Source organism: Phascolarctos cinereus, unplaced genomic scaffold (genome assembly GCF_003287225.1).
Source record: "Phascolarctos cinereus isolate Bilbo 61053 unplaced genomic scaffold, phaCin_HiC Scaffold_5;HRSCAF=322, whole genome shotgun sequence".
NCBI classification, from domain to species: Eukaryota; Metazoa; Chordata; class Mammalia; order Diprotodontia; family Phascolarctidae; genus Phascolarctos; species Phascolarctos cinereus.
The window spans coordinates 136094706-136238884 of record NW_027555958.1 but is presented as its reverse complement, the minus strand read 5'-3'; the positions used below and the strand labels follow the sequence as shown (position 1 = coordinate 136238884).

General features: G+C 37.2%; 3 protein-coding genes across 4 annotated transcripts; 1 reads left to right on the top strand and 2 right to left on the bottom strand.

Annotated features, from left to right (window-relative positions):
• Positions 1–42886: 42886 nt before the first annotated feature.
• HSF2 (heat shock transcription factor 2) lies at positions 42887–89336 on the top strand. Of its 2 annotated transcripts, XM_020986963.2 has the most exons (13): positions 42887–43079; positions 57477–57585; positions 57749–57876; positions 59668–59792; positions 61978–62053; positions 63505–63566; positions 64544–64631; positions 65713–65861; positions 66504–66758; positions 69305–69410; positions 81152–81205; positions 85403–85487; positions 88341–89336. In XM_020986963.2, the coding sequence occupies exons 1-13, from the start codon at positions 42987–42989 to the stop codon at positions 88628–88630; spliced, it is 1620 nt and encodes a 539-aa protein (XP_020842622.1). In that variant the 5' UTR covers positions 42887–42986; the 3' UTR covers positions 88631–89336. The 2 variants fall into 2 exon arrangements, with proteins under 2 accessions (XP_020842622.1, XP_020842623.1); XM_020986964.2 differs by lacking the exon at positions 81152–81205.
• A 4884-nt stretch (positions 89337–94220) lies between these two features.
• SERINC1 (serine incorporator 1) lies at positions 94221–117929 on the bottom strand. Its single transcript, XM_020986965.2, has 10 exons — positions 117780–117929; positions 115443–115604; positions 113682–113851; positions 108923–109002; positions 106249–106386; positions 104500–104669; positions 104292–104382; positions 100585–100729; positions 100251–100481; positions 94221–95839 (listed from the first exon to the last, which is right to left on the bottom strand). The coding sequence occupies exons 1-10, from the start codon at positions 117816–117818 to the stop codon at positions 95704–95706; spliced, it is 1362 nt and encodes a 453-aa protein (XP_020842624.1). The 5' UTR covers positions 117819–117929; the 3' UTR covers positions 94221–95703.
• Positions 117930–124322: 6393 nt separating this feature from the next.
• Positions 124323–126037, bottom strand: LOC110208818 (NF-kappa-B-activating protein-like). The gene has a single exon (XM_078155173.1). The coding sequence runs from the start codon at positions 125705–125707 to the stop codon at positions 124415–124417; it is 1293 nt and encodes a 430-aa protein (XP_078011299.1). The 5' UTR covers positions 125708–126037; the 3' UTR covers positions 124323–124414.
• Between the last annotated feature and the right edge of the window lie 18142 nt (positions 126038–144179).

Here is a 144179-nt window from a genome sequence, read left to right as displayed (position 1 = left end):
AAAGAATAAAAGATAATTTGGAATTACTCATCTTGAAAGTGAAAGCATAGAAAGCTCTCGAGTAGCATGTCTACAAATGTTTCAACATCAATGTGGCATGTGCACCACCTAGAGGCAAAACTTCTGATGGGTAAACTATTCCTTGCTCTCCCAGTTTGCTTATAGTATCAGCCTGTATATCTAAAACATAACCCATACAAAAGTATTTCATAGCCAAATCATTGGGGAAACTTAATCTGGTTAGTACTGCAGTCAAAGCACCAAAAGTTCACATTTATGCAGTATTTTGAGATTTACAAAGCACTTTGTAGGCATCATTTCATTTGATGCTCTTAACAGCTTTATGATCTAGCTGCTACCATTATCATGGTTTTGTTTTCTTTTCTTTCTTTTCTTTCCTTTTTTTGTTTTTTAATTGTTCCATTGTTCCTTCCTTCTTTCCTTCCTGCCTTCTCTTTCTTTTCCTTCCTTCCTTTCTTTCTTTTTTTGGCAGATGAAACTGAGACTCAAGAAGTTAAATAACTTTCACACAGTCACTTGACTAGTAAGGGTCAAGAGGCTGGATTTTAACCCAGGTCCTCCTGATGCCAAGTCCAAGTCACTTCTGACTATATCATGCTACTTCTAAAAGTAAACAATGATAACATTTCTAGAAAAAAATGACATCTGTCTTAATATTTTAAAACAAGGAGAGGATTAGCTGTCTAAGCTTCATGGGATCGGATTTCAAGCTGAAAGGGATCTCAGATATCATCTAACTACAAATGAGGAAATCAAGTCCCATAGTAATTAAGCAACTTGCCCAAGGTCCCACAGGTAATACTGTAAGAGGCTGAGTAGGGATTAGAACACGTGTTCTCTAACTCCAAATCTGCTAGTCTTTCTACAGTACCAAACAGGCTCTTGCTTTAATTCAATACAAGAATGTTAAAGTATTTTTAAATGATACCATCACTGTCCCTTTTAAGAAAAAATAAATTCTGATTTTAGCAACTATCAGGATATCTATCTTTCCATTATGGGAAATTAAGCTCCAATTAAAAAGAATTACTGTCTTCAGCTGAAAGAAGGATTGGGTCAAACTCATTCAAGGCAGGACCCATGTTGCTATTTCTGTGTGCCAGCAAATTGTTGTTGTGCAGGGGTGCTGGGTCCTGCTCAAATAAGTTCGACCCAACTCTTCTTTCAACCAAAGACAGGGTTTGTTAGAAAACTGATAGAGGTGAGCAAGATCTTAAGGAATCTCAGCATTGGCCAGACTCTTAAGGAATCTGAGCATTAGTGACGCTTGTATTGACAAGCTAGCCAGATTGAATCTGAGCACTTCAGTGGAGGTGGGATGGATCCTTTATACAGAAGACTGTGGGAACAAAGAAGGAGTCTAAATGGAATTGAGGGTGGGGGCTGGGTTGGGTTAGAGGTAGCAGAGATTGGAGATTGGCTTTAGGTCATGGTGAAGGGTCAGTTGAGAGGATTACTGGGATGGTCAAAAGTCAGAGACTTGACCATGTGGGAAAATCCAGGGCTTTTCCTTTTTGTGGTCCAGATCCCAAAGACATGGTCTTTTCCTTTTAGGGGTTCAAATCCCATCTCCATCAGTATTGCTGGGTCAAAAAGTACGCATATGGTGTGAATTTTTGTTTATACTTTGCTAACAAGATTGCAACTCCTGATTTTTTTGATTCATCTGATTTAGAGTAAATATTTTCCAAACCCTCAAAAAAAAAAAATTACTGCCTGATCTTATAAACTGCACAATGCCAAAATTGTAGCGTAACACATTATAATTGTCATACATCCTAGTACCAAACTTATTTCCCTAATGATGGAAGACTGAACTCAAACACAGAAGGTTAGATACATAGTTCTACAATGAATATGTAAAAAAAAAAATAATCATTGCTCAGATCCCCTTTTAGTTGCATTGTATCCAGGCAGCACAGAACCTGACCATAGACTCACATTCATATTTCAATGGAACAAATATATGCCACATAGGCTTGAAGGCCCACAGACATATATTAGAAAGGAACTGAGAAATAATCTAATCCAATGCTTAAAAAACTGAAATCCAGAGAAGCCAAGTTGTTTGCCCAAGGTTACATAGGTACCAAGTGGCTTTTGACTGCATGGCCTAGGAGGCCAGAAACCAGAGACTACACACAAGGCAAAAAGCAAAATGAAAAGAGGTCTAGGCCTACCACAGCCAAGCTGCTACACTGCTCCTGGACCACATTCCCCCTCATTCTGCAAAGTGAATATCAACAAAGTTTAGCTGTTCTCATGTGGGCACACCAGCACTGCTCACCTGACCTGATCCCACTTAAATATGTGCCCCCTCTAAGCCAGGTATGGGCAGAAGCTGGCAAAGTTTATATCTGGTGAAGGGTGCATTCTCCACTTCTAAACCCACTGTTAACACAAAGCAGACAAGACCTTTTCATCAGAACAAATTTGAGAGAAGCAAAAAATAAAAAACCATGAGCTCGATGCTATACTCTTTCACTGACTTGGACTCTAGTAACTATTGAACAGGTCCTATCTGATGGTATAACTGATATTATTAAGGCTTGTATCTTCTAATCAATTACTCATACCAACAAAGTAAAATAGAATTTCAGTAATAGATTTAGATTTGTTTTTCCTTTGTTTTTTTTTTCCTTTTATTTTTAATCTTAAGACAACTATATGGGTTGTCCATTAATTCTTCCTTGCTTTTTCCACATGACCAGTCCCCCTTTCTCTAGTCACACATTTCTTGTGTGATATCCATTCCACTAATTCTAACGTATAATTTTTCATTGGCAATGTGTTGCATCCTGCTCATCCCGTCATATACCTCTTTGCCCTTACAATGACACTGATATCAATGTACTATCAAGATATACAGTAAGACCTCAGTATATGTAGACTGTGGATGGGTGAACATGTGCAGAAATTATAAAAGATGAGTGGGAATGGCTAGGTTGCAATAAGCCTCAACGGAGAGAATACCAATATCAGTGAGGTCATAGATCCATCAAAGATAAAGGAGTTTACATGGAGGAACTACTAAAACTTCTATCAGACCAATTTCAACTCAAGGAAATCTTCTTATGCAACAGGATTCAAATGTCAGACATCATTCAGGAGCTACTCTATGCCTATGACTATGTTTTCAAATGAACTCAAATTCAAGTCAAGTCAGCATATGTGAGACTTCCTCCAGATGAATTCAGCAGCACCTGAAAAGAAGAGCAGATGGTAGGGATAACCTTGGTCTGGTGTTTGAAAAGGGATAAGCAACAACTGAATAGGAAAGGCAAAAGATTCAAGGGTGAAGGTCAAAGTAAAATGGAAAAGCCCTCAGTGTTGCACAGTAATCCTTTTAACAACTTTTTTCTGCTTGATTTCCTATGACACTCTTCACAATATTTGCTCCAAACCTTTTCCCCTCAAGTCATCTCTGCCAGTTCCCCATTTCCTCTTAGTAGAGGATTTTATATTTTGTTGAAAAAAAAATGAGGCCATTGGTTGTGAGTTCTCTCTTCTACCTGGTAAGCGCCTTTTTATTCCTTAACCCCAGGGATGTGTTAGAGCCAACTCCCACGACTTGAGAGACAATTGTTAAATTTTCAGTGCGAGCATTTCTAACTCAGAAATAGGCAAACCAAGGCTTGATTGTTTTATTGATACTCTAGACTTAAGAAAGTGATGGAGAAAATATTAATAGTGCAGCTTGTGTATACTTTCCCCCACCCCCCACCCCAGACTTGATTGTTAAACGCTTGCCAGAACACTACTGCTTTGTTGTTGTTTCATTTTTCAGTCATATCCAACTCTCTGTGACCCCATTTGGGATTTTCTTGGCAGATATACTGGACTGGTTGCCATTTCCTTCTCCAGCTCATTTTAGATATGAGCAAACTGAGGTGAACAGGATCAGATGACTTGCCCAGGAGCACATGGATAATAGGTGTCTGAGACTGGATTTGAACTTAGGAAGATGAGTCTTCTTGACTGCAGGCCTGGCACTCTGTCCACTGCTTCACCTAGCTGCCACACATTACTGTTTAGGTCACTTTAACATCACTCCTGTTTTTCTTTCCTTTGCTCCAGTCTTGGAGGAAGTGATTGACCTTTTTCTTATAAAGTTAGGAAGATAGAGAAGGATACAAACACTAAAGAAATAAGGCTGATATAGATGTGTATGAGAGAAGAGAGGTAGCAGGGGAAGGGAGCGTCCATATAGGCAGTCTATGACTCTGAATCACAGTGATGAAACTGCAAGAGAAAATAATAGGTAATAAATCAGAAGCTGGAGATTGTTTACCAAATTACTGAATGGAAATTTAAACCAAGAAACAGCATTTGTTGTTTATTCATTTCAGTCCTGTCCAACTATTTGTGACCCCTTTGGGGGTTTTCTTGGCAAAGATACTAGAGTGGTTTGCCATTTCCTTCTCCAGCTCATTTTACACATGAGGAAACTGAGGCAAACAATCAGTAAGCATATGAGGCCAGATTTGAATTCAGGAAGATGTCTTCCTGATTCCAAACCTAGTGCACTATCTACTGTGCAACCTAGCTGCCCCTAAAGAAAAAAAAATGCATAGTGAAATAGAAAGAACACTGGTCTTGAAGTTAAAAGGCTCTAGCTTCCTGACTTAGTTCCAATGCTTATTGTGAGATTCAAGTCACTTAAAGTCTCTGAGTCTCAGTTTCCTCATTTGTAAAAATTTGAGAGGCTAAGACACTATCTACCTCACAGAGTTGTTGTGAGTCAAACATCATAGAAATGTGTGTTTTTTTGTTAGAATAAAAGGCAATGAATGCTTTTTTATCAAATTTCGCCTCCTTGGTAACACAGTATTCAGTAATGTGGTAAGAAAGTAAAAATCAGGAAAAAAAATAGAAATTACATTTTCCTTTGAAGGCAAGCTGGAGGCAGAATCAACATAGAATCAAACTCTAGACTACAACTCTGTAGAATAAGGTTCTTCTAAATAGAAGAAGCATCAAGGCTACATTAGAGACTGAAACTGTGATTTCACTAATACACAAACAACCAAAGATGCAAATCAGCACATTTTCCTGAAATTTACAGTCTAGAGAGTTACCAAGAGCACTAAAAGGTTAATAAAGTGACTTGTTCAGTATCACACAGCCAGTTTGTGTCAGAGGAAGATTTGGAACTCAGGTCTTCCTGACTTGAGGAATGTTCTCTATCCTCTATGCCATACTGTCTCAGAAATCAAATCTAGCTTTTTTAGCTATTTAATCACTTCCACACATGGCAATCTTTGCAAAGGTCAAGAAGAGTTTGCCAATATTAAGTCCTGAAGGACACAAACATTTATATACTTAGTTATGAGGTATATATGGTAAGCTAAAATATACCACAAACCAGGAAGCAGTAGGGTGCAGAAAAAATTCTGTGTTTTAAGGTTGTGTTATAAGGAGGACAGTCTCTAGCATTGTGATAAAGTATGAAATGGTTCCCTTTCAGTAAACAGTCTACAAAGGTCAGGCAATCCACAAAGCTAACAGGCGGACAGAGCCTCAAAAGAGTGACAGGCTCCACAAACAGCAGCTCTTGCTATAAATGAAGTCACAATCTTAAAAAATAGCCTTCATCTGTAAAGAGTGTGAAAATAACTGTGGCTCCCAAGTCGTCTTTGCAGCCACACTTCCCTCTGTAATAGCATCAGCTATGTCTTCAAACACAAAGGAGTCACGCTTTCAAAACTGGAATCATCAGTAGTTAAAATGTTCATCTTGTCATACAAAGAACTGCAGAACTTTTGTATGACCAGCGAAAAAATAAAGGTTGCTTGCTGTACAGTGACAGCTCTATGATTTATGCTTCCCCAAGAGGATTCCTTTAATATTAAGGAATCACCACCTTTCCAAAGCACCTAAGGATATCTGCCTTTCCATAGGAACAATTTGTATTTAAGTATGCCTTTTTGAAAAGTAACATATAATTGTAATCACTGCACTCACTATATAACCAATAAGCATAAGCCTTAAGAATTATGTATATCTCAGCTATTTAAACTTAAGTTACATAGAATATATTCATTTCTTAAATAACCAGCTCACACAGATTTCCACTAATCAGGTTAGCTTCAAGAGACCTCCACATAGGAGTATAGACTTAAAGTCACTTCCTTTCACAAATGAGGAAATTGTGGCCCTGTGTCTTGCCAAAAATATTATAAAAGTTTTATTTCTCTTTTGAACCATTCTGGTATTTCTTGCTGTTATTCCCTTATATTCGAGGAATTCTCTGAATACCTTTATACCTTCTTGCTCATTGGCAGGGTTTGACATATTTTTCACAGCATAATGAGTATTATTTTTAAAAGACTTTTTTGGATTGCTTATTTTTCCTTCTTTTAGAATCACTGGTGGTTTATCTGTTTAGGAGCTAGGCTTATACCCAGACTCTTTCTCCCTTGGCCTGTTTGTCATTTAGGCTTCACCTTCTATTTCTAGTTGTTTGTATCCTACTTCTTTCCTTACTTCTTACTCTGCTATGGAGGACACTTTTTCTCCTGCAGCTGGGTAGTCTTGGGTTCTTTAGATTGGGAAGTTGTAGGAGCTGACGGAGTCCCTGCCCTGTGTCAATTCCACTGTGAGAGACCTAACTAGAGTTAGATTTGTCAGTGTTTTTCCCTCTTGAGCCTGGAAGCCCCTTTCATTCCAATTGTGTCTGTGCTGCCAGTTTACTGTTATAATTTTCCCCCTTTTTCGTCTGGTCATTGGGAATGATCAATATTTTCCACTTGTTCCTGGAATGCAGGAGGTTCAGACTAAGTTACTAATGAGGCAACTGAGAGGAGGCCACTATAGAAGGATCTGAAAAACACCTATTTTCAGCAAGCGCACTTGGCTCAGGAGGCTTGGGGTAAATGTGAACTTGAGAAAGTTTGGCACTTGATGGCTATTTCAAAAAGCTTGACATTGTGAGGAATTGTTTCTGTCTTCTTGTTGCCACAGTTTTAATTACTATTGATCTGGACCATTTCTTGCTGTTTTAAAGTTTCAGGGATGGTGGAGCAATGCTGAAAATAACCATGCTGTCAACTGGTCAGCCAGAGGCTCCCCTTGCCCAAAATCACACAGCTGCTTAGTGACAGGGCCAGAACCTAGGTCTCCTAATTTGAAGTCTCTGGCTTCTTCTGCTAAACTGCTCTGACTTTCTCTTCAAAAGAACGTGCTTTCTAAATTTGATGTTGTCTTAAAATGCTGAATGTTTCTTGATTTAATCTTCTCCTTTAAAATCTACATTCTTAAAATTCCAAATGCTACACTTGAATGTTGAAACCATATTCTTGACAGAAAAAAAATATGGATGGGGGTGGGGAGGACGAGGAAATTCTCCAGGCTTTAAATATATTAACAGAGGAATAAAAGTTTCTCCAAGATAATATATAAAAATAAGCTATCATTACATAGTGCTTCATAAATCATAAAACACTATAAAATAATTATATAGTGCTTTATAATTTATCAGTAAATAGAGTCTGTATGCTATGTAAGAATGGCTTAATTATACTATCATTTTATGTTAGACTAGAACTAAAAATCCAAAGTCAGAAAGTCCTGAGGGATACAAAAAGGCATAAATTTATTTATCCTATGGATTCAGAGTAATACCAATTTTTAGGAATTCAAAAGAGAGAGAGAGAAAGAGAGAGAGAGAGAGAGAGAGAGAGAGAGAGAGAGAGAGAGAGAGAGAGAGAGAGAGAGAGAGAGAGAGAGAGAGGAGAGAGAGAGAGAGAGAAGAGAGAGAGAGAGAAAGAGAGAGAGAGAGAGACAGCAGTGGCCCTGGAGTCGGAAGACCTGAGTTCAAATGTGACCTCAGACACATAATACTCCCTAGCTGTGTGACTCTGGGCAAGTCGCTTAACCCCAATTGCCTCACACACACAAAAAGAGAGAGAGAGAGAGAGAGAGAGAGAGGGAGGGAGAGAGAGAGAGAGAGAGAGAGAGAGAGAGAGAGAGAGGAGAGAGAGAGAGAGAGAGAGAGAGATTCACATTGATCTTGCTTTATTTAGTCTGTGCTATAAAAGTAGTAAAACATGCTCAGAAAGCCAGGATAGAAAGATTAGCCAAAATACAGCTCTTCTAAGTTTTCACCTTCCTGTGAACTAGAAAGGCAAGGCAGACAGCTTCTGGCCCTCAGTGAGTGGCAGCTGAATGGTTTTTAACATTCTGCTACTTGGGTTTTCTCTTTATTTATTTCTTACTCTTCTTTTTGTTCTTCTCCATTTCTTCCTCTCAAGTTTTTCCTCCTCCTCACAGACCTTAAACCTTATATGCCAATAGTATAGGTACTATTGGCATATAAGTACTTCTTTTTATAGACTATATTCAAGGTTGAACAGACTGATCATCCTGATGGATGATCATAATCCAACTAAAAGGAACCTTGAAGATTGTATAGTCTAGGGTTCTTAATCTTTTTTGTGATATGGACCCCTTTAGTAATCTGATGAAGCCTATTAATCCCTCCTCTGAATAATGTTTTTAATTCATGAAATAAAAGAGATAGGATTATTAAGAAAATAAATTTTATTGAAATCAAGATAAAATATTTTAAACAAATTTGTGACATATGTACTTCTTTATCATGCCTTAAATAATGACATTACATTTAAAATATAGGTATGTTAAAAGTACATTTTATTTTTTTAAAAAAGACACAAAGACCCACATATACAAAAATATTTATAGCAACTCTTTCTGTGGTGGCAAAGAATTGGAAATTGAGGGGATGTCCATCAATTGGAGAATGACTGAACAAGTTGTTGTATATGAATGTAATAGAATACTATTGTGCTATAAGAAATGATGAGCAAGAGGACTTCAAGGAGGACTGGAAAGACTTGTATGGACTGATGCTGAGTGAAGTGAGCCGAACCAGGAGAATATTGTATACAGTAACAACCACATAGTGCACTGACTAACTTTCATACTTATCTCTTCTCAGCAATGCGAAGGATATAAGACATCTCCAAAGGCCTCATGATGGAAAATGATATTCACATCCAGAGAAAGAACTATGGAGTCTGAACGCAGATTGAAGCATACTATTTGCTCTTTTTTTTCCTTCTGTTTTGTTTTGTTTCCTATTTCTTGTGGTTCCTGCTATTGGCTCTAATTTTTCTTTACAACATGGCTAATATGAAAATATGTTTAATAGGAATGTATATTTAGAGCCTATATCAGATTGCATGCCGTATTAGGGAGGGAGGGAGGGAGGAAGGTGGAGAAAATTTAAAACTTAAAAACTTGTGGAAGTGAATGGTGGAAACTAAAAATAAATTAATTAATTTTAAAAAAAAGACATGATGGCTATTGTCGCTTAGCTCAAACAAGAACTTTAAACTTTGGGATAATCTTCAACAAGGCAACATATATTTCAAGTTGGACATCCTATAAATTTCAATTTTATTTTGATGGTTGCAAGTGTTGCAAATCCCAGTTCACAAAGATATGTCATTGCAAATAAAATTAAAGCTTCCAAAGCTAACTTTACAAAGCAAGGATAGGCTTCTATCAAGAAAGACCAGAATTACACAGGCATTTTGAGTTAAACACTAGTTATCATTTTTTCTCCTAAATTTTACAAGCTCAACTTTGGTTGTGTCAACATCTCAGATACAGTTTATGTGAAAAAGAAATTATATAGGCATTTTGCAAATTATATAGGCATTTTGAGTTAAACACTAGTTATCATTTTTTGTCCTAAAGTTTACAAGCTCACCTTTGATTATGTCAACATCTCAGATATAGTTTATATGAAAAAGAAAAGGACTGAAAATACAGGAATTAACTTTAATGCCATGACAATAGAAATAAAAAAGGTCTGACATATCTCCAGAAGTCTGCAGATTTCTTTGTTCAAAGAAATTGACAGTTTTTTTTAATCTTCATCTGTATCTTATTAAACACTTCCTCTAACATTTAAAAGTCTGCAAATATGTCACCCTCTAATCTCTTCTCCTATATCTGCAATTTGGCCAAGAAAGCTTGTAATTTTTCCTGATCCATAATGGTGACTTCAGGACCAACCTTGAATGGAAAGATTTACCTTATGTATATGGTTAAAAATATCTTTCTGGTAAGCCAACCAGCATATAAAATCTTTTCTTTCCAAGTGTTCTGAGTAGATTTTCCTTTTTCTTTCATTAGGAAGGAAGGAAGGAAGGAAGGAAGGAAGGAAGGAAGGAAGGAAGGAAGGAAGGAAGGAAGGAAGGTAGGAAGGCAGGAAGGAAAAAGAAGGAAAGGAAGGAAGAAAGAAAGAAAGAAAGAAAGAAAGAAAGAAAGAAAGAAAGAAAGAGAGAAAGAGAGAAAGAAAGAAAGAAAAGAAAGAAAGAGAAGGAAAGGAAGGAAGAAAGAAAGAAAGAAAGAAAGAAAGAGAAAGAAAGAAAGAAAGAAGAAAGAAAGAAAAGAAGAAAGAAAGAAAGAAAGAAAGAAGGAGAAGGAAGAAGGAGAAGGAGGAAGGAAGGAAGGAAGGAAAGAAAAGAAAGAAAGAGAAGAGAAGAGAAAGAAAGAAAGAAAGAAAGAAAGAAAGAAAGAAAGAAAGAAAGAAAGAAAGAAAGAAAGAAAGAAAAAGAAAGAAAGAAAGAAAGAAAGAAAGAAAGAAAGAAAGAAAGAAAGAAAGAAAGAAAGAAAGAAAGAAAGAAAGAAAGAAAGAAAGAAAGAAAGAAAGAAAGAAAAGGAAAGAAAAAGAAAGAAATTTCTGCCCTTAGTTCAAACAGGCACTTCAAGACAACTTGTCCTCTTGAAAATCTGTCAATTTCTGTATGGTAAAGAATCATTTCATATTCTGTTCCTGCTTGCTGACAAAAAAATCATTTAAATGTATGATGATTCAGAGACTTGTGTCTGAAGAAGCTGATGATTTTTATGGTTGTTGACATAACTTCTTTTAGGAAGAATCTTTGTTGCCAATATACATCTATGTAAAAAGCAATGAGTAACAATGGCAGGAAATTCTTCCTTTTTTAATGTAGCAGCAAAACCAGATGTATTACTAAGTATCACATGAGCTCCATCTGTGCAAAAAGTATGAGGCATTCCTTTCCAGTCAAAGTTTTTGGTAAGATTTTTTTTTACCCTTCCTAAAACATGGACAGCCTTTTTATTTTCCAAAAGCATCTCACAAAATGAGAATTCTTCTTTGATGGTGCTGGTATAGACATAGGTATAATTCGTACAGTGTTTTAAGGTTTATAAAATGATTTATAAATATTATCTCATTTTATCCTCACAGCAGCCTGGGAGGAAGGTGCTATTATTATCTCCATTTAACAAATGAGGAAACTGAAGCAGATGAAAGTTAAGTGGCTTGCCCAAGATCAAACAACTATTAAGTGTTTGAGTTGGGATTTGAACTTGAGTTTTCCTGATTCCAGGTCCATCGCTGTATCCACTGTGTTACCCAGAGAACGAAAATAAGAAGTTGGTTACTATATGTATGTCTGTATGTCTGTATGTATGTATGTATGTATGTATATGTGTATATATGCACACATATATGTATGCATATATAACGAATATATTGTGTATGTGCACACATATATACATACATGTGTATGTATGTATATGTGTGAGATATAGATGTATGTGTGTATATATATATATATATATATATATATATATATATATATATATATACTTTTATTGACTTGCATACTAACAAGGAATAGCAAGACTGACAATTCTCCAATGACCTGCTTCAAAATGTTAAAACAAACATCTATTCTTGAATGTATCATGTCATTTGATAATGGAACTGCTTCTGGTTTTTTCCCTCGGTTCCAATCCACAAACCAGATCAATCATTTCCAATATACATAGCTTTACTAACGTCCGTCCAATAGCATGGAGATTCTTCTGATATTGCCTAGGAATAGCTAGGTGGCAAACTGAATAGAGTATCCGGCCTGGAGTCAGGATAACTTATCTTTGGGAGTTCAAATCCAGCCCCACTGCCCCCCCCATTACCTTCAGGAACAAGTATAAATCCCCTTCTTTACCATTTAAAGCCCTTCACAATCTTTCCCCTTCCTGTCTTTCCAGTCTCCTTACATTTATTCCTTTCCGTATATTCCATGATGCTGTCCTTGTATACTGTCCTTGGCTGTTCCTCAAACATAACACTCTATTGCCCAACTCTGCACCTTTTGCTTGATTATCTCCCCAGGTCTTCCCTCATTCTCTGGCTTCCCCTGGTTTCTTTCAAGACTCAGTTCCAATCCCACCAGTACTTCCCCTCCCCCCATGCCTTCCCTCTAAGATTGCTTCCCCTTTATAATGTAGATATACCGTGTTCATAGTTTTTTGCATGTTTTTCTCTTACATTAAATGTAAGATTATTGAGGTCAGGGACTGTGTTTTTGCATTTATTTGTATCTCTAACACTTAGCACTGTGCCTGCCACATAGAAAGTGCATACTAAATCCTTTATTAATTTACTCCTGTTCTATTTGTCTTCATTTAGGGCCCCAAAGCACAATATAAATTAAACATAAGAGCTGTAATAATGGAATTTGGACAGCAGAGTGTGCTGTAAGAATAGATGCTTTTTTACTCATTAACCAGTGAGTTTAACTGATCTTTTAATCATCTAAATAAACCTGGAACTTGATAGGAGCCAGACATTACAAATGAACAGTGTATCATAAGCAATTGAAAAAATATTATTTGCTAGCTTTATCATTACTACTGTTAAGGCATAAGTTTTCTTTATTTTTGCTTTGTGGTTCCATGAAAAAAATCCTGTATTTGGAGTTAAATCACATGAAATAGAATCCTGCCTCTGCTACTTCCTAGTTGTGAGACTTTTAGCAAGTCATTTATTCTCTCCAGGCCTCAGTTTCCTCATTAAGAAAATTTGATGTTTGGTCTAGATCAAGGGCTCTTAACCTGAGGTCTGTGAACTCAAAATATATATACATATTTTGCTATCTATATTTCAGTATAATCGGTTTCTTTTATAATCCTATGTATTTTACTCTGTATATTTTAAAAAACGTTTGGTTAAAAAGGGATTTATAGGATTTTACCAGACTGTCAAAGGGCCCTCTCAATACCGAGAAAACAAAGATTCTCTGCCATCCAGCACTGCACCATCCATAACAGTTACAGCAAATGGAGAAATTTTGAATGCTGCAAATAAGTACACTTACCTTGGCAGTATATTTTCCAGGGATGTACTCAGAGATGAAGAGGTTGATGCATACATTGCCAGAGCTAGCTCAGTATTTGGGAGACTCTGAAAGAAAGTGTGAGAGAGAAGAGGTATTAGGTTGCCTACCAAACTGAAGGTCTACAGAGCCATTGGGCTAACTTCATTGCTATATGCCTATGAAACCTGGACAGTCTACCAGTGCCATGCCAAAAAATGAACCACTTCCATCTGAATAATCTTAGGAAGATTTTTTGTTTGGTTGGGGGTTTTTGTTTGTTTGGTTGGGGTTTTTTTAGGCAATTGGGGTTAAGTGACTTGCCCAAGGTCACACAGCTAGTAAGTGTCAAGTGTTTGGTCTGAGACCACACTTGAACTCAGGCCCCCCTGACTTCAGGGCCGGTGCCCTATTTACTGCGACACCTAACTGCCCCCATCTTAGGAAGATTTTGAAGATCACCTGGCAAGATAAGGTGCTAGACACTGAGGTCCTTTCTCAAGCTGAACTGCCAAGCATTCAAACTCTAGTGCAGAAAGCACAACTTCAATGGGTTGGCCACGTTGCATGAATACCAAATGTGTTTGCCTAAAAGATTATTTCACAGAGAACTCAGAGGAGGCAAGTATTCACAAGTAGGTCAGAAGAAGCAATACAAGAATACTCTCAAGGTCTCTCTGAAGAACTTTGTAATCTACTGTGAGACATGGAAGAAACTGTCACAGGACCACACAACATGGTATAGCTGAATCAAAGAAGGTGCTGTGTGTGCAGCATTTCAATAGCTCAAAAGAAATGTGAGATGCACACATTTAGAGACATCTCCTTTCCCAAATGTTCATATGGACTATTTGTGCATAGAGCCTTCTGAGCTTATATTGGTCCGATCAGCCACAGACAGATACACTGTACCTTGACCCCAACATTGTGATGTCATTTTGGGCCCTCTTCAATTATGAAGGACAATAATAATTCCACCTCAGTGATACCATGAGCTCCCATGCGTTCAATTACAATCTCTATGAAGATGATTCCCAGGTCTAGATATCCAGCTTGGTCTGTCTCCTGAACTCCAAGTCCACATCACCAACTACTTATTGGCCGTTTCAAACTGGATATCTCAGGGCATCTTAAATTAATGCACAAAGAGGAACTCATCTATTCTTAATTTCCCTGTTTTTGTCAAGGGAATTACTATGCTTCCAATCACCTCAGCTTGCCACCCAGGCTTTGTCCTCATGTCTTTACATTCCCTTACTTCATACATCCAGTCAAACTAAAGTCTGGCAATTCTTCCTCTTCAACATCTCTTACACTTATCTTGTTCTCCCTACTTACCTGGCCACCATTCTAGTTCAGGCCCCTTAACACTTCTCACCTGGACAACTGCAATGGCTTTCTAATTGGTTTCCCTGCCTCATCTATCATCTTTCCAGTCCATCCTCACACAGCTCCTGAAGTAGTTTTCCTAAAATACTGGTCTGACCACCTCAATTCCCTATTCTAAAAATTCCAGTGGTTCCCTGTTACCTCTTAGACAAACAATAAACCTCTCTTTCGAGCACTTAAGGCCCTTCATGACCTGACTCCAAATTACTTTCCATACTTATTATATAGGGTGCCCCAAAAGTCCTAGTGTAGTTTAAAGCTTTAAGAGCCAAAAATTGCACTAGAACTTTTGGGACACCCTGTATATTATTCCCCTTCACAAACTCTACTAAGCAAATTGTTCTTTTTGTTGGTTCTCACATAATATCCCATTTCCCAGCCTTCATGCTGGGATGTCTAGAACACATTCCCTCTTCACTTCTGCCTCCTAAAGCCCTACTTTCCTTCAAAGCACAACCTAAATTCACTTTCTGTATGAGGCCTTTTCTGATCTCCCCTGCTGCTAGTGTCTTCTCCCTCCCAAAATAATCTTGTATTTTTGGCAATCCTTTTATTCTTCCCTAATTGCATTCCCTACCACAGTTGATCATTTCTACTCCCTTTAAACCTCCTACACCACCACCAATCACTATCACTACCTACATATATTCACTTAAATATGTATGTGCTGTCTCCCTAGATAGAATTTAAAGTTCTTGGGGACAAGGATAATTCCTTTTTTGCCTCTGTATCCTCAGCACCTAACAGGTTGCCTGGCCTATAGGTGCTTAATAAGATGACTGCATGATTACAAGGTACACCAGTGGTGTCAAACTCAAATAGAAATAGGGGCCACTAAACCACATATGAGGATCCCTGCTGCCACACATCAACTTGGAAAACCACATATTAACATTATCTATGTTCTACTGTATTTTTAATATTTCCCAATTACATTTTAACCTCATTGGGAGTTTTGTGGGCTACATTGTTTGAAACCTCTGCTTTACATCAATGACGTATAATTCCTTGTTTGTGATGTCTTATTGCAGCATGTTCAGGCCACCATGCAGCTTTTTTTCCCCTTTTGGGTGAGCTTCAACTTGAATTTTTCAGAGTCTGTGGTGTGCTGAGATTCAAGCAGCCATACAGCATCACTGGAAGAACATTGCTATTAAAAAGATGGGCCTTTGTTTCAGGGAATCATCTGGAATCAGTAACAAATAATAGCAAAGCATTGATGAAAGGTATGTATCATAATGACTGTGAATGACTTAGCTATGCTCAAAAATACAATGATCCAACACAATTCCAAAGGACTCATGATCAAAAATGCTATCTGCCTCCAGAGAAAGAACTGATGGAGTTTGAATGCAGACCAAAGCATGCTATTCTCACTTTATTATTTTTTTTGGGGGGTGATTTTTATGACTAATATGGAAATATGTTTTACATGATTGCACATGTATAGCCTATATCAGATTGCTTACTGCCTCAGGGAGGGGGAGGAAAGGGAGGAAGAGAATTTAGAACTCGGATTTTTTTAAATGAATGTTAAAAATTGTTTTTACATGAAATTTGGGGAAATAATTTTTTCATAAAGAAAGATGGATATCACTATAAGTGATTTGGATTGGCAGGTCCTATTTTAACATTTAAATGAAATATCACAAGATTGCCTATAGCATTCACAGTCCATCACCAAAGATAAAAATCTACCTGTACCAGTGTCAAAAAAGCCAGATACAGAACAATCACCCTATCCTATTACCAGGTGGAAAGAAGTAAGTAATATCCTTTCTTCCAAATTCAGAACACTCAGGGAATTTTTTTACCTAGAGAATTTCCTAGTTTTGTGCAAATGAAACAGAGAAGGGATGAAAGGGAATAAGCTTGTACGTAGTGCCTACTATGTGCTAAACACTGTGCTGAGTACATTTTACAAATATTATCTCATTTAAGGAAGTACCTTCCCTTATGCAAATGCAGAAAGTTAATTAATGAAGAATGGATATTTGTAACTATCTCACTAGCCTACTCTATTATCTACTCCCACAAGGTCAAAATTCCCTTCACCTTTCCATTTCTCACCTCATCCACTTCCCCCCTTAAAAAAAAGGAGGGGCAGCTAGATGGCCCGCAATGGATAGAGCACTAGCCTTGGAGTCAAGAAGACCTGAGTTCAAATCTGGCCTCAGACACTTAGTAGCTGTGTGATCCTGGGCAAGTCACTTAACCCCGATTGCCTAAAAATAAAAACTTTTAAAAACTTTTAAAAAATAAGGGAGACCCCCACCTATGCTACTGTTAGGGTGGAGTGCAAGGAAAGGAAAATGTATTCATAGAATTCCTCTTAAACTTGCCCTTTGACCTCCAATCCCTAGATTCCTCCCTGTTTTCATAGTCTTCACACTTTTCACCCCTATTCTGGATTCATTTCCTTAACTTCACAGACTGAACTATAATTGACCCTGTTAAAAATACAAGTTCTTTAAATCCCTGTCACCTTATCCTTCTATTCCTGCCCTAGTAATTCCTACTGTAATAGTGACCATTTTGGCCCCCACTGCCTGAAGGTCCAATGTGTTACATTTTCATCTTCCCCCAAGGCTCTCTGATACATTGGCTCTGATAAATGGTGTTCCCCCTGCTTTTATCAAATATATAGATAGCTATAACTAATCGATAGATAGATACAGATATGCTTCAAAGAATAGCACAAACAAACATACTAAGACCCCCTCAATATCTGGGGGCACAATTTCCCCTATACTACTTCATACTCTGGAGAGGAGGGGATTCATTTCAGTTCCTCTATATCCTAGTGTCAAGTTCTGAGTCCAAATACCTCCTTGGCCTTAAATCCCAGGTACCTTGACTTCTCAGGTTTCTCCTGATGGGCTGACTGGCTGCATACCTGGCCTGGAATCCTGCTTACAGGGTTCTTGGCTCAAACTCCTGGGTCTAGTGGATATTCTACCACATGCACCTAGAATAAAAAAAGACAAAACTGGTTTCTCAAGGCCATAAGGTAAAAATGGAGGAGGAAGGGAAGGTAGCCCTTCCCCAACTCATTCAATTCATGGTCTTCTTACTGTTGGTGAATCCTTCACCTTTTCTGGATGCCAAGGGAAAGAAAGAGAGACTGTCCCAGTGTGGAAATTTTAAAAATGCAGCCTGTTCCAACTATACAGACAATTGAAAGATGCTGTTCTCCTAAAAGAATGCAGAATGTCTCCTCCCAGAAGCTGGTTCCTCCACCTTAGGTGATCTGAACATGTTCCAACATCTTGTTATACTAACCTAGAGTCATTCCCACCATCTGCCTTCTCAACCTTCAAACAAGAACTCATTTGGTCCACTTCATACCTGAACATAAATCCTCTCTACAGTATTCCTGACAAGTGGTCAGCCTCCACTAGATGACCTCTAGGAAGAGACAATCCAGCTATTACACTTTGGGATAGCTCCTATTGTTAAGAAATTTTCCTTACCCTAAGTCAAAAAACTACCTCTTCTACCCATTGTTTCTAGTCTTGGATCAAACAGAATATGACAACCATATGACATATGATATATGACATATGACAACTCTTCAAATCTTTGTCACCTCTAACTTTTATCCTCCAAGATCACTCAAACAATGTTCCTTCAAACATCATGGAGTTTTGAAGTTCGTAGGATAAAAGAGTCCCTCTAATCCAACCTATACCTGACTAAGAGTTTTCCTTTCCAGTGCCCCTGAAAACTGGTTGTCTTGAATCTGCCTGAAGACTTCTCAGTTAGGAAATAAGCATTTCTATAGTACCTATCACCTGCTAAGCACTTAACAAATAGTATCTCATCTGATCCTCACAACAAGCTTGTGAGGTAGGTGTTGTTACTATGCTCATTTTACAACTGAGAAAACTAAAGTTAGGTGACTTGCCCAAAGTCATACAGCCTGTAAGTATCTGAGGATGGATTTGAACGCAGGTCTTCCTGACTCTAGGCCCGGTGTTCTATCCACTGTGCTACCTAGCTGCTTCGGTTGGAGGGAAGCCATTGTCCCTCAAAGCAGACTGTTTTACTTTTGGAAAACTCTAATTGTTAGGAAGCACTCTTAAAATCCCGTTGAAATTTGCCTCTAATGTCAATACCTTGTTCTTAGTTCTTTTCTCTGGAGCCAAGCAGAACAAGTATGACCCCTCTTCTATATAGTAAGGTTTCAAATACTTGGAGGCTACCATTTCCTGCCTTACTCCCCCCGAAATCTACATACCCACACACTCTCATCTAAAGCCTTCTGTTCTCCAGATGAAATATTCTGAGCTCTTTCAATCAGTCCTCATATGACATAGTCCCCAGTCCTCTCCTCATACTTGTTGCAGCTAACTAAACATACTCTAGCTTGTCTGTTCTTGAAATATGGAGCCCATAATTTCTCTAAGGAGAAATCTGATGAGGAAAGAATATAAGAAAACTATAATCCCCCTCATTCTAGACAATGTGACTTTCTTTATGAAGTCTAGCATTGCATTAATTTATTTTGCCTGTTATACTGTTGACTTATATTGAGCTGGCATTCCACTAAATCCTGAGGATCTTTTTCACAAAAACTGATATCTGGCCCGTCAACCTCATCCTATATTTGTAAAGGCAATTTTTTTCAACCCAAGTATAGAAAATTTCATTTGTTTCTGTTATATTTCATCTTATTAGATTTGATCTTGCTGTCTATCTTATTGAAATTATTTCAGATCTTCACCCTCATTCATGTCAACTCCTAGTTCTATATCATACACAGTCCTACCAAGAATGCCTTTTACAGTACCATCCAAGTTACCAATAAGAATGCTGAATAGCACAGGGCCAAGGCAGAATCATTCCATAAGGGATTCTCACCAGAAAGTCTGGTCATTTGATCAGTTCCAAATCCACCTAATTGTCCTATCATTAAGTCCATGTTTCTCCTTTTTGTCACAAAAATAGTATAAAAGATTTAGTCAAACGTTTTGGTGGGGGGACAAAGAAGGAAAAGAACCATAACTGACTAGTACCTCCAAAACCAAGAAAGGAGAGAGTGTCTGGGACAAGATGGTCAATACTGTCAGACACTGCAGAGAGCTCAATGAGACTGAGGACTGGAAAAGATCATTGGATTTCATGACTAAAAAGTAAAATCAGTGACCAGGGTTAAGGTGAAATTCAGACTGCAAGAGCTGAAGAAAGAACAGGTGGCAAGGAAGTACAAATATAAAATATAAATAACTTCTTCAAAATCTTTGCAATAAAGCAACAGTAGCTGGATGGCATAAAAGACTTTGCTTTTGTTTTAGGATTATGGAGATGAGCACATTTATAGACAGGTGAGATGGAACCAAGACAGAAAGAGAATTGATATGAAGATGCATGAAAGAGGAGATGAAAGTTACAAGAAGATCCTGGGAGAAAACAGGAAAGAATGAAATTAAGCACCTGCTAGAGGAATTATCCTTAGTGAAAAGTCAAAGATATTTATGTGACCAAAGCAAAGGAGTAGAGAATAGGTTATAGTGAATAGATGAATGATGAATACTTTGAGGAATAGAGGTGAACTGGGGAAACTCATGATGAATAGCCTCAGTCTTCTCAGTGAAGTTCAAAACTAAATGATCTGCTATACTGAAGAACAGACTAAAGTATTCTGCATTTTCTCATTCTTCTAAAGCATTCATTCTTTATTTTTTGTATCTGTAATGGAAGAGTAAAATAACAGACATATTAATGTGTGCCATAGTCAAGATCTTCACCAAGCTGGATATTTTTAATATCTTTTGAGAAAACAAACAAAATCAAATGAAAATCAAATGAAGCTGGTACTAACGAAGTTATAAATGAAATTATTTAAGTTTGGAAGATTAATGAAGGTATAAAAAGTAGAGTCAGTGAGGTTCAGTGGGAATAGAGTTTGAAATATTCTGAGAAAATATTAATAGATGATTGATTCCAGCAAGTTAAACAAATACTTCTATTCACTTACCAATGACAACACAGGTTCCCATGGGAAAGCAAATTTCTTATAGCCCTCTGGGGACACAATGTCTTACATAATCCTTGGCCCTTTGTAGTCATGTTAAGAGTCTAGATCTAGAATCACAACAAAATAGTAGGCCTAGAATACTGATCCCACAGATGCGAGTGTGGATGTGGTAATACTTTGGGAGGAAAGAAAGGATTTAGAATAGTTACTAAGGGAAATAAGGAATTTAAAAAAGTAGAATAGGAGATTATTCAACAACAGCAAGAAGTGAGTTGAGGTTATGCCCCATAAATCTGCAGTGGCTATAATCAACTCAAGGTGACTGATTCCCTCTAGTGATATTCAGCAGGGCTGGAGCAGGAGCAGGAGCAGAAAAACTGGTTTGTGGTAGTTACCCCACAGATGAGGTTTAGTGGGTTAAAAATGGCAGAAGATTATGAAATCAAGGAATTCAAGTATAATGGCTAATAAAATTACTATAAGTAAGGGCTAAGTATGGAGGCAAGTGAAGCCAGAGTGAAAGAGATAGACTGGAGGAATAGATAAGTCAAAGAAATGGGGTAATGACAAATGTGCAGCAGTTTAATATGAATGAGAGGGGGAAGGGGAAGAAGTATAAGATATAATGTCAGAAAATGAAATTTCAAAGTTTAAGATCTTGACGATGGTACAATTACACAAAATGATGAAGCTTAAGGTGTGATCATTTCAATGAGCTGCAGTGGACTAATGAAGGAAGACAGAGTTGAAAAGTTTGAAGAAGTATGTGATCAGGTTGTTAGAAGGTTCATCAATATGCCCTCTTTTCATTTTTACTCTCTACCCCTTTACTGGTTTCTTTCCCACTGCCTACAAACACAATTAAGTCTCCATAAAATAACAAAAATTTCCCTGGATCCTGCTAAACACTTAAGCTTCCTAACTCCTTACCTTCACTGCTAAATTTGGGCTTAACTTTGCAGGTCCATTTCCTTACCACACACACATTGATCAGATCCTATAATTTGGCACTTATATTTACCATTCTTGTTTTCTTTTTTTTTTTCCACAAGATTTTGAGTTCCAAATTTTCACTCCATCTCACCCCTCGATGGCATGCATTCTGAATATCCCTTCCCCTAGTCTGCCCTCCCCTTCTATCTCTCCCCCCTTCTCTTATCCCCTTCCCCTTCTACTTTCCTGTAGGGCAGGAAAGATTTCTATACCCCATTTCCTGTTTTTCTTATTTCCCAGTTGCATGTGAACACTTTTTTTTTTAAACAAGTGTTTTTAAAACTTTGGCTTACAAACTTTCTCCCTTCCTCCCTCCCCACTCACCCTCATTGAAAAGGCAAGCAACTCAATATAGGTTATATATGTGCAGTTATGCAAAACACTTCCATAGTAGTCATATTGTGGAAAACTAACTCTATTTCCCTTAATCCTATTCTGCCCCCCATTTTATTCTTTCTTTTGACCCTGTCCCTCCTCAGAAGTGTTTGCTTCTGATTACCCCTTTCCCAATCTGCCCTCCTCTCTATCGTTCCCCTGCTCTCTTGTCCCCTTCTCCCCCTATTTTCCTGTAGGGTAAGGCAGATTTCCATACCCAATTGAGTGCTTATGCTATTCTCTCCTTAAGCCAAATCCTATGAGAATGAGATTCACTCATTCCCTCTCATCTTTCCCCATTTCCCCTCTACTGTAAGAGCATTTTCTTTTCTGTTTTTTTGTGTGAGATAATTTACCCCATTCTACCTCTCCCTTTCTCCTTCTCCTAGTATAATCCTCTCTTATCCCTTGATTTCATTCTCCAGATATGAACCCTTCATCTTCAACTCACCCTGTGCCCTCTATCTATCTATATCTATATATCTGTATCAATATCTATATATACACATACATATAATTTTTTCCCTCCTACTACCCTAACGCGCTGACAAAGGTCTCATGAGTTATAAATACCATCTTTCCATGCAGGAATGTAAACAGTTCAATCTTAATAAGTCTCTTATGATTTCTCTTTTCTTTTTACCTCTTCATGTTCCACTTGAGTCTTGTATTTGAAAGTCAAATTTTCTATTCAACTCTGGTCTTTTCATCAAGAATGCTTGAAAGTCCTCTATTTCACTGAATGACCATTTTTTCCCCTGAAGGATTATACTCAGTTTTGCTGGGTAGGTGATTCTTGGTTGTAATCCTATCTCCTTTGCCCTCCAGAATATTATTTTCCATGCCCTGCAGTCCCTTAATGTAGAAGCTGCTAAATCTTGTGTTATCCTGATTGTGTTTCCACAATACTTGAATTGTTTCTTTCTGGCTTGCTTATAATATTTTCTCCTTGACCTGGGAACTCTGGAATTTGGCTACAATATTCCTAGGAGTTTTCCTTTGGGGATCTCTTTCAGGAGGAGATTGTGGATTCTTTCAATTTCTATTTTGCCCTCTGGTTCTAAAATATCAGGGCAGTTTTCCTTGATAATTTCTTGAAAGATGATGTCTAGGCTCTTTTTTTGATCATGGCTTTCAGATAGTCCAATAATTTTTAAATTCTCTCCTGGATCTATTTTCCAGGTCAGTTGTTTTTCCAATGAGATATTTCACATTGTTTTCTAATTTTTCATTCTTTTGGATTTGTTTTACAGTATCTTGATTTCTCATAAAGTCACTAGCTTCCAATTGCTCTATTCTAATTTTCAAGGAAGTATTTTCTTTGGTAAGCTTTTGGACTTCCTTTTCCACTTGGCCAATTTTGCTTTTTAGGGCATTCTTCTCCTCATTGGCTTTTTGGACCTCTTTTGCCATTTGGGTTAGGCTATTTTTTAAGGTGTTATTTTCTTCAGTATTTTTTTGGGTCTCCTTTAGCAAGCTGTTGACTTGTTTTTTCATGATTTTCTTGCATCACTCTGATTTCTCTTCCCAGTTTTTCCTCTACTTCTCTTACTTGCTTCTCAAACTCCTTTTTGAGCTCTTGCAAGGCCTGGGACTGATTCATATCTTTCTTGGAGGCTTTGGATGTAGAAGCTTTGTCTTTGTTGTCTTCTTCTGGTTGTATGTTTGGATCTTCTTTGTTACCAAAAAAAGATTCTATGGTCTGACACTTCTTGCGAGGTTTGCTCGTGATCCCAGCCAATTACTTGAGTTACAAACTCTTTATTAAGGTAGAGGTCTGCTTCCAATGTGGAGAATGTACTGTCCCAAGCTTTGAGGGGTTGTACAGCTGTTTTCAGAGATACTTCTAAGTACCTGTAAATTTTCAGTTCTTTCAAGGTGATATGATAGGGGGCAAGGTGTTTACTCCTTTCCTGGCCTGTGCTCTGGTCTATGAGTGACCACAAGCCCTCCTTTCTGTCTTGGAACTGTGAGGAGGATTTCTTCTTTACCACAGCTACAAGCTGACCATGCCAGCACTCCTCCTCGCCCCAGGACTGACCTTTAGAACTGTGACCCAGATCCAAGCATGGGCAAAGCAAGAGATTCCTGCCTCAGCACTGGCAAAGAGATCCCTGCAATCCCCCTCTGATCAGCTACTCGATTACCCCTCAGTCTGTGAGCCAGAATCTCAGGAACCAGCCGCTGTCCCAGGGCCACGCTTGGGACTTGCGGCTGAGATCTAGCTTTTCCTCTCACCACAGAAACAGACTTTTCTCACTGACCTTCTAAGTTGTCTTTGACGTTCTTTGGTTGAGAATTCTGGAAACTGCCACTGCTGCCCACCATTCAGTCTTTCTGAGGCCTGCTCCAGGTTCGCTGTGGCCTGTGAGCCCATGCCACACTGTGCTCCTCTTCCAGCCCTGGGCAATATACCTTCGCGATCAACCATCCAGGTTGTCTTGGGCCAGAAATTTGTTTCCCTCTGTCTTTTTGTGGGTTCTGCTGCTTTAGAATTTGTTTAGAGCCATTTTTTATAGGTATTTGGAGGAGTTTGGGGGAGAGCTCAAGCAGGTCACTGCTTTCACTCCCTATATTTACCATTCTAATAGAACTACTCTCTCCAAGGTCACTCATAACATTTTAATTGCTTGATTCAATGGTTTTTCATACCCTTTGACCCAGTTCCATTATTGAAGACAGTAAGAAAGGCCTCACATATTCCAAAATATTCACATAGCATTTTTGCTCATTTTTTATATTTATTGGTTATCTTTTGGGGTTTGTTAATAACCTTTCCTTCCAAATATATTTCTCCTCTGCTTCTCTGAGAGCTATTCCATGTAAAAGAGAATGAAGATGAGGGGGAAAAAAGCACTGCAAAAAACTATTAAATCAACTAATTCTGACAATTTATGCATTGTTCCATACCCATAGTCTTCCACCTCTCCAAAGGAGGGAGGGTGGCTACTTTTTCTTATCTCTTCTTCAGAATCAGCCAAGATTATTATAATTATATAGCATTCAGTTCCATATTTTCAATTTCCAATTTCTTTCATTATGCATTTTTAGTCACTGTATAAATTGCTCTCCTGGTTCTGCTTACTTCACTTTGTATCAGCTCATATAAGTCTTCCCATGCTATTTTGTATCCTTCATGTTACTTATTTTTTGGCAAAGTAATATTTCATTACATTATATATTACAATTTGTTTAGCCCTTCCCAAATTGATGGGCATCTTTTATTTAAATTCTTTGCTAACATAAAAGCGCTACTTGCTTTGTATGGTGGAACCGGAAATAAAATGGGTGTCTTTTAGTTGCGCCATGGCTGGGTGAACTGTGGCATATAAATGGAATTAAACACTATTGTGTAGAAAGAAATTATGAATATGAGGAATTCAGAGAAAAAATAAACAGAATCTGGAAAAAAAATTTTAGCATGATTACAATAATATAAATGGAAAGAAGTTGAAAGTTGAGTGATTACAATGAATGATCTTGGTCCCAGAAGCCAAGTAATGAAACATGTCTCACTGCTCTTGACCAAGAGGAGGGTCCTATGGGTATAGAATACTATGTCACCTGTCAGACTTGATCACCATAATATTTTTTACTACCTCTGTTATAAAGGAAGGGTCAATTTTGGGAGTAAGGGAGGCTAGATGCTATATTGGGAAATGACTGATATAGAAACAAAAAAAATACTAATAAAACTTTTTTATTTTAATTCAGCTGCCTATTTTCAATCATCATCCCCCTTGAACTTTCTACAGCATTTGACACCATTGGCCACCCCATCTTTCTTGATATTCTTCTCCTACATTGGCTTCCCCAATACAGTTCTCTTCTTACTCTCTTCTTTCCTATCTGCTCATTCTTCCTCGTCTGCACCGTTGGTTGATTTTACCCTTAATTCCCTAAACATGTGTGTACTTAAAGGCTCTAGCATCCTTGGTCCTGTTCTCTTCTTTCTCCACATTCTCTGCTTTGGTAAACTAATTTATTCCCATGACTCTAATTATTACTTCTATATAGAATTCCCTAATCTACCTTTCAGCCCTGATCTTTCTTCAACAATAGCAGAACTTATTTCAACTGATTAATGGATAAATTGAGATACCTCACTAAAATCTCAAATTTAACATATCTAAAACTGAAATTATCCCAACCCCCTAAACCTGCCTCCCCTACTAACTTTCTTCTTTCTCTTCATGACACTGAATTCCCAGTTACTCAGGCTCAAAATCTTGGAGTTCCTTGTCATCTCTCCCTCCTTTATCTCCAACATTCAATCAGAAGTCAAGTTCTATCTATTCAACTTCAAAAATGTTTTTTTTTTCACATTTTTTAACTCTTCTCAGTTCAAATCGCTGTCAGTCTGGTTTAGGACCTCATTATCTCTCGCAGGGACACTCAAAATAGCCTCCTGCACATTCCCTTGCCTCCACTAACTCCCTTCTATAATCCATCCTTCAGATAGCTGACAAAATAATCTTATTTTGTGTGAATCTGATCATGTTACTTTCATACTCAAAAACCTTCAGTGACTACCCACCCTCTACAGCATAAAATGTCAACTTCTTAGCCTGGCATTTGAAGCCCAGTACAATATAACTCTAACCTACCCTTCCAGTTTTACCTACTCCCTATCACACATTCTGGCCAAAATGTATTATTATTTTTCCTCTAATCTTATCATTTTGATGTGAATCTGCCCTCAATTACCCGGTACCCTGACAACTCCACCTCTTACCCGTGGGGCAATCTCTACCTGGGACAGAACCCAGATGCTCAGAGGCCTGTGTTTGAGATAAACTGTACTGGAGAGAATCCTATTATTGCAGAGTTGAGGGCAAGGTTAAAGTACTTCCAAAGGAAAATTGCACAGCATGTGTCACGGTAAGTACTCCAATACAACCCCCTGACCTCCTTCTTCCCAAGTTACAACTTTTCATCAGAGCTTTCTCCATACTTGTTATGCATTGCCTGGTGACGAAGAGTAGTAACTTGACCTCTGCCCTGCCCCTCCTTGCTTTCTTTTTTCCCTTTTCAGGATCTGCTCCGAAATATGCCACAACTCCTCATATTGGAAATATAGACTCAGGCAAGCCTAGATGGTCTATACCAGGGCTGGGGAACCTGCAGCCTCAAGGCCACATGTGGTCCTTTAGGTCTTCAAGTGAGGCCCTTTGACTGAACCCCGATACCCAAGGGAATTGAACTCAACCTAAAGTCTGGTAGACATTTCTCCCAACTTCACACCTATTCAGAGGTTCACTTTCTCAGCTTGAACCAGAGATGAGTTATATTAGATGAGCTCAAATTCCACATAGCCTATCAAATTCAGTTCTTCCCAGCTTGCCAGTAACAAAGGGTACCTTTGCTTTTAGCATTGCCCCCAGAAAAGCTATGGTCTCCTCCTACTTCTCCATAAAGCAAGCAGGGATATAATTCCTGGCTCCTTTGAAGTCACTGAGGGTGTAATAGCATCGAGGGTATAGGGCTTGGCATAATGGATAGAGCATTCTGTCTCAGGCAGAGATTGCCCCAGGGAAGGGGGTGAAGGGAGCACAAGGTAACTCTGGGCATTGGACTTCACATCAAAATGATGAGATTAGGAAAGAGAAAAAAATAATAATAATCTAATTTGTCTAGAATATGGGACAGGCAGTAGCTAAAACTGGAAAGGTAGGTTAAAGCCAGATTTTAGAGAGATTTAGATATCAGGCCAAGAAGTTTGTGTTTTATCCCATAAGCAGTTGCACAGCTGGTATTGAGGTGGGGTAGAAGGGGAGTTGTCAATATTATCTATATTGTGAAATCTTGCTGAGCTTAGCAGTAAGCACTTAAGCAAGAGTTACTCTTTAAGCTCTATACTTATTCAGTTTAACTCAATTTTTAAAAAATCCAAGGTGGGGAAGGGAGAACTTTCATGAGTTTTCTACTGTGTCTATTAAGATGCATAGTTTCACTCTGTGCCCACCTGGATGGAGGGGTGAGGGTGTTAGAAAGTGGAAGAAGGGAGGCTAAATGCATTGACTCACTATAACAGACTTGCACTACTTGGCAGTAAGTAGGGGAAAAGTTAAAATAGGCTAAACTTCTTCAGGTCACAGATAGGTTAGACTAGAGACAGACTGACCATGGTTGGTTGCTGCAGGTCACATGACAAACAGGAGATTTTGCAGTGGCAACTGTATATTTTTCCACAGGCCGCCTGAAATCCTTTGGCAGGCCAACAGTGGCCCTTGGGCCTTATGTTGTGCAAGCCTGCTCTATAACACGGCTCTTCAAACTAGAAAATAACCACCTGTAGAAAACAGCAATGGTTTCCCTCATTGTGCTTGCTAAAGACTGATTGTTTTCATATTTTGAATCAACCCATATGTGTGATTACTGGCTTGGCCAGCCATTTTAAGAACAACCACTTATAGCTCTCATTTTGATACAACCCCAGAAAGGAAGCTGAGAGTCATTGTAATTCATTCAGTAATTATTGAATAACTATTGGGCTTATAGTCCTATGGGAGGCACTAAGGAGCATAATTAAATAAGTTTGGAAGCAGTATAAAATAGTGTAAAGAGAACCATATTTGGAGTCAGAAGGTCTGTGTTCAGATCCTAATTCTGCTATTTTATCATCCGTGTGACTTTGGCAAAATCACTGAAATCTCTAGGCCACAGTTTCCTCACCTATAAAATGCAGAGGTTAGACTAGATGACCTCTAAGGTTTTTTTCCAGCTCTAAAAGTACTATTACTTCTTGTTCTAAATCTACTGTTACTTCCAGCTCTGAATCTATTATTACTTTTGCATAGGCTGTCCTCCAGGTCTAGAGTGAACTCTCTTCCTTCTTCTGCCTCTTAAACACTCTAGTTTCCTTCAAAGCTCAACTGAAATGCCACTTCCTACTGTCCATGAAGACTTATATGATGATCTCCCCTGTAGTTAGTATCACTCCCCTCCCTGAAATTCCCACTGCCTATATTTACTTTGTTGACATTTTGCATTTACTTTTCTGCATACATGTTGTTTCAACCCAGTAAAATGTAAGTTCCTTGAGTTAAGAAATGTTTTATTTTTATTTGTGTAGCCTCAGCACCAAGCACACTGCCTGGCAAAGAGTGAGGACTCAGTAAATGTTTGTCTATTGGTTGATAAACTAAAAGAAGTTGGTTTATTCCCTTATAACCTCCCCCATCTTAATTTTGTTGACTCAAGACACATCTTTTTTTTAAAAAAATATTAGCTTAAACAAAGACATAAAGTCTTTTACATATATATTGGTAATTTTGGAACCTACTTAGAATATGGCAACCTATAAATGACCACCAAAATGTATCTCTTGTGTTACCTTGCCATTAAGTTTCTGACTGTCCTTGTGTACTTTCTTGGTTAGAAATATACAATTAATTATGCCAGAATGTAATGAACCCATCTTAAAATAATGATCATACTATCTGTATGTGTGTGTGAGCAGCTTAAAGATAAATTCTAGGAGAAACTTATTTGATATTAGCAATCTAGCATCCATTTCTGGTTAGTTATTTTAAAGGTAGAAAATGGGATCCATTGTCCTGGAATTTTTCAAATCACTTTCCAAAAAACAAAAATACCCTGACCAAAGACACTCTAGGTGAAGCAGAAAAAAAAAATGTAGCTCTCTGCCAGTGTTCAGAGCACAGACACATCAGGAGAGGTAGAAGCCAGAAGTAAGAATACATGAAATATGGGGCAGTTAGGTGGTGCTGTGGATAGAGCACTGGCCCTGAAGTCAGGAGGACCTGAGTTCAAATCCAGCCTCAGACCAAACACTTGTCACTTACTAGCTGTGTGACCCTGGTAAAGTCACTTAACCCCAATTGCCTAAAAAATAAATAAATTTTTAAAAAAAGAATGCATGAAATAGAAGTCAGGACCAAATAAGGTTTGATGACCCCATTTAAGAGTTTGGGAGAGTTGCAGAACCTGGACTTTGAACAAAGTCCCAAATCAAGAACTGAGGTTGGAGATATGAGTATATAGAAGACACCAAATGAAAAATCATTTACTAAGCTCTTCCTTATGTGCTCGGCACTAGACTAGGCAACATAAATATAAGCAAATAAGACAGTCCCTGCCCTCAAGGCTTAAATTTGAATACAAGAAGACAACATATGTGGGGGAGTGGTATTCAGGACAAGAGAAGTGAAACCCAGGATCCATAAGCTATTAGAGCTTAAGACTTTAAGCTAAGGCTTTTACAACACTAAGACTTTAAGGATTCCTTGTATAAACACTGTACGTGAACAGATGTTCAAGAAATAAATCAAGAAAAAGAAAGTAAATTATAAAACAACTACAACCAGAACTTCAGAGAAATAAATACAGCATAAGAATAACTGAAGGAAATGAGGCAAGAGATAAAAAAAATGGAATTTTAAGTGAAATACAAACACTACGAAAGAATTGGAAGAATAAGTTAGAACCTTATCCAAGCAGCAGACTCCCTGAAAACCATAATGAAGCAAATAAAACTCAATTACTCCCTTAGGCAGCAATAAATATAGAACAAAATTTAAAGAATGAAAACACAGAAGAAAATATTAGGTATCTACTATTAAAAAAACTGGCCTAGAAAATTAGTTAAGAAAAGACTATTTAACAATCATTAGATTCCTTGAAAACCATAACCAAACAAAAAAGGCCTGAATACTAAATATGTCAGGAACTCATGAATTAAAACTCACACCTGGTAACTGTGGGGTGTTACACAAGGCTCTGTCCTGAGGCCTCTTTTCTTCTCCCTCTAAACTATCCCACTTAGTGATCTCATCAGCTCCCATGGATTCAATTATGACCTCTATTAAATGATTCTCAAATCAACTTATCCAGACTTAAACTTTCAGCTGATCTCTAATCTCCCATCTCCAACAGAACATCTGGAACTAGATATCCAGTAGACATCTTAAACTCAATATGCACAAAACTGAACTTATCTTTCCCTCTCAAACCCTCCCCTTTTCCTAACTTCCCTATTAATACTGAAGGTATTCCCATCCTCCTAGTCACCCGAGTTTACAACCTAGGTGCCATGCTCAAGTTCTCATTCTCCTTTACTCCCCACATCCAATCTTTGGCCAAGATCTATCAATTTTAACTTTGTTACATCACTCTCATATGCTCTCTTCTCTCCTCTGACACTGCCACCATCCTGGTATAGAATCTCATCACCTCACACCTGGACTACTGTAATAGCTTGTTTGTTGGTTTTCCTACCACAAATCTCTCCCCATTCCATCTTCTATTCAGCTATCAGTGTTTTTCTGAATGCATAGGTCTCACCATGGTACCTCCCTACTTGATAAATTCCAGTGGCTCCCCAAAGATCTAGGATCAAATCTAAAATCCTCTGTTTGGCATTCAAAGCCCTTTATAACTTGCCTTCCCACACTTTCCAATCTTCTTATACCTTACACAACTCTCTGCTGCCAAAAAGAAAAATCCTCTGTGGTCATTGATGCTGGCCTCCTTACTGTACCTCAAAAAGGAAACTTCATCTTCTGAGTCCTTTCATTTCCATTGGCTCTCTCCCATGCCTGGGATACTCTTCCTCCTCAGCTGTACCTCCTGGCTTCCCTGAAGTCTCAGCTAAAATGCCACGTATGACAAGAAGCCTTTCCTTCTGTTGATTATTTCCAATTTATCCAGTATCTAGCTTGTTTGTACACAGTTGTTTACATGTTGTCTCCCCCATTAGACTGTGAGATTCTTGACAGCAGGGGCTTTCTTTTGCTTTTTTTTTTTTATCCCAAGCACTTCTCATAATACCTGACACATTACTAGGAGCTTAAAAATGTTTATTAACTGACTATGTGATGGAGGGCAAAGTAACCCCCAAATTAAAACTCCCAGGAATGTCACTGATGAAATCCAGAGTTTCTAGGTTAATGAAAAATATTACAAGTAGGGGCAGCTAGGTGACACAATGGATAAAGAGCTGGACCTGGAGTCAGGAGGACCTGAGTTCAAATCCAGCCTCAGACCAGACACTTGACACTTACTAGCTGTGTGACCCTGGGCAAGTCACTTAACCCCAATTGCCTCACCAAAAAAAAAATACTACAAGTAACCCCCAAAAAACAGTTCAAGTACCAGTGCATCACAGTCAGGATCACTCAAGACCTGATTGTACAAGCTATAAAGAAGAGAAAATCTTGGAACACAATATTCCAAAATGCAAAAGAAAAAAGTTTACAACTAAGAATAATTTACATGGTAGAACTGAATATAACTGTATGGGGAAGAAAATGGTCCTTTAATAAAATATAGAACTTTAAAGCACTTTTTTGTGCAAAACAAGTGTCCATTCAGAAGCCTAACAGTTTCCAGAATCAGAAGAGAGAGTGAGGCTGACAACTTTAAGCAACTCTGCCTCACTTAACTCCAATTTATGCTCAAGTCAAAAACATTTCCAAAGTCACTGAGGGAACAAATAAGACAAACAAAAAAAAATATTAAATGGTTTTGTCCTGTTTCAACAGATGAAACAAAAGAGAAGGAGAAAGGAATATACTAGAAAAGAAACAAAAAAGAAGAGGCTAGGACTTGCTATTTCTGAAAGTTAGGATATACAGGAAGAAGAACATAAAAACCTAAAGGAAGGGAGGGGTGGAATGGACAACACATGAACCTCTGAACCAAACAAAGAAAAGTTAAATGCATGCACGCGCTCACACACACACACACACACACACACACACACACACACACACACACACACAGACACCACAAAAAGAATGATATGTTAATACATTGAACTTAACAGCGAAACAGGCCAGGAGGGAAAGGGAAAAGAGAGGTTAAGTAAGGATAGTCGGTGAAAGAATAATCACAAAACAAAAACAAAACAAACTTCAACTTCCAAGGGTGTCATAAAAGGACTAGTAAAGGGGAAGACAGTATAAGAATCAGTGCTTATAGTCTAGATAAGAAGAAGTGAGGAGAGGCAGTGGAGTAGAAGCAGATCCCTTCAATTACAGATAACTTGTATTGATCACATTCCTTCATTTCTATCATCTTCTTGGGGAGTAAAGAGATGAACAAGTATAAAAAGATATCATTATGTGAAATATGCAACAATGAACATAAAAGGATTGAACTTGTAAAAAGTAAGGGCATTGAAAATAGATTATAAAGTAAAATCCAACAATATATTGTTTACAAGATCCATGCTTAAAACATAAATTTTCACAGAGATCAAATGAGGGGTTGCAGTAGAATTAATTATGCTTCAGGGCACTGAAAAAAAACCAGGAGTAAAAAATATAATCTTGGCCAAGGCAACAGTAAAAATGGAAACCGTTAAAAGACATAATCAAAGAAATCACATTATGCTTAAAAGTACCATAGCTAATGCAAAAATATCAATAAATTAATATGCAGGTACTAAATGGCATAGCATTTAACTACTTAAAGGAGATGTTCTTAACCTGAGGTCAAAGTTATTGATAAAAATGCTGAAAAAGTAGGAGCAAAGACACAAACCCTGTGACACTACAGGAAACCTTCCAGTATGTCTTACTCTTTAATGTCAGCTTAATGAAACCTATGCTGCTTAATGATAACAACATTTAAAATGGATTTTTATGAAGAATAATGCAATAGGAACACCAAAAAAAGCCAAAGCATTAGAAACCTGCAGATGTACTAAGTACCTTAAATTAGGATATTTGCATTTCATCCATACTTACACAATTTAATCTTTTTTTTTTTTAATATTGTGGACCTCCTATAAAGATTACTTTGACGGAAGCAGGTAGGTAGCGGGTGGATAGAGGATGGGCTCTGGAGTCAGAAGGACATGAGTTCAAATCTGGCCTCAGACACTTGACACTTACTAGCTGTGTGACCCTGGGCAAGTCACTTAACCCCACTGCCTAGCAAAAAACAAATGAACAAACAAAAAAAAGATTACTTTGAATACTACAACTATAAATCCTTTGAAATGCGAACTGAGAATGAAAATTGATCTGTAGTGACCCAGACAGAATATATCCTGAATGGTTCATTTTTCCTGAAGTAAGCAGGGAAGAAATTATCTGTCACATCTATGGATAGCAAAAGAGTTCATGACCAAACAAGAGATAGAGGATCACATAAGGTAAAAATGGAGAATTTTGGTTAAATAAGATTTAAAAGTTTTGTATAAACAAAACCAATGCTGCTAAAATCCTAAGAGAAACAGATAAATGGTAAGGAAAAAAAACCTTTACAGTAGACTTTTCTGACGTCTCATTTCTTTTTTTTTTTAAGGCGATTGGGGTTAAGTGACTTGCCCAAGGTCCCTAGTAAGTATAAAGTGTTTGGTCTGAGGCTGGATTTCAACTCAGGTTCTCCTGACTTCAGGGCCAGTGCTCTACCCACTGTGCCACCTAGCTGCCCCTCTAATGTCTCATTTCTAAAACACATAGGGAACAGCTTCAAATTTATCAGAATAAGAGCCATTTCCCAATTGATAAATGGTCAAAAGATATGACTAGGTGGTTTTCAGAGGAAGAAATCCAAGCTATTGATAGCAATATGACAAGATGCTCTAAATCATCAATAATTACCCACCAAATTGACAAAAATGAAAAGTGGCAAATGCTAGAGGGGCTGTAAGCAAACATGTACTTTAATGCACTCTGTGGTGCTGGAAACTGGTTCAGTCATTCTAGAAAGCAATTTGGAACCATACCCCAAAGTCACTGAATTGTATATATTTGTTGATTCAGTGATATGCCTAGTGACATGTCTATACTCCAAGAAGATCAAAGAAAGAGGAAAAGAACCCGTATGTTACAGCTCTTCTTGTGAAGGCACAGAACTAGAAACTGAGAAGGTGTCCATCAATTGGGGAATGACTGAAGAAGTTACATGCATGTGATAGAATATAATTGTGCTGTAAAAATTGTGAAGAGGATGGTTTCAGAGAAACCTGGGAAGACTCATATGAACTGTTGTAGAGTGAAGTGAGCAGAACAATGAGAACAATTTATACAATAACAGCAATAATATAAAGACAACTTTGAAAAACTTGAGCATTCTGATCAACGCAATGACCAACCGCAATTATCAAGTTCTCAAGATGAAATGCATTGTCCATCTCCAGCAGGAGACATGATGAACTCAGGGTACAGATTGAAACATATTTTTTTTGTACATGACCAGTGTGGGAATTAGTTTTGCTTAACGACACTTTTGTAATAGGGTTTTTTTGTTTTTGTTTTTGTTTTTCTTGCTTTCTTAACAGGGGTGGGGGAAGTGAGAGGTAAAGAATCTAAAATTAAATTTAATCAGAAAACAAAATTTTTAAAGAAATTCAATTTAATTCAAATCAATGAACATTTATTAGGTGCCTACTATGTCCAAAGTCTGATGTTTAAAATGTGCTTAAAAGAAATCTTGACAGATGTTTTCCATTTTTCATCATTGTTTGTTTTCCTTTTATTTTCATTGTTAAATGCCTTTATGGTGATATTACTTTATTGTCTCTAAACTTTCTGCAACATCCTTTTCCTTCCACTAATTCTCTTTATTATATGAAGTAATATTGTTCATAGGTCCTCAGTCTTTCTGGGGCCCCTTTCCACTTCTGGGGTGATGGTATCAAAATGAAGAAAAAGAGGACAGAAAGTGCTAAGAATTTCATAGTTCTTAGGCTGTTTATGAATGTTAACTTAGCTGTTGGTACTCTAAATGTGAATGACCAACAATTAGACATACTACTAAACGGAACTGAATTGTATTTATTTGATATTCTCTCTAAAATTAAGCCAGAAGGCAAAAGGAAGCTGTAGTTAAAGGAAAGATGGCTGATGAATTTTTGTATGAAAGGTAAATAAAGGAGTTAACAGAGTTAGTTTTATCATGTGTCTAAAAGCAACAAAAAACATCATTTCCTGGGACATCTCATCTTCTTACATTGCAGAGAACAAGATAAGAAATTTAATGGAAGGTTATGTACCAACATCAGAGGCAAAAGATGAGGAGGTAGAGAAATTCTATGAAGAACTCAATAAGACCATGTAAATTAAATCAACATATACTTATATATTAGACGACTTAAATTCAAAGGTGAAAATTGAGGAAAGTATTAAAAATATGCATAATTTTAAAATACGGCACAGGCACAAGAAATAACAGAGGTTTACTGGCTACACAAAAGATTTATACTCATGTATGATAAATGTGTTCTTTGAGAAAACAGTAGGAAAATGCTGGACAGATGAGTACCATATAACCAAAAATGAAATTAGTCACATTATAATAAATAAGTAAGGAATTGTTCAATATTAATATGAGAGCCATTACCAAATGCAGTCAAAATAAAAATGCATTAGAATAAAAATAAATATTAATACAAAAGCAGAATAAAGAAAAAAATAGTTTTTATTTAAAACAACTTCAACTTGACCTATTTTAACAAGCTGTTAATGCCAAAAAATGGGAAACAGAAGAGAAACTGTAACAACAAAACAGTAGGTGTTTCATAAGCAAGCTTATCTGATATAAATCAATTGCTGTAATAAATTGTCAAAAAGGCTTAGAAACCCCCTCAGGAAACTAATCTCCTTTCCAAGCAGAGAAAGATCTCATCCAAGGACAATACTGGTTTAGAATATATATGCATTTGCAGAATCTTACAGAGAATGGCAGAAAATCAAAAGCAGTGCTGCTTCATTCATTAGCAAAAAGCAATAGAAGGGACAATAAATTTAAATAAAACTTTTCATAGATCCTGCTATTCAGTAATGCTGGATACAAAGGAGGATGACAAAGAGATGGAAAATAGAAAAGACTTGTAAATATTTTTATATTGTTCTAATATTTTCTGTTTCTTACATTATCATAGTTATTCCAAGTATCCCTCCCTTTCCCACTCCCAGAGAGCCATCCGTTATAACAAATAGTATTTATTTTTAGAGAGGAAGAAATATATAACAGCATAACTGATCAATACATTGAAAAAGTCTGAAAACATGTGCAGTCTGTAATACCTGTGGCCCTCTTCCCTCCATGAAGGGTTGGATTGGGGGTGTCCTCTCATAGCTTTTCAAAGTAGCCCTGTTGGATCTTTATGAATTTTGTTAAATCTGTTTTTGATTTTTTGGTATGTCGTGGTTCTTTCCATTTACGTTGCTATAGTCACTGTGCATGACTTGTCTGTCTTGGGTAACACTACACTGCATAGCTCATAGTTTCATTGAGCTCCACAAGCCCCTCTGCCACAACAAGGCAGTGATAGGAAGGGGGCATTGTTTTGTTGTTTTGTTGTGTCCTACTCTGAGTGACACTATGTGGGATCTTCTGGGCAGAGATAATGGAGTGCTTTGCCATTTCCTTCTTCAGCTCATTTTACAAATGAGCAACTGTGGCTGTTGGGTTGTTTTTTTTCCTCCAGCATCACATAGCTAGTAAGTGTTTGAGGCCAGATTTGAACTAAGGAAGAAACCTGGCATTCTATCCACCGAACTACCTAGCTGAAAGTTTCATGCAAAAACTGGCATGACGAAAGCCAAAAAATGGTAGGGATTTAACAGAAGCAAAAGAGATTAAGAGGTAGCTACTACATGAAAGAACTATACCAAAAAAAAAAAACCCAAACCTGATAACCACAATGGTATGGCTACTGATCTAGAGCCAGGCTTCCTGGAGAATGAAGTGAAGTAGGTCTTAGGAAGCACTGCTAACAATAAGGCTAGTGGAGGTGACGGAATTCCAGCTGAGCTATTTAAAACCCTAAAAGATGATGCTGTTAAAGTGCTGCTCTCAATATGCCAGCAAATCTGGAAAACATAACAGTGGCCACTGAATTGGAAAAGATCAGTTTATATCCCAATCCTAAAGAAAGGCAATGCCATGAAATATTCAAAGTATTGAACAATTGTGCTAATTTCACACGCCAGTAAGGGTATGCTTAAGATTCTGCAAGATATGCTTCAGCAATATGTGAACTGAGAATTACCAAAAGAGCAGGCTGGTTTCTGAAGAGGCAGAGTAACTATAGACCAAGTTACCAACATTCACTAGATTATAGAGAAAGCAAGGAAATGTCAGAAAAAGAAATATACTTCTTCATTAACTATACTATAAAATCTTTGACTGTGTGGATCACAACAAAATGTGGCAAGTCCTCAAAAGAGATGGGAATACCAGATTATCTTATTTGCCTCCTGAGGAACCTGTATGTAGGCCAAGAAGCAACTTTTAGAATCAAACATGGAACAACTGATTGGTTTAAGATTGGAAAAGGTATACAACAAGACTGTATATTGTCACCTTATTTAATTAACTTATATGCAGAGTACATCATGCAAAATGCCAAACTGGATGCATCAAAAGCTATAATTAAGGTAACTGGGAGAAATATCAACAATCTCAGATACCACTCTGACAGCATAGATAGAAAGTGAAGATGCATTAAGAAGCCACATGATGAGGGTGAAAGAGAGGAGTGTAAAAGCTGGCTTGAAGCTTAACATTAAAATAAATAATAAAAAAAAAAACTAAGACTATGGCAACTGGTCCCATCGTTGCCTGGCAAATAGAGGGAGAAGAAATGTAAGCAGTGTCAGATTTTATATTCTTGGGCTCAAACATCACTGCAGATGGTGACTGTAGCCATGAAATTAAAAGATGCTTGCTCCTTGGAAAGAAAGCTATTTCAAATCTGGACAGCACACTAAAAAGCAGAGACATCTGTCTCCTCGTCAAAAGAAGTCTGTATAGTCAAAGCCATAGCTTTTCTGCAGCAATGTATGGCTATAAGAGTTAGACCATAAAGAAAGCAGAGTGTCATAGAACTGAAGTTTTCAAAGTGTGGTGCTGGAGAAGACTTTTGAGAGTCCCTTGGACAGCAGGAAGGTCAAAATAGTCAATACTCAAATAAATTAATTCAAACTATTTATCCACTGGAAGGTCAAATACTGAAGCTGAAGTTTAAATACCTTGGCCACATAATGAGAAGATGGGACTCACTGGAAAAGACTCTGATGTTGGGAAAGATTGAAGGCAAAAGCAAGAAGGGACAGCAGAATATTTATAACAGCTTTATATGTGGTAGCAAAGAATTGGAAATTGAGGGGATGCTCATCAATTGAGGAATGGCTGAACAAGTTGCGGCATATGAATATACGGAATATCATTGCGCTATAAGAAATGATGAGCAACTGGACTTCAGAAAAACCTGGAAAGACTTGTATGGACTGATGCTGAGTGAAGTAAGCAGAACCAGGAGAACATTGTACACAGTAACAGCCACCTTGTGTGATGACTAACATTGATAGACTTAGCTCTTCTCAGCAATGCAAGGATCTAAGACATCCCCAAAAGTCTTGTGATGGAAAATGCTATCCACGTCCAGAGAAAGAACTATGGAGTGTGAATGCAGATTAAAGCATACTATTTGCTCTTCTTTTTTCTTTTATTTTGTTTTGTTTCTTCTTTCTTGTGGTTCCTCCTATTGGTTCTAATTCTTCTTACAACATAACTAATGTGAAAATATGTTTAATAGGAATGTATATATAGAGCCAACTCAGATGGCATGCTGTCTTGGGGTAGGAGGCGGAGAAAAATCTAAAACTCAAAAGCTTATGGAAGTGAATGTTGAAAACTAGAAATTAATAAAAAAAATTAAAAATTAAAAAAAGAAGGGACAGTAGAGGATGAGATGGATAGATAGTTTCATGGAAACAGTGAACATGAACTTGGACAGACTTCAAAAGATAGTGAAGGATAGAAGGCCTGGTGTGTTATTTTTTTGGAGGGGGGGGAAGGCAGCTGGGGTTAAGTGACTTGCCCAGAATCACACAGCCAGTAAGTGTTATGTGTCTGAGGCTCGATTTGAACTTAGATCCTCCTGACTGCAGGGAGTGTGCTCTATCTACTGTGCCACCTAGCTACCCCTGGCCTGGTGTGTTATGAGCCATGGGGCCATAAATAGCTGGATACTACTAAACAACAAGATGTCGCTGTGTATTTTGCTTTCTTGATTCTGCTTACTTTACTCTGCATCCGTTCATATATATCTTTTGATGATTCTCTGTATTCATCACACACATCATTTCATATAGTATGATTATATTCCATTACATTCATGCAGGAATTTGTTTAGCCTTTCCCCAGTTGATGGGCATAAAAAAAAAGGAACAAAATCTGACAACATTCATATATCAAAAAACCCCAATAATACAACATTTTAGATTCAGAAACAAACAGGATAGTTAATATTATATTTTAATTATGTTATATTACTATTCATTCTGTTAAAGTTAATATATAACAATATTTTTTTTCACAAACCGAAGCTTGGAATTTGTGGCTTTAAGTATGATTTTATTTTGTTAGAATGTTTTTGTGGTTATCTACCTTAGAAGAAAAAAATTAAACAAGGCATATCTCATTTTAAGAATGATCTATTTCTGGGGCAGCTAGGTGGCGCAGTGGATAGAGCACCAGCCCTAAAGTCAAAGGACCCGAGTTCAAATCCAGTCTCAGACCAAACACTTGACACACTTAGCATAGCTGTGTGACCCTGCCCAAATCACTTAATCCCAATTGCCTAAAAAAACCAGACACACACAAAAAATGATATATTCCTGAAGAACTGTGGAAACCATATTTTCGTAACCTAAATAATTATAAGTAGAAACCCTTTGCTGACTATTTTTTTAAAAATCACCCTCTAATTGACTTTATATTGAAAATCCATCTTTTTCACATATTGGGTGGCTTAAATAACATTTCATATATGTACTTTTCCTATCTATTATCACATTCAATCTTGCTAACACCCTTGTGACATAAGAACTAGTTATCATTATTCACATTTTATGGATTATGAAACCCATGGCCCAGAAAAAAATTAAGTGGTATGCTGAAGGTTACCTCATTAACTTATAGAAAAGGAACTTGACAACTTCTTCATTTGGTTCTCTTTCCGATATATCAGATTTTTAATGTCTAAACAAAACTATCGCAGTATAATTGATTTGTATGTTATAAAAAGCAGTCGGGAAATCAACAAATAGGATGTGCTAGATACCGAGTACACAAAGAAAAGCGAAAACAGTCCCTGCCTTCAAGGAGGTCACATTTTAACAAAATCCCCACCCCACTCCCTCGAAGGATCACAGGAGGCTGACAACTGGCCCATAGAGAGAAACATGAAAAATGGTAAAAGGAACAGGGATAAGGCCAGGAAGCTAAAGAAAAGTGGGAGAAGGAAAAGGTTAGAGGACGATAAGAGTAAAGCAGAGCAATATCAGCCTGAGAGAAGGGGAAAAGAGAAAAGCAGGAAGAAAAATAGTTAAAACACTACCCCAGCCCAGATATTACTTCCAAGGGTCTCCCAAACCGAATTTTGATTGCTGCTTGACCTAGACCTCTTGGGAAGAGGAGTCGAAAATATGTGAAAATTTTATCCTCTACCTAGTCCATACTATTCTGTATGTGCAGAATCCCTAATTGCCATGCCCTCCTGTATTATTCTTGGACCAATAGGAGCCATGCTGCTAAAAAACAAACACACACACACAACTTTGAACACTACGTGCAATTACATATAACGTTATTTTAAGACCTAGGATTTATGTAGTCCTTGTTGCCCAGTTAGTCAAAGCCCTGCTGTTTGGGTTGGGTAATATTACATCTCCCATCTCCCTACTTTTTTCACAGACGATATCTCCCTCTTCCCCCTCTCCCCCCCCCCATATCTACGATGTAGTCTTGGCTCATCCGAAACTCATAGAATCCCTGGATTCTTTTAAAACTTAATCCTTGTTTGCCCAGTTACTAGCGTCTTTGGATTTATTTTTCTGCAGAATTATAATACCAGATCACGCATACCAGAGCTTAACAGATGCTTGTTCTGGAGTCAGAGTTGAAATCCCACCTCGACACCCACTACTATGTATCTATCCTTGGGCACATCATTTACACTCCTTGGACCTCGGTTTCCTCCTCTGGAAAAAGATGGTGTTGAACTGAAGGCGTCTGACGTCCCTTCCAACTTTAGCTCTGTGATCTTATGAATGAAAAGTTTCACAACTGTCTCTTCACACCACACCCAGGCTAATAAGGTCAAGCAGTTATTATTAGCTACTCTTCCCTGAATGGGTTAAGGAACACATCACATTCAAGATAACGAGGAATTAAAACAGTTCAGCTGCCCCTTTCAAAAAGACACACCCCACCCACTCCTTCTACGTCTGACAACAAATCCTGTAAAATGAAGGGGGTTAGTCTGGGGTTCTTATTTATGATTCCGCAAATACAGTTCAAATGGCCAAGTCTTTTTATTCAAGAAAGATTTATTAAGCTCCTACTAAACGCCAGGCACCGCGCTAAGCTCGGGGGATGCAACCTGACAAAACAGTCCCAGCCCTCAAGGAGTTTACAATCTATAGCCTGAGGGAAATTTGGGGGGGGGGAGAGAACAAGATAACACACATACACAACTAGCTACAGCTAGCTACAGGATAAATAGAAAACGATTAAGAATTGGAAAGGAATGGAATTAAAGGGGCTGAGAAAGTCTCCCCGTAGGAGGTGGGATTTTAGTTGGTATTTAAAAGAAGCCAGGAGCTTCCCTGAACTCCACAATCCCGGGGTAAAGCTCCATGGATTCTCTGTTGTCACAATGTTAAAAATTAGCACGTGTCTAAGGCTGAAGAAAAAAGGGAGAGGCGTCATATAAAGAGGGGCAGGAAGGGACCGCCTTCTTCATCCCCAGTATCCAATCCTTTCCCCCCAAACAAAGAGCCCTCGACAGCTGATTGGCTAAGAATAGGAATGACAAGCGAGGGCGGGGCCCGGAGAGACTTCCGTCACATGTGGCCTGCCCTGGCGGTCCTGCGTAGTCGCAGTGCCCTTCCGAGCCACTCGCGAGTTTGGGGTGGGGAGGAGGAGCCCGGAGGGGGGCGGGGGCGCTGGCACTCCTGGTGGAGCGCTTGCGTTGTGGGTGCTCGGGGGGGGGGGGGAGCTGCTGCCTCCTCCTCTGTCTGTGCGGCTACAGCCATAGCGTTCGAGAGTAGATTTCAGAATCCCCCGGAGTTGTAACAATGAAGCAGAGTTCGAACGTGCCGGCTTTTCTCAGTAAGCTGTGGACGCTGGTGGAGGAGGCCCACACCAACGAGTTCATCACCTGGAGCCAGGTACTGCAGCCGGCGGCCTCCGACTTCCTCTGTTTCCCTTCCCTAATGCACCGCCTTCCCCCGCCCCCGATCGCCTGCCGGGGCCTGCCGGGGCTGGGGTGGGGAGGCATGTCGTATCACCCATGCCCCTCTACCTCCACCGTATCCTTCCGGGCGCTCCCCGGAGACGGGTCCCCCCTCCCTCCTTTTGATCTCCCCAGTATTGTTCTCCCTGGCGGCCCCGGGAGAACGTGCGTTGAGAGTCCGGAACGCTGCTCCGGCTTACCCGCGCAGCGGCCTCCTCTGCCCACCAGCCCCGGGGAGGGGAAGGCAAGGAGGGGGCCGCGGCTCCCGGAGCTGGGCACGCACCTGCTGCCTGCCGGGCCCGGTCAGCTGCGAGGGCAGCACCGCTCTCTCTGGCTAGCCTTGAGGGTGGTGGGCTATAGGGTGGGAGGGGGGTGGCACACACAGACCACCATTGCCGAGCCCCGCGAGGGAAGGCGGGTGTCAAGAGCGGTGCTCTCTGCTGCGTGCTCCTCCAGCCTCCGGTTCCTGGGGTGGGAGGTGGGGGGGAGGAGGCGGGCCCAGATTCCCGGCTTCTGCGGTTTTCCTTCAGCTGAGATCTTGCACACTGCCATCTTTCCAAAGAAGTCCAACGGTACACGCCCCTTTCTCATTAAAAAAAAAGCGTTTGCATCCAGGATGGTTATGAAGATCGGGGTGGAGGGAGTTGGGGTGGAGAGTAGGCAAGTATGCAGATCCTAATCGCAGCATGATAATTGATTGTAAAAATCAAATTGTTAGCCAGAAAAAGGAAAATTAACTCGAGATTTGGGACCACTGAACAGGTTGTGTGCGTGAGTGTGTGTATGTGTTTTAATGATTCCTAGCTTTATCATGGTAGGCAGTAATTAAGCAATGGACTAGAACAGATGAGGAAATTTCATAAATCAGTGACCCAGCAGAGTGATGTAATGGAAAGAGCCACCCTGGGCAGAGAATTGAGAGACCTAGACTTCCCCAAGGTCACACAGATAGTAAGTATTGGAGTCAGGATTTGAACCCATGTCCTCTAACCGTGTGCTCTGTCCCCTGCCGGCCTTTAATTGGTTCGATTACTTTAGGCAAATCACTTAACCTTCTGTGGCCTCAGTTTTCTCATCAGGGAAATAGAAGTTTTGACTAGCTGGTCTCCGGGATCCCTTCCAGTTTGAATGAAGCTTTGTATTATGAAAAGGAGGGACAGGGTTTGTAAGTTGCTGACACTATTAATTTTGAGTGACCCCGTTTAGCCTCTTCAAGCCTTGGTTTTCTGAGCTTATAAAATGGAATCATTACTTATGTTGTGAGACTTAAATGAAGGGGAGAAAGGAATATGCATTTATATGGTATACTGGCTGCTAGGTACTGTGAAGAGCTTTACAAATGTTTTCTCTGCTCCTCACAGCAACTCTTCAGAGGTGCAGTTGCTATTTTCCTTATTTTACAGTGGAGGAAACTGAGGCAAACAGAGTTTAAGTAACTTGCCCAAAGTCATGTAGCTAGGATTTAAACTCAGGTCTTCTGACTCCAGGCACAGTACCATCTATTTCAGCACTTAGCTACATCTAATGAGTTAATATATGTAAAGTATTTTGCAAACCTTAAAACCTACATAAATAGTTTAGCTCATTAATCCTGTGCCAACTAAATGCAGACATTGAGGCCATTGCTAAATTGTGAAAGGGAAATGAGTACCATATCATCTTCAAGATGTCGTTAAAATACACATGCATCGTCTGTATTAGATGTAATTCCTCAGTGGAAGGGATAAGTCTCTGTTTTGATGCATCTGTTTATCCTATTCAAATATAATGTTACCTTTCATAGAGATCATAAATTTGAAGATGGAAGAAACCTTGGAAGTTATCCTGTCATTTCTCCCCCTCCCCTTTACATTTTACAGGTGGGGAGACTGAAGCCTAATTTAAATGTCTTGCTCAAAGTCACAGAGATGATAAGTGCCAGAGGCAGGATTCCAATCCAGGACTTTTGACTGCAGATCCACTGCTCTCTCTCCATTGTCCCAAAATGCCTCTATAGCCTCTTAGCACTTTGTTCTTATTCCTCCTGTACACTTAGGTTCTCTTTTACATTGAAGTTATTCATCTCTGTATCTTACTAGATTGTAAGATCTTTAAGATGAGACTGACTTTTTTGTATTTTCCCCCAGCACAAGGAAAAATCTGTGTTTAAATATTTGTTGTAGTGCTGAATAGTTTATAGTCCTTAAAGGTCATCATAGAATGCTAAATAAACAAATCCTTTCAGAGCCATTATTTTATGTTGTTATATTAAGTCCTGTGATTGTTTTCTGTGAAGGAATAGTCAGTTTAAATTGGGGTGGAGAAGAATGATAGGATCAGCATTTTGGAGCTAGAAGTGAACCTTAAAGATCTTGTAGTCCACTTTGTTTATTTTGCAGATGAATAAACTGAAGCCCTGAAAGGTTGAGTGACTTAACATGGTATGATGTAGAACTGGAAGAATTTTAGAGGTCATCTAGTCCAACCCCTTCATCTTAAAACTAGGAAATTAAGGCCAAAATAAGTTAGTCAATTAAGTGATTTGCCCACAGTTTCACAATTATTAAATAGGAGAGGACAGATTTTAATCCAGGTCCTATAATTCCATATCTAATGCTTTTGCTACAAAAATGCCACTTGCCCCATGTTACATGATTAGGTATAGGTGGAACTAGAATCTAGGTCTCTGTGTTTAGTGTAGTGCCCTTTCCATTATACTATACTAGGTAGAAGTTTAGTACCATTCAAGCTACCAATGTTGAATTGATATTGATCTATCACTTTGACTAGTCTGGAACTGATGCTGTTGTTTGGAAGAATAGTAGCCAAGACCAAGAAAAGGGAACAGTATGTGCTAGTGGTTGGACAGAGATCCAGAATTTAATTCAATCCAATAAACATTTATTAAGGGCATACTGTAGGCTATACACTGGAGGTATGAGGACAAAAATGAAACTGTCCCAGTCCCAACATACTTTCTTTCTGTGGGGAACAACAGGTACATAAATAAGTAAATACAACATTTATCCATAGTGATTTTGGGTGGTGGGGAGAATCTACAACTGAGGAAATTGGGAAAGAAGGCTTATAAGAAGTGGCACTTAAGCTGAACCATGAAGGGAACTAGATTCCCTAGTAAATTCTTTATTTTCTTCATCTCTGGTAGGTGTTGTTTCTTTGTATCCCCTGCAAACCTACCTTAATGCTTTTCACATAATAGACTCTCAGTATCTGTTTAGTGACTAAGTGACCTGGGGTCAGTAAAAAATCTAAAGGCCATTTCTTTGACCTCTCTTCAATATTCCACAAAATCCTTGACTCATCTCTGGGTTTTTATGATATTATTCTCTTAGTTCTCCTGCCTGTGGCCCTCTTTATTATCCTTTGTTAGATTATCATTCATGTACCACCCCTCAACTGTAGGTGTACTTAGAGAAAGGCTCTGTCCCTTGCCTTCTGTCTTTCTCTACTTCTTTCTCTGTGATCTTAGTAGACACCATTGATTCATTTAGCATTTCTCTTTATCATTCTACAGTCTTTTAAGTGCCTCTGTTAGGTTTTGGATCCATACATTTCATCCTGGCCTATTGGATGTTATTTACTTTGTGCGTCATAATCATCTCAAACTCAACATGTCCGAAATTGAATTTATTATTATAAAGCACTTAGCATAGAGCCTGCACAAAATCAGTGATTTATAAATGCTTGTTTCAGTCTTTTTTCTCTAAACTTCTCCCTTTTATGTTCAGGGCATTACTACTTCTAGTCACCCATGTTTACAGTATAGGAGTTATCCCAGACTTAACTTTCCCTCACCTAGCCAATTACTTGCCAAGTCTCGTTACTTTTACCTTTACATTTCTTGAATCCATTCCCTTCTTTCCACTCCTCTAAGACCACCACTCTAATTCAGGTATCCCTCAATTAGACAAAGTTTCCTAATTGATTTCCCAGCCTCAGTTTTTTTGCCTCTTCAATCAATAGCTACCAAAGTGATAGTCTGGGAGGCTGTGTGGTACAGTGGAAAGAATATTGGATTTGAAGTAAGAGGACCTGGTTTCAAATACTAGCTTTCTTACTGATTAACTGTGAGATTTTTGGCAAATGATTTTACGTTTGTGGGCCTCTTCTGTAAAGTGAAGAGTTTGTAGGACTAGATAGCCTTCATAGACCATTCCAGCTCTAAGTTTGTGATCCTATGACCATGTTACTCTGCTGTTCCAAAAGCACTAGTGGCTTCTTGCTACCTCTACAATAAAATAAAAGTTTTTCTGTTTACCTTTTATTAACACTTAATCTGACACTAGCCCTGTTTTCCTGGCTTATTTGTACATTACTCCTCTTCACATATTCTGTAGCCCAGTACAGATCCTTACCTTCTATCTTCCCTATCTTTGCATAGGTTGTCACTGTTTGGAATACACTGTCTTCTTTCTTGACTGTTAGAATCCCTAGCATTTTCAAAACTCAGTTCAAGTGTGCCTCCTATACTGTGTGACTGAATCCTTCCCTGACTACTCTTCTTCAACCCTCTCTCCCTCCCCCCACCAGCTGTTTATGCCCCTCCCTCCAACACTAATTACCTTGAGAATTTACTTTGTACTTATTTTTCTTTTGTGTCCTTTCCTTCTGTGGAAAGTAACCTCCTTGAGGACTAGCATTTTAAGTTGTTTTCTTTTTACTTCTGATCTTTGTATCCTCTGTGGTAGCAGTACAAAGTAGGGCCTTGATAAATGCTCATAAAAAGCATACAGTTTAGTCTCTGTCCAATTTTTTTTTGCTGACAAAATGGGTATAAGGATGACTGTCCTTACCTACCTCTTAAGAACACAGAATTCTTTACAGCAGCAAATTATATTATGATCTCTTCATCTTAAAGATGAGGAAACAGAGATTATGTGAACCTCTTAAGGTTATATGGTATTAGAACTAGAGAAAGAAGTGCATTTACCATCCCTTCTAGTATGTAGTAGTAACATGAAAATAATGTATCATTTTTTGGTGGCTGTTTATTCTTTATTCCCATTTGGAAAAATATTTTGGCAATCTAAATGTTGAATGATTACCCAAATATACCAAATATCTTCATGATTTCTTAACATTCAAATTTATTGTTTCATCTATAAAATTAATGTCTTAGTGTTTTTTCCTTAAAACATATTAAAATTTGAAATGCTTTCATACTTGAAGTTTGCCCAGGAGCAGTTTATTGAATCAAAATCTCAAGGTCTCTTAAAGGCTGAAGGTCTGCTTTCTGTCTACTGGGCTACTAGGTTGCCTCTGATTGTTATATTGTTATTTGTTATTTGGAGATTTTTGTTGTTGTTGAGACATTTGATATAGTAGAAGGAACTCCCCTGAGAGTCAGAATACCCAAATTGAATTCCAGCTGTGCCACTGACTTGTCTTGCAAGTTACTTTGCAGTAGTTTGTAGAAAGGATACAAGTTACTTTCTACACTGGACCTTATTTTCCTTCTCTGTTCAAGAAGAGATTAGAATATATGAGTGTTTAGAGTTTTTGTTTATAATGGTGAAGGAGAAATAAGGGAAAAGAAGGCTGACTGTTTTGCTCTCCTCTTCCACTCCAAAAAAAGAAAAGAAAGAGAAGCATTTGAGCATTTTTATAATACACACACACAAAAAAGAATGAAGGCCAGAATGTTTCAGAACAGCTTTGAAAGTTAAGTGTTGAACTTATTATATACTTGAAAGGCAAACTGTACGTAATATTCTTGGTTTTATGTAAATTCATTTTCTGTTCTATTATTTTATTTGGTATTTAAGCTCAGAATTTAAAAATTAAAATGAGCCAGGATAACAAAAAACAAACACCCAACTCACTTGGCAACAACAGCTCTTGGACTTGAAATATGTTGATAGAACTTTTAAGTGCAGATCAGCCAATCTGAAAAGCAAATTGGGCCAAAATAGAGGAAATAAAGCTTTTTGTCATATTGGAAAATTTCCCTTATATTATAAGTATTTTAATAATTATTATTTAATATTTTAAATAGAACATGTTGCTAGCATGAGAATTTTATAGAACCCTTATTTAATTTTTTTTTCTTGGAATACAGATAATCTCTTTCCCAAACATTTCTTCTGACCTTAAAATTTCATTTGTGCGCTTTTGGTAGAGACTTTGGTAGAATTACAACCTATTCACAATTCTCTAGATGGTGTAGCAGATAGAGTGCCAGAAATCAGGAAGACTCATCTTCTTGAATTCAAATCTGCCTTCAGACACTTACTAGCTGTGTGACCCTGATCAAGTCACTTAGCCCTGTTCGCCTCAGTTCTTTATTTGTAAAATGAGCTGGAGAAGGAAATGGCAAACCACTCCAGTATCTTTGCCAAATGGGATACAAAGAGTCAGACATGACTGAACAATGACAAAATTAAAATATATGTGTACCTTAAACTGTATACCTGTTTCCTGGTATTCTAAGGATAGTGGACAAAAATGAAACATCCCTGTGCCCAAGGAGCTTCTTATTGTATGAGAGAGACAATATGTACACATATAAGTGGTGTATACACAAGATAATTTGTGGATGGGAATGTTCAGAACAAGGGAGAGTAACATGCTGAAAATAGAAAAGATAAGTCAGGTGGACCTAGGGTGGGTTGGAGAAGGGAGACTGGAAGCAGGAAACCAAATAGAAAACTAATGTAGTAGTTTAGGTATTTCTTTAGGGGAAAGGAATAAGCATTTATCTGATGCCTGCTATATGCCAGGCACTGTACAGATATGATCTCATTTGGTTCTCAGAACAACCTTGCAAAGTAGGTGCTGTTATTATCATCATTTTACAGGTGAGGAAAGATGGAGGCAAATAGATGTAAGTGATTTACCCAGGGCCACACAGCTAGCACGTGTCTGAGATTATTTAAATTTAGGTCTTCCTGACTCCAAGTCCAGAACTTTATTCACTGTGCCATCTAGCTTCCTCTAGCAAACTCTAGCTGCCTTTAACATCATATATTTCTATGGCTGAGAAAGTGTCATTACTGTTCTGACAACTTTCTCAGGAAAACAGCTCTAAGTTTAGGCCAACTGATAGTAAACACTTAATACCAAATTGGGAGAGTTTCGTTGACTTTTTCATTGAGAGTTTCATGTGGTTTGCTGGGTAGGGAATAGTACTGATGAGCCATTCTAAAATTGCTTTGAGAGCATAAGAATGCTAATGGTATTTCTGTTGAATATCGGCCATCTTAAACACTCTTGATATTTATTCAAACAGTAAAGGCATTGATTTATCTTTTTTTTTTAAAACTGTGAACTTGCAAACTTTAACCAACATTTTTAATTGACATTTATCTTTCTAAGAATTTTTGCCTGGGTTGAATGAAATGAGGGAATGTACTTACATCTTGATGAGTTTATCTAAAATGGGACTACCCCATGCTAATACCCTGATCGTTAATATTATATGCCATTAAATAGTCTTAGTGATAGAAACTGGAAAATGGGCATGGAACCTTCAACTCAAAATATCCTTTTAAATGGGGAAAAGTTCAGTTTCATACCAATGGTATTGTTATATGTAAAATTCTGTGTCAGGTAACACCAGTTGGATACTTAACACTATAGTCATGAAAAGTGTAATTCTACTTTTTAAAACTAGTTATGGAAAATGATTGTTCATTATAATCCTTATTTTCAGATAGGAACACAAGACGGGTTGAAATGTGCACATTTTCACTCCAAAGGGGTGAAAATAAACACTCAGTCATGCTTAGTTCCCATTGCTGTTATTCTCCATATGCTAACGAGAACATTGTGTTAGCACTTAGTACGAAAACTTTAGTTAGCTAATGATAGCTAGAAAAGCAAAAACAAGACACTGCCACATTTTTTAAATTGCCGTTTGAGGATGCTGTTGCATGTTATGTGTTTCTGGTTCCCTTCATGCTTGTTTGCTCTGTTTAGTATTGAAGCAGCTCAGCATTTATGCTGAGTGAAAATCTTATTAAGGCCTTTTTAGAAATAGCAGCTGTTTTTGGAATCAGATAATCATTCATTCAAAAAGCTTTTATACTTGTTGTGGAAAATGTCTTTTATCCATCCTAAACTTTAATTGGAAATCTAATCATACCTTTGTCTGTTTCTTCTACTCTGTTACAAATAAAAACATGGCTTTTCTTAGTACTTAAGGAAACAAACGGGATAGATTTTGTGGTAGAGAACTGTTCCAAAGCTGATTTATTCCCTGCTTCCTAGAGCTGTGTCCAAAAACATGTAGCCAACCAGTTGCCAAGACAAGTTTATTGAGCAAAAATAGCTTGGGGTAAAGTAGGGAGAGGAGGGGAGGTCAGCCTGGGCACATTCACTTGATGATGACAAATCTTTTACAAAGTGATGGTAAGGCTTATACTCAAAGAAATACATATTTAAATGGCCCCTTTAAAAAGCTCTTTGTCTCTCCACATATTTGTCATATTGTTCTAAAGTAAACTTTAAAAAACTATTCTTGGTTTGATTTCATTTAGTCTGTGTCAAATAAGTATTTAATTTTTATGCCAGCCTCACTTGCTATGTGAATATCTGAATGTTAGCTCTAGAATCTTACTGAATTAATCATACGGTTATCATCCCTTACTGTTATAAGGACTTAGCATTACAAAGTGACTTGAACATTTTTTTCTTCCAGCCATCATATTGAAGCAAAGTATGGTAGAAATTTAGCAATTTTTGTGCAAGATGCTCATTGTACAGGTAGAATTAATGCATAGCTGTTAAAAACTAAGTCCCTGGCTTTAATAATAGGGTATGGCTGCCCATCCTAATTCTTAATAATAAAACTATCAGGGCAGCTAGGTGATGTAGTGGATAGAGCACTGGCCCTAGAGTCAGGAGAACCTGAGTTGAATTTGGCCTCAGACACTTACTAGTTGTATGACCCTGGGCAAGTCATTTAACCCTTATTGCCTCCAAAAGAAAATAATAATAAAACCATCATTCAAATACAAATCACTTTTATTACTTTGGCTAGTAGTTTGCTATTTTAGTGTTTGGTGGGGAGTGGTTTAGAGGGCAAGTGGAATTAAGATTTGTTGATATATCTGGAGCATAGACTGTAGAGTGGACCTCGTCATGATGTTGGCATATCCTTCTTTTACCTTTCTCTAACTGCTTCCCTCTCAGTTTTACTTCATTGTATTTGCTGTTTAGTTTTTTTCCTGGCCTGCACATTTTTATGCTAGCAGAATAATTTTAGGATCAAGTCAAGTTATGGTACAATTCTATATCCCTAACCAAACTGATTTTTTTTTTTAATGTTGGGGGGGATAAAAAGTATTAAACATTTTTCTCCTAACTCCATTCCCATTCTCCAAATGAGGCCGAGATGATTTTGTCAGGGAATCCAAGGGCTAATTTATATTGAGTGAGAGGTACGGATAGGTTGCAGGTGTGGTAATGATGCCCTTTTTTTCTTACACACGGTATACAAGAGGAAAATGGGAAGAGATTCTCATTTATAGTAAAAGCCACTAGATCTGTGTGGTAGTGATTCTTTGCTCCTTGAACTGCTGCTTTCTGAATACCTAATGATTTTTTTCTTAAATATGGATGTGCCAGATTTGGACTATGATATTCTTAAGGCTTTTTTTTTAATTTAACTGAAGTGATTGATGAATTCTATCTTTTCTTTGCTCTCTAGCACTTCATGGATCTAGACAGTTTTCATGTATGAATTGTTGAAATAGAACATACAACTTTTTTTTTAACTTGATCGTGCTTTTCAGGGAGTCCAGTAATTCTTAAATTATCTTTCCTTGACCTTTTTCCAGGTTGGTTGTTTTTAATATCAACTATCTTACATTTTGTAGATCTTTTTTTTTTCATTTTTTCATTCTGTTCTAATATTGCAGTCTCATGTAGTCATTAAGTTTGGTATATTTTAATTTTCAGGGAGTCTGATACTTGGGTAAAGTTTAGCACTTCTAAGCTTCTAGTAATTCTGTCTTCTGGAGCTTTAATTTCTTTTTCTCATGCTTTTCTTTTAGGTCTTCACATAGGCCTTGTGGAAAGTCCATTTTTTCCCTTTGGGTCTCTGCTTGCAGTTGTTACAGAGTTACTCTCCTTTTGTGGCATCATCTAGATCTATATAGAATTTTTGGTCATTGTTTTATTTACTCATGGCTCTTTCTGTGGTTCCTGAATTGGGGCTTTGTGCCAGGGCCAGGCTCTCCCTGTTGTACTTTTGAGTGTGTTTGTGTGTGTGGTTGGGGGGGATGGGGGGAGGGTTGGCTTTGCTTGGTATCACCTTGTTAGGCTCCCCTGGTTCTTTGAGTTTCAGAACTCTGCATCTAAAGAGCTGCCTCAGACCATAATGTTAGAGACCTCAGAGTTGTCTTCCACTGAGTAGTCCTGGTTTGAGAACTGAAATACTATATATGTGTGTTGCTGCCTGCTGCTACTACTTGGCACTTGCAAGTACTCCGCTCCAGAGCTATCTTACCACCCTGAGGCTTTCTTAGGAAATCCTTCAGTTTTTGCTGCCTCCAAATACAGAGCTACACATCTGACTAGTCTTTGGTCTCAGTGCTGGCTTTGCAGGTTTCCCTGTTTCCTATTGCCCCCCAGCTTCTGGAAGATTTGTGTCTGTGTGTGTATGTGTAGTTCAGAGGTGTAAGGAGTCACTTAATACAGATTTTTAGTAGATTTCTTGATTATTATTTGATGTGATACACATTTCACCGTCCTAGTGGAGTGCACACGTGGAGGCTAAATGGCTGATTTCCTGTTCGAGCAGCCACTTTCTGGAAGTCTCCTATTATACATTTCAGACTGCATGTGCTAGAAACATCTCCAGCTCAACTTGTTCAAAACTGAGCTCATTACCATTTCCTCCAAAACCTTCTCTTCATCCAGACTTCTCTTGGTTGAAGGCACAACTGTTTTTCATCTCAGAGGTTTATAGCTTCATCATTATCATTCACCCTTTACTTCCCTTCAACCCAATTTAATCACTTAACCATTTCTTGCCATTTTAAGTTCCCATCTCTCCAGTCACACGGCCACTACCCTCATTCTTCCTCGGACTTTTTACTCTTCTATTCACTTTAGTGGGGGCAGATGTGTTGGTAGAACACCTACTTCACCTAGTCTTCTAGCACAGCTTAAAAGCAAAAACATACTGAGCCCTTTCTTTACCCTTTGCTGTCCCCTTCTCTCAGACCATTGTAAAAGAGGGCTGAGAAATGGGGGCGACTAGTTTGCAGAGGGTAGGGAGAAATATGTGGAAAGTATTTGTTCTATGCTATCAGTTTTAGCAACAATGAGTAAATATGTCTTCTTCATTTCCTCGTGTTCAGGCTAGAAAGATAACATAGAGATGAGTATATCCTGTGCTTTTAGGTCCTACCAGCCTTAACAATTTGAGATCCAGTGTTATGGTCCATTAGTAGTAATTTCATGTTTCCTTCTCACCTTCCACATCAGAAGTATAATTTCATTGCAGTAGGACAGAGAAGTCCTTGAGCTACCAGTATTTTGAGACTATTTATGACCTAAGGATAGAAAAGCAACCACTTGTGGGAGGTTAGAGTAAGCTATAGTATAAATTAGGTGGGCCAAAAGAGACTAAACATTACCTTCAAGGTACTGGTGGGTTATCATTTTCAGCAAGCATTATTGCTTTCTGTTTGTCAGGCATTGTGTTAAGCTCTAGGAATGTTTGTTGCTGTTATTTGTCCTTCATGCTCAAAGAGGACCATGACATTAGGAAGGTGATGCCATGAGTTGCAAGTGAATCGGATTTAAGTGAGGGAGGGCTGTGCAAAATCACCAGCTTCTGTTTCTCCTCCAGAGCCATCTGGGTCCAGTGGCAAGATATAGAGCAGGATGACTGGAGATTCCCTCCTTCTTCCCCCCCCCCATACATAAAGGAAAGCAAAAATAATCCCCACCCTCAAGGAGCTCACATTTTAATGGGAGAGATAATGTGCAAACAATTATGTTCATACCAGATATATACCCAGTATAAGCAGGAGTTAATCTCAAAGCAAAGGCATTAGCAATAAACTTCAGTCTTTTTGGAGAAGGTGAGATTTGAGCTGAGTCTTGAAGTAAGCTAAGAAGCAAAGGTGATGAAGGAGAAAATATTCCAAACATGGAGGACAACCACTGAAAAGGCATGGAGTCAGGAGCTGGAGAGAAGGGTTTGAAGAACAGCAGAAAGGCCAGTGTCCCTGGAGCGTAGAGTGTGTGGAGAGGAGTAAAGTGTAAGAAAGCTGGAAAAGTATCAAATTAACCCAGAGTATTGCTTAATCAAGTTATTTTAATTTCCTGAGCAAGTGTAAGAGCCAGTATGCTAACTGGGTGTCATACCTAAACTCTTCATCTGAGCTGAGGATAGCTGAACAAATTTATATAAACTTTTGAAAATCTCCCCTTCCCTAATTCCCCCACTGCCAATTAAATGAGTGATAAAAATGTAGGAGATTGAAGGTGAAAGAATTGGGTTAGGTGGCCAGGTGGAAAGTTTTTTAATATTCTGAGAAAAGGAAAATATTAACAGATAATTGATTACTACAGTTGATGGAGGTAGTGGTTTTTCATTGTTCTGCCTAGAGGCAGCAGTTTCCCCTGGGAAAGAAAATCTCTTTGCATCTTTATATCTAAGTTACCCACAGTCCTCTGCTATACTGTCAGTCTCTCTAGAAGTACAACAAAATAAGATTAGCCAAGAGCCCATATCTCTCAATTACCTTAAGTAGGTTCAAGTTCTTTGGGTAAACATGCTTTGAATAAATTGGAACCAAGGGATGGATATAATCTGATTAGATTTTTAAAGGCTTTGTTCTCCACCAAGGGGTAAGCTTGGGATTGGATGGACTATTTTGTCAGCCTACAGAAACTAATTTAAAAACACACAAAAAAGTAAAGACAAATTGTTACTTTTGAGTAACCAAATATAAATAGTGGAGAGATCTACTATGTAGGATTAGTGTTCAGACCAAATTATTATTGTGGTTATGAGTTACTATTAATAAACTTTTTATAATTTAGTCACAAGGAGTTTATGGTAAAATCTCTCAAGTTTGTAGGGAATAAATAGTAAGCTCTTCTTGATAGTGAAATGCAAATCCAGTGGGCATAAATTATAGGAAAACCTTGAGAAGCTGTCTGTGCAGAGGGGAAGAAAAGCCATACATTTGGATTGTGCATAAGTTCTAGTTAATGAATTTAAGAGAAAATCATCTACGTATCCTATCCTTAGAACTTAGAGTCCATCCTTTGCTAAATACTGATCTAGGAAATCAGAATCCATTTCAAATATGTTGGTCTTGTGTCCTGAATTGACAAGGTCAACAAAATGTTTGGCTTAATTTGAGTAGTGGAAACAAAATAAAGTATCCTCCTTCATCAAGATGTTAAAAACTGGTTGTGTACTTCTACTAGTTACTCCTTAAAAATGCAACAAATGATTAAAAATCCAGTGATAGGAATGTAAAATGTTCAAGGGTTTCATAGAATCCTAGATGTATGGATAGAAGGAACTTTGGAGTCATCTACTCTAGTTATCTTGCTGTATTGATGAAGTCCGGGAGGCCCAGGGAGATTAATGATTTGCTCCCAGTCATTCAGATAATAAGTAAAAGGAGTGGGTTTTGAAAGGAAGTCCTTTATCTTCCAAGTCAGTGGTTTTTTTTACACTGTACCACACTGCCTCCACCAAGGGAATTGAGGCTTTTCTGTATGGGACAGATTCTTCAGTCTGGAAAGTCAAAGGCTGGGAGAACAGGTATGTTTGAAAATATTTAAATGATGAATAGTACAATTTCACCAGATTCTAGGGTATTGAAACTAAAACTTGGTCCGGGAGGCAGGGGACGGATCAGGCAAATTTAGAATAAATGTCATGGAAATTTATACTAAAGCACTGTTCTGATGGCTTATTGCATCCTGAAAGTGACCTGGATTCTCAGACAGTATGACACCAGAGTGCAGAATTCCGGCAAGTCCAACTGAGGTGGAAAGACTTTGACTATGGATTAAATGACAAATAATATGCTTGTTGTTTTAACTAAATAAGAAGGGCTTGTCACCAGATTTCTGGGTGGTGGATTTTTTGGTCACAGTAATTCTCAAGGAACATCTACCAAATTGTAGAGGAGCTCCCATCTGCCTCAGTGAAAGGAGTAGGGAAGAGATATTCGCACAGAAAAAATCAGAGATCTTTGAAAGTATTGAAGTAAGGGAGATGGTGCACCTTCTGCCAATGTCTGCTGTTGCCAAAGAATACTGTTACTGCACTGAACTCTGCATGGTCTGACCTACTGTGTGTGGACACATAAGACAAGGGGTCTTCCTTAATAGACATTTGTATTTATTTTAGAATGGCCAGAGCTTCCTGGTGTTGGATGAACAGAGGTTTGCAAAGGAAATTCTTCCCAAGTACTTCAAGCACAACAACATGGCGAGCTTTGTGAGGCAGCTAAATATGTGTAAGTGTAGAGAGCTTTTGATTTGGGGTGGGGAATGTAGATTGACTAAGTTCTTGTTTTTTCTCTGGGGTGGTAAAGGAAAAGAAAACCCTTTGAATGCAGTAATTGAATTTTGATTTTGCTTCCTTTTCTCAGTCTTCTTGGTTGTGTAATTCTATTTTAGATGGCTTCCGTAAAGTAGTTCATGTTGACTCTGGTATTGTAAAGCAAGAACGAGATGGCCCAGTTGAATTTCAGCACCCATACTTCAAACAGGGCCAGGATGACTTGCTGGAGAACATTAAAAGAAAGGTAAGTTACTGTTAGTTTTTTGTTTGTTTTATTTTCTTAATCTAATTCATTTTAGTGATTAGTCTATGCTTAATTCATATAATGGTTTTCAAATATAAATAGAGTATAATTCACTTTATCAGTTCCTAGCATTTAGGATAGTAAAAGGAAAGTTAAAAGTTGTTAAATTACTGGTATCATACCAGTATTGTTTCCACCTCTCTTTTTAAAAATTGAAAATGTAAGGGCAGCTAGGTGGCACAGTGGGTAGAGCTCTGGCCTTGGAGTCAGGAGGACCTGAGTTCAAATCCAGCCTCAGACACTTGACACGTACTAGCTGTGTGACTCTGGGCAAATCACTTAACCCCGATTGCCTCACCCAAAATAAAATTGAAAATGTATAGTATTTAAACTATGTTGTAGTCTAAATAGGCTTTGTGGGCCAGACTGGGAAACCTAACCACCAATTCGTTGTAATATTGTTTTTATAGGAAAACATTCCACATAACTGATAAGCAAACCAACTTTTTTTGGAATGCTATCCTTTTAGAAGTTGATACTGCAAAATTTCTTAATTTATATAGTAATAGATCATATTATGACTTGGTGCTAGGTTTTGTTTTCCTTGCAGTTTAAGTCTAATACTTTGCTGGGATGATAAAGCTTATATTAAGTGTCTGATTACACATACTACTATGCTAGGCATTGTACAGAGTGATCTGTTCCCTTTTAGGAGCCTAAAAGTATTTTAATACAGCCACTACCATCATCTTTCTATAATAAAAGGCAAATGTCATCGTTGTAATATCTGCCCTTTCTGAGCAATTGAAGATCATGTGGAGACTTGGGGAAAAAAAACAACACTCTACCTTACAGTCCTGAAGCAGAAGAGATTTTTATTTGTTGCAGTAGTGCTGGACAGAAATAAATGTTTGTACAGACTTTGATATCAGTATCTCATTTAGCTTACTAAAACTTTTACATATTTTAAAATGACAGGTATTTTTGCTAAGCAATTAAAAAAAAAAACAGGTTAGTGTGTCGTGCCCTGGAGACTAATTGCATAGCATGCAGTTGAGTAATTATTATAGCATAGGTTTACTAAATAAATGGAGAGAGGTCAGGAGAATATTTGGGAATAAAGTCGTAAGAGATGGTGAAAAAGGAATCGTTGAGATGTTTCTTCCAGAAGCAATATCCTTAGACCCGGGGTTCTTAAATGAGGGCCTGTGATTACTTTTTAAAATATTTTGATAACTATTTTAATACCAATCAATAATTGGTTTCTTTTGGGGGCAGCGAGATGGCACAGTAGATAGAGCACTGTCCCTGGATTCAGGAGGACCTGAGTTCAAATCCAGCCTAAACACATAACACTTATTAGGGGTGTGACCCTGGGCAAGTCACTTTACCCCATTGCCTTGGCCCCCCCAAAAATTGGTTTCTTTTCTAATTTATTTTATGCACTTAAAATAATATTCGAAGTAGGGAAGTCCAGGGCATCACCAAATTGTTGAAGGGATTCATGACATAAAAATGGTTAAGAACCCCTGCCTTGAATCATAAGATAATATTTGGGACTTTTTTGCATTTGACAAATGGAGATTAGTTTTTTTCTTGTAGCTCTGTCATTTTCTTCCCTTTGGGGAGCCAAATGTCTGGCACATTTTTTGACAATCTATTCAACCTTGCATATCCTACTTATTACCTTAAGCTGTGTGGGTATATATTTTTTTAAACTAGAAATGGTAAGACTTGGAATTCAGGTGTTTAGAATTTACATCTGTCTTCCTCACTGTTTTGTTTGAGCAGGTTTCTTCTTCAAAACCAGAAGAAACCAAAATTCGCCAGGAAGACTTATCTAAAATCATAAGTAGTGCTCAAAAAGTTCAAATCAAACAAGAAACCATTGAGTCCAGGCTTTCTACTTTGAAAAGGTAAAATAAAGTTTCTAAAGATACTTATCATGTGGGTATGTAGGTTTAACAAGACTATAGCCTTATCTTTGAATTTTCATGGTGGTGTTCATAAGGGAGATGGAATGAACAGATAAGTAAATTGGTACAAATCTTTTCCTGTTCTTGGGAAAAACAAATAAAAGTGAGTATCCTACTGTCATAGAATTAGTATACGAGGATTAACATATTAAGAAGATTTTTGTGAGTAGTTTTCACATAAATAGGCAGAAGGGATAATTACAATCTGTTTTTCAAATGTGTGGACATCCTGTTTAAGTTACCATTTGCTTCCTATGTTGTAAAGGATTGAAGGTTTCCCAAAAACTTACTAATGTGGCCTTGCCCCTCAGAATGAAATAGAACTCACTCTCAAGAGAACTGCCCTACTTTATATTTATTTTTATGTTAGCTTAGAAAAAATATGTTACTCAAACTCTTTAAGTGCCATTCTAAAAAAATCATCATAATACCTGGTGCCTACATTGTTCCCAACATCCTACAGATAATTGTGTGTGGAGATAAAATACCCCTATAAAAATGCAAACTTTGCCACTTACTAATAAATTACTATGGAGCTTCTTCATCTAAGTAGGCAGGAAACTAAAGGCCCTTGCACTGTTTAAGTAGTAATTCCTGGGGATGAAGCAGCTCAAGTTGCAAATAAAACAGGTTAAAAGCTTTCATGCTGATCAGTGGAGGTTCAAGCCCTCTAGTGGCTGCTGTCCTTCCAACCTGGGCAAGATAGATAAGGTCTCCCAAAAAAAAAAAGGGCAGTTATTCCTGGCCTTGCTTTGACTGTTCCTGTTCTGTATTTTAGAGGGCAATTAAATTGATCTTCTTTCTTTTAAAATGCTTTATTGATACTATTTTTTAAATATCACTGTTATTCTCAGTGACCCTTCTCTTGTAAGAAATACAGTCAAACAAAACAAATCAATACACTGGGCATGTCTGAAATATGTACCTCATTCTGTCCTTATAGTCCACCACCCATCTAATTATGTTTTCTCATTAAACATATATTTCTCCTAGTTCCTTTTATTTCCCATATTCAGTAACATTTACTGTGTTGAATATAGTAACTCAGAGGTACCTCTTGACCTCAGCTTTGGATTTCATGGTTCATTAATGTCAGTTATGTTAATTAAATGTTAATTAAAACATTAATGTCATTAATGTTAATAAATTCATGTTCATTAATGTTTTCAACACATTTGTCTTGAAAATATTTCTTACCTGCTTTATTGGCTAATACAACATGAATAGACTGGTTATGGGACCTAGAGATCTTTTGGCCAATGGAAATTGAAGATGCTACAAAAATTCTACTTTCATTTTCCCCCAGATCCCATATATACTTAGTCTGTATTAAGAAGTTTGGCCTTCATCAAGTTATGAGAAAGTTGAAATTGAAGCATTTAATAGATGAGTTATCTTTGATACTCTATCAGCTTTGTCACTATTGTCACTGAGAAGAAGGATGCAGTATAATGTCAGTAAGAAATTGATACAGAAAGAAAATGTTTATTGTTAGGTAAGTTCTAGGATGGTTGTGTCCCTGGATGTGCCTCTTTAAAATATTTTGGTCTTTAAGTGTTCAGGAAACTAAAGGCCCCGGCATTTTGTAAGTAGTGATTCCTGGGGGTGAACCAGCCCACATTAGAAATGGAGCAGGTCAAAGCTTCTGCAGTAGGTTTGCAGCATAGGTTCAGGCCCATTAAAGGCCATTGCTTGTCCAATCTGGGAGAAATAGAGAGATGAGGTCTCTGTGACTCTGATCTATGCATGTTTATTTTCTTAGGAACTATTTTTTTTATTTGCTCGGTTATCCAATGACCAACGCAAGATTTTAGTCATACTGTAGTATACGAAGTTGTTCGGGGGAAAATGGATCATTACACAGGACCCTAGGGATTCAGCTCTGAACTTCAAGTGTATATTTGTATACCTGTTGCCATTGGTAGCAAATTCTATCAATGTGAGGCTATCAAGTGTAACATTGGGTTTGTTCCAAGGGCAGCTGCCATTATTATACTGCTGTCCAGGCTAAGGGCTGCCCAGTCTCTTGAAAAGCTTATTAAAGTGTGAATAAGTTCTGTAATATAGTCATAATTTTAACTAATGACATTTTGTTTTTTGATTATCCTTTTATTTTAAATGACAGAGAAAATGAATCCCTTTGGCGGGAAGTGGCAGAATTACGGGCAAAACAAACACAGCAGCAGCAAGTAATTCGAAAGGTAATTTGTTTTTTTCTGTGGCTGTAAACTACCATTGTTTAGTGCATGTTTATAATTAGCTACACTTAGTTCTATATTGATTTCAATCTTGTAACAGTTGGTATATTGTGAGGATTGGTGCACGTAAACTAGGAAATGAAGGCTAGGATTAAATGCCTCTTCGCTAAATAGAGAACACTTCATCATAACTGTAATGGCCATTCTAATTGCATAGATTGTTATAGTAGTTTTCAAGGGATTTCTTGTCTATTTTACTAAAATTTAGGTGCAGTTATCATCTTAGAGAACTGACAGATTTTAAAATCAGTTGCCCATGATTTATTGATAGGTATAGGTCATTTTACAAATGCTTGATCAAGATAAGCTTTTAACTTGTGCAGTAGCAATAGATATGGTGGCTAAGTCCTTCATTTTACCTGAGAATGGTGGTGACACTCAGGAGTATACATGGTACCACTATTTAATGTCTCAGTATTAAAGCCCAAGTAAAAGAATATGAGTAGGTTAATCTTATTTTGTTCAAGAACAGACAGGATTGGACTTTTTTTTTTTTTGGTGAGGCAGTTGGGGTTAAGTGACTTGTGCAGAGTCACACAGCTAGTGTCATGTGTCTGAGGCTGGATTTTAGCTCAGGTCCTCCTGACTTCAGGGCCAGTGCTATATCCACTGCGCCACCTAGCTGCCCCAAGATTGGACCTTTAAACAGTAGATCCTTTTATATGCTGGGACCATCCTGTCTCACTCATGAGCCCTTCAAGCTAAAAATAAGTTTGTGGCTGTGCTTTACTAAAGAGTTGCAACTTTGAACACAGAGTCAAAATAAATTTTCAAAGTTTTATCATTATGCAAATTTAGGTACACGTCTGAGAGTGATGGTTATTCTTTTGCATTCTCTTGGTGTTACTTGATTTTTCATGGTGAAGCCATCAATCTTAAAGAGATCACTCTTTGCTGTCATGGGCTTCACAACAATTCCTCTTAATACTTTAATGAAAATATTCTTTTCTGAAGAAATTTTGTAAATGTTGATTGATAATGTAAGAATTTTAAGATTTCAAACAAAGAGAAAGAAAACCAAGGACAAGAAGAGTTGGTTATGTTATAATATTTAATATAATTTTTATTCAAAAGAGGTTAGTATTCATGTTGGGTTCTGCAGTTTAAGATACTGCATTGATTGATTCTAAGAAGAGAAAAAAGTTGCCTGAAGCAGACCATAGCTGGTGTATTGCTTACCAGAAAGGACCTGTATAACAAGAATAGAGTTAATGTGTTTTCCAATTTTAATATGATAGGTATTTTATAGAATGTTTTTAGTCATTAGTCTGCTTAGCAATTTCAGTAGTTATGAATATTTGCTTATACAACTATGCGGAATATTTCATTGACATTGTAATCTCAAGAATCTCTGTGTTTTTTTTCCTTCCACTCACCTTTACTCCCTTTTTTAGATTGTCCAGTTTATTGTTACATTGGTTCAGAATAACCAGCTTGTGAGTTTAAAACGCAAAAGGTAAGTTAACTTGTTTATAATAAAATCCTGCAAGGAAACAGATAACTAATTCCAAGTATGGGAATTTACCCATAAACTGCTGCATGGGGAGCTGAAGTGTCTTATGTCCCAAGGGCATAACTACTACCTTTTACATCACTGGCTCTCAAACTTTGTGGTCTACACTCTTACAAATGATTAAGGACCCCCTCCCTCCAAAGAGCTTTCATGTGGATTACATCTATTAATATTTGTCATATTAGAAATTAAAACTTATTAGTATTATTATGAAAATAATCTTGACCTTGGGGGTCCCTGCCCCACACTTAGAGAACCACTGTTTTATCCTACCAGATGAATTAGTGTGGCTCCTATTGCTGTGGCTCCCTGCTGTTTGTCCTGGTGTTGGGACAAGTTGCAGCATTAATGCAAATTCCTCTCTTCACCTGATTCCCCAGATCTCTGCCTTCTCTACCCAAAATGGGGAAAGCAACAGATAGAAAATGTGTTTTCTACGAAATTTATATAGAGCAGAAAGCCAGAATTAGTGGAGTACTAGAAGCAGAGTACTAGAGTTGGAGATAACAGGACAGTCTCTATTACCTGTACTGTTTATGCCTAGCACTAATATTTACATTCTCTTTTACCTTGGTGCCAAGAATGGACTAGGTGATAGCCATGACTACCACTGGCTACCTTTGGCATTTTCAGGGTAAAGGTGTGGTAGAAGGACAAAGGAAGAAATTAAAAAGAAAGGGAAAAAAAGAAAGCTTTGGCATTATTCCTTTAAAAGCCAAAATTTTGCCTGAATTTGATTTAAAACTGCTTTGTAACCATTTGACTAAATCACTACTAATTTGGGAAATATTATATTTTTATAGTGCCATAAAACAGGATTTTGTTTTTATTAACAATAGATACCTGTAGTAACTAACCCAGCCCTTATTTTTTGTCTGCTTATGTAACTAAATATATGAATTTTTCTTCTGATTTTTCAGGCCTTTACTTTTAAATACTAATGGATCTCCAAAGACAAATCGATTTCAGCAAATTATCAAAGAACCAGCCAATAATCACCACCACAAAGTAACTTTTCTTTTTAAATCCTATAATAATATAGTACTTTTACAAACAGCATTATTTAATGTTTCTACATTTAGTTCTTTTAATTAATGCTTAATTAATAAACACTTGTATTATGTTTTTATGCCTTAGGTTAGATCTTCTAGTATAGTCACTTTTAAACTAGCTAGTCGGCATCATGAAACTGTGAGTTCTATGAGGACAGATACTCCATTTCTTTAAACTGAATTGTGGCTTAAAAACACCCTTTTGAATTACTGCTTAAAGTGTAACCTGCAGAATATTTAAAGTGATTCCTCTACATCAGTAATGACCACATGAAATGAGTTAAGATTAGATACTAGGAATTCGGTGTCTTTAACTATATTTCTACTTAGATACAGCCTCTACTTTGGCATATGTAGTAGCAATAACTACAGTGGAATTTTCTAGTACTGCCATCCACTGATATTTACTCATTCATTTACTTTACCTCTTTTGGCAGACTGTACTTGATTTTTTTTTTAAAGGGATTTTGCATTTAATCATAGAATGGTAACTATCATCCTAGCCCCCAGCCACCTCAACACACATAATAAAAAAAATGCCCATTGTAATTTGCTTTTCTTTTGAATTAAACTTTTGACTTCTTGTTGTTTTTTAAATCAGTTGTTTCTGGAAATCCCCTTGCACCAAATTGACCTTCTCATATAAAAACAATTAAGCAAAAATACCTTTTACAGTAATTTGTCTGTTAAAGTATTCACCATTTAGCCACCTCTCTACCAAGATGAGGAAGGGAGGTATGTTTCATTTGCTGTTTTGTGGGACCATTATTGTTTTAATTACTCAGAGTCTGGCTTTATTTTTAGTGATCTTTTTATTTAAATTGTTATTACCTTATAGTAGTTGTGCATATTGTCTTAGTTCTGCTTACTTCACTGTACATCAGCTTACATAGATCTTCCCATGTTTCTCTGAACTTTCTCACAGTTGTCATTTCTTACTGCACATAATGGAACTGCTGTTTCTAATTATTGGTGCAGTAGTTGATTTAGAAATTGGAACCTTGCTCTTAGACATATTTTCTTTTCCAATTTCATAGGTTCCACATAGTAGGACAGAGGGTTTAAAACCAAGGGAGCAGATTTCAGAGGACATCATTATTTATGATGTCACTGATGATAATGTAGATGAAGAAAATTCTCCAGTTACTCCTGAAACCAATGAGGATGCTACAAGTGACACTTCAAAGTAAGAAGATTTTGAAAATAAGTGTTAAGAGGACAACTTTATAGGACTTGTTATTCAAGGAATATCTATTAAAGCCCAAATCAACTGATACTAGATTTTCATTAGTTTATAATAGTAACTGCTCTATAGGACTATTCAGCTAAGTTTTGAAACCTATATTAATTTAAACAAAAAACAAAAAAAGTTTAAAGTGAAACTGACTTGGATTAGCTGATGGATTCTGCTGATAAACACCAGACTCTAGTTTTGGACTGTCGTCTGGACACTTCCCTGCTTGGTGACTATAAGTAAATCTCCTAACTTTTGAGCTAATGGCAACTGTTACCTACTACTAAGTTGTAGATAGTTTTAGACCTGCTTCAGTAGTAGATGTTACTAAATCATCAAAAAGTCACAGGTCTTGACGCTGGCATAAAAAGGAAAAACTGTTAGAATGATTTAATAATTTTATTTTAGACTGTAATTCTAGAATGTAGGCCGTTTTTCTAATAGCATCTAATATCACTTTGTTCTCTGTGGTTTTTAAATCTAAATTATATGTTCTATCAGTGTTAAACATCCAGAAATTTACAATTAGGGGTAGGAACTTTAGGGAAAAGAATGTAACTGCTTCTTTTTTTTTCTCTCCTATCCATGGCATAGTTGTAGCCAGTACCCTGATATTGTCATTGTAGAAGATGACAATGAGGATGATTATGCTGCTGTTATTCAGGGCGGGAACAAAAGAAGTGAATCAGCCAGCGTTCCAGCCAGTCACCATGTGAGTTCTGTCAGTGAGAGTGGCAGCTCGCTTATGTCTAGTGCTGTGCAGGTAAACAACTCGTCTGCTCTGACTTCAGAAGATCCTGTCTCCATGATGGATTCTATCCTGAATGAAAACATCAATCTTTTAGGAAAGTGAGTAATTTAATTTTGAATACTAATTTTGAGCTTGATGAATTAAATTATTACTCTGTTTCTGTACTTCACTCTTTTATCTGGTAGACTTCTGCCTATTTTGTTTCTACCCCTTCAGTTTCTTCTTCAATCTTTGGAAAATTGAGTTATTCACTGAAGATTTATGTCTAGTTTGCTAAATCCTTCTTTGAGCTTCTTCTAAACCTAAAATTATTCTTGTAAATGCTTAACGTTTTTTTTTTTTTTTTTATCATTTCTGCCCTTTTTGTATATGTGATGATGTTGTCTATCGAGCCTCAACACAAAACAGGTAGAAAGAATGCTTAGCCTTAGAAAGGTAAGAGGACCAGAGTTCAAATCATGGCTCTGACTCTTAATATTTGTGTGACCTCAGGCAAGATACCCTCTCTGACCTTCAGTTTCCTAATGTAAAATGAGCATATTGGGGCAGCTAGGTGGCACAGTGTATACAGCTCTGGCCTTGGACTCAGGAGGACCTGGGTTCAAATGCGACCTCAGACATTTGACACTTACTAGCTGTGTGACTCTGGGCAAGTCACTTAACCCCAACTACCATACCAAAAACGCAATCAATCAATCAATCAATCAATAAACAAATAAAATGAGCATATTGTACTAGATAATCTTTAAGGTTTTTTTTCCTTTTTTTCTTTTTTTCCTTTTCTTTCCTTCCATCCTTCCTTCCTTCTTTCTTTCTTTCCTAGGCAGTGGGTTAAATGACTTGCCCCAGGGTTACACAGCTAGTAAGTGTCAAGTGTCTGAGGTCGCATTTGAACTCAGGTCCTCCTGACTCCAGGGCGGGTGCTCTATTCACTGCGCCACTTAGCTGCCCCTTAAGGTTTCTTTAGTCTCTAAATTCGTGATCCTAAGTTTTGTGATTTATTTCTTGCTTTCTGACATATATGTGAGTTTTGTGTCTGAATTTTCTGCAATTTCTGAAAAAAAGTAAAGGTTGAGGATGAGTTTCTAATTTCTGGTTTATTAAACCTCCCTTACCTACCCCACCCATCTTTTAGTTAAAGTAAATATATGTCTTAACTGTTCATATTTTGTATCTTGTTCTTTTCGTAGTCTTTTGTGGTCTTGACTAGTCAGGATGGTTGGGGGGGGTTCCACTTAAAGAACGTTTTATATATTTGATCGTTTTCAGTTAACTCCTGTTTTTGGATTTCTGAATGGTGCATTGGTTCCGAAATAAACAAAATGAAACTTTTATGATAAAGCTGGCAATCTGCCCCATTTGGCTGTTGCCCAGGTTATGCACAGCTATTGTTTCCATGTTCCTTTGATTGTTTACAGACACTTTGGGGAGTGGGACACCTCCTTTTCTGAATTCAGGGAGTTGTACCTGTTCAGTCTCCTCCTCTCAACTTGGAAAGTCCCTAATCTATCATTCAGTTAGAAATCAGATTACCTGATGTTGTATTGTTTCCTTTTAATTAACTGGTCTTATTCGATTGTTTTGTTTTTAATGTGTAGAAGTCTGTCGCCCCCTTTATTTTGAGTCTGTCTGAATCTGAGCTGAGGAGGTGTGGTCCTGCTTTGTTAGGCAATTGGCATGCCTTGCTTAATAAAGCAGTATGTTCAGAAGGTCAAACCTTTGTTTCTTTAGTCATTTCATCTTTTACCCACCACATTCAGAAAATGGCAGATGTGTAAGAGTACAGAGGAAAGGGTTTTAAAAGCAGTACAATTAACTTTTAACTGGAAAGGAGTCCATTAAGTTTATTGAAGTTTCCTTTTTAACTCAAAGTGTTTATGTATTTGTTTTACACATGAGCTAACATTTTAGGAATTTTAGCAACATAAACTTTAGTATAATAGGTGAAGAGATGGTTGTGCTTAAAATTTTTCTGAAATCTTCCTCAATAGCTACCAGAATTTCATTTTCAGGTTTATGCATGAATCAGATATTATACAATTTAAATTTCTTTTGCTTTTGCATGATGACACTTCCTTTTTAAATTGGTAAATTCAGTAGTGTGACTTTTCCTTAGCTTCTGGTCCAGCAGCTATATAAAAAACTTCCTTTGTGTTCAGGGTTGACTGAGTGGTATGATCAGTCATTCTTACGACACAAATCTTTTTGTTTTGTCCCATGCCAGTAGCTACTTTTACTTCTTCAAAAAAATTTTATTGGCTAATACTTGGGTGCCCACAGGATATACGTAGCAATTCACAAGGTCCTTGACATGCGTTTATCAGAATAAACATGGTCATTTTGCAGAAAAGGTAAGAATGAAACATTTAATAGATATGAAGTTACAACATTTTATAAAAATGACTTGGAGGAGAAAAGATGAATTTGAGCATGTTGATACCAAAGTAATCCAAATTAGTACTCTAATATTTAAATAGTCTATATTTTAATTTTCTTTTCATTGGAATCTGCAGTTTGATATGCTGCTGGAAATACTTCTTTTACCCAGCCAGGTTGTTTGTGGGGCTTCAAAAATAATTTTAAACTTACATGCAGATACACATCTCAAAAGACATAGTATTTCATTCTTACTTTCTTTCTCCAGGGTTGAGCTGTTGGATTATCTTGACAGTATTGATTGCAGTCTAGAAGACTTCCAAGCCATGCTTTCTGGAAGACAGTTTAGCATAGACCCTGATCTACTGGTGGATGTAAGTGTTTTGTATACTCTTTCTCTTCGGATGCATTTGTTGATTTCTCACAGCTATGAATAGAAATTAAAATAGTTTGGGGGGAGGGTTTTTTGTTCGTTTTTGTATCCTACATGGCTTTTCCTTTTTAAAATTCTGTTGGTAGGCTTTGAAAGGATACCCATAGACTCTTTATCAGTGTGTTCAGAACATTTAGATCAGGGTGTTCACAGAGTAGCAGTTGAGTTTAATCCTTCAATAGCAGCATTTGAACTTTAATGAACAGTACTGTTAAATCTAGGGTCTTGAGTGACCTCACTGTGATATGAACAAGAATTATTAGGGGCCCTGACCAGCCCGGAAAGTTTATATTTTTACGTATATGTGTACATATTTAAAATATACTTCCATTTTAAATGGAGATGCTACTTATGAAAATGTGACTTTAAAGGTCTGTTGCGTTTCTAAATGTGATTCCTCAACACATCTTGAGGGCCACTGTCTTTCCCCTCCATTCCCACCTCTCCACAGATGACTGATTTCTAGCATTTTTTTGACTAGGAGCCTTTATTTTTAACTCTTGTCCTTGTGTAAACTTCTTTTTGTGTTCCTTCGTTCTTTTTTACCCATACATACTCAGTTTACCCAAGCTCTCAGACCTTCTGCCTTTGACCCTCACTACCACTGTGGGCAAACTCCTCTTTTATCCTAAATAATTTTTCTCATCTCTTTGTTCTTCTGCAAATGAAATCTGCCTCTACCTTCTTGATACTACCTTCCCAGCTTCCCTTTCTAATTGAATGTTATTCTTCATCCACCTTAGGATTCTATGGGAGAGCAATGTCAACTTGTTCTTTGTTCCAGTATTAGTTCCAGACAGTTGTTTTACCACCCTTTATCTCCTTCTTTGCTTTGTTTTGTTCTTCTCTACTGCTTTTCAGATTCTCTGACATTTGACTTCAACACCATCCCCAGAGCATCATTACAGTTGTCCAAGGGTTCTCCTTTTATTGTTCTGATTGGCTTCTGCACATGACTTTCTTCTTAACTTTACCTCAATCTCTGCTTGTCATCCTCAATAGCTTTAGCATCCTTACAGATGATGAAAAATCTTTGTCTCCATTTATATCAGTTTCCTATCCAAATGGTACATTCTAGAATGCTGCTAGAGAATAACAAAGCTTGAAAATATGGGGCACTCTAATTTCTGCAGTTAATTCCAGGATGCTTCATTGTCAGTAGTTCTGTTCCTTTCTTGTGGATGGACGCCCTAGTACATTCTTCACTGTGGTTTTCCAGTTTTTCCCCCATCAAACAAAGCATCCTCACTCTTAGCAGATGGTTTTGCTTTTATTAATGAAATATTAGTGCCTTCTCACATGAGCATTGTCATCTACCTAGCATCTGTCTTCATCCTCTCCTTTTCTCCTCCTTCTTGTTTCTCTACTACTGATTGGTTATATGACTGAACCACTCTTAGTGAGCCTCTGTTTCCTAACAAGTAAAATGAGAGGGTTAGACTTGATTCTCTTTCTAGCACTGATATTCTATGGCTTGATTCTTAAGGCTAAATCTTATTCTGTACCCAAGATCTCTAGCTTTCAAAATCGTGAAGAATCTTAACTCCTACATCTTTTCTTTCCCTCTTAATATTTCTACATTGTCACTTTTCTTTGTACATTCAGATATGCATGGATTTCCTTTATTTTGGAAAAAAAAGAAATTGGTTTTATAACATTATTTAGCTACTGTCCTTTTTTTTTCTTCTTTTGCATCATACAATTTCATAAGTCTTTGGTCTGTAGACTAACCTCCCTCCAGCCTCCTGTACCACAAGATCATTAGTTTTCTTATACCTATTGGCTTGTCTCATTTCTAACTTGACCTGTGAAGCAGTTGGCCTTGTTGCTCGCTTTCTTCTCTGGCTTTTGCGATACTATTCTTTCCTGGCTTTCCTCTTACTTTTCTAAGCACTTTATTGCCTTTTTTGCTGATTTTTCATTCTCCTAGACTCTAGCTGACAGTTTATATTCCCTAGGACCAGTCATTTTCCTCATTCTTTTCTCTACATTTTCTTCCTTAGAGAACTGCTTTTTTTTTTGTCGTGGCTTTATTTACGGTATTAATTCAAGTAAAAGTTGAATATTTTCCCAAATCTGGATTAGATATGACCTGAATAGAGCCTGTATATGCTAGAGGCATATATCTATGTGAAAGGGTAAAGATTTCATTTCAAAGGTGCGCCCTGTATTTCTGTTAATATGGTATTAACCTCCATGATGATGATTCCAGTTATACATGGAAGACAGTGTATATATGGGAAAGAGTGCTGACTCTGGAATCAAAGGAGCTGGATTCAGATCTCACTAGCTTTGCCTCCTGTCTGTTTGACTTTGGACAAATCATTTAACCTCCTTGGGCTTCAGTTTCCTCATCTGTAAAATGAGGAGGTTGAATTAGGTGGCCTCTTTATTTTTTTCTAGCTCCCTAGTTTTTTTGTCTATACCAGCAAAGGAATCTCTTGTTGTAATGTCCCTGACAAGTGATTATTTATAAACTAATTTATAAACTTTAGTGAAGTATAACTATTCCTTTTAAGGTAGCACATTCCATTTTTGGACAGTTTTAATTGGTTTTTGGCACATATGGGTCTTTTCTGTCATTGACTTCCTTAGAATGAATGCCTGGTAGTGGGCTGCTGAGTCAGAAGTTATGAACCATTCACTAACTTTTCTTACAAGACTTCAAATTGTTTTATAGAAAGTTTCAACCAATTTTGCAGTTACACCTGCAGTGCAGAAAGGGTGTTTGTCTTACCATAGCCTTTCCAACACTGATGATATCCATCTTTTATGATATTTGCAATGTAGGTGTGGCATGAACCCTCAGTTGTTTTAATTTGCATTTCTCTCATTAGAAAAATTTTGAGCATTATTTCATGTGGTTATTAATAATTTTCACTTCTCATTTTGAAAACTGTTCATATTCTTTGACAGCATATATTTAACTATTGGTCTTCATTTATGTCAGTTTTCTATATACTTTAGATTTCTGTTGTTGTTGTTGGTCCAGAGCTGTAATTTAATTTCTGTAGAAAACCTTCCTTGAGGAAATTTCCTTTTCCAATGCAAAATGACATCTTCTCTGGTTGGCTCACTGGTGGGGGCAATATACATATACACATTTATGTTTAATTTGCACTAAAAGCATTTTCTCCAATACTTTCTTGAGACTAGACAATCAACAAAAAGTAATAACTGGAGCCGTGATTTTGTAGTACTTGTTGATTTCTTAGGTGGATATGTTCACACTGAAAATTTAACAATCACCTCTCACAAGCTGGTATGAGTTGGCTCTAGCACAACACTGGTACAAACTGATTTGCAAAATATTATGTACCTGATGCAATGACAATGAGGAATGATGGGAAACTTATAAGGAGTATCTCCTAACAAAATGATGAAAAATATAGAGGGGAAAATAAGGCTGTAGAAAGCTTGGTGTGTGAAGAAACTAATCAAGATATTCTAAGAGCTTTTATTTGTGATTCTGGGAGAATGACAAATAGATATGAAAGGAATATATTTGCTAGTGTATCCTACAGAGCTCCAGCTTCATCATTGAGAATAATGGAACTATATAGATTATATGAAAAGTGGAAATGGCACATAAAAAGCTGAAGATACAGGAAGATCAAGTGGACTTGATCAGATCTCCACAGAACAAATTCATGATGAAGGCAATATGACAATTTTAAAAGCACTTAGGCATCGTTTTCTTCAAGATTTTGTGAGGGGAATATTCCAAAAAGATCACAGATGATGTAACAAGGAAATTGACCAAGCAGCCATAACTACTGAGTCAAGTATTGACTTTCTTATCACTCTAAATCTTTTATTACCCATATTACACCTGTGTGTAGTTATCTAAAATCATCAGTTATATCATTGCCTATCTTCTTTGATAGTCTCATGAGAACTACCATTCTCTTCCCCAACATTCTCTTCTCTATGATGTTTGGCTTGCCAGATATATGCCAGGAATGTTCTCCCTCTACCTGCCTCTCTGTTTTTCATTTTAAAGCTTTCTTGTTTAGATTTGCACATCTTCAGACTGGTCTTCATTTGGTGTGCTGCTTTCCTGATCACAGAGCTATTGACAGTGATGACTCCCTTAAAAATTCTACCTGCCTTTACCTCTCACTTCAGCTCTTTTCTGTAACATATTGCTTTTTGGATCATTTGTCATCACTTCAAAATAATATGTCCATAACTAAACTAAACTCTATCCCCTCTAAATTTGCTTTTTCTACTCTCCTAGTTCCTATGGCACCATCATCTTTTTTTTTTATTAAATTTTATTTTTCTAAAACTTAAAATAAACAATAAGAAAAGAAAAAGAAGCATTATAAGTTTAAATATTAAAACAAATACAAAATAAGAAAAGAAAAAAAAAACTTGTACCCAGCAGAACATAAGAGAGGATTCAAAATATATAGCAATAAATTTCCTTTTCAAGAAGGAATGTGTAATAAATATCACATGTTGTGTTGAGAGCTATCCATCTTTTCTTTGCTTCCTTGTAAGTTTTCTTTTGTTCTCTGCTGTGTACTTTTTACTTTGTTCTTTTTTTCCCCCTTCCACCTCTCCAGGCTACAGTTTTATATATACACACACACACACACACACACACACACACACACACACACACAGACATGCATATATACATACACATGTATAGAAACATGTTCTTTTCCTAACAAATTCTACTCCTGAACTTTGTTTTATGTTTGTGCATATCTCTTTCCTATCCCTCCTGACTTCTCTACTTCACTTCTATCCTATACTTTGCCCTCCTATTACTTAACCTATTCTTCCCCCATCCCTCACAAGGATCCTTCCCTTATCTTCCCATTCCCATAAATCAAAAACCCCTTCTATACCTCCCTATGATCCATTCCCTCACTCTTCCATCTAAAGATCCCTCCCTTATCCTCTCATTCATCTAAATATCCTTCTATACAGTCCCTATTAACCTATTCCCTCTCCCTCCCTATCCCCTTAGCATTTTATTTCTTTCTGAATTTAGAAGACTTTTATACTGTTGTAGATATATATGTATTGTTCCCTCTTGAAGCCATTCAATGAAAGTAGGTTTCCAGAACTAACAGACCTTCTCCTCTATTTAATTCCTCTGTGTTAGTTTTTCTTCTCGCACCTCATTTGTATAAAATAATTACTCTCTTTAGCTGTTCTTAAACAGTTTTACTTTTTAAACTCATATCATACTTAGGTCTACCCCTAATCTTTCTTACGAACTACCCAGTTACTAATAACAATCTGAGACCTACATTTTATATTTTACATACATAAAAGGTAAACAGTCTGTCCTTATTGGATCCCTTGTAATTAATCTTTGGTATGTACTTTATATTTCTCTTTGCTCTTGCATGTCAAATCTATTAAGTTCAGGTTGGGTTTTTTTGTTTGTTTGTTTGTTTGTTTTTCTTAACAAAGTCCTGAAAAATCTGACAGTTCATTAAATGTCCTCCCCTTCCCCCCCCCAATTCACAATTATGCTTACTCTTTTTTAGCTGTTACTGAATGTTTTTACTTTTTAAAGTCATATCATACTCAGGTCTACCCCCATCTTTCTTACAAACTACCCAATTACTAATAACTATCTTAGACATATGTTTTACATTTTACATGCATAAAAGGTAAACAGTCTGACCTTATTGAGTCCCTTGTAATTAGTTTTGTTTTTCTGGGACTGGTTATTTTTTTCCAGTTTTTCCCAAGTTTTTTTTAGTTTTAAAGTCTTTTTAAGTTCTTCTGTGAATTCTTTTTGAGCAGCAAAGCTAAGCTTGCAATTCATGACATCACCTTCTGATGTTATGGTCCATTTCAAGAATAAAGGACGAACGATGACAGTAGGGAATGGTGCTTGTGAACAGCCAACATAGTGACTTCTGCAAGAACAAGTCAGGCCAGATTAACTTTTTTTTTCTCCTTTTTTGACTGAGTTACTAAACTGGTGGGTCAAGGGAACAATCCTCATATAGGTTTACACAGATTTTCAGAAAAGGTTTTTCGTTCTATTAGTATAAGGCTGAGGTTCAAAATATGTTCTGGATGATTGTATAATTAGATGACTTTGGAACTGGTTGAATAATCAAGACTAAGAGGTCACTGTTAATTTTTAGCTTTGAAAGTTTCCAGTGTTGGGCACTAGGTTGCTGTACTTGGCCTTGTGTTGTTCAGTATCTTTATCAGTGAAACAGATAAAGCTATAGATGGAATGTTTGTTACAATACTGGGAGGGTTAGCTGGCAACACTGGATGTCAGGATCCAAGAAGATTGTGACAGACTAGACTCTGGTCACTAGAGCATGGGATTTAACTAGTAAACAGGAGATGAAATTAAGCAGGGATGAATATAAAGTCCTTATCCTTGAGTTCAAAAAGTTAACTTCACATTTACAAGATGGGAGTCATTTTGTTTGAAATAAGGAAGAAAGTTTTAGTGGACTACAAACTCAGTCAATATGAGTCAGCAGTGTTTTATGGCAGGCTGAAAAGCTGGTTTCCTCTTGGACCACAGTAAGACAGGAGTAGCTTTCAGAAAGAAGTTGTTAGTTCTTGATTGGCTCAGAATGAACTTAAATACCATTTGTAGTTACAGAATTTGTCAAATTCTTTACCTACTCCTTTTATAGCTGGGTTTACCTCTGCGGTCTGCCTCTTTGCTTGTGTTCCTAGGGCCTGCAGGCTTGTACTAGCTTAACTTGGTAATGTTCATCAAATGTGAGACTACTATACAGGGAAATTGAGGAAAGGTTCCAGAACCTAGCAGCAAAGCAAAACAAATTGTGCAAATCTTAGTAGATTTCTGGATTTTATGTAAAAACCTATCTAATGTACTTATTTTATATGTACTTCTCTATGCTAAAATTAAACTTTAATCTTCCAAAAAAAAAAAGTACTTTTCTGTATTGCCTCGTCAGACCACATCTGAAATAATGGATTTAGTTATAGATGCCACAGCTTAAGAGAAATAGTGTCCTGCTGCAGGATGGTAGGTATATGTAGCTGTGTGACCCTGGGCAAGTCACTTAACTTTCCCCTCAGTTTCCTTATCTGTAAAGTGAGCTGGAGAAGGAAATGGCAGATCACTCTAAAAATGCCAAGAAAGCCCCAAATGGGGTCACAAAAAGTTGGATGCAACTGAAATGACTGAATAACAGCAGCAGGGTGGTAAAGGTCTTTGTGTCCTGCCACATAAAGATGAAGTGGAGGAACTAGGGATATTTAGCTTAGAAAAGTTTCCCTTTTTTTTTCACACCAATTATTTCCCCTTAACCTGTCTTCCTTTGCACCTTTCATTTTAATAACAACAAAGTATCACCAAATAAGTAAAGCCAGCTGACAGTTTCTAGTTCTGACAGCATATACCACATTACTCATCCGTAGATCCTGCCTCTTTACTGAGTGGAAGAATAGTATTTTTCCTTAAGTTCCCTAAGATAAGATTGTTCATTACAATTTATCATAGTTTGGCTGCTTTTTTAGGTTATCATTTACATTATTTGTCCTGTGTGTGTATTTTTTCTTGGTTCTGCCTTCTTCATTCCTTCAGATAAGTCATCCATGTTTCTCTAAATTTCTCATATTAATCATTTCTTATGGTATATTGATAGGCTATTACATTTGTATCCCATAGTTTTTTCAGCCATTCCTCATTCAGCAGGCATCTTTCTGCTTTAAATTTTTTTTTTGGTACCACAATTTACTGGTATAAATATTTTGATGTAAGTATATAGGATTTTTCTTTGTTCTCTTTAACCTTTAGGTATTTGTCCAGTAGTGGTTTGCTAGATTAAAGTTTATGAATGGTGTTTTGACTTTACTCATGAAGTTTCCAATCAGTTTCCAAAGTGGTTGGACCACTTCATTATTCTACCAGCAGTATACTGTAGTTTCTGCAGTTCCCGTAATGCTTTTTTTCTTAATGGTATTTTTTTTTCCAATTATAGATAAAAATAGTTTTCAACATTCATTTAAAATTTTGAGTTCCAAATTTTTCTCCTTTTCTCCACAAAGACAGCAAGCAATCTGATAGAGGTTATACATGTACAATCTTGTTAAACATATTTCCACATTAGTTATGTTGTGAAAGAAGCATCAGAACAAAAGGTAAAAACCATGAGAAAGAAAAAATAAAAAAAGGTGAAAATAGTATGCTTTGATCTGCATGCAGACTCCATAGTTCTTTCTCCGGGTGTAGTTAGCATTTTTTTTATCATGAGTCTTTCAAATTGTCTTGTATCATTGTACTGCTGATAAAAGCTGAGTCCATCATAGTTAATTCTCGCACAACTTTGCTGTTGCTGTGTACAGTGTTCTCCTGTTCTGCTCATTTCACTTATCATCAGTTTGTGTACGTCTTTTCAGGTTTTTGTGAAATCTCTGCTCGTCATTTCTTAGTACAGTACCATTCCGTCATGGTTATATACTATAACTTCTTCAATCGTTCCCCAGTTGATGGGCATCCCCTCAATTTCCAATTCTTTGCCACCACAAAAAGAGGTGCTACATGTTTGTACATATGGGTCCTTTTCCCTTTTTTATTATCTCTTTGGGTTATAGACCTAGTAGTGGTATTGCTGGATCAAAGGGTTTGCACAGTTTGGACATAGTTCTAAATTGTTCTCCAGAATGGTTGAATCAGTTCACAACTCCACCAACAATGCATTAGTGTTCTAATTTTCCTTTGTCTTCTCCAATGTTTATCATTTTCCTTTTCTGTCATATTAGCCAATCTGATAGGTGTGATGTAGTACCTCAGAGCTGTTTTAATTTGATTTCTTTCATCAATAGTGACTCTCACTTATCTTCAATCTTTCCCTATCTTCTGGCTGCTTTTCTGCTGCCTGCAAACATGCTCATCCCTTTTCCCATCCTCAGAAAACCTTTCTTTCTCTCTCCTTTCTAGTTAAATCCTTGGAAAGACCATCTACAATAGGAGCCTCCACTTCTTTTCCTTATTTTTTCTTAACTGTGCAGTCTGACTTCTGATCTCATCATTACAATGAAACTGTTCTCTACAGAGTTAGTGATTTCTAATGGCTTTTTCTCAGTCCTTATTATTCTTGACTTCTCTAAAGTCTTTGACGTCATTGGTCACCTCTTCTCTTTGATACTGTCTTCTCTCTTGATTTTCAAGATACTCCTTTCTCCTGGTTCTCCTGTCACATATCTGACTGTTCCTTTCCAGTCTCCTTTGTTGAATCTTCATCCAGTTCACGCCTGCTAACCACAAGTTTCCCACAAGACAGTGTGGCTATCTTCTCTCTCCCAGTGGACTTGGTGATCTCATTAGCACCCATGATTCAATTATCATCTTTGCTGACAATTATCAAATCTACTTGCTCTGTAATCTTTCTGCTGACCTCCAGGCTTGCACCTCCAGCTGTCTATTACACATCTCAAATTCAGTGTCCCATAGATGACTTAAACTCAGCATATCCAAAGCTAAATTTGTTATCTTTTCCCCACAAAATCCTTCTTGGCTTCCTTATTCCTGTTGAGGGTACCACCAACCTTACAGCTACCCAAGCTGGCAACTCAGTTCCTCTCACACTCTTTCCCTGCCCCCAGTCCCATATTAAATGTTGCCAAAACCTGTCCATTTCACCTTTGTAGCATCTCTCATACCCCCTTCTTTTCCCTGACACTGCCACCTTCCTAGAATAGGCCCTCATCACCTCATGCCTGCACTATTGTAATAGCTTGCTATTTGGTCTTCTTGCCTCAAATATCTCCCCACTTCAGTCTCTCCTCTACTCATCTGTCAAAGTGATCTTTCTGAAGTCCGAGTCTCTAAAGTCTGTATTTCCATCCCCATCCCCCACTCAATAAACTCTACTGGTTGCCTAGCTCCTCCAGGATCAAATATAAAATCCTCTGTTGGGAGTTTTAAAACCTTCACAACCTTTCTTTCTCTTCTTATTTTTGAGTCTTCTTATACCTCCTCATTCCCCACCACCACCACCATCACCACCATCCTCATTCCCCTCCACACACACACATCCAATGACATTAGCCTTCTTGCTGTTCTTGTGTAAGACACTCCATCTCCTGACTCCAGCAATTTCCACCTCTTCACTTTCCTCCCTTCCTTCAAGTCCTAGTTAAAACCCCCTTTCTACAGAAAGCCTTTCCTTATCCTTTGTAATTCTAGTTCCTTCCTTCTGTTTCCAGTGTAGCCTGTATATAGCTTTGTTTGTGCCAAGTTGTTTGCATGTTGTCTTCCCTGTTACATTGTGAGTTCCTAGAAAACAATATCTTGACTTTTGCCTTTCTCTGTATCCCAGGCACTTAGTATAGTACCTATCATATAGCAGGTATTTAATAAATGTTTATTGATTGATGGACCACTACAGCATTCTTCTTCCCAAAGTACCAATTTTTACTCTGAATTTACCTTGAACTTGCCTTTACTCTGAATTTACTCTTATACTTTTGTTAATTCTACATTGCTTCCAGGATATAATCCTACAGGAAATGATGTATTTTCCCTTGTTCACTCAAGGGGATATAATCTGACCCTTCTGCTAAGCATATGCTGTGCACAGAAGTTTCCTAAGGACATACAAAGATAATAAAGGCCTAGTCCCCTTGTTTACCAGTCAATACTTATCAACTCACTGTGTGACCCTGGGCAAGTCACTTAACCCCCATTGCCCAACCAAAAAACCCCAAAAAACTTAGCAACTCAAACCTTCTGATTCAACTAACTGGTCTCCTTGCTGTCCCTGGAACCTATCATTCCCATTTCTACTCCATGTCTGTTTTCATGCTACTCCCTCCTTCCAGTTCTGTTCCTGAACAAACCCAAACTTAACTTTCTTCTCTTCCTGTTATAAGGCTTTCTGTACCCTTCCACATGAATTTTGCTCGGTCTTATATACATAGTACTCTCACATGTTCAGCTTTTTTTCTTTCTTTAACTGTTTTAATGCCAGATACTTATGGAATTAATAAATTTCTGTTTGAGTTGCAAAATATATAGATCTCAAGTAGGTGACCCACTAGTGCATGCTAGCAGAGCCCTGTTTAGTAATAACTTAAGATTTCTTGTGACAGCCATGGGGAGAGAGAGCAATATTCGGAGATTCTTTTAAGAGTATATTTGTCATTGGGAGCAAATGTTACTTTTTAACTATAGCCTTAGTACTATTTTCTTGGAGCAAGGGTCTTCAGTCAAAACCTACTGGGGGCTATTAAGCGCTCCAAACTGTACTATTTTAGTACTGACTGCAACCTAGGGGGACAGGATAATGTCATTGAGAGGCTTAAATAATGAGGAAAAAAATCCAAAGAGAGAGGGATTAAATTGGAAGGTAGAAGAGAAAGGAAAAAGTTTAAAAGTGATGGAATATCAGCACTAGTTGGCTTAGGTGCCCCTAGATTGCCTCCCTGTGCCTTAGTGGAACCCTTAAAACCAGAAAGAGGAGTATGAAACAATAGGAAGCAAATTCCATGTGATATGTGGTAAAGAAATTCTATCTGGTGTATGGCTCTCTTTGTTTTATCTTTTTTTTTTCCTCATGTCAAAGTTTTCTCTAGATAATATTCTTGCTTGTGAACTCTCTCTTTACTTGACAAGACCTCTGCCTATTGTGGCTTTTTGAAAATCATGAGCAAATATAATATTTTTGAATACTTATTAAACTTACAATGTCTCATTTGGTCTTTCAGCTTTTCACTAGCTCTGTGCAGATGAATCCCACAGATTACATCAGTAATACAAAAGTAAGTTTTAGTTAATAATGCTCAGGACCCATAGCTGTTAAAAAAAAAATCTGAAATAATATCCTGTTAACTAGAAAGCAGTGAGATTGTTCTTATCACTAAAGAAAAGCATTTTGTTTTCTAATAAAATGTAATAGATCTAATGGAGGTACTGGAGTTCTGGGTAAAAACTTTAGTGGTGATTGTTCTTTTGGAACTTAGGAGATAAACAATTAGTGTAAAATGTAGTTGGATATTGGACATCTCCTAATTAAAGTTGAGATTGTGAAGGAAGGAGCTTTGAAATGACATATTAAATATACCGCAGATGTAAATATATACATGCATCCCATAGTTCTAAACAACTTCTTGGTACAGAGAGGCAATGTTATACCAAGAACTGTCTTGAGTCTGGCTCCAGCACCTGATCTGATCTGAGTGATCCTTGGCAAGAAATTATTATCTCTGATCCTCAGTTTACTCATCTGTAAACTGATAATACTTACACTACTCCACAGAGTTGTTGACAAGAAAGTGCTTCATAACCTTGTTGCACAATATAACTGTGGGTTATTAGTAGTATGTTTTTCTGGAAACTGTTCCTGTGATGCTTCCTTTTATTACTATGCTAAATTTTCTAACAGTATATGTGAAAGTGTCAATAATTTGGACTAATATGGAGGTGTAGCAAGTTTAAATTAATGAATTGTAGATGAAATAGAATTGTAGACTAAAGAAATTAATATTTTAATGTAATAACTTCTGCTGAGCTAACAAAGACTTTTATTATCAAATAGAGATTTTTGAGTGACCTGCTTTAATAAAAGATGATTTGTAATTATCATAGCATAGTCACAGGGGGTCTGGTGTGGCAGCATACTGTAAGTCCCTGCTACTTGAGGGAGGCTGAGGCTGGTGGATTGCTTGAACTTAGGAGTTCTGAGCTGCAGTAGACTAAAGTCAGTTGGTTGTACTCACTAAGTCTAGCACCAGTCTGGTGAATCCCTGGGAGCAAGGGCTGAGGAGACAGAATGGAGAAGATTAAATCCTCCATGTGGATTAACACTGGGGTTAGGCCCATGAGTGTGGCCTCTGTATTTCCAGGTTATATACTCAAAGGTTCATAAGATTTTAGAGCTGTTAAGGGCCCTTAGAAAGATCTAGTCAAACCCCCTCATTTTGCAAATGAGAAAATTGGGGCCAAGAGAACAAAATGGACTTCCCCAAAGTCACAGAAGTCATAAGTAACAGAGCCTGTAGTGTTTTTTATACCATATTATCTTAGGTAGGCAAAAATTCCCCTCATCTTGGTTTTTATAATCTTAATTTGTTTAGCACATACACTTTTTAAGTAAGTGAATCCACCCTCTGAGAATTATCATATATCTCAAGTTGTTTACTTTTTTATTTTACTTTTATTAGGTTTTTTAATTTATTTTTTAATTTATTTTTATTCTAACACTCAATGGTCTAGGGATGGGGGGAAAGCATACTAAAGTAATTCTTATTGTGTATTTTTTTTTGAGTGTTGGCATGTATGTGTACAATTTATTGGCTGACTCTAGGTCTTCACAAAACTATCTACTATTGCTCCTTTGTCAAAATTAAATACCAAGAAACCAGTTTTTACGTACATACATATATATGTGTATATATAAAATATATACATTATATATCATATATCATGTATTATAGATAATATATAAATATGTTTTATTTCTAAAATACCTCTGTGTGTGTATGCATCCCCATATATATATATATCTATATATATATCTATATATATATATATCTATATCTATAGATAGAGATAGATATAGATATATATATCTATCTCTATATCTATATCTATATCTATATCTATATCTATAGATAGATATAGATATAGATATATAAATGATATACCTGATTACTTGTGTTACTTTTCATGGCTCCTCAACCATATTATGAATGTGTTCCCATGTTACTTAGTCATACAATCTTATTTCGGGAAGGGATCTTTACTCTAGTGTGTATTTAGTATATGTGCTTCTCTTTTTGATTCTTTACTACCTTTTATGTTGTAAATCACTCCTTTAGCACAGGTCAGGATCTTTCTTTCTAAGATTGAGACAGTATCACAAAAGTGCCAAGAACTGAAAGTTGAGCAGCTGCAGAGTTACCTGTACTTCTGCTGAAGAATATTGATATACTGAGATTTTGACTTAGGACTGTATAATTAATGAAAAATAGCAGTATTGAATAAAAATAAAGCAGGTCCCAAATGCTTTGCAACACATACTTAATAAGAACTCATTCAAAAATATGTATTTTCTTCTGTACAATCTTAAGTAAATAAGATATAGGCGTGCTATTTATATTTGATATAGAATAATGCCAGACTTACCCAGCATGCAGAACTCTGAGACAACCCTTTTTTCCTCAGAAGTATTCAAAAAAGCCTCCAACATTCAAAGTTTGAGCACTTCTGTAGAGCAAGAAGAAAAAAAGTTGTAGTTAGGAGTATTTAAAGATATGATTGGTCCATTTACTATCCAGAAGATAGATATACATTTCTTACTAGCTGTACCACAGGCCAACCTGAAAATTTCAAGAAAAATAGAAGATAAAGAAAGAGAAGATTTTGGCAGCTATAGAAATGGCACAATGAGTAGTAAGAAGTAGATAAGATGACATTGTATGACAGAGAAAGACAAGCATTCTGAATGCAAAGGGACAGACAGCTCAACTGTACCTTAGCCTTTAAGGATCTCTCTTCAGTAATTGTTCATAATGATGATCATTCCAAGTCAATCAGAAAAGGAAATCTTCCTCAGTTGTCTCATCTTGATGTGGCGATGACCCTGAGTTTTCAAAAATTGTGCCATGCAGTCAGTCCCATTTCTAGCAGATACTGCTGAGCTAGAAGGACTCAGTTAAGAGGGGCTAATCAATCATCAAGTTGCCTTCAAGTTGATGAATTTTACAGCTACAGTAACTCAAATGTCTACCAAACTCTAGAAGAGATTGTGATCTGTGTCTATGCAGATAGTGCCCAAGTTCTTTATTTCTCTTAAATTGGAAAAATGTGTAATGCATTTTGAAAATATTTCTATAGGAAAAGGTTTAAGATATTTTTAAAAGATTTAAATTTTTATATAGCATTGTTTCAAGATCTTAGTCATTGTGTATTCCTTCCCACTTTAAAATCTCCCATTGTCCAATCAGTTGGCAAGTTTTACTGATTCCTTCTCTGCAGTGTCCCCATCTCCATTAATTTTTTTTTTATTGCTGTTCTTTTTTACATCACTTTAATTTCCAAATGCCTCACCCTGGCTTCCCTTATAACACAAAAGAGAAGAAGGGGAGTGGAAAAAAAAAGAAAAGCATTTCAGCAAGACTAAACAGCACATCAGTTGAATCTAGACAGCATAGTCCCACATCCACAGGCACCCACCTCTGCAGAAAAGGGTGGGAAGTTCATTTTTCCCTCTTTTCTTGGGGGCCGAGCTTTCAACTTCTCTTAGAGTCCAATTGCTGTCATCTTAGTTCATACCTTACACACCAGTTTAATCTTTCTAAAGCATGACTGTGATCATCATTAAATGGGATTCATCATTGCATAGTAAATTACATTCACATTGCTTAGCTAGTATTCAAGTCCTTTTATATCTGGCCTCAGCTTTTCTGTTTTTATTGCCCATTGCTGTTCTTCACATAGCCCAGTACTAGTCAAGCTGTGCAACTCACAGTTGTGTTCTCTTCTTCTAAAATGGCCTCTCTTCCAAATCTATATTTCATTAAAACTCTACCTTCCCTTTTAGGTCCAGTTCAAATGTTACCTCTTCTTTGAAGCCTTTCCTAGTTTTACCTCCTTATCCCCTTTCCCATCTAGGAATGATGTTTCTTTCCTTTGAACTCCCATAGCCCTTCCTTCTTACCTTCCTTTTTTGGCCTTATAGTATACTATGTATTAGGGTTACTTGTAAGTCTCTTCTCTCTCCAACTAGAATGTAAGTTCAATTAAAGCTGTCTCCATCTTCATATTCCTCACATATTCATATGTACAACAAAGAATTTGGACTAGACCTTTGTTAGCTCTAAGGTCCCTTCCAGCACTTAACATTCTATGACTGGTATTTATACTTTTCTATATCAATACTTGATGTAGAGGTAAGTTTTCAAGAAATCAAAAAAGGTGCATGCATAATATTTGACTATGTTGGGTTTTTTCCCCAGTTGGAAAATAAAGGATCAGACGTTAATAAGAATAATGAAGTTCAGCCAACTTCCGAAGATGGAAAAAATTCTAAGCCTAAGTCAGGTATGTGTATAAGATGCAACATTGAGATTTTTTTAAACTTGTTGGTACTATTTGGTTTTTTGTTTGTTTGTTTGTTTTGTTTTTTACCCCACCGTCAGTTCTCATTAATCCTCACATTTACAACCTCTACCTTCCTTCTTGGCCAGTCTTCTCTTAATTATGCAAAAGCAAATAACAGTAATAGCAGTAAGCAGCATTTGTAGATACTTTACTTGAGAGGACTACACAGAAAAATAAATTGTATGCCATGTCTATACTAGCATTCTCTAACACTTTAGTGTCATATGAGAGATGCAAAATATAATTATAAGACAAAGTGAATTGAGAGAGGTGAAATAGTGTTTTGTAAAAAGTCCAAAGCTGCTGAGAAAAGTTTTCATTGACTACAGTGGAGAGGAATCATGGCTCTAGAACTAGAGGGCCAGAGAGTTGACATGATTTTCCTAGGTCACACAGGTAACATTTGGCAAAGGCAGGATGTCTCCAGGCTCTTCAACACCAAATCCAGCACTCTGTTCCCTTTATCATACTGCCTCTCTAGGTGGTATTAAAGTTGTGATGTCAAACTCAAATAGAAATGGGAACCACTAAACTATATATAAGGTTCTTTGACTATACATATTGACTTTAAAAATCACATTAACAGTATCTGTGTTCTATTTTGTTTTTACTTATTTTGTTAAATATTTCCCAATTACATTTTTTTTTTGGCTAGGTAGTGGGGTTAAGTGATTTACCAAGGGTCACACAGCTAGTAAGTGTTATGTGTCTGAGGCCGAATTTGAAGTCAGGTACTCCTAAATCCAGGGCCGGTGCTCTATCCACTGTGCCACCTAGCTGCTCCTCCCAATTACATTTTAATCTGGTTCAGACAACAGTTGGGAGTGTTGTGGCACCTCTGCATTAAAGGATAGCTAGGATTTCAGAAGGTTAAACTTGGGGACTAGGGGAGGGTATTCCAATAATAGGGCAATATTAGAAAGTTTAGGTAGAATTTAGATTATGTGAAGAGTAGTTATTAAAACAGCCACTGTGTACCAGGCACTGTGCTAATCAGTAAGTTATAAAGAAAAGCAAAAGATCAATATGCAAACTACTATGTACTAAAAGGATAAATACTGGATAAATTGGAGATAATGGACAAACGGAGGACATTAGCATTAAGAGGGATCAGGAGAGCCTTCTTTGCAGAAGGTGGGATTTGGACTGAGACTTGAAGGGAATCTAGGAGCAGAGATGAGGGAGAGATTCCAGGCATGGAGGACAGTGGTGGAAATGAATGGTATCTGGAGTCTCTTGTTCAAGGAACTGCAAGGAGGCTATTGTCACTGGGTGGCAGAATACATAGAGGGGGTTGGTGGAGTTAAGGTATAAGAAAACTGTAAAGGTAGAAAGGGGCCAGGTTACAAAGGCTTTAAAAGCCAGAGGATCTTGGGTTTGTTCCTAGAGTAATAGGGAACTGCCAGAATTTATTGAATTGGGAGGAGGGGGGTGTGATAAGGTCAGACTTTTGTTTTAGGAGTATCATTTTGACAGTTGAATGGAAGATAAACTGGATTGGGGAGAGACTTGAGGCAGGGAGACAAAGCATGAGGTGATGAGGTGATTGCAGTGTCAAAGGAGAGAAGGAAATGTATACAAGAGGTATTACAAAGATAAAATATTGGATATGGAGGGTGAGAGTGAGGAGTTGAGGATGACACCTAGGTTGAGAGCCAAGTTGACTGAATGGATGCTGGGATACTTGACAGTAATAGGGAAGTTAGGAAGAGGGGAGGGTTGGGAGTGGGTGGGGGTTGTTAATGAATTCATTTAGTACATGCTGAGTTTGATGTTCTATTTTCAAAGAAATATGAATGCTAATTGTTGTGTAGTTTATTAACAACGTACAAATAATACAAAGATCTTTAAATATTAGGGAGCAGCAAGATGGCACATGGGTAGAGTGCCAGGCCTGAAATCAGGAATAGGAGTCTTACTGAGTTCAGATCTGGCCTCTCAAGACCCTTACCTAACTCTGTGATCCTGGGCACGTCACTTAACCCTGTTTGCCTCAGTTTTCTCATCTATGAAATGAGCTGGAGAAAGAAATGGCAAACCATTCCAGCATCTTTGCCAAGAAAACCCCAAAGGGGGTCTTGAAGAGTTAGTCAGACATGACTAAAACAACTGAATCACAACAAATTTAAATATTTCAACAATATATCAGAGTGAGGAAGATCACAATCAGTGGCTCCTGTAACCATCAACTGCAACTGCATACTTCTTAGCTATGGAAACATAGCCCCATCATTTAACTCTCTCAGGTTGGGTAATCACATTTTCTCAGGAAATAATATCTTTTTAGCCTTTGTCAGTGATAGTGAACTCAAAGTCTCTCAGGAAGAAGTCCTTTTAGTCCTTTCTCTACACCTCATACAGTCTCTCTGGTCATGATAGTCAAAGTGTACAGTTGACAGGTTAAACTGCCCCTTTTCTTTAGATTTCTTATTCTTCTTGAAGATAAGACTTAACAGTCTATAGTCTCTGTGGATTACATAGGGATTTGTGATATTCTTTTTTCACATTGAGATTGGTGTCACTGCATCAGTACCCTCACTGAGAAATAGAGTGGTAAAATTGGGAGAAGACCTTGATTCTACTGCCCACTTTATTTCTTAATTATGTAGCTTCACTGTTTTTTTTTTTGTTTTGGTTAAGTGAACTTGCCCAGTGTTACACAGCTAGTATCATGTGTCTGAGGCCAGATTTGAACTCAGGTCCTCCTGACTCCAGGGCAGGTGCTCTATCTACTACTCCACCTACCTGCCCATGTTTAAATTAATCTTGAAAGTATTCTGTTCCTCTTTTTAGATAAGCAGCTCATCCAGTACACAGCTTTTCCTCTCCTTGCATTTCTTGATGGGAACCCATCCTCCACTGTTGAAAATGGAAGTGCAACCTCAGAAGCTGCCTCTTCTTCAGACAAACCCCTAGAGGTTGATGAGCTTCTGGATAATAGTCTGGACCCGGAACCAACCCAAAGTAAGCTTGTTCGACTGGAACCATTGACTGAGGCTGAGGCGAGTGAAGCCACTCTGTTCTATTTATGTGAACTTGCCCCTGCACCACTGGACAGTGATATGCCACTCTTAGATAATTGAATCCCCCTAGAAGGTGGACTAAATGTATATATTCATCAAAATGATGAACTATTTATTTAAAGTATCATTTGGTACTCTTTTGTTTTGTAAATGGATTTGTTTTGTGTATTCAGATACTGTGGAATCTAAAGCACCTTCCCTGTCCCTCCCACCCCCCTCAAAGTCTAACCACACGCTGATCACTCTTGCAGAGCTTTCAGATGTTACTCAGCTGTGTAGTTCTTTAAGACTTCCTGAACACATTGATAGATCCTTAATTTGGATTCAAATTGCTGTTCTTTGCCCAATTGCAGTGGAATTCATTGATTTTTGTTTTCATGTATATGCCCATTACCCTGATCTAATTAAACCTTCATTTGTTTGTTGTAATTTGTTTTATTTGTTTGATGATGCTATCTGATTGCGTTGAGTGTAACACACTAGTGCTGAAGATGGTATTCTGAATGCTTTCTCTGTTGCAGTTAACTTTTATTAAAATTTTTACACTTGGCTTTTCAACACTGGGAACATAAAGTGCCTGGATCTAGTAGAATTCCATTGGTCTCCCTTGGTTCTGAGATGTATTCCTCTGTACCACACAAGAATAGTGAAGTGGGCATGATTTTCTTCTGCCCCCTAAAATCTTCCCAGTCTAGTTTAGGTAATGGAGATCATCTCTGCCCACTGAGTTGGACTGGAATGTCAAATAAAAAGGTTTTTAAGTTTGCTTGTGTTTTGGGTTTTTTTTTCCTTCTCTTTTTTAGCCATACTCAAGTAAAAATAAATACAGTAGGTATTTAGGTCTTACTTCTGCTCTGCTGTCTTTTTGTGTATGGTTTTTGTAAAAAAAAAAAAAGCTGTGACACTAGTAGATTTTAAAGAATTCTCTCTTTAACTTTTTTGCATTTCAGCATACAGTAACTTAGAGGTTTTAATTTACAAGTTAGTCTTATATAAATGAGGCAAAGTAATCTTCATTAATGTTATGGTTGCAAACCTTAACTGTTGGTAGTTGTAGGCTATGGAATACATTTTTGTTGTCGAATTCCATGTGGGTGTGGGTGTGTGCGCTCGTGCATCTGACCAAATTCCTACCAAGGTTCTGTCTCCTCGAAGATAATTTCCCTGAAAGCAGAACAAATTAGGACTCTTTGTGGCCACTTACATTTTGAAAATCCCTAACTAGTGCTCCTATTTCCCCTGTATCACTCACAAATAAGGTGGCCCCTTTCATAGTACATTTATAGGAGCCAAATCTGGAAAGTACCTCCCGTATAATTTAATTCAAACCCCTCATTTGACAAGTGAGGAAAGTGAGACCCAGAGAGGTTAAAGCAAGTTACCTGGTGTAACATCACTAATAATGGTAGAGTCAAAACTTAAACACAGACCTTTTGATTCCAAAGCCAGTTTTTTTTTTTTAAAGGCAGTTAGGGTTAAGTATTTTGCCCAGAGTCACACAGCTAGTAAGTGTCAAGTGTTTGGTCTGAGGTCGGATTTGAACTCAGGTCCTCCTGACTTCAGGACCGGTGCTCTATCCACTGCACCACCTAGCTGCTCCCATCAGTGCTTTTTTTCTACTACGCTGTACAACCATACTGCCTCTAATAGTGGTTTTTTTCTTTTCTAGACAAATTAAGATTCCCCAGGTTTGCTGCTTTTGCAGTTTGGCTCCTGCTATTTCTTCCCTTTCACATTACTCAGATTTCATGAAGCCAAACTATTATTACCTACTTTTGTTATGTCTTTCCCATTTCCTGAAATGTCCTCCATTCCCCATCCTTCAAGACCCAGCTCACATGCCACTTCCTCCATAAACTTGCACCTCTCCTAACCTCAAAAGAGAAACCTGGAAATAACCTCATCTTTTCTGAATTTCTGTAGTGCTTCATCTCCACTTCTCATACTGTTTACTTAAGACCTGCCTTACCCTCTAGGTTTTGTGCACTGGGGTTTTGTCTTAGCTATCTTTATCCCACAACTTCCTTTGTACAAAGAACTTCCAGCTGAACAAACTCCTACCAGTGCAGGTCTGAAGCTTCTCTGCAATTTATAGCCTTAGCTGCCTAGAGCATAGTATGTGTCAGAGGCTGGACTTCAACCTGAGTCTTTCCTAGCTTTGAGGTCAGCTCTAGCCACTATTTCATACTACCTTCATGGATTTATTTTAATGCTACCATTATTTCTGAAGTACACAGCAGTATACAGGAGTTGTTGATTGCTATGATTTTCCTGAAGTAGCTATTTGGGAATGAGAAAACAAGTGGGGTCTGTTAGATTTAGGGTTGATTTAAATGAAAAGGCTCTAAAAACATTTTTTCCTAATTTGCACTCTACTAGATCAGGTAGCATATCAGGTTAACACCTATGTTCAAGATATCTGCTCATGATATTTTTTGCTAAGATTCTTTTACCTGCTAAATATTCTTGAGTGTCTTCTCTTAAAAGAAGCACAGAATATCAGGGATATATGGGACCTTAGAATAAATCCAAACATTTTACATTAGAAGAGACTAAAGCTTGGAAAGGTTATGACTGGGCAAATCACTTAATTGATAAGTGGTTGGGGGCTCAGGTCTTCTGACTGAATAATCTAGTTAGTTCTCTTCTATCATACCACTGACAACATTTGTCATCCAACAGCATTATCAGTGTTCCTATTCCCTATTTACATATAGTTCTTCTAGATAGTAATGTAGTTAACTTTTTTTTTAATTGCTGTTTCAAACTGGATTGCTGGGAACCTTTTTTAAGCTTCTTTTTTTTTGTCATGGCCTGACCAAATTTAAAAAACAGAAAAAATTTCATTCCCTTTTTTTTGTTCCTGAGATTTAGCAATCAGTCTCCTTAGTTTTTTCAGCCCTAATTCTTAAACAAGTTTGGAATTTTCCTGTAGCTTTATAGATTCCCCATACTAAGTACATTGTGTGTGTGTGTGTGTGTGTGTGTGTGTGTCTATATATATATTTCAGTTAATACTGCCTCATAATATTGAAGAAATTGTTAAAAGACTGAATTACATGGCCGATGCTTAGATTGTTAATATTTTGATGTAAGGTTTTTTCTGAAAAGTGTATCTAATACAACTAATAACAGATTAAATTAAGTCAGCTTTGAAAAATCATTCTTTGCTTCATGTCAGAATAATAGTCTAGTATTATATGAGTTCATTAAGTACCTAACCTGTATTAGGCACTGTGCTAACAGTTATGGTAGTTACAAAGAGATTTAGATGAATTGCAGACCTATCATTTCATGATTTTTTTTTCTTTAGCATTAAGGGCATTGACAACAAAATCATTAAGATTACTGAATAAATAAGGCCTTAAAAGATCTCCAGGTATTTCCCAGAGGAACAGTAACATCTTGACTTACACAACAGGATTTTTATTCAGTTTATTTTAAAGAATTCTGGAATAGAAAAGTTCTTAGAGTTTGGCCTCTCTAAGTTGTTTAGTTGTGGACAGAGCAAGAAAGTATTATAAACAGACATTTCCTTTCTGTTACCCATACAGGGGTGCTTTCCCCCTACCACTTCGGAAATATTTTTCTGATGATGGGGGGATCCTTGATAGCCCAGATTCGTATGGTTGTTTGTGATCCTAAAGAAATTAATTCCTTCCCAAGGATAAAATAGAGATCCCAGCCAACATAAACCATAAGGTTGGGCTGGGTCCAGAACTTAAAAGCATTTAAAAGCATGTAAAAATGCTCAATTTCAGAAGTAGAGTAGGTTTGAGGGAAAATTTAAGTTCAATTTTGGACATGTTGAGTTTGAGATATCTACTTGACATCCAGTTTTAAATTTCCAGTAGGCAGTTAGAGATGTGCAAATAAAACACAAGGAAGACTAGGGTTGGATTTGTAGATAAAGCAATCACGTGCATTAAATCCAAGAGAAGTCACAGGGTCATGAAGTGAGTGTAAGAGCACAGAATATGGCCCAGGACAAAGCCTTGAGGGTATATCAGGGGCAATGATACAGAAGATAAACCAAGATAAGTCACTGAAATAGTCACACAATTATAACCCAAGAAGATAATAGCTAGCTAGCACTTCTATTGCTCTTTAAGCACCTTTTTTTTTAAGTAGCCAGAAGAGACTGCACCGTGTTGCAGAGAGGTCAAGGATGAGGACTTAGAAATGGTGGTCAACTCAGTAACTAACAGATCAATGATAACTGGAGAGAATGGTTAAAAGTGATGAGGTTAGTAGCTAGATTGCAAAGGACTGAGGAGTTAAAGTAGAGAGAAGAGATGTAAACAGCTTTTTCTGGATATTTGTAAATAGCTTTTTCTAGATATTCGGCTGTAGAAGGACAGAAATAGGACAATACCATGAGAACAGGAAACTGGTAGAAAGGGAGAGTTAAGATTAATGAGAGGTAATGATTGTGGGAGCAATTTGCTAAAAAAAAATTGAGAGTATCAAGGATACATGCTACAGGGTTGGCCATGGTGATAAGGGCCCTCCTTTAATATGAGACTGAAGAGGTATCAAGGTGTTGAGATATAAGAAAGGGAAAATGGTCTTTCTCATTTAAGTGTTAAGTATGATCACCAACTAAGACTGAGGTGGGGTGGGGACGATTTGGGAGGCTTAGAAATGTTTAGGACATTTGCGTTGGGAATGGGATAGAATATCAGGCAGTAAAAGGATTGTCTTGCTGATAAGAGTACTCAGTTGATTATAATGAACTGAGTTCAGTTGCATTTCCTCTAGTTCCGTTCAGCCACAGGTAAGAAGTAGAAGAGACTAATGGCTGGCAAGTAGTATCATGGAAGGTGACTTGAGAGGGTAATAGCATAGAGTTGCATTGATCATAGCTTTGAGATTTCAGCTAAAGCAGTGGTGATAGTTTGCCAGAGAGCTAATAGATGTCTTGGTGAGAAAAAGTTTTAGAAGGGTCAGGCATAGTGAGATGGGATGAAAGGTTATGATCTGCTAGTGATTTCAGAGTTTATCATTTTAGTGGAACATTTGTGGGTGATGTCAAGATCAAAGGTGTGGCCATCCCTGGATGTAACCGAGTGAAATAGAGGAAGAGGTCATGGGAGTCAAAATGAGGGATTATGAAGTTAGGATGTTTGAGGGGGACATCAAGCTTCATATTGAAGTCCCTTAGTATATTTCTGGAGTATCATACCCTGAGCACTGAGATGGAAGCAAGAAGCCAACTGCAAAAGCAGATTCTAAGCCAGAAAATCAGCCCAAGGCAGGAGGTGAATAAGCATTATCAACTAACTATTTTACAAGGTGCCTCCCCCAAAACCCAATGTATTTCTAATTATTCCTTCTTTATCCCCCAAGCCCCAAATTCTTTTAATGTTGATCCATAATGCCCATTCTTCCTTCCCACGAAGATTAGATCTACGGACTTGGGACACCTACATAACCACATAACTGGTAGCAACCATATAATTAACAACTGATATTAAATTTTTTCCAGCACAGTAAAATGGGTAAGGTAGCCAGGTATGTGATAACCTATTTTAAGCTATTCATCACTCTGTATTTTTTAACTTTGTGTAGTTTCAGAAGGGGAAAAAAATGACTACTGTATATTAAGTTGCTTAAGGCTCTCTGACCAAAACTTTACAAACCCCAAATCTCTTATGAATTCATGTTTATTAATAAGTAACATACAGATGCTGAAGTGTGTGAATATCTAATGTAACAAGAGAGATTTAGAATCTCCAAATATAAGGTTGGAGAATGACAATCATTTCTTTATTATACTCCACCTGCATTCATAACCTTTAATGTCACGCAGATAAAGAGCAGTAGTTACATCATACAAAAACAAGTGTTTAAGTATGTTTCTAGGTTCATAATCAGAGTGCTCAATTTGAGATGGAACAAATATGTTTAAATAAAGCCCATGTATTTCAATTACATAGCAGCAAATACAAAAGCATTTAATGATATCTTTAAAACTGCACAACAAACTTTAAGCCAGGGTTCATTCTTTAGCACTGAGTCAAAATAATTTTGCCATTAACTGTAGATATGCTAGGCACCAGCCACAAGAATTACATGGACTAACCCAAAATAGGTCAGGTACAACATATTACTATGAACAATATATTTTGTAGAAGAATTTTTGGTGCCACTTTGGTACAATGGCAAATGCACTTAACTAGTCAGGAGACCTGGTTCTAACCTTGGACAAGTCACCTCACATCTCTACAGTCTCAGACATTCCAGCTCTAAGATTTCTTTCCTGGGTCAAAAATCTACTTTATTTTTTCCCTTAGTTGACTTCCAAAATCCTTCTTACATAAGCCATGATTCTTTTTTCAAAAATCAAAATTTACTTTTTGAAAAGTTACTAAAAGTTCCACCTACATGTAACACATACTTTTTCTTTTTAAAACTGGATATTCTCAGGCTAGAGGAGAGGAGATATCTATTACCCAATGCTCACTCTACACCACTGTGTTAGACACTATGGAGGGATAACTAGCAAAAGTAGGAAAACAGTGCCTATAAAAGTCTTCCAACCTTGGGAAATTTTAAATTTATTATTCAAACACTATTGATTAAATTTTCCATACTGTGTAACCCAAAACATTTTCTGTTGGTGATAAATCACATTTCTTAGAACCATGGAAAAACTGGGGTAGATACCAGCTGTCAGAAAAATGTCTATGTAACATGTTTTAAAGAATTCCAGAATAGTAAATTTCTTGTTAGAGTGTGTTTTTGAAGCAAGTCATCAGGTATTATTAGAAGGCAATCCTATCTTGCTTATATAGTTGATAAAATAACTTCAATTCCACCATGCTTTTAAAATGTAAATCTCTAACAAACATTTTTGCTTTCACTCTATTTCACTTTTCCCTTACAATTCTCATACATCTACTTTTCCTACCACAATACTGACTATATTTCACTGCTACTAAGTCCAACATAAATCAGTGAGCTTGGCAAGGAAATACCGAGTAAAATAGAAAGTGACACAATCTATGTCATGCAGACTAATACCAGGTAGGCTACCTTGTTAACACACACACATATTTACACTAAAGTCTGGAATACTGTCAATTTCAAATAAGCTAGAAGCAAAAGAACTTTTATGCCAGAATTCCAGTTCAGTCAAAATCACGGTTTGTGAGGACAAGTGGAGCCACTAGTGTCCAAACATACAGCACGATGCCAATCCAGCTTGAAGAGATTTTCACCCAGACTGAAGTCCACTTACTGGTCATCTCACGAGAAGGCTCATAACTAAAATATTTGGGGGTGGGGAAAAAAAGAAAAAAATATATTGTATTAATAGTTAATTCTTAAGGCTCTGAGTTTCAGAATTGGTTAGATACATATGTGTACACATACTATTTTTTATCCACAAAACCCTACAAAAAGAAATCTCAGCTTATTTGTTAAGTTGAATGGTATTATTCACATCATAAGAGATTTGTTTCTGCTTTATAGAAGTATTTATTGAAGGATTATATGAGCATTTCAAGTAAGATTTACACAACATTTGGTAAGTAGCTTTCCCAAAACATTTCTGCTAAATTAAGTGAGGTAGCACTTTATTTGGAATAGACTACATTCCAAAGAAGCACTGTCTCATTTAATCAGCATCTTTAAGGAATATATTGTTCTATATAAATTTTTTTTCAGAAACTATGTAATGTACATTCTTCTTAAAGCAAACCATCCATTTCCCTACATTCTTAAATTATCATACATCAGTCAAAGATTTAGAGCTGAATGAACCTAGAAGGTCAGGTAGTATCTCATTTTGCAGATAAGGAAACTGAGGCCCAGTAAGGTTAAATGACTTGCCCACAGTCACAGAGACAGTTAAATGTCACAGCCATAATTTGAACCTGTTTTTCTCCACAACCCCAGTCTGCTTCTAAATATAACCTCGCCTGATAATTCAATGTGACTTAAAACAAAACAAGATCCTAGGTGCTACACAGTTGTACAGCTACTACTCTGGCTACTATCCTAAATGGCCTGTGCCATGCTAGTTTGTTTTATATAATTCTGTCTCTTCTTTCCACAGTAAGCAGTCATTTATAGAATGTCTTTGTTGTTGATTTTATGTAGTATAAAGTGTCTCTTCATTTGTGGAGTGAAAAAACCCTGAGTTTTTTAACTTCATAACTTTAAAAACTATAATGAGGCCCTTTTTAGGAGACCTGCTTTTCAGTATGTCATGGTCATATTCTAAGCATTTTCAACTATCGGTCTTACCTCTGCATTAAGTGGTATGGTTATACTCAATTCTAGTCTGACAGTTCTTCAAATATCTGGCAAGGCAATTAGTAGGAAATGTAACCTGCAATGGGTTTTAATCTACATATCATGCAGCTGGGCTTTTGAATAATCTTGAACAAAGGTTAAAGAAAACTACAGAATGCTAACTTGAGTTCAGATCCTGTCTGACAATGTGACCCTGGGCACTCACTTGATATCCATTTCCTCATTTGTAAAATGGTGTTAATAATTGTACCTACCTTACAGGATTGCTATGAGGATCAAAAACCTTAAAGCACTCTACATAATTTCTAATTTAGTCTTTAATCAATAACCATCAAGTCCAAAGTGTTCCCAGTGGAAAGAAACAATGAAGAGCCTTTCTTTATCACTTTTGCTTCATTAAAAAAATAGTGCAGATAATAGTTATTAGGGTTTGAAATACAAACCAGTCATGGAAACTTTTAAGGATACTAAAGATGAAGATACTAAAGATGAATTATTAAAGATTTAATATTTTAAAATATACCTCTCAAAATGAGAAAAATCTACTTCATTTTTGTTAAGTTTCAACTAAACACAAGGAGAATCTTGGAGCTCATAAAATAATTTCTAGAGCCCAGAAAAAAAAAACATTGAATGATGACACAAAAAAATTGAATGAGAAACTGACTGAAATGTCTGAGGACAAAACTGGATCCCTAATACCTCCCAAATATAATTAAGAATATAGAAATGAGAAGAAAAAAAGAAAAATATAAATATAATATAGATGGAAAGATGGTGGCATCCTAGGACATAATGGAGCCCAGATCTCCCATAAACATACCAACGGTGCTTGGAAATGCACCAGTCTAGGAAAAAATGAACAAGAATCCATTGTAGAGTACTCCACTCAGCTTGAGGAATCACAAAAGATCAACAGAATACTGTGGAGATTCTGCAGTAAACAAGGCTTTGGGAGGGGTTGGCAGACTCCAGTGACCCAAGCCTAGCGACAAACAAAAAGCCTTAGGCAAAGACCAACCTGAGGTATCCCCTGAAGTCCATGGTGCAAGAGAGCACAGCATACCCTTTTGGAAACCAAACACTAGGAAGCATCCAGGCAGAGCTCAGCATTTTAATAGCCTAGAGTCCATTGAAGGAGAGGCCTAATCTTGACATGATATTCAGGACCAGACAGGCCCAGCCCAAGCCATCTAGCTGCAGAGCTTGACCTAAGTACAAGCTCCCCCAAACGAGATGCTGACACTTTTAAGCAAACCAAGGAAAACTCCTAAAGAAATATGTTAGGGTTTAAAAGACACCTGTAGGAAAACCCAGAAGATAATGACCCCACAACAACGCCAGGGAAAGCTGAGGAAAAAAATCACTTAGCTACAAGGATTACAAGGGTACCCAGAAAAAAAAAAACGAAACAAGATAAAAAATGGAAAAGTCTTAAAGGAAATAATGGCAATGAGAACTGACACCTTGGAATTACATGGCAAAAAAGCTCACCTATGAACTAAATGCCCTGAAAATTAAAATGGACCGGACAGAAAATACTGAAACCACAAGAAATATTAATCAAAAGACTAGGGGGGAAAAAAAGAAAAAAGAATTAAAAAAAAAAATCTAGAAAACAAGTCATGGAAAATAATGTAAAATTATTTGATGATCTGAAAATCATCACACACACACCCCACCCCAAAAGTCTGGATACTGTATATTTCAAGAAATTATAAATGAAAACTGTCCAGAATTCTTAGAACTAGAGGGCTAAATACAGATAGAATCCAGTCACTTCCTGAAAGAAATCCATAAATGAAAATTCCCAGGAACATCACACATAGGCAAAATCCAGAGCTTCCAGGTCAAAGAAAAAATATAAGATATCAAAAAGAGTTCAAAGATCAAAGAATCACAGCAAGGATCATGCAAAATGTGACAGCTACTACTATAATGAAGTAGGAAAGCTTAGAACACACAGTCTATCCAGAAAAACTAAATACAATCTTAGAGAGGAAAAAAATGACTTTGATGGAACAGAAGATTTTCAATCATTCCTAATTTTTAAAAAGCCAGAACTGAGCAGATATTTTAAAAATGAAAATGCAGGAGCCAACAGAAGCACAGAAAGGTGCACACAAAAAGAACAAGAGAAAGATTAAAAAAGAGATAGAAAAAAAGAATAGATGGTTTTGTTCTGTCACAGATGACTGGCAAAGATTAAAAAAAAAGACTAATTGGAAGGGTTGTAGGAAAATAGGGACACTAATACACTACTGGCAGTTCCAGCCACTCTGGAACGCAATTTGGAACTATGACCAGAAAGTTATCAAACTGTGGTGCATACCTGTGACTATCACTATTAGGACTCTACCTCAAAGAAACTAAAGAAAGAGGAAAACCTTTATCTTCAAAAATATTCATAGCAGCTTTTTTCATTGTAGCCCAAATCTAGAAACTAAGGAGCTTTCTTCCTATTAGCAAATTATGTTATACGAAATTAATGGATTACTGTGCCCAAAGAAATGACAGAATGGACAGTTTCAAAAAACTGAGACCTCTATGAACTGAGGTAGATCAAAGTAAGACCTAAGAGAGTAATTTATAAATGGCCCCAACATTAGAGAAAAACAACTTCGAAAGCTGATCCCTTTGAGCAATGCAATGATAAACCATGAGTCCTGAAGACTGAAGATGAAATATACTACTCATCTTCTGCCAAAAGTATTGAACTCAAACTGCAATGACATAAAACATTTTGGGGCAAGGCCAATATGGGAATTGTTGAGGGTTTTTTCATTTTTTAAAAAATTGTTGCTGTCATTGATCAAAGGGGGTGTATTAAGGGGGTGTCACATTGTGAAGGAGATTATAAACATGTATAAGTAACTTTTTGAAAAAATTGTACAACATATATATCCTTTTGTGTCACAAATTTGCATTTCTACAGGCTCCAAAATTATCAAGGAATATCTTTATTCCTCAAAATTTGCCACTTTTTTGTTTTAAGATGTGCAAACAGTTCAATATTTGAAGTATGACCCGCACCAAAGTAGAAAATAAACTGTAATTTCCTAAAAGGCCATAGTAATAATAATAACAATACTCCAGTATTCACTTTTGTATTGATTAAAAATAAGAGTTTTTCTTTTTTAAGGCAATTGGGGTTAAGTGACTTGCCCAGGGGTCACACAGCTCGTGTCAAGTGTTTGATCTGAGGCCGAATTTGAACTCAGGTCTTCCTGACTTCAGAGCTGGTGCTCTATCCACTGCACCACCTAACTGCCCTGAAAATAAGAGTTTCTAAAACAGTACTAATGTTACCTTTATGAATTAGTACCATTATATCTTAATTTATGCCAAATGCAAAGTTTCCAGAATTTACAAATCTTAGGTTCCTTTAAAGTCCAAAATGTTAAAAATTTTTATTTACCTGTACCAGTTGGTCAGGGTCATCATGATATAAAGTGAAGCCAAGAAAAGCATGAAATGGAAGAAGGAGTAACTGTAAGTAACACCATCCCTTTCATTGTCTATTGCTCGGTGAACATCGTCACCATCATCAAGTGATCCATCATGTCTGGCCACACCATCTTCTATCAGTGTTGACTCATCACTGGTCAAAGTCAGTTTATTAACCTGACTGTTGTTAGATGACCGGATGCTATGGAAGCAGGTAGAAAGGAGAGAAAGTCATTAGTTTCAGAAAAGTATGATTTAACAATAGCCATATTGTTTTTCAACAAAATTTTATTAATAATGCTTACCTTGAATAAAGCACACAACACAAAAAGAGCATTAGTCCCACAATTCCTTGAGCATCCCACCACTGGACAGAGTCTCCTTGCTTTGGAATGCTTGTTGTAATATTATAGCCAATTATGCTTAATAAACTTGGATTGCACTGTCTGTCTGTGAAGTGAGTAAACATCACATTAGAAAAAATTTGAAGATGGTATTTTCCAAAGAATCTACATTTTACCCATTGCAAAAATTTATTAAGTCAGAACTTTTAAGAGTCTATAACTGTGACTGGAGAGTAAAAGCTAAAAATTATGCTTGACATAGATCTTATAGTTAAACAAAAAAAGTATTAACATTATATGAGTTAACATAGCACTAAATTTTTCAAAAAATTTTATCTATTATCTTTTTTAAACCCCATAATGTGTGAAGTTGCCATGATTTCAATTTTTAAAGGTAAGGAAGGAAACTGAGGCAAAAGTGATTGACTGAAGATCTCAGTGAGTTAGTGGTAGATCAGAAGTATACCTCAGATGTTTTCACTCCTAGTTTTCTACACTTCACTGAGGATAATCAGTGTTATTTACTAAATACTTACATGTGACCAATCTGTATAACTGTCAACCTATCCATGCCCTCTTTATCCTGTCAAGTTTTTATCCACAGACTCTAGAAAGTACACCCAATGTGCTAGGACCCTTGTTCTTGACAATTCATGATTAGTAATGGTGTGCACAAGCTTTCTACCAGCTAGCCTTTCCTCTCATTACATGATCAGCCCCGCTCTCTCCAGCCATAAATCTTTTTTTTTGGGGGGGGCAAAGGCATTCAGGGTGAAGTGACTTGCCCAAGGTCACACAGCTAGTGTCAAGTGTCTCAGGCCACACTTGAACTCAGGTCTGTCCTGATTCCAGGGCCAGTGCTCTATCCACTGGACTACCTAGCTGCCCTTCCAGCCATAAATCTTTATGACATCCTTACACAGTCCCTTTCTGTGGAATCCGTAGCTGGTAATATGCTGCAGTCTATTAATAATGCCCATCATATGACTCTCCATAACACTTTGGGTGACCAGCAACTTTGATTCTTTGGAGAGATTATGATGTATCACATGTACAAGCCACGAGGTACGAACAGAATACCAGTATTTTAAAGATTAGCCTATGTTTCAGAGAAAAGCTTGAGGAAATTTTGAAGAGCTTTTAAATTGCCTCAAGGAAATCTAGGTGGCTTTCTTTTTCAATTCTGGGCCAAGTTCACTCTCTACCTCCATTATCTATCTAAAATACTGATGACCCAGTTTTATGGGCTGTCCAGTCAACTGCATACTGATATTTTCCTACATAGACAAGGCTTGTTTGAGGAAAACATTTAGTTTAGAATATTCTACCAAATAAACTGGGCAAAAATTAGAAGCAGGTAGGAGATGCAATGGCACATTTACTTTTGACACCAGGAAAAAAAACTCCTAACAATCAGAGTTATCCAAAAAGTCAAACAGGATGCCACAGGAATGAATTGCCATTCCCTAGAGATCTTCAATTAAGGGCTGAATGTCCATTTGTTGGGTATGTTATACTAGGGATTTTTTATGCATAATGATTAGATTAGATAGCTACTGAGGTCAATTCTAACTCCGAACTTCTGTGAAATATTAAAAAAAAATAAACACAGTGGGATCTTGTATTGTATGCACTATTCACAATCAATTATGCTACTTATAGAAATATCTACTGGAGAATAGCTTTTGTGAAAAACCTGCCTGCTCTCTTTTCAAATTTTCATTAAGATGTCTCCGATAAGTGCATATTACTTTCATAAATTTTAAAAGATGATAAAATAAAAGCAAAGGTTATTAATTATCAAGTAATTAATAACTAAGTATTTTTTTGGATACATACACCACCCCACCACTCCTTTCTGGCAATAAGGGCTGTTGACTTTTTTACCATTTGATTTCTTCAGTCTTGATCCCTTATTGCCTTCAAAATTTTGCTACCTCCAGAATATATTTCTTCTGTTACCTGGTGTACTCTAGTGATGCTTCCCATATTTGTTTTCTTTGTGTCATTTTTACTTTCTTTTGGCAGATTTGGGGGTTAGAGATTTGGTATCATGAGTCCAAATGTGGTGGTTTGGGGCAGCTAGGTGGCGCAGTGGATAGCGCAACGGCCCTGAGGTCAGGAGGACCTGAGTTCAAATACGGCCTCAGACACATAATTTTATGTTTCCTAGCTGTGTGACTCTGGGCAAATCACTTAACCCCAATTGCCTCACCAAAAAAAAAAAAAAAAAGCAAAAACAAATGTAGTGGTTCTACTGTCACTGATAGAAAAAAGAATTTGTTACAGAAATCTTTGTAGATATTTTCTATTTTTTATCCATAATATTCCAATTTTATTTTTAAAGGGGGCACCTTTTGGATATGGCTAATTGAGTTTCTTACTAGCCTTATGTAAATACTTTCCCCCTCTACTACCACTAGTTTTCTGATGCCATATAAAATCTTAACATGAGTTTGTTAGAAGACTGAGTACAATCTTCTATCAAACTACTCTGTAAGATTTTATAAATAATTTGCATTTTAAATTAGTGTCACCTTTGGTTACTATCCATTTCTCCAAGTAGAGCAAGTAAGTGTTCACTTATTAGTACGGTCTCTAGGATCTTTTGTTCTCATTATAGTGATTAATTAGTATTAGTTAAACTTCCTTAGCAACTAAGAATACTTTATATCACTGTATGTTCTTTTATCCTTTTTTATCAACAGCTTGTTAGAACAGATCAGGATGGATTGCCTCAATTTTATGCCATATAGTCCTCTTTTAATTTGGTTTTCTGTTTTTGCACTAACAAATTGAATGTCTGACTCTACACAGTTATCAGAAAATGACTCCAACATCAGTAACCAGTTATTTTTCCTCTGAAAATATAATCAATTTTTATGTTATTTCAGTGCTTACTCCGTTTAGCACTTCCTGATTTTAAAGTATTAATGTTCTATAGTTCTGATACTTCTAAATATTATACAGACCTCTGACCTTTCTCATTTCATATTTCTGAACCACTTTCAAACATTTTTACCATGTTTCTCCAAGCCCACTTTTGCACTGAAGTCACATAGTAAACATTTAATGTTTAGTCTTATCAAGTTTCTCAAAAAAGCCTCCTCATCCTCCACAATAGGTTTTGGCACATAAGACTACAGTTGCCTCCATTATGCTCTTTTTTGTAAATATCCATCATAAGCAATTTAAGATATCCAGTGTCTCATGAAAAGAAATGTTTTGCTGCCTTTGAATGTATGATACAACCAATTCCATAGTTTCTTTTATTTACCTATTCAAGGGAAACTACAAGATAGCCTTCCATTTAGTGATTTTTTCTTTTCTGGCTTCTGCTTTTACTTACAGTATGAATGAAAAGAGCGACATTCAGTTCCTTCAGTAGAATGTCTACCCTGCAATGTTACAAGGCATCTTTGGCAATGCTATCTATTCTATTTTATAGCTCACTTAATACTAATAGTGTTGAACAAAGTTATCTCCATTATTATATCTTTTAAGGAATCTGGTAAAATTTTGAAATGCACGTGAGAAGTCTCTTGTTGGAAGAATATTTTTCAGGTGGCATTTTTGCTAACTAATCACTCTATAAAGAGAGATTACGAGTTTCGAGAAAAAAGACCGTAAGCTTGAAATAAACATCAAGGATAATTCCTATAACATACCTGGTTCATTCGTCATAGCAGACCAGGTCAGATACATTGTGTAGATTGTGATTACTGAAGATTGCAACAAACCAGATCTTGGCTGTGACTCCTATTAACAATTTTAAAATAAAAACTGCATTTACAATCTGACATGCCTCAATATTTATGAACATTTAGAAACTAATATGACTGTCAATTAAAAGTAGTCTTCAAATAAACAGCGTACTTGGATCTTGGGCAGAATAGACATTACAGATGCTCCAATGCACAGAAGCATATTGACACTGATGAAGGCCTTATTTTCTGAGCAACCGTCTGGGTGAGTGTAGTAGACAAAGAACAGGACTATAGCAACTAAAGACAGTAGATAATTCATTGCTGTAGCGGATAACAAAGCTGTGAAGAGATATGGTTGCAGAGTTAAGTTTCATTACAAATATTAAGAAATGTATGTAAGTTTACATAAGAAAAAATATTTACTAAATAAGTTGTACTACCAAAACCAAAAACAAACCATGACTATATAACTTTTAGTTTCATATAGGTTCTGGAAGAATCCTATGAATTAACACTTTTCAAGAGAACTTTCAAGTTTTAGTATATGCTCTACTCTTATGGGGTTATTCCCCAAAATACACTACACAAAAACTTTTATTTCATATCCAAGATATCACAAATCTGTAATTTTGTCTATATTGGTATTACACCCCCTGATAAGAGATCAAACTCCTCTAAAATTTAGTACATGGTTTAAAGAAATTGCTATGATTCCCCCAAAAATTCCATCAACCTCCATCACATGGGTGTTGAGCCTCTCCAAACTTAGCAAGACTGATCCTTGGGAAACAAAGGTGGTCCCTCACTAAGCCCAAAGCCAAAGTCCTTCAAAACTAGTAGGGCCCACCAAGGTTTGTTTCTTACTCATTTACATTTAATGTTTGTTATTTGGTAAACAGTATTTGAAAGTGAATTTCTTATTTTCATTCTCAAAAGGTGTTGCCCACAAAACACTGCTTTCTCATGAACAAAATTTTAAAAATAAACTTTCAAATATCTAATAAAATAATTTGAAAGCCTTCAAATATCTAAAGAAAAAATTATATTTCTTCTGAATAACTCTCAACAGATGTAGATCTGGCTCACTATGGCCTAAAAGAAAATGTACATAAATGCTGTAATAGAAATATAAGGTAAAGTCCTCTTTATCTTCCTTCATCAAAAAATGAAGTTGTACATCTGTGAATTTCCCAGATAGTGAAAAAGTTACCAAAAATATATGAACCATTTCAGAAGGAAATCTTTCTTAAAAGGTATTACATATTTTCCATCTTAAACACAATATGATACACAAATGAGGCATTTCTTCATGACTCGGTATCATTATATGATCAATCACTGAACTATGTTGCAATGAAATAATGCTTTCAAAAACTATTAAGGTATACAATAGCATTTATTCCTCACGTTAAACAGACCTAGACTATAGCTTCTTAGTTTTTTTCTCTCTAGGCAGGCAGGTGTCCATTCTCCTTGTGCTTGCCTTTCACAGTTCTAAGCTATAAAACCATAAAATTCCCTCTATTAGAAAATTGTGTGCCTAAAACAGAGAGTAAAAAGACTCTGGTAATGCCTTAACTAAGAACAAAATGACAGAGATTTTTATCCAAAGCCACTGTCTCTTCTTTTAGCTTTTCAGAGACCTTTCCCTCTTTTTTTCTAGTTCTACTATGTTCCAGAAAACTGAGGATACTGGGTGTGTAACGTAGACAATCTGAATACCTTATAAACAAAAATATCTCTGGGCCCGTTTCCTCATCTCTAAAATGAGAGCACTATACTAGATGGCAACTAAGCCTCTTCTAGCTCTCCAAATCTTTGGTCCTATGATCTGTACAGTTAATTAAATGAGAAATAATGTTTTAAAATGAGCCTATGTTATATGCTTATTTATGCCTTGAAGCAGTACAAGTCTTACCTGCATACCAACATCTTGAGTTCCCTTCTTCCATTTTTTCAACCCATGATTCATTCCATGAGTGGGCAAAATCAATAAGTAAAACCAGCTGGATGAGAATAAAACAAAAGGCTCCTGCCATGCCCACATAAAACCACACTGAAAGAGAAAAAACAGTAACAAATTCCTCTATAAAAACTATTTTGTATTCATTTTGCATAGACTTAGAGAGATAAATGTGGTCTCCTTGATGATTTACAAGCTCTTTAAAGGAAGGAACTGATTTTTTTTTTGTATCTACAGCAATTCCTGGCATATAGTAAGTACTTAATAAACATATGCTAACTGATTGATAAAAAGGAACAGTGATGAAATTAAAAAAAAAGGCTAACTCATCACATGAACTACAACTGAAAGCTAGGACTAAAAAATAACCCTTTAATTTACAAGCTCAAGAAAACCCAGAATAATAATGATGGTAACACATAAAATTGAAAGTAGAACACCTCAAGAGTAGACACTTGGGCTAAGAAATTGTCATAAAGAATAAACAACAGAATCGGAGAATATTAAATGTATGCTCCAAATAAAGTTTCAATTAAATTATAAAAGAAACACTAACAGTATTACAAGGCAAAATAAACAGAATATATGAAATTATTAAAGTGAGAGGAAATCAACACTATTATGACTATGATAAATCTAATGCAGACAATACACATCAGATGACAAAGATCTGGAACACACAAGGATAACCAAAAAATTGAAATAATAAATATAGCATGACACAATATAAATCAATGTAAACCTCCAAAACCACTGTAACACCAATAAATACCAGCTTTTATTTTTAATGTCACATAGCATAATAACCAAACACACACACACCCCCAACACCCATACCCACACCCACTCACAATCTGAGCAATAATTTACCCAAGGCACTTACACATAGCCTTTACAAGGAAAAGGACAACACTGGGCAGTAAGAAAAGGGAAGGTCTGAATAGTAAGAGAAAGTCTACACATATAGAATACCAATAATACCAATGCTCTTAAGTTTACAAATGAACCCGGAAAAGTCTCAGGGAAGTTAAGTGACTTACTTGCCCGAGATCACAAAGATAATAAGAAAGCTACTAAGTAGCAAATCATCACAGTAAAAAAACATCTCTCAATCACAGCAATCTCAATGGTTAACATGGGATGGGGAACCTTCTAGGTCCTTGGGTGTGGCCAAGTTAAATCCAAGTTTTACTTGAGTGAGTCCAAGTTTTACAGAACAAATCCTTTTATTAAGGGGATTTGTTCTGTGAAGTTTGGATTCAGTCAAAGGTTCACACTTGAGGATCTAAAGGGCCACATGTGGCCTCAAGGCCATAGGTTCCCCACTCCTGGTTTAGATTATAGACATGGATAAAATGAACTAATTTACATAGTTATATACTTTTAGAAAGCTAACAAAGTGATACTTGTCCTACTACTTTAAATTATAGCATTAATTATCACTGGATACCATAGCCACAAATAGAGATTTGTCTTCAAAGTCAGGCAGACCTGAGGTTCAAGTACTGCCTCTGAACATGCTTTATGTACAAGCCTGGCCAAGTCACCTAATCTCTCAATGCTCTAGGCAAAAAAGAAAAATACACACACACACAAATTGCAGAAAAAGTGCTTACTCTTTCTGATAGAGGGAGTTTCATAAACCAACACAATCAAAGGTGCAATCCCTTTTCCTAATTATTAAAATTATCTCACATTGGACCAAAAGGTAGTAAGGTCAATGGAGTAGACCAGAAATCCCCCACAGAACCAAATATATATATAGATAATTAATGTTTGATAAACCTATGACTGCTAAACATTAGAGAAAATAATTAATTCAATAAATGCTATTTAACTGAATAGCAATAACATAAAAAAAGAGAATGTAAAATCAGTAACGTATCTTACACAATAACTGCCTAATCAAATGAGTAGCCATAAAAAAATAAACTAAGAACTTAGCACAGTACCTGACACATGGTAGGCACTTAAAAGGGAAAAATATCAGGAAAGAGATAACCTTCATTATCCATGATGGATGTGATAATTCCCAATAAAAAACATTAAAATACAGGAAAAAATAATTCTGGGGGGAAAAAATCTATCTCTGGGAGAATTCCTTGTCAAATCATTCCCCCACCTCATTTCGCAGAGCTATGGTCATACAATAACAGTGCATATTAATTGACCCCACACAACTCATGGCTTTGGAGAGGGGTGCACAGCACAAAGTTAGTCTGATTTCACCTCAACAAAGGTAATATTCACTAAATTCCTGGAGGAAGATCATGAGTGATTTTGAACACGTTAAAATACTGAAAGAATATGGTAATGTACTCAACAGTTTGGGGAAAAAATTTACACACACAAGTATGTATGTATATATGTATGTGTGTGTTCAGGAAAGAGGCTTTAGATGGAGATAGAGAAATGGAAGTCATTACATTGGACATAATAGCTGAAATGGATGAATTCAACAAGGAAGGATTATACAGACAGAAAAAGTTTTTTTAAAATAAAAGCTCTTTGGGAACATCTACATTCAAAACAAGAAGAGGAGCAAGAGAAGTCTGACAACAGAATCAAGCAAATGCAGCAACATAGTCGCCAATGAAAAACAGAGTACACAAATATTCAGTGTTCTTACCAGTAGTAAAGGGTCCTTCTGGGATAAAGAAAGCTCCAACAGTAATTGCCACTGCTGCTACAAATTTAAAGAACCAGAATCTAAAAAAGAAAAGCATAGATTCTTACTGTATCAGAAATTCAAATATATTTAATATATGATGTATATTTTCAAATATATGTAATTTCACATATACAAAAATTTAAGAGCATATCAAAATAACATCAACTGGTCATGAAACAAGACTTTGAGGGTTACTATAAAGTGAATATAAAGCTCAACTTTATCTACTTCGCATAACTAAGAAAAACTGTTTTTCAGGTCCTACACAAATGATGGCATTTTGACAAAAGAGTAATAATGTTCATTGTGTTAAAATACTATCACTTACCTTGACCTTCATAAAGCTGCTATAGCAATTACAACAATGTGAGGATGTACTTTTTATAAGGTATAATGCACTAAACTAATTAGATATGTGAATATATGAACATTGCACCTAAGGCTGCTATCATATCTAAAAAAGTTAATAACAGAACATTAACCCATATCTTGATGATTCAAGAAAATCAATGAGTGCAACAATGGATTAGGAGAGAAATGGAAATGGATTTTTAAAATCAGTGTTTAAAATGACTTAGTGTTTAAAAACACTAATTAAAATCAAATGGGCATGGGAAAATATGTTGAGTTTATTACATCTATATAATTATATCTTATATCAAGAGGAAAACTACCAGCAGTTAGCTGACAAACTCAGAAAGGAAATACCTTTCTTTTATGTCATTTCATTACTTTCGTCATCTATCACAGTATTACAAAGCTAAAATTACACTGAGAAAATAGTTCAAGTAAAGATAACCAGACTCATAGTTATCACATCCAAGAGCTTCAGGTCATTAAGTGTCATGGCCCTAATTGAAAAATCCCATTCATAAAACGTTTGATGGATATCGTAAAAGAAAGCTACTCACTGTCCCTAACTCTTAGGAAGAAATTATCTTTCATACCATAAAAGAGTAAGGTATTATTTATGAAAAATCAAATTAAAAAACAAACATACACACATAGTTTAGGTCCTAATTTCCTAAGGAGGAAAAAAAAAATCTTTTAGACACAAAAACTAGGTAAGTGTCCTTTCTGCATAATCAAGATTTTCCCAATGTAGTCAAAAAATACTGCTTTGCTAAAAAAATTTCTCTTCAGATGACAAATAATACATTATTATTTAATATGCAGTACTTTCAACTACTGGTCCATTCTCTTCAGGAAACAAAGTGATGGTATGTTGCACATGACAACATTTAGTATATGGAAATGGACTGATACCACCACAGTTAAGGCAGATAGATTTTTACATAGGTTTTAATTCAAACTGTCCCCAAGATGGTTTCTGCAATAAATCATCATTAAGAAACCTCTATGTTTCTCCCTTATACCCTCCACCTCAAGATATAGTTCATTTGTTTCCTATATCATGCCAAGATTCTAAAATTTTGTTTTTTACACCAACTGCCTACTAAAAAAAATATGACATACTGGCAGACTTAATTCTCTAATATCTGAAAAGCTATTTTAAAAAATTTAGTTTTCTCCACATCCTCAGAATATATAAATCATATTTCTATGGTTAATTTGATAGATTTTTACGTTCATTGATGTGGGTATTCCCTCCAATGCTGAAGAATGAACCCCATCCACACTTTCTCATCTTTGTGTAACTCTTGTCGACATTTTCCCAGTAAATTCTCCACAAGAGGTCCCTTTGACATACTGGGAAACCTTCTTGAAGGTCCTGACAATGCCCAGGAAGCAACGAAAAAAGAGTATGCTTCCTGTGAGTCTCATCACTAGCCAACTGCTCTGGTCGTATATTTCTCTGACCATTTGTACCCTTTCTCCTGCTCACTTCTTCACTACTGCATGCCTCTAACTATTCACCACTCACCATGCATTTATCTCTCCACTATCTTTTGGATAGTTTCACGGAGAAGGCTGTGGTCAGTATAACACAACTTCCAAATGCAGCTCAACCTACTATCAATCTTTTTCAATCCTAAATCCTTTTCACTGTAAATCATCAGTGTCTAATCCAGAGGCTGTTAATCCAAATACATATCACAATCTTGGAACAATCATTCTTCATCTATTGATTTTTCCAAATGGATAATTAGGTTGAATTCTTGAGTGATTAGGGACCTAATTTAGGAGTCTCTACAATGTTTCAGGATTTGATGCAACTGACACAAATGTCATCTGAAAACAGAACATTTGGAGGCCCTCACCATGCACAGGGAGTCTCTTCCATTTGGACTCTTGTGACTATCTGCCCTGACAGTCAAATAAATACCTTTCAGAAAGTATATATCATTCTATTTTATGCTTTGCTGTATATTGATAACCAGAGAGTCAATGAACAAAGTTCTCTTGCTTCATTTTCCAGTGTTTTCTGTGATTATTTTAAAGGGGTGTTTTGCTCTATACAATCATTTTAGTTTAAAAGGGGGGGTTATTCTGTCTCAATGTCTCCTTTTTTAAGTCAAAAAATAATAAACACAATGAAATCCTGAATTCTCCGTATCTTTCAATTTTATTACAGTAAATCCATGGTCTGCTATAGAATACTATTTGAGGAAGCTACCTATTTTCTTTTCATACTTTCATTAAGCATTTAGACTATTCTCATAAAGAATTTATTAAGTTCAAAAAGTACGCGTATAGATTAGAAGCTACTGACATTTTCTTGACTGCCTTTGAGCTATATTAACATGAGTAAGTTTTTTCTCCTAAGTTCCTCTGCTCTCTATGTATCTATTTTAAGAATCAGCCCCTCAGTGATCTCAAAATTATTATTAAGCATCTCTAATTTAAAAAAATAAGATTTAAAAAAACTCACAAAAATAAACATACCCCTTAATCCAGTAATTCCACTGTCAGAAATATTCCCTAAGACTATCAGCAGATGAGGTGGAAGACACTGCCCACTAAAAGGTTTTTATAACAGAGGGGAGGGAATAAGCATTTATCACACACCTAGTATGAGCAAGTTCTGTGTTAAGCACTAACAAATATCTCTTTTGAATAACAACATTTTATTTGGAACTAGAAATAAGAAACCAGAAGGACCCTAAAAATCTAATATAGGAGAATGGTTAAATTAGCTATGATACTTCAGTGTAATGGAAAACTCTAAGTTTGGACAAATATGATAAAAATAATGAAATACAGGAAGATATCTAATAAATAATGGTAAAGATAGAATCAGAAGAACCAAATACAAATTATATTTTATGTACTGAAGCACATTTAAATGTAAATAAGTGCCAAACATGTTTAATTGGTTGTATTAATGTTTACTATTCAGTTTGTTGTAAAACATCTGAGTTTAAGCACTTGTGAATTTATAAATTCTTTTCAATTTTACTATTTTTTTCATAAAAGCAAAAACACTTCACAATCTTAATCAGCTTCTTTTCCACTCACAGCATCTGAAGTTGCTCACATCCAGAAAGTAACTGCCTATGATTTATGTTTTGATCTATGATGTCTGTATTCTGAACTAAGGTCCTTAATTTTAGAGCATGAAAATATTAAAGTGGACAACTGTATCTTTAAATCTCAGAGAGAATAAGAGCTCATGGTTACTAGTCTTGTGTTTGGGTCATTCTATAGCTTCCTAATTATTTATCTATATACATACACAGATACACAGCGTGTCCCAAAGTCTTAAGGCAATTGTGTGCATTCCTTCAGTTATGCCACTTGTATAAAAGACACACACTCCACTAACGAATCATTTTTAAAAGATCTAGATCTCTCATTTTAGACAAGAAACTGAAGCACTACCTTAGAAAGGTTCAGTTATGCATCTAATGTTACACAGTTTATGGCAAAGCTGAGATCAGAATCATAGAATATTAGTTTTAGAAGTATAAACAAATTTAGAGATTATCTAATACAATCCCCTCATTTTATTATTTTAAATGAAGTTAAAGTTAAAATTGCTGGCTTTGTTTTTACACCAGTCATTGCTGGAAATTTCTCCCACTTTTCCAAAACGAATCATTACAAGGAAAATCAAATAAGCAAAAATACCAGATACAATGATTTATCTATGTATATAATATTCTGCCCTAATATACTCCTGCCTCTCTGTTTTGAAGGAGGTTATCTGTTAACCAAGATCATTACTGCCAACTCCAAAATTTGACAAGTGAGGAAACCATGGCTTATTGTGGTGAAGGAAATTGCCCAAGGGAAACAGTGGCAGGGACAGGATTCAAACCCAAATTCTTCAACTGTAAATAAGCGCTCTTTCCACTGTACCTTGCTATTTCATTCAATTCTCTCAACATCCAGTCCAGTGTTACTTTACTTCACATATACCACAGCTACTAATGTGATTTTTCTTCTTCTTTAATTTTTCAAAATACAAAATACAATTTCCTAACAATGTTGAAGTTTATGTTCTGATAGCCAGATGTGAATAGTGAAGTCATAAGCACTAATGAAAAAGATTTTTCTCTCATTAGGCAGGAAATAAATACAAGCTGAGAAACGTTAATTTTATAACCACCAGAAATTTTTCCCAAAACTGTTCATCAAAATTTAACTAACTGAAACAGGACTCTAGTTAGCTAGCTTTTCTAACCATAAAATGTACATTAAAAGAATATAATCATCATCAATATTTATTGAAGCATCATGAATACTTTTATTAGGTAGGCTCAGAATTGCTACGTATTTTCTCAGTTTCTTTTTAAAAAAGTTTAAAACTTACCCATTGTGCACTGCAGCTCTAGGATCACTGCTGCTCTTCACTTTGATCATCAATAAGGAGAACAGAAGGAAAAACATGGCCATGCCAAAGCACAAACGGTATACAGCTTTGTATCCAACCAACACACTACACAGCACAACTCCTGTCCCACTATCACAAAATCCAGGAATCTAGGACAATAAACAAGATGCCACGACCAATAAGAAGAAATGTAAAACTTTAGATAAACTAAATATATATAACTAAATTCCTAAAATACAGAATTCCTTAAAAAAAATCTTGATGTTGATTTACCACATCAAGCTACTACATTCCAAAAGCCTTACTAAACTGTAATAAGTCCCACTGACCACCCAGAGTTTAATCCTTTTTATCATGTAGATTTGTCCTGATTTTTCAAAACTGTCCTTTATACTAAGACACTCCACACCAGTAACTAGGTCCCTATAACTCAATCTGTATGAGAATACTGAAGAAAACATGTCTTTTCATTTCTCAAGGAATTGATTTGCCTTGTCAATTTTTAACTGTTTATTACTCAGAGAATTACAAGAATATTGTGCTTACAAATCTCAATTTCTCAACAAAAAGAACCTCCAACATAACTCCTCAGAATTAAGATCTATTTTTTACTAGAATTATTCCTGACTTTAATTTTACTAAAACCCAATTGTTTAAAAAATTTCAAAAGTTTAATAATGCACTTTAATTTTGAAAATAAAACATTTTTTAAGAAATGGAAAAATGGGGCAGTTAGGTGGCACGAGGGGCAGCTAGATGAAGTCAGGAGTACCTGAGTTCAAATCTGGTCTCAGACACATAACCCTCACTAGCTGTGTGACTCTGGGCAAGTCACTTAACCCCAACTGCCTCACCAAAAGAAAAAAAAAATTAAAAAAAAAGAAGAAATGGAAAAAAACATCAAGGTATACAAATCACTCGTGATTTATGCTTCAAATACTTAAGAGCCAAACTACCAGTCTCTACATGTCAAAAAAAAAACAACCCCCGAAAAGCAATTTAATTCAAGAAGTGTTGGAACAAATGGACTTTCGGGGCAAACCAACCCATATTAACAGCATATCAACATCTTTGAATACGTAATCTATAGTTTCAATCTGCTCAAGTAAAACAATTTTTTAAATGAAATGAGCAATTAGAATAATGAGCTAACAAAATAAATTTTGTGGTTATTACTGAGAAGCATTATCAAAAAAAGATCACTCATAGCCCTCTAAAACATAAGAACAGGAAACAACAATTACTGTCAACTAAGGATTCAAAGTTTTAATAACTCAAATGCAGAAATTTCTTCTTTGCTAGCCTCTTCAAAAAAAGGTGCCATTATGAAATGAAGTGCTATTAGTACAATGTCTACAAAGTATTTTTTTAAAATCGGAGAAAGTTAGAAAGAGGCCTAGACATTACCTACGTTATCCTCATCATTAGCTTTAGAGCAGAAAGGTTAACTCACACATCCAAGATAATGAATATCATCATACTAGAATATTTTGATCCCAAGACTATCAGTGGATAGAATATAAATTATGTCATATATGTATGTTTTTTCCCCAAAAATATGATGTTTAGTTCCTTGTGGAAAGGGATATACTTTTTTTAGCTCTTACAGAATCTAAGCAGAGTGCTATTTTATTTGGGGGGAAAAATGATGAAGTAAAATTAATTAAGTCATAAATCACTGCACTGATAATCATATTTCAACTGTACTTACTACAGCAGACAAACAAAATAAAATCTAACCTTATTTAACTGTTCTTCCATTCCTGGTATCAACATCACACAGGATATACCCACACCAATAAGCAAAAAGAATGCATAAATCAGCCTAGTTACTGTGGAGTTATTTCCACTTGGACAGCATCGGCACAGCAGACATGGAGCACTCCCACATAGACATGGTATCTGGTAAAGAGAAAAATGTTAGAAACAAGTCATACTTTAATACAGAAAGCCAATCTACACTACCCACAAAAAGACATGCCCAAAGTTGGAAAAGTTTACCAAAACGTGAATTAGTGATAAAAATCACAGCTGTCTGTATTTAATTCAATTATACTAAAGATGTTACAGAAAGGGTGTAATTATTTTTGTGTGACATGCTAAAGAGATTCTTTAACCTTATTAATTAATTCTATTATTTTTTTCATTTCTTCTAACAAAAATATGAATAGATAACAAAACAAAAACACAAATGTGGGACTCAGAAACAAAACTCATCTGGATTTCCAAATCTAAATCCTGTGATTCTTAAGGTATAAAACAAGGTCTTTTGGATCAAAGGCAGTACAGTGTTCTTTCCATTATGATTAAATTCATATGATTTTAAAGGAATGAACCATTAAGTCATTAAATGTGGTATTTTAAATATATTTAAATTTAAGTTTTGCCAGGAAGGAATGGAAAAATTAAAGGGGGAGGAGACAAGGAAGGAAAACAATGAAAGTAAGTGGAAAAGGAGAAAGGCACATGGGAAGTAGAAGAGAATAAGTGAAAACTAATAAGGAAAATAGAAGCAAAAGAATATTAGGAGTACTGCTTTTATTCCAAGGAAAGTATTTCTGTCATGAAGAGACCCATGCATAAAAAATTACCCTTTGTGGATAGGAGAAAACGTCTCATATTTCTATCAAGGGTATGTCTGGGAGGGCTTAACACCCTTTGGGTTTTTAAAAATATCATTAATTATCAATGAACAAGTTCAATTAAATTCGACTGTTCTAAGCTATACCAACACTTGTATAAAATATAGAAGTGAATGTCTATTTTGGAATAATTTTGAGGTATCAAGAAAGTTGTAGGATAGAGGCCTCGTGCTATATATACAGAAATAACACCCTCCCTAACAGGCATTCCTGTGTCTTTTTTTTTTTATGATCATAGGATGGCAATTTAGAGCTGAATAGGACCTCAGAAGTTTAGTCCAGCTCTCATTTTAAAGATAAGGAAACTGAAAATCACACAGGTAGTTAAGTGGCAGACTGGCTTTGAACCCAGATCACGTGACTCCAGGCGCACTATTTCTTTCCATTTTATAAAGCCGCCGGCCTCCCTAAATTTTTCCCTTAGCAATTCTGCAAGTCATCAATAGGTTTTCCAAAGGAAAGAGGGGATTATTCTAAGTCTAAACAATTCACACCTCCCAGACCAGATTCTAATCTAAGCACATAAATCATTCCCTGAGTCAAAGCTTAGTATTTTAGGACGTGTATTACCTTTTTCTCACCACTTGGGCGATGAAGACTCCAGTTTGCTTTAAGCACTAAGTAAAACAGTATTCTGACAACAATTCAAGGTTTATGCAGTTTACAAAAATCTTTCCTAACGACACTGCCAAGTTCTAGACAAAACAAGAGTTACTAGTCTCCATTTTATCTATAAAATATTTAGTTTCTGGGAGGGAAGGTAACTTGCCCAAGGTCATCCAGCTGTTAACACCAACGACTGGAACCCAGGTATTCCAACCTCCAGGGCACTTCCAAATGCACCAAGCAGCCGCTCTTTACCCAGCAAAACCACCTCTTTACCCCCCTCATTTTCAAATATCCTATTTAACGAAATCCCCCTCCCCCAGAAAAACCATCAAGATTCCCATCTGACGCCCCCGGGCCGCAGGAAGATGCCGAGGCGGGCCCGACAGCGCTGCGCAGTAAGGAAAGCCGCAAACCACGCAGCCCAGGGCGGGCGCTGCGGCCCGGGCGAGGCACCAAGGGCGGCGGCACCGAGTCCGCCCGGCCACAAAGAGGCCGGGCGGGGTGCACGTAAGGGATGGGGTGGGCAGACGACGCCGGCCCTTTTCTTCCCTTTCTCCCCAGAGCCCAGACGATTCCGGGCATGTCTCCCACCTCCCCCACTCCCTTCGCCAGATCCAAGGTTGGAGGCCGCCCCCACCGCCTGGGACAACGGGAAATGAGAGAGAGGGGCTCGAGAGGCAGCCGAGCCAAGAAGCCCCGGCAGGACGCCCTGGGGCGGGGACCAGGGCGAGGTCTCCGCTCCCGGAGCCTCCCTCCCCCTCCCGGGAGTCCTCTCCTTCCCGCAGCCAGTTTCCTCACCCCTCTGAAAACACCCAGGGGGACGTACCCAGCTCGCCATGGAGCACAATCCCAGGACACCCCCCATGGCCAGGAGACAGCAGGAGCACCGGGAGCCGTAAAGATGGAGCCAGGTTCTTTTTCCCTCTCACAGCTTATTTACCATCTTCCAGGCACTTCCGGCCCAGACCCCGCCCCCACCTCTTTCGTAAGAACTACGTCATTTCCCCGGGAGAAAAAGACTGGGCTCCTGGTGCGTTAAGTAAGCGGTGGGGGTACTGTAACGAATTTAGCTTAGTATCCGGCTGGAGGATACGAAGAAAAGATGCGGCCTGGTAGTCTGTGACCCCCAGGTGGACCCGTTGTTTGTCCGGGTTGTCTGCTCAGCTGAAGGGAAAAAAAAATCCCGTATGTAGGGTGGCGCCGGCCTCGCCCATCTCTAGGAGAGTCGCCCCCTTCCTCCCATCTTGCCGCAGAGGCGGGGACTGGGCGAGGCTGCTGTGCAGGGAGAGCTTTCTTCCACTCCCAAGTGGGGGCAGGGGCATGGAGGAGACGCGGTGTGGCACAGAGGGTCTCATAAGGTCTTCTTATGCTCTGTATGCTAAGGTCCTGCAACATCTGAGGCATAATTATGCTTTTGCTACTCCCCAGTAAATTAGCATCTTTTTTATATCTATAAACTTTTCCTTACATTTCTCCTCACGCACACACCTTTTCTCTCCCTTTCACTTTTATTAAATCATGTTTTGTTTACAGTGCTTTTGAGTATCATGGACTTGAAGTCAGGAAGATCTGGGTTCAAATTATGCCATACACCTTAGAAGTGCGACCTTGAGCAAGTCACCACCTCTCTGGACCTCAAGTTTTCCTCCCGTGTAAAATGAACTATTCTATCATTTAGCAAATATGTAAAAGTATAATGGAGTTTACAACCTAGTAGATAAAACATTAGGCATATGTTATTACATGTAATAAATATAAATATATTACATAAATAATAGTAATGCAAAATAGATTATTGATAGAGGTATAAAATATGAACTCTAGGCATTCAGAAGTAGAGTGGTTATTTCTCTTAAGGAGATAAGTGAAGGTTTTTGTGCAGAAAATGGTACTTAAACTAGAGCTTGAAGATGGGAAGAATCAGAATAATTGAAGCTGCAAGGGAGAAATATATTCCAGGCAAAGAGGAAACCAGAAACAAAAGTACAAAAGTGGAATATGAGTGGATAGGTTTGGGTAATCCAGTTTGACTTGGAAAATAAAATGAAAGTAAGTAGTATAGTATATGCCTGAGAAAGTATGTTTGGGGCAGGTTTGTAGAGAGAATGAATCTGAAAGAACCGATAGATGATTGCATTTCCTCGGGATTGGAGAAAGTCAAATATCTCAAATTTCAAAAAGAGGAAGAGAATGGAGTCTGCAAACTATAAATCAATTTGGAACTTGACTCTAATTCTTGACAAAATTGTAGGATGTATTATTAAAGGGATAGTTAGGAATGTGAGGGAAGGGGAAGCAGTGGTCATAAAATAGCAAAAGGCATTGCTTCATGAATAACAGATAATGCCAGTCTAACCTTGCTTCCTTTTTTGATGGAGTTGCTAAACTGTTAAGTTTACATGTATGTCAGGGAAATGATAAAGATATCATTTACTTAAAATTTTAGCAAACTGTCCCATAAACCATATCATGCTGTTTTTTAGAAAAGATGAAAGAGATGTAATGGATTATAGTGTAATTAAGTAGATTTGGAACTGGTTGAATGGCCAGAATGAGAGTAGTCATTAATGGTTGAATGTCAACTTGGAAGGACGTCTTCAGTGTAGTGACTGAGAGGATCTGTACTTGACCCCAGTGCTATTTAACATTTTTGTCAGTGACTTGGATAAAGACATAGGTGGCATGTTGATCAGATTTATAGATGAGACAGAGTTGAGAGGGATAGCTAACTCATTGGAGAATGAGTCAGGATTTTAAAAAGAAGTTTATGGGATCAAACTTTAGGATGAATCTATGAAGATGAAATTTGATATGTTTAAATGTTGTCTAATACAGGTTAAAAAAAAAAAGTCAACCATACAAGTACAAGATGCCTAGAAAGCAGTTCCTTTGGGAATTTTAGTAGACCAAAAAAGTCAACATGAGTCAATAGTGCTGCTATGTGATAGCTATGTGATAGCCAAGAGCACTAGTGTATTCTTAGGCAGTGTCCAAGACGAGTTCCCTGTCCTCCACCCTAGTCAGAAATATTGTAATCATTTGTGAGTACCCCACTTTAGGGAGAGCATTGTGAAGTTGAAGAACATACAGAAATCTCACTGGTTAGAGGCCTCATGTTCATAATATAGGAAGGACAAATGAAGGACTAGAGAGTCATAGCCTAGAGAAAAGAATTGGGGTATAATAAGCTGTTTTCAAGTATATGAAGGGTTGGCATGTGGAAGAGGGACTAGAATCACTATGTAGGTCCCAAAGCGAAGAACCAGAAGCAGTGGATGAAATTGAAAAGATTAATTTAGAACTGATAAAAAGATATAAATGTTGTTCAGTCACACTGACTCTTTGTGACCCCATTTGGGGTTTTGTGGTTTGTCATTTCCTTCTCCAGCTCCTTTTACAGATGAGGAAACTGAGGCAAATAGGATTAAGTGACTTACCTAGGGTCACACAATTAGTAAGTGTCTGAGATCAGATTTGAACTCAAGAAGTTGAGTCTTTCTGACTTCACCACTGGCACTTTATCCACTTCACCCACCTAGCTATCCAAAAGTGGAAACAAATACTACATGACCATTTGTTGAATATGTTGTAGAGGCTATTCTTATTTATGTGCATTTTGTACTAGATAACCTTTGAGGTCCCTTCCAACTCTGAGTTTCTATGATTCTGTCATTTTGCCAAGCTAAAAGTTTATACAAACAGTGGCTATGTGATTGAAGGTGTTTTTGTTGCATACTGTGTGATCTTGAGTAGGTCAAAACCTCCCTTTCCTCAATTGCCTTATTTGTAAAATGAGAATAGATGGCCTCTCATGTCCCTTACAGCTCCAGATTTATGATTCTGTGAGGTATGGGATGATATGATCTGAATTGTGAACTAGGAAGATTATATAGAAAGGACTAAAGTGGGAAGAGAGTGAAGTAAGGAAAACTACTTAGGAAGACTATCTCAGTAGTTTAGACAAGATATAATAAGGACCTGAATTAATGTACTCAGAGAGAATGTAAAGGAGATTTCTCTCATGTAGGTGGAATACTTCTGATTCTCATTGCCATTTCCAAACTGTTGTTCTGTCAGGTTCATTCAACAAGTTTTCCATCTTTGATGTTTGAGTCTCCAGTTGTATCACTCTACTATAGATTTGTCATTGTCATATACCAGTGTCTGGCATTCTACCATTTGCCTCCATGACTTTAGGCCCTAGTTCAATCTTCCTCTCCATTCAAACCACTAGTATTATCCTTTGTAATTTTAATATTCTCATTGATGGTCTACCACTCCGATCTCCCACTTTATTTATCCTAACTTGTATCACCTCCATTTCTATTCTACCTCAGTCATCCAGAGATAGTACCATCTAATATCTCTTCCTAAAAATCTTCTACCAATATTCAGAACTCTGAAATTCCTCTCTCTGATCACTCTCTCTTCCCTCCACCTCATTCCCCTATCACTACTATTCAAAAATCTTCAGTGGCTCCCTGTTGCTTCTACGATAACTGACCTCTGTTAATTTTTAGCCACCATTTCCAAAGCATGCTAGGGATCAAGAACTCCCCTCTTCCAGCTTTCTACCTCCCTCTATGTGCTATCTTTCCAAATTAGGAATATAAAGTCCTTGAGGGCAAGGACAGTCTTGCCTGCTTATGTTTCAAGTTAAGTGGCACAGTACAATGAGAAAGATGCGAGTTTGAATTATGCCTTAGACACTAGATATGTTGATCCTAAAGAAGTCACTTAACTCAGCCTGTTTCCTCAAAATGGGGATAATAATAGCCTACCTCAGAGGGTTGTGGTGAGATCCTATCAGGTGACACATATAAAGCATTTTACAAGCCTTAAAGCACTCTATAAATGCTATTATCATGGCATCATATCCCAGCAGTACCTGGCACATCATCATTCTCGAAAATGCTTTATTAATACAAATGCCTCAACCTAACATTCAAGGCCCTCCACAATTTGACTTCAACTTAACTTACTAGTTATATTCATATTAATGTTCTCAATATATTCTACAATCTAGCCAGACAGAACTAGCAAGTGTTCCCTAATCTTGACTTGCACCATCCTGCTTTACTGCATTCATATAGGCCACATATCTCATCTGGATCACACTGGATCACAGTGTGGACCACACTCCTTTACCTGGCCTATTCAGTCAATTCCTGCAGGGAATTGTCCTAGCTACTAGAAAATTGTTTAGATAAGACATGGTCCCTGCCCTCATAGATCTTATTCTTTTAATTCCTTTAAGACTTAGTGTAATTGCTGTTTCTTCCATGATGCTTTCCTTTACTATCTCTACCTAATGATTTCTCCCACCTTAAATTTTATTTGAACACTATCTGGATTTCTTTTACTTCATCAAATTTTACCTTTTATCAATCATACATGTATCTATCATAACTCCTCTGTTAAGATTTTAAGCTCCCTGAAGGTAAGGATTGTTTTCATCTTTGTATCTCTCATACTTGCCATTGTCTTGCATATAGTGTAGTAGATGCTTGACATTTTTTGGGAACTGAATTTAATTATAGTATCAGGGGATCTTTGAGCTGGAAATCACCTTGCCTCATTATGTATGAGACTAAAACCTCAGACAGTTAAGTTACTTGCCTAACATCACCAGTAAAAATCTAGCCAGGATTCACACCCAGGGCTGCCTTCTTGAGCTGAAGGGAAAGATCAACAGAGTGGATTAAAAAACAATCCAAAATTCCAAGCTTATATGATTGTACCAATGCTGGTACCATTAATACTACCAGGAAAATTAGGAGGTGGGACAAATTTAGGGGGAAACATTAAGTTTGTCTGAGGGCATTATTCTTACAAAAAAGGGAAATGTCATTTGGGAGGGTGATATTTTAATTCATCCTTATCTCTTCTACTAGGCTACTGGACCATTTAGAAGCCTATTTAGATTACCCCATTATGTAGGCAGTTTAAGCTGAATGATGTAATCACACTGGCCTTTAATTATACTAGCACAGATCTAACCCCAGTCACCCATTACTCAATAAATTTCAATGGATCCCAATCACTTCCAGGATCAAATACAAAATCCGTTTGGGGTTGGGGTTTGAAGCCCTTCTTTACCCAGCATTTCCTCCCTGCCCGCCTCCTCACCAGTTTTCCAGTCTTCTTACACCTTACTCCCAAAGCAGTCTTTGATCCAGTGACACTGGCCACCCAGCATTCTGACACACTCAGCTCCAGGCATTTCCTCAGGGTGTCCCCAGAGCCTGGAATGTTCTCTGTCTTCATCTCAAGTCTTCTCTGGTTTCCATGGCTTCAAGTCTCAACTGAAGTCCCATCTTTTAAGAACCTATAGGAATTCCTATAGAATCTATAAGAAACCTTCCCCAATCCCTCTTAGTTCTAGTGCCCACCCTCTTTTATTCCTTCCTCCTCCCCACCATGTTTATTTACATTTGTTTGCTTGTAGTCTTTCTTAGTTTGTGAACTCATTGTAGGCCCAGAAGTCTTTTGCTTTTTTTGTATTCTTAGCACTTAGTACACAGTTGGTGCTTCAAGTTTCACTGACTGGCCTGATACTAGACACATCCTGTGATTTTTTTTTTAAAATGAACAAACCTCTTAGAGTTGCCTAATACTTACTTTGAAAAATAAATATAAATGACTAGCTGTGTGACCCTGGGCAAGTCTCCCCAACTTTTTCGCTAAGTAAATAAATAAATTTGTTCCTATGATTTTGAGCTGGAGATTTTTTTGGGAGATTTTTTTGTCTAGCCCCCATTTTACAGGTAGGAAACTGAATCCCAGAGAGGTTGTGACTTATCCCAGGTCACATAACTAATTGAAGAAATGCACATTTTCTGGTTCCAAATCTTGTTCAGTCATTGGCAATTTAACAAGCCTGTTAACAAAAGGGCTGAGGAAAGAACTAATAATTCAGTATTCCTGGTGCAAATCAAAACTTGTAAAATATTACCAGTCAATTTCCAAATTTCATTATTTTCCCTTTGCAGCATTTGTAGCAAGTGTGTTAAGAGCAGGGGATGCTAATTTTTATCTTGAACAACAAGCACTCTGTAAGGTATTAGTCGAACTACCTTTCTAACATGGAAGATTTACATTTCCCACCTTTTGGAGTTAACCATGGTTACTTCTTTCCCCTCCTCCCAGATACCACCCTGAATAAAACAATAGAATCCCAAGGACTTCAAGAATCACTCTGACCAACCCCCTCAGTTCGGCACACAAAATCTTCGTTAAGTAGCACACATAAACATTCTGGGGTTGAGCAGGCCAATCACACCTATTTACAATAATACAAATAAAGTAATTTAGTTCTATCAACAACATATTCCCATGAAGGAATTCAATAAATTAAAAAAACGCACAGTTGCATTGTAAACTTTGTTTATATTTCAAAAGAAAAAAGATATGATTGCAAAGACACTTCCAACATTTTTGGCTGTACAACTAACAAAATTTTTATTTGTCATCCTTCCCCTTTGTCTTTCTATATACCATTTCTCGAAAACTGGCTAGAATCTTGTTTTCTCTCTTCCTTCTCTCTTCTTGGTTAAAGGATGCTAAAGCTCGCTTCTCATCAGCACTGTAGATCTGGTTTTCTTTTCGAAGTCGCACAGCTTCCATTCTTCGGTGTCTACTACCACTCATTACATAGCCTGAACATTCAAATGATGCAATCTCTTCACTAGTCAAGCCAATTTCTCCTCTTCGAGGGATACGCTTTCCAGCTTTGACATACTCAGCCATGGCTGCACCTTCCCCCGGCAACAGAGCATGCCCATAGTTCAAAGGTCTATCATCTTGAGAGGCATGAGTCACAGGTGCTTCTGGTCCAATTAAATCCATAGCTTCTGCATTCTTTGATCTCTCAATCCAAAGATCATCTTCTGGAAACTCTTCACCAGAGACATCAGAACTTGACTCAGTAGATTCTTTTTTATATTTCTTCTTCTTGGACCTTTTCACTTTGTGTTTCTTTTTCTTTTTCTTCTTGGCTTTCTTTGCCTTTTTTCTCTCTTCTTCACTGCTAGAGTCAGAGTCAGAATCAGAGTCACTGTCACTATCAGAATATTTTTTGTGTTTTCTTTTGGATGCTTTTTTCTTTCTTTTCTTCTGAGCATTTTCTTTGGAGCGATTCACCTTCTTCTTTCTCCTCTTCTTATCTTCCTCAGAACTGGAACTTGAAGCACTTTTCTTAGACTTTGAATCCTCCTCCTCTACAGGGGTATGTTCATCAGAATCAGGCTCGGGGATCTTGGGCGAAAGTCCCCAGACCTCCGGGGCTCCAAGCTCCCCGATCCGCTCCCGCTCATTTAACCTCCTCTGGCGCAGGCTCTCCTCCTTTTCCTTCTCGTAGTAATCCGGCCATTGCCGGTCGCCCCCATGGTGATGACAGTGGTGATGGTGATGGTAGTGGGCGGAAGATGAGGACGAGGAGCCGCGCAGATCAGGGAGCCGCTCTCGCTCGCGGCCGTGGCTCCGGCTGGGGCTACGGCGGCTGCGGCCTGGGCCTCCCGGCTCCGTGAAGGACGACGGCTGCCGGAAGCCGTTGCGCTCCCGGGAACGAGAACGAGAGCGGCCCCGCGGTGAGCGGATGGCTTTGGTGTTGGGGGGGCTCTCGGAGGAGCTTCGATGGCCGCCGCCGCTTCCTCCCGATGCTGCAGCTGATAGTCCGCTACCGCCGCCTCCGTGACGCCGCCGCCGGGAACCTGAGGCATCCTCCGGGCTGCGAGAGCTGGAGGCCGGCGCCATAACGCCGAGCTGCTCCGCTGAGAGCTCCGCCGGACGCTCTCGCGAGAAGAAAAATCGGAAGCACCCTTTACCTTAACTCCGGTACGAGAGACCGCCTCAGAGGGGCGTGGCCCGTTTCTAAAGCGAGGGATAAGCAAACTCCGGCGTCTTTCCTAAGGTGTCGCACAAGGATTCAGTTTTCATTGGAAAGACCGTCCCAGAAGGACGTGGCCCCGCTTGAGGCAGGAATTAGCGAATTACAGCCTGTTAGCACACAGATATTGTTTCCATTGGAGAGAACTTCCTGGAAGGGCGTGGCCCAACTTCGGGGGCTGGATTTAACAAACTTCCGCCTGTTAGCCGATGATGGCGCACAGAGATTCAGTTTTCATTGGTGAGAACTCCCGGGAGGGGCGTGGCCCTGCTTCAGTGTACGGATACCTTTGACCTTTTTGCGGATGAAAGCGTCCATATCCATTTTCATTGGTCACGCCTTCCGTCTGTCAGCAGTCATCACTCTACTGTCATCTTTGCGGCGTGGGAACTACAATCAGTCCGCTGGTGTTAGAGTCAGTGAGGTTTCACGTCCTCCCTTCCTAGTTCATGCCACAGTCATTTCCCCGAACACCTCCCTCTTTTCTTCCTCCCATCCCCATTTCATTCTCCCAATTCTCCCTTACCCCCAACACGCATCCGAGGAGTGCTGGCGAGGGAGAAAGGAAGCTGGGCAATTAATTAGCCAATTCCCAATTTGGAGTTAAGGTGGTATAGATTGGTAGTTGGAAGAGGCATTAGGTGTCAACTAATCCAACAGGTTGGTTTGACAGATAACAAAAGGTTAAATATCAAGTGTCAAATCCAGCACTCAAACTCAGGCCCCGGTATAGTAGAAAAAGAACTGGACAGTTTGAATTCTGCCTCTGCCACTTTTTACCTATAAATCCTTGGCCAAGTTACTTAACCTTTCTTCATCTGTAAAGGGGCTGTACCATCTGACTTCTGAGGTCCCTTTCAACTCTACAGCTATGCACTTATGATTCTTTGTGACACCAAAAATATTATTCTTTCCAGGCTGCCTTATTATTAGAGCTAATGAGGCCATTCCTTGGTCCCATGGCCCACCCACTTTCACACAAGCCTTCTTTTGCTAAGGTTTTGAATGCAAGGAGATGCTTCTGTGAAATTGGGCATAAACACCAGGTTCATTTGATAAATTCAAAGGTTTATAATGTAGTTTATATAGTGTTACTCAATAAATTCTTGAAACCCTTCTTCAGTCTAACCCAAAGCCAAAAACAGTCTTGTAGGCCAGCACGAAAGAATATTGATTTTAAAATAATTAGGAGCTGAATACAGATAAAGTCTAGAACAGGGAGATGGAAAACTTTTTTTTTAAGTGTTTTAGGTTCTGTAGCAGTTTTGTACTGTGTTCCAGATTTCTTCCATAAAAAAAAAAGCCACCTATAAATTTAAACTTTTACTGTTGTGGCCCACCCAATTCATGAGATAGCATTCGCTAGGGGGCAGTATAATCTAAGGCTTGGGAAAGAGTTGCCGCAATCAAGGCTGGTAAAAGCTATAAAACTCCATTTGCCGGTTTAACAACAGGCGTATTCTTCTTGGGAATGATAAAAACAATGTTGGAGTCTTTTCTAAATTTAATTTGCTTTCTAGCAAATGGCAAATGTAAAAATTTTGTGTTCTGCTTAGATCTCATTTTGCTTGATACTGATAACAGAGCTTGAAAGGTATATACAATATTACAATCCTTTTCAGCAGTATCTAGTAGCAAGAAGAAATAGAAAGTATAGGAAAATAAAGGTTTTATTTCAGAATAAGTACCCAATTTAAAAAAAGAAGCAGAATAAGTACTCAATTAGAAACAGAAGCAGATAAATATTCATCAAGAAAATACTGAAGTGGGTCAAAATTCAAATACTGAATTTCAGATTTCTTATCTGCTTTTTAATTCTCCATGGTTAAGAGTAACTATTTATAATAGCTAGCATTTGTATAGTGCTTTAAGATTTGCAAAGTGCTTTACAAATATCTCATTTTATCTTCACAACACTCCTTTGATGTAGATGTTATTATCATTCCCATGTTACAAATTATTATCATTCCGTATTACAAATGCAAAACTGAGACTGAGAGAAGTTGTGACTGGCCTTGGCTCACACAGCTAGTGAATGTATGAGACCAGATTTGAATTCATTTCTGCTTAACTCCAACCCCAGTATGCTATCAACTTTGCCACTGGTAATGGCATTTTGTTTTTTCTTAAAATATCATGTATCTCAAGAAGAGCCAGCTGAAACACATTTATTAATGTTAATTGCTCACATATAGGATTTGTTTAATATGATAGAATTTTATTTTGTAGGCACTTTGATGTCCTTTCATATTCGTAAAAATTATTTTAGATAGAAAGCAGCCAACTCTTGTTATTAGTCACATCAGTCTCTTACTGATTAGTTGTTACCAAGGGAATCTCTAAACCCAGGAGTTAAAGCGGAAAATTTTGGCAGTTTCAGATAATTCAACCAAAACAAAACCTGTAACTGCTTTATTTGGAGAACTTGGCACAGTGGAAAGGACAATGACTCTGGAGTTAGAAAACCTGGGTTCAAATCCTGAATGATTCTTACTAAACCTGTGTAATCTTGGTAGGTCAATGTATATTTGTGGCCTGAAGTTTCCTCAACTGAAAATGAGTAGGTTGAATACTCTGAAGTATGATCTGCTATGTATAGAAGAACTGAATTTTAATTCTGCTTCAGATACACCTATGTAACCCTGGACAAGACATTTAACTTGTCTGTGTCTCAGTTTTTATAAAATAAGAATGATAATAGCACCTACTTTATAGGGTTTGTTGTGAGGTTCAAATGAGTTAACATACGTAAAGGGCTTTGCATGTTATATAAATGCTGTGATCTCCAGTATTTTGTAGGCCTGAATTAAATAACTACCATGTCTATTTTGCTTTGCTTTAGTAGATTCCCCCCCCATCTACTCTACATTTTAGACAGAAAGGACTCCCAATTAGTCTCTAATATTGACCTGCACTGTTATTCTCTTGCATGTTAATAATTCCCAACCACCCTGTTAGACTTTAAGTTTCCTGAAGGCAAGAGTAGTGAGACATACATGCAAGGAAAATGTGGCCAAAGCAACTTACACCTGCTGTACTACAGGGCCTTAATATCCTTTGTCTCCTAGTGGAATTCTCACATTGCTGCTCAGTGGATGCAGTGTCTTTAGTCCTAGCATCTGTTCCTTTCCACAATTCAATTCTCAATTGACAGAACTGGTTCTCTCTTGAGTCCATAGCCTCTTCTTTAATGTCAAAAGTCTCACTTCTTGAAATTGCTTCCTCGTGGAATAACTACTTATCCTTACCTGGCCTTGGGGATTCTTAACCTAGGGTAAATGAACTTTTTAAAAAATATATTGATAAGTATTTCAATGCAATTGGTTTTCTTTGTAATCCTATATATTTTTATTTTATGAATTTAAAAACAGTTCTGAAAAGGGGCCATAGGTTTCACCAAACTGCCAAAGGGGTCCATGATACAAAAAAGATTAAAAACCCCTGGTCTAGAGAGTATGTGTCTCTGCTCCATTCCGCATATAGTGTGCGCTACTAGTGTCTTGCTTTTGGCTCCTGGCTTGAACTAGTTGGCTAGAGTGGGTAAGCTTAGCTTTTTAAGGGTCATGAAGGGCATAACCAAACTTCTCTTGGGCAATTTCCCCTTCTAACTCAATCAAGGAAAACTTTACACTTCTTAAAAGCATGACAGGGTGTAGACATTTTTTTTTTATTTTTAATACAAATTTTTATTAATCTTTTGCTTTTATATCACCTAAATTTTCCCCTTTATGTCTCCCCTCCCCACTCCCAGTATATAGTATTTAATTCCTTGTACTTGTATCCGCATTGTTTGGCACATAGTAAGTATTTAATAAATATTTTTCCAATGATTGATTAGAGCTCAAGAGAGAGACTAGGGCTGGATATATTGATCTGGGAATGCCTTACAGATGATCATTAAACACATGGGAAGTGATGAGGTCACCAAAGAAGGGTGTGAATGAGAGATGAGAAGAGAGCTTAGCACAGAACCTTTGGCTAAGGGCACAATAGTCCTTTCCCCAGTATTTGGAGAATTAACAGCATTCATTCAATCATGATATTCTGTGCTGCTAAGTAGACCTAGTTCGGCATTTAACCCACCCCACCAAGTGAATCTTCCCAGAGCTCAAGAATTCCTACCTTTACTCTGCTCTTAGGGAGAGGCAGTATGGTGTAGAGACTAGTGAGCTGTCCTCTATGCCAGGAAGACACGTATGGACTGTAGGGCCCTGGGCAAGTCATTTACCTTCTTACTGTTCTAACTCTTTAAGACTAGAAGTTAGAGAGAGGGTGCTGACTTGCATTGGTAGAGGGAGTTTCTTTACTTGGGGAACTCTTTCTATCAATGAATTACAGGTCTGGTCCCTGTCTCTTTAGGTGTTCTCTCTGTCTCTGTCTCTCTGTCTCTTCTCCTCAGTGTGGCTCAGAGTTATGTTGTGGCCTGCAAGGAACCCAAGAAGTAAGGTGGGTTTTGGCAGAATCATAGATATATATTACCTTTTGTTTACTTGACTCTTCTGCTATACACTTTTTTTTCCTCCCCCTTCCTCCCCTCCACCCTCCCCAAGACGGCGCACAATCTGATATAGGCTTTACATTGACATTCCTATTAAACATATTTTCACATTAGTGAAGTTGTAAGTGTAGATATATTTTTACACTTAGTTTAATACCCCCTTTTTTTTCTGTGATTACATCCCATACTTCCTGGACTGGAAAGATTTGTGTGTGTGTGTGTGTGTGTGTGTGTGTGTGTGTGTGTGTGTGTTTGAATGTGTCTATGTGCTTGTGTATATATACATATAGATAACATATATGCACAGACATGTAGGTAAAATGTATGTATGCACAAATATATGAGTTGTCATTAAGAGTTTTGGGACCGTATACCTGCATATACATACATATTATATACATATAATGTGTTCACACAGTTATAGGCAGGCATGGATAGGTTATAATTTTTTTTTTTTGGCTTTAGGCAATTGGGGTTAAGTGACTTGCCCAAGGTCACACAGCTAGTGTCAAGTGGTTGGTCTGAGGCCAGATTTGAACTCAGGTCCTCCTGACTTCAGGGCCAGCACTCTATCCACTGCACCACCTAGCTGCCCCCTTATAATTTTCATTGTTGGAGGAAAGACCTATATCAATGAGATCATGGGATCAGTTGAATAAATGGGAACATACTAATACAACAGCAAATAATAAAACCACTGTTTTTACAATAATGTAAAATATAAATTATTCCAGATTTTTAAAAGTTATCCTTCTGGTTGTAGATGACATTTTGCTTATTACAGAAGACGTCAGAACATTGCAGAGATTCCTAAATAATATCTATAGTCTCTCAGAGTTTAATCTGGCTAGCCACACAAGAAAAATCAAGTGGATGAATAATGGTTGTTGGCCAGACTACAATATAAAATTGGATGGACAATTTCTAAAGCTCGTCTATCACCTGTACAAGATAGATGTAAGCTAGGTCCTGAAGAGAGTAATCTGGCTTACCATTAAGAAACTGTGTAATTCTTTTAATTATCCCCAAGCTTTTCCCTGTAACAAAATGCCATCTTTTCTTTTCTTTTTTTTTTTAACACCACTGATATTGCATGGCTATATGTAGAATATTGCAGTATAACAAAAATTAAAGTTGAGGGTCACTCAAAAGGTAATTAAGAGGTTCATGATGAGAATAGGCTGTAGCATATTATAAATGAGGAATTGCGTAGGAGAAACTTTTTATGAGCTTGAGTTCTCTGGGCAAGTTATATATAGCAGGCTGTCTGCACATATGATATTGGCTGTCCTGTATGGCGCAAAAGGAGATGGGAATGGATAGATCATCAGCCTCTTCTCCCCCAACCGTTCTCCAAGGGAGACTTTAATTCCTGCTAGGAAGGGAAGCAGCAGGTGGAGGGTAAAAGCTGACTGCTTTGTTCTCTTCAGACAAAGAAGGGAGCAGGCTAGAATTATCTATCTATCTGCTTTCTTAAATGTTTAGTCTAGGAGATGTGGTTTTTGGGTTCAAGCTAAACTTCTGATCTCTATTCATTGATAGGGAAAGGAAGTCTCTAATCTTTATATCCAAGGTTTCACTTCCTTCCTACCAAATACCAGTTCTACAAGGAACACATAACAGATAGCAAGAGAACTTATTTATCCAGGTCAACAGCAAAACAGAAATCAGAGAAAATATACAGTGAGAATATACACCAGACAATACAGATTAAAGGAGATCTCCAATTGAGAGTGAAGTAACGGCTCAAACAAGACAGTCCCAAATCCTACTGAAGGGAAAATTCCAATCAGTCTCTAGTGTAGCAAGCTGGGTATAAGGGCATGATGGTGACTTCTAGCTCCTCTCATATTGGCTTCTTCTGCGAGTCTTATTCTCCCTTCACCAACCTGACATGGGGTTGTCGTTGTCTATCTTCTCTCTCAAAGCTGGAAGCCAAAAGTGCCTGTACAGCTGGAAGAGACTGAGACAGAGCTCTTCTCTCTCCTGGTCTCACCAACTCCACCCAGCCCCTCTTGAAATCACAGGGCACTGACCTCCACCAATGAGGAGAGATAAGCATACTAAAGGACTTTGGGACCATCAGCAGGAAGGTGGATACCTTGGCAATGGTATACTTGGTGAACTCTTGGTGTGACAGCATTGGTTGGTACTTTCTAGCGTATTCAAGATATTAGAATTCTACAGACAGCAAGCTGCATCTCAATACCTGGACACCTGGACCATCCATGTTTCTTTGTGACAGAAGACAGTAGAAACATATAATAGTAGAGTGTATCACAAGAACACTGACTATTCCATCTTGAAAGTGGGTTAAGAGACATTTGACTTTAATGACTCTAGAATGCCTGAGAGATTATTTGCAGAAGAAACACAGTTCTAGGCCCAATGTTCTCAGTAAACAGTATGTTACTGTTTGTATTTTGTTTTTGAAGAGACCAATGACATCCCAGGTGATGTCTTGACTTGTGCCTGAATTGGATTTAATGAGGCAGAGTTGCACAAAGTAGTCAGCCTCACTCTTCCTGCGTCATCAAAGTCTAGTGGCAAGACAAAAGTCAAGATGGCTAGTGATGGCCCAGGATGCAGTAGATGACCTTGGCATATCTGATGTCTTTCTGACCAAGTTCTAAGCACCCTACTACATCTGCTTCAGTTGCCTTCATGGCCGTGTACAGTATTTCTTTGAAGAACAACACACGGAATCCACTTTAACAACTACTGGCATTTTCAAGAATGATCTCAAAAGACTGAATTGGAAGATCTTAGAAAAGATCTGAGGAACCTGTTAGTCAACAGCATCATCATGTTTTCCCACAGTCCCTACACATCATCTAAATGTATATACACTACTAGACTTTGAACAAAAGAATTAAAGTAGAGTAGTACACAATGCCACATGTTCAAGATGCCTGGATTGTTTGTTAGTCAGGCAGTGTTTTTCAATACTAGATCTACATACCAGATACTATCCAATCCCCATGGCAGAGGAAAATAAGGAGATATCTTTTCCCTAATGTAGCCAGAAGGATGAGCATCAAGTATTATCAGGGTACTAACTATATTTCAATTGCCTATGGAGAAAGTGGTTGGAAATATGAACTATCTGTGTTAGTATACCTGCGTGATACCAATTATCTTTGAAAATGCCTTGAAGGAACATGAAGAAAAATAATGAAAGTATAAAATCAGCTGGAAGAAGCTGGTCTAAAGCTGCTCGTTGACAAATGCCAGTTTTATAGAGCCTCCGCTAAGTGGATCACATTGTATCTCAGCAGGGCGGAAACACTATTTCAAATAAAATAGATGTACTTGTCAGCTGGCCATGTCCAATGAATCTTGCAGTCAGTCAGCAAACATTTATGAAGTGCTTACTATGTATCAAGCACTATGCTAAGGCTGAGGGTACAAATACAAACAAAAAGAAATACAATCCCTGACTTCAAGAGCTTTCCATTCTAATGGGAGAAGTGAAAAATAGAGTGATACGTGATGAGATGGCCCAGAAAATGAGGGATAGCTGGTCTGGAGCCTTTCCCCAAAATGAAGGTTACAGGAAAAACTCTCCAAATGGAGAAGGACCCCTTGGAAAGATAACTAAAGACATTTTCAGGATTTGGTGACTATTACTCAAAATTTTTGAATAGTTATGTTTTCATTGCTAAACCTTTTAATTATCTGTCTTACAGATATGTAGTTGAGAAGAAATGAAAGCAAAATGAATGGATGAGAAAGCATTGGTTAAGTGCTTATTGTGGGCCAAGCACTGGGGATATGAATAGGACAATTCTTATCCTCAGGGAGTTTACATTATAATAAGGGGAGACCACATACATAGGAGAATGTGGCTAGAAAATTTATAAGGATAGTGACATAACCCTTTCAGAAACAATGGCAGAGGAGAGTTAATCATGATTGACTGATTGTAGTCATTTTGTATACAGTTCAGTTCTGCTTATTTCACTCTACATTAATTCAGACAAATCTTCCTGTTTCTCTAAACTCCTAAATGTTTGTTTCTCACTGCATGTTAATAGTCCATTTAATATAAGTAATACAGTTTGTTCAATCTTGATGCTATTGATGGGCATTCACCTAATTTCTAGTTCTTTACTGTCAGGAAAAGTGTTGCTATGAATATATTTTTTTACTTATTAGACCTTTTTGTTTTCTGTCTTTGACCTCCTTTGCATGTATATGCAGTAGTAGAAATGTTAGGTTAAAGGATTTGAATAGCTGAATAACTTTTATGGGAAGTATACATGAACAATGAGCTGGAACAGAACTAAATGAGATAGCAGAGTAGTTGCCATGCATTTGGGAAAATTCTTAATGCTTACAATGACCACAAGTAACCCTGTGCCACAAATTCCTTCTTTTCAACATCAGTATTCTCCCATTGATGCTAATGCCTAGAAATCATGCAATACCACAATTTCCAAGCAATTAAAATTTCATTAACCTAAGGGCAATAGAGAAATGCATAGAAGGTACAGGTAGGCTGCAGCACTAATATACAAACATATTCAAGAAATGGCACTTAGGTGGCTTAGTCAACCTGGAGTCAGGAAGGCGTGAGTTTGAATCCTCCCTCAGCCACTCTGTGACCCTAGGCAAGTCACTTATCCTCTCTTACCTTTAGTTTCATCTTCTTTTTTTTTTGGTGAGGCAATCAGGGTTAAGTGACTTGCCCAGAGTCACACAGCTAGTTAAGTGTCAAGTGTTTGATGTCACATTTGAACTCAGGTCCTTCTGACTCCAAGGCTGGAGCTCTATGCACTGCGCCACCTAGCTGCCCCTAGTTTCATCTTCTGAAAAACAAATATAAGAGTAACACCTGTCTCACAAGGGTTGTTGTGAGAGTAATACATGCAAGCCTTACAGAGTTATGTAAATGTGAGCTATTATTACAAAATACACCATTAAAAGATGTTCATAGTTCAGAAACCATAAGGAACCATCCAGTACAGCCTCTTAATTTTATAGACTAGGAAACTGTCTAGGTTTGTTAAGTGACTTTTTAAAATGTGATATAATATTACATAAATAATAAACACTAGGGGTAGGATTTGAACCTAGGTATTGGATACTACAACCAGTGCTTTTTCTTGTGCCATATTGCCTCATGCCTAACAAAAGAATGAGACAGATCAGCTATCTAGTGAGAGTGAGAGATACCAGATGGATAGCCCAATTGTTGCCTTGGTATCCATCATATTAAAATGATTGTCTACACAGCATGGCATAGATTCTCTAGGAAAATCTTTGGAATTAATTCCTCCATGGAGGATCTATAAAAGGGCATAGACAATATAGAATACAAAGACACGGATGGATTTGATTTGTGCTGGTGGCAGTTGTACCCACATCAACATATACATAAAATATTAAAGCATAAACTTATTTCAGCGAGAAGAGATCCTGTGATATCAGGTAAAGAGAAGAGTTACTGCCTTGAAGTCAGAAGACCTTGGTTGGAATTCTGGCTTTATGATTTATTTATGAGCTGTGTAACTTGAGGCAAGTCACAAACTCTAAACATCAGTTTCCTTACCTGTGAAATGAGTATAATACACTATTTGTTTTTCAGGGTTATTGTAACCATCCAATGAGATAACGGGTATGTAAGTATTCTGTTACCATAAAGTGCTATATGAATATAAACAGTTTTAACTGATAATAATTACCTAATCTCACTATCAACAAACATGTTATTTTCTAGAGAATAGTTTTAGAGATAACTCAGTCCAAGTTTTGCACCAGAACTAGAAAAGTAATACAGTAGGTACTACTGATGGTGAGTTAGTTATCTCATCTTTTTCAAGCCTATTTGAAAAATTATAAATAATTAGTCATGATAACTCCTTATCTGATCATATAAAGAAATATAAAAACTTGTTGAATCATCTTGAGAATAATGCAAATGTAGGATTTAATGTGAAAAAAAAAGTTGAGTGACTAAACTACTTATTTCTCTTTTTTTGTGGGTTCTATATCAAGTTTTCCTATAATGAGGGAAAATGTAATTTTTTTTTCTAGTTTCCAGTAACCCATACTCCACTTGGGAATTGACACCAAGTACTGTTATTTCTGCCTTTTACATCAATAACAAAGCCTCTAGGTGAAACTTGGCTGACATTTCTATTTCAGCAGTAAATCACCCTTCTGTGATTGTATTGGCTCTGCAGAATAAACAGCTGGAGAAGTTTGTTTTTTAATAAGGAAAGCAGATATGACTCCTACTCTACCATATGCTGCATACAGTTTTCATATGTTGAGTCTGAGGATATTGTTTTCATATAGTCCGTAACCTTTTAACTTCCCAGGAAATATATCGTAAGATCTGTTATAACTTGAAAAGGCAGGCAATAGTCTCAGAACCCACCATTAGTTTATGTAAAGTAGAGAGAATATGTTCTTAGAAAAACAGTATCTTCTTAGCCTAAATGCAAATAAGGCAGAAATGTCCTCTATTTCAGATGTTACTCTTGTTCTATAACCTCTTTAGGGTATCAGGGTTGGCACATGAATGGGTCCATCTTGAAGTGTTTTATCTAATTTTTAAAAATTATGTGAGTCATGTTTCATGAACAACAAACAAGCATGTTTGTGACAGATGAGCATGTATGAGCAGGATTTGAATTATAACCAACTAAAAAAATGCTGACATCTATTGATATGCATAATTATTAATAATGCTACATGATAATTCAACATAAAAAGTAAGCAATTCATATAAATGATTGTGATTAGTTATTTTTACACAGTCAATCCCTCCTACTTGCCCCAGCCCAACTCCTACCCATACAGGGGAATTCTTGACTCCTCATCTTTCTTGTTGCTGGACAGTTGATTTTGGGATTGGTGGTGGATTCTAGGGACAGGAACTCCAATGGGGCAGAGCTTGTGGTGGGGCAGGAGAGGTGTTAAGTGTAGGATGGGAGATGCTGGGAAGTTAAAGGCAGAAAAAGAAACATTAGGAGGTCCTCAAAAAAGAAAAGAAAGGAGGGAGAAAGGAATATTTCTAAGGTGGGGGAGAGGAAGAGAAAGGGAAGGAAATTATTTCACATAATTTGAATATGCAAGTAGAGGATATATAAACAAGGAGGAAGGGGTAGGGAGAGTAGACAATACTTGAACCTCATTATCATCTGAACTGGTAAAGTAGGGAAGAATATAAATACAGTTGGGTACAGAAATATATTTTACTAACATGGAAATAGGGGAAAGGGGGGAGAAAGGATATAAGAGAATAAGAGGAAGGGCTAATTAAGGGAGGAATTAGTCCTAAGCAAAAACAAACTCTAACCATAGAGGATAGATGAGAAGAGGAGTTTAAAAGGAAAGGAAAAAAAGGATAAGAACCTGTGATTGGGTTCTGGGTAAGGGAAATACATTCCTCTCTCACCAACTCGTCTTTTTTTTTTCCCTTTATTTTATTTTATTTTTAATTTATGGAATAAAACATGCATTTCCATAACGTAGTACAATAAATAGATGATTGTCCATGAAACTGCAAATCTACTATGCACAACTTGGTATTCTTTTCAAATATACAACAAAATTATCATGTAAATTTTTTTCTTCCCTCCACACTGTGCCCTGGAGATAGCTACCATTAGGCACAAATTATATACATATATACATGCATATACATATAGAGAATATGTAAAATTCAATACATACTTCTATTTATCAGCTCTTTCTCTGGCTGCAGATAGCATCTTTCTTCATATGTCCTTTATAGTTAATTTGGGTACTTATAATAGACAAAATAACTTATTTATTCAAAGTCATTCTTAAAACAATATTGCTGTTACTGTATACAATGTTCTCTTGGTTCTGTTCATTTCATTCTTCATTATTTCGTGCAAATCTTTCCATGTTTTCCTAAAATCACTGAGCTCATCATTTCTTATAGCACAGTAGTATTCCATCACAATCATATACCACAACTTGTTCAGCCATCCCCCAATTGATGGGCATCCCTGAAATTTCCAATTCTTTGCCACCACAAAGAGAACTGCTATAAACATTCTAGAACATATAGGTTCTTTTCCTTTTTCTATAATAATTTTTGAAAATAGACCAAGTACTTTTAAAATTTCTGCTTTTGCTTTGCTATAAAATTTTTGTGTACTAATATATGGTCAGTCTTTGAAAAGGTTCCATGAACAAATGAGAAAAAGGTGTATTCCTTTATATTTCTATTCAGTCTCTCCAGATATCTGTCATATCTAGTTCATCTAAAATTCTATTCATTTCCTTAACTTCTTTCTTTTTTATTTATTTTTTTGTTAGATTTATCTAGTTCTTAGAGGGGAAGATTAAAGTACCCTACTATTATAGTACTACTATCTTTCTCCACCTGTAATTCATTTAACTTTTATTTTAAAAATTTAGATGCAATAGTATTTGGTGCATATAGGTTCAGTATTGATGTTGCTTCATTGTCTATGGTACCTCTGATCCAAATGTAGTTACCCTGTTTATCTCTTTTAATTATATCTACTTTAGCCATTACTTTGTGTGAGATCATAATTGCTACCTCTGTCTATTTTGCATTGGCTGAAGCATAAATAATTTCATTTAAAAATGTATTTCTTGTAAACAACATATTGTTGGATTCTGATTTAGAATCCATTCTGCTATGTGTTTCTATTTTATGGGTGAATTCATCCCATTCACATTCAAAATTATACTTGCTATTTGTGAATTTCCCTCTCTCTTATTTTTACTTACTATTTTCCTTCTCAATCTCTCTTTCACCCTATCCCAGTACCTTATCTTCTCCCCTAATCATCTTATTTCTTATTTCACCCTCCCCTCTAAAAGTCCCTCCCTTATCTATTCACCCCACCCTCCTAATCTTGATCAATGCACCCTCCTAAAAGTCCCTCCCCCTCCCTTTCTCCCAGTTTTCTCACCTCTCTAGAAATTGAGAAGACTTCTAAACTTCTTCAGATGTACATGTTATTTCCTCTTCAATCCAAATGAGAGTAAGATTCCAATATTACTAGCCCTCCACCTCCACCTGCTTCCTCTGTGTTAGCTGTTCCTTTCATGCCCTGTTTTTATGACATAATTTTTCCTTTTAACCTTTTTCTACCCAATTTTGTTTTTTAGAACCACCTCATCATACACAACTCAGCCCCAACCTTTATTTCACACTACCGTAGTGACAACAGTTTTAAGAATACTATTACTAATAATAATAACCAATAATTACTAATATTAATAACATTTTCATATATCATAAGTAAACAGTTTGACCTTAATCAGTGCCTTATAATTAGTCTTTAATGATTTCCTTATATTTCTTCCGGATCTTTTATATAGAATTTTCTGTTGAATTCTGGTCTTTTTGTTACAAATACCTTAAAGTCTTTTAGTTCATCAAATGTCCACTTTTTAAAAAAAAATTCAGGATTATACTCAACTTTGTTGGATAAGCTATTCTTGGATGCAACTCTAGCTCTTTTGTTCTTCAAAATATAATGTTTTAAGATCTATAGTCTTTCAGTGTAGAAGCTGCTAGGTCTTGTGAAATCCTGATTGTTTTCCTGCAGTATTAAATTTTTTTTCTTTTTGCTTGCAATATTTTCTATTTAACCCGGCAATTTTGAAACTTGGATATGACATTCTTGTAAATTTTCTTCCTAGGATTTCTTTCAGGTGGTGATGGGTGGATTTTTTCTATTTCTACTTTACCTTCTTGTTCAAGAACTTCAGGGCAATTTTCCTTAGTAGTTTCTTGTAATATTGTATCTAGATTCTTTTTTTGATCATAACTTTCAGGTAGTCCAAAAATTCTCATATTGTCCCTCCTCAATCTATTCTCCAAATCAGTTGTTTCTCTCTTTTTTTAGGCAATTTGGGTTAAGTAACTTGCCCAGGGTCACACAGCTAGTAAGTGTCAAGTGTTTGGTCTGAGGTCAGATTTGAACTCAGGTCCTCTTGACTTCAAGGCTGGTGCTCTGTCCCCTGCGCCACCTAGCTGCCCCAAAATCAGTTGTTTTTCCAATGAGATGTCTCAGATTTTCTTCTATTTTTTTCTGGTTTCAGTATATCTTTGTGTCTGATAATGTCACATGCCCAATTCTGTTTTCAAGGAGTTATTTCCTTCCTTAAGATTTTGTTTCTCTTTTTCTAATTGGTTAACTTTCTTTTTGTAGTTTTCTTGAATTGCTTTTATTTTTTCCCTAATTTTTCCTCATTCTCTCTTATTTGATTTTTGAATTCCTTCTTAAGTTCTTTCAAGATTTCTTTTTGTGCTTGTGACCATTTGATTTTACTCTTTAGGGTGTCAACTCTGGTAATAAATGACCAAAACACAGATGTTTTGCAACCACTGTTAACTCTAGAAATATCAAAGAGCTCACACAGGTTAAAAGCAAAAGGCCTTCTTTATTCCATTGAGGGGGGAAGAATTATACACGTGTGTTGGGGCCTCCTCTAGTAGGAAACCCAAGGCAGTGGAGCTAAACCTTGATTTATGTATTTGTGGCTAGATAAAGAATCAAATGCTGTAGTATAGCAACAATAGCGAGGTACAACAGCAACCATGAGGCGAAGTTGTCTAGCAACAAAAAGTCACTGAATGGACTCATTCATGGTGATGAGGTCTAGAGGTTTATGGGTGCTGGGACCCCAAGATCACGACTCAAGGGTGCTGTCCCAAAGAATTCATCTCAAGCCTTCTTTCAGCCAAAGACAAGGTTTATTAAAGATTTGCCATATTAGCCAGATTCTTAAGGAATCTGTGCATCTATGAGCTATTGGCTAGATTGTAGAAACCTGAGCACCTTAATGGAAACAAGATGGACCTTGTGTTCAGAAAGAGTATGGGAGGGATCTAGGAGTGGCCAAGTAGTATATGGGGGACTATAGGGTAATAGAAAGCCAAGCACCTGAACCTAGTGGGTGTAGCCACAACGAAAGGCCAATTGATAGAATTATACCCTCAAGGGAACGCCAAAGACCTCCTTGATCAAGTGGGAGAATTCAAGGAAAGTCTAAGGGTTTTCTAGGGCTTGTAGACAAATGAGGCCCAAATGGGTCCAAAGGTCTCAGCTTGGGCGTGTACCCATCAATAGCAGGGAAGCATGTCTGGGCCTGTTGGTGCTTATCTGAGCTTAGGGACCATCAGTTCTGTGATTTAGTTGCAGCAGGGTTCATCCAGAGGGTGAGTAGAAAGAATTATTGTTATGCCAAGCTTAGGGCACAACTTACTTGCTAGGCCTTTTTTTCTGAAAAAGAGGGTGTCTTCTAATAGTAAAAAAGAGAGGAGTAAAAAGAGAGCAGTGGTCTTGGATCCTGACAAGGGTCAGAATGGCCTTTTTTACCTCACTATCTTCCTCTGAATAGGAACCCAGATCTTCTTTTGCACCAAAGAAGCTATCAATGGTTGGGTTCTTTTTCCTTTGCTTACTCATTTTTATTTTTAATTTGTCTTCTTTTGTTTTTAGCAGCTTAATATTATTATTATCAAGTTTTAATCCCGAGTTGTAGTAATGTTGCCCTAGGCCTCGCGTCCTTCTGTTGTTTTCTGAATTCTGTCCAGGAGCTCAACCTCAGTGACTCCTCTCTTCTTCCCCTAAGCCCCAGCCCCACATTCCTAAAAATGTTCTTGCTCTTTGCCATACTGGGCTTGTGCTCCCTCAGCACAGCTTGGGATCACATCTGGTCAGCACCACCAGGCCAGAATTTCTGGAAACAGCAGGGGGTCCTTTAGTCCTTCCTCACTCAGCCATAGCTATTTTTTAGATGAAAGTTTGCAAGGCGAAAGTTCCTGAGGCTGTGAGGCAAAAGTTTCAGAAGCCAAATTTTTTTGAGACCTAGTCGGCTTCTCTCTGGGCCTTCTGTTTGTTGATTCAGTGGAGTCAGCCTGGAGGTGTTTACACTTCACTCAGACCAAACCTCAGCCCCAGGAGTCTTCTGTGAGGTCCTCTCAAGATGCCTGAGAAGAAAAAATGCTTTACCTCTTTATTTTTGCTACTCTGTGTTCATTTCATGGTGATTTTCTGTCTGTTTGTGGAGGAAATCTGGAGAGCCTGGAAATTTTTGACCTACTCTGCCATCTTTCCAGAATGCAACCCACCAACTCTTCTTGATGAAGAAGGATACAAGACCAACCATGATTCCAGGGGACTCAGAATGAAGCATATTATTATTCACCTCTTGAAAGAGAGGTGATGGACTCAGAGTGCAAATTGAGCATTTGTTTGGGGGCAAGGAGACATGGCCGATGCAGAAACTTGTTTCATTTGACTATATATGTTTATTACAAGGATCTTGTTTATTTTTTTTTCCACTGAGGATGGGGAGAAGGTGGGAAGGAGAAAATACAGATTTTTATTCATTGAAAAAATAAAATTAAGTTTAAAAATGATGGTGTAAGTTGTATGAAACTAAGATTAGAAGGAAATAGTTAACTGAGAACTTTTTGTAGCAAGTTTCTATGACAAAAATCTCATTTCCAAGATACATAAGGTACTGATTCAAATTTATAAGAATAAGAGCCCTTCCCCCAATTAATAATTGGTCAAAAAAAAATACAAACAGGCAATTTTCTTTTTTTTTGTGGCTTTTTTTTTTAGGCAATTGGGTTAAGTGACTTGCCTAAGGTCACACAGCTAGTAAGTGTTAAGTGTTTGGTCAGAGGCCGGATTTGAACTTGGGTCTTCCTGACTTTGGGGCTAGTGCTCTATCCACTGCACCACCTAGTTGCCCCTAAACAGGCAATTTTCAAAGGAAGAAATCCATGCTATCAATACCCATGTGAAAAAAAATGCCCCAAATCACTAATAATTGGATAAATGTGAATTCTGTTTCCTGCTTCTCATATTGGAAAAATTGGTGGAAAATGAAAATGATAAATGTTGAAGGGACTGTGTGAAAACAGGCACATAATTGTATTGTTGATAGAGATGTGAATTGGTTTAGCTATTCTCAAAAGCAATTTGAAACTAAGCCCAGAAATATCTTAAACTGTGCATGTTCTTAAATACCATGACTAGCCTCTATTCCAAAGAGATTTAAAAAAAAAAAGTGGAAAAGACTCATATTGCAAAAATATTTTTAGAAGTTCTCTTTGTTATATCAAAAAAAAAAACCTGGAAGCAAAGGGAGCATCCATCAATTGGAGAATGACTGAACACATCATGCTAAGTGAATGTAATGGAACATCATTGTTCCATAAGAAATTATGAGAAGAATAGTTTCAAAGAAAACTGGAAGGACTTCTATGAACTGATATAAAATGAAGTGACCACAACCAGAAGAACAATTTATACAATAACAACATTGTAAAGACAAACAATTCTGAACACAATGACCAACCACAATTCCAGAAGACTGATGATTAACAGTGCTACCTACCTCCTGATGGAGAGGTGATGAATTCAAAATGCAGCATGAGAGATATATTTTTTAAAAAGATTTAATTTTTAAAAAACAAGTACCCACTTTCCCTCCCTCCAACCCCCCCTTCCCATTGCAAAAGCAAGAAAAACAAAGTCTCCTGTTACAAACATGTACAGTTAAGCAAAACAAATTCCCACATTGAATATGTCCAAAGAAAGAGAAACATTTTTACATGGCCAATGTGGCAATTAGTTTGACTTTACTATGCATATTTTTTACAAGGGTTTGGCTTTTCTTTATTAATTTGTTATCAGTGGGGGGAAGGATATGGGGAGAGAAAATAAATGCTTGTTAACTGAAAATTTTTTTCTGAAGTTTTAACAATGACTTAGATAAAGGCATAATGATACACTCATCAAATCTGTAGATGACAAAAAGACTTCCACTCCCACCAAGGTTCCCATCATTCCCAAAAA

Excerpts from the sequence above, each read along its gene's own strand:
- HSF2 (XM_020986963.2), top strand. The coding sequence starts at position 42,987 with ATGAAGCAGAGTTCGAACGTGCCGGCTTTTCTCAGTAAGCTGTGGACG. Across the intron at positions 57,586-57,748 it reads TGTGAGGCAGCTAAATATGT|ATGGCTTCCGTAAAGTAGTT; the intron begins GTAAGTGTAGAG and ends ATTCTATTTTAG. Across the intron at positions 62,054-63,504 it reads AGCAGCAAGTAATTCGAAAG|ATTGTCCAGTTTATTGTTAC; the intron begins GTAATTTGTTTT and ends TCCCTTTTTTAG.
- SERINC1 (XM_020986965.2), bottom strand. The coding sequence starts at position 117,818 with ATGGGGGGTGTCCTGGGATTGTGCTCCATGGCGAGCTGG. Across the intron at positions 115,605-117,779 it reads TGTGCTCCATGGCGAGCTGG|ATACCATGTCTATGTGGGAG; the intron begins GTACGTCCCCCT and ends TCTCTTTACCAG. Across the intron at positions 100,482-100,584 it reads TGTTGTGTGCTTTATTCAAG|CATCCGGTCATCTAACAACA; the intron begins GTAAGCATTATT and ends CTGCTTCCATAG.
- LOC110208818 (XM_078155173.1), bottom strand. The coding sequence starts at position 125,707 with ATGGCGCCGGCCTCCAGCTCTCGCAGCCCGGAGGATGCCTCAGGTTCC.